This window comes from Coregonus lavaretus (genome assembly GCF_964263955.1).
Source record: "Coregonus lavaretus genome assembly, chromosome: 24".
Lineage (NCBI taxonomy): Eukaryota > Metazoa > Chordata > Actinopteri > Salmoniformes > Salmonidae > Coregonus > Coregonus lavaretus.
Window position 1 is genome coordinate 25,869,224 of NC_140011.1, and position 144,179 is coordinate 26,013,402.

The 144,179-nt window shown below is 42.6% G+C and overlaps 1 protein-coding gene across 1 annotated transcript; it reads right to left on the reverse strand.

The window, feature by feature from the left end:
* Positions 1–8,670: 8,670 nt before the first annotated feature.
* LOC311099934 (BMP/retinoic acid-inducible neural-specific protein 1-like) lies at positions 8,671–86,993 on the reverse strand (the record flags this gene model as incomplete). Its single annotated transcript, XM_084140650.1, has 6 exons — positions 8,671–8,903; positions 12,926–13,162; positions 47,926–48,031; positions 57,271–57,440; positions 60,509–60,699; positions 86,776–86,993. 6 exons carry the CDS (start codon positions 86,991–86,993, stop codon positions 8,671–8,673), a joined length of 1,155 nt encoding a protein of 384 aa, XP_083996776.1.
* Between the last annotated feature and the right edge of the window lie 57,186 nt (positions 86,994–144,179).

Genomic DNA, 144,179 nt, shown 5'->3' on the forward strand with positions numbered 1-144,179 from the left:
CTGCCAGTCCGGATGAGCTACTTTGTTTTGCCCGCGATATTTATTACGGCTTCTACTATTAACATTATGTGCTTTGGCACCCTCATTGCCCCAATATGTCTCTGTCAAAAAAGAGAAAAGTGGACGCAGAGTGCAGAGTGTTCCAAGAAAAATGGTCATCCTCCTATTTATTCACGGAATTGAATGGGAAAACTGTATGTTTGGTGTGTTCACAGCATGTTGCAGTGCTGAAAGAATATAACCTTCGTCGCCACTATGTGAGTCTTCATGTGGACAAATATGACAACTTTCAAGGACAGCGGAGAAGAGAGAAGGTGAATGAACTGTTGGCGGGTCTGAAGAAACAGCAGTCTGTGTTTACTCACAGCCGAGACATCAGTGACGCTGCAGTGAAAGCTAGCTACCTCATTGCTAATGAAATCGCAGTGGCTTCAAAACCATTTAGTGAGGGTGAATTTGTAAAAACATGCATGATGAAGGCAGCGGAGATTGTGTGCCCTGAAAAGCGCCAGGCTTTTGCAAATATCAGCCTGACAAGAAACACAGTTGCAGACAGGATTTCCGATCTTTCAGTGGATTTGGACAGCCAGTTGAAGCAAAAAGTAAAATCATTTATTGCGTTTTCGGTTGCAATTGATGAAAGCACGGACATTACAGATGTTGCACAACTGGCCATTTTCATCCGCGGAGTTGATGACACATTGACCGTCACCGAGGAGTTCGTGGAGTTGGTGCCGATGACAGATACAACAACAGCAGCTGATATTTTCACCGCACTCGTCGGCGCGCTGGACAGGGTCGGAGTGGACTGGTCCCGCGCTGTCAGCCTGGCTACAGATGGTGCGCCCTCAATGATCGGGAAAAAAGCAGGCGTTGTGACAAAGTTCAGAGAGAAAGTGCAATCTGCAAATGGAGGACGTGATTTTTTGACTTTCACTGTATTTTGCACCAGGAGGCTTTGTGTTGCAAGTCATTAAAGATGGATAACGTCATGAAGGTGGTCATCCAAACTGTTAATTTCATCCGATCCAGAAGCCTGAATCACCGTCAGTTTGACAGCCTTCTCAGAGAGAAAGACCACATCTATGGCCTGCCATACCACACTGAGGTAAGATGGTTAAGCCGAGTTGCTGTGCTGAGGCGTTTTTTTGATTTACGAGAAGAAATTGAACAGTTCATGGAAGAAAAGGGCAAACCAGTGTTAGAATTTAATTCCGCAGAATGGATGCAGGACCTTGCATTTATGGTGGATGTTACAGAGCACCTGAATAACTTGAACAAACAGCTGCAAGGGCGCAACAAAGTTGTCACGCAGTATTATGACAGCATACGTTCTTTCAAGTTGAAGCTGTCATTGTGGGAGATGCAACTCGCCGGTGGTGATGCAGCTCACTTCCCCTGTCTGAAAAATGTGTGCGCGACCCAACATGTGACAGGCATGAAGCGGTTCAAAGATAAAATAACGCCATTCACCGTGAATCCCTCTGATCTGCCCGTCAGCATCCAACTTGAAATAATAGACTTGCAGTGTGACTCAGATTTGAAGGGCAAATTTGCCACAGCTGGCTTGGACACATTTTATCAGAATCTCTTGCCAGGTTACCCCAACTTGACAACCCTCGCTGCAAAACTGTTGTGCATGTTTGGAACCACATATCTTTGTGAGCAAGTTTTCTCTGTAATGAGCATAAATAAAACAAAGCTGCGCTCAAGGCTCACGCACAAGCACTTGAATCACATCCTGAAGTTGGCTGCCACTCAGGATGTGACGCCTGATATTGATGCGCTGGTGAAAGCTAAAAGATGCCAGGTATCAGGAGTCAAATAAACTATGCAACCCCACTTAAAGTGCTGCATGAGACACCCTGATATAGTTCTGTGATCTGTGATATACTTCTGTGAATCACTGAGGCATTGTGTGTTTGTGTGTTCTTTATCCTCAGAATTTTCAAATAACTTGAGGTGTTTTATGATGAATAGTGATGTTGTGCTTTTGGACACACTGTCCTCAGGCTCCAGCTTTATGTTTATATGTTTTTATGTTAATGTGCTATTGTTTTTAATTGATTTTATTTTATTTATATCTTTAACCTATTCTTGACTCTGTGGTTCTTGCACTTGTTTGGGGAACAGGATTTCATTATTTTTATCTACATTTCTGCCTGAGAAATGACACCCTGATATAGTTCTGTGATCTGTGAAACAGTTCTGTGAATCACTGAGGCATTGTGTGTTTGTGTGTTATTTTTCTTTAGAATTTTCAAATAAACTTGAGGTGTTTTATGATTAATAGTGATGTTGTGCTTGTACTATTTTGGACACACTGTCCTCAGGCTCCAGCTTTATGTTTTATGTTGATCGTATTAAAACAAAGAAAACAATCTGAAGTTGTTGTTTTTAAGTTATATATACCATGATTTTACCGGTCCGGCCCACTTGGGAATAGATTTTCCTCCATGTGGCCCCTGAGCTAAAATGAGTTTGACACCCCTGGTCTAGATCTATGTTGGCCGGTGTGGTTCCCAATCAGACGCAGCTGTCGCTCGTTGTCTCTGATTGGGGACCATACTTAGGTAGCCTATTGGCACTAGTGGGTTGTGGGATCTTGTTCTGTGTAGGTATGTTTTGTGTTCTACCTTGGACTTCACGTTTCGTTTCATTATTGTTTTGTCGGTTGTTTATTCATTAAAATAAACATGTACGCATATCACGCTGCGCGTTGGTCTGACCCGTTCATAAACGAACGTGACAGAAGATCCCACCAAACGAGGACCAAGCAGCGTGCCCAGGAGGAGCGAATAGCCATGTCCCAGGTGGGCAAATTGTGGTCATGGGAAGAGATATTCGCGGGGAAAGGGCCATGGGCGAAGGTAGATACCCAGGCAGGAGAGGAGCAACGGCAACGCAGAGGACGCCGGTCGAGGAGGAAGCCAGAGAGACAGCCCCAATAAAAAAAAATTGGGGGGCTAAAGGGGTGGTCGGGGAGCGAGAGAGAAGAGCCCCGACCACTGCACCCGGTCGGTTTTCAGATTGCGTCCCTAAGACCATGGGAAGAGGAGTGGGAACAGTATTATACTGAGGAGTCGGAGGATGACGAGGTTCTGTTCCCTAACTCGTGGGGGCTCCCGGAGGAGTCCTCACAGGAAGAGGAGTGCCGACGACGGAGACCCGAGAGGCAACCCCAAGAACATTTTGGGGGGGGGGGGGGCACACGGTGTGGACGACGAGGCAGCAGGAGGCCGTTAAAGGGCGGGTCTGCAGGTTAGGAGAGGAGGCCACCATGTTACGGGGGCTATTGGTTCAGAGGGAGCAGGAGTTATTCGGTCAGAGGGAGGCGCTACAGGAGGCTATAAGGTAGAAGGAAAGTGTAGAGGCACGGCGAGAGGAGCTGGTTAGGCAGCAGAAGGAGCGGGGGTTAATAAAGGAACCCAGTCCCGCTCCTCGCACCAAGCAAGTGGTGCGTGTCGCCAGTCCGGTCCGGCCCGTTCCTGCTTCCCGCACTAAGCCAGTGGTGCGTGTTCCCAGTACGGCCCGACCCGTTCCTGACCCTCGCACCAAGCCAGTGGTGCGCGTTGCCAGTCCGGCCCGTCCTGTTCCTGCTTCCCGCACTAAGCCAGTGGTGCGTGTTCCCAGTACGGCCCGGCCTGTTCCTGCCCCTCGCACCAAGCCAGTGGTGTGCGTCGCCAGCCCGGCCCGGCCTGTTCCTGCCCCTCGCACCAAGCCAGTGGTGTGCGTCGCCAGCCCGCCCCGGCCTGTTCCTGCCCCTCGCACCAAGCCAGTGGTGTGCGTCGCCAGCCCGGCCCGGCCTGTTCCTGCCCCTCGCACCAAGCCAGTGGTGCGCGTCGCCAGCCCGGCCCGGCCTGTTCCTGCCCCTCGCACCAAGCCAGTGGTGCACGTCGCCAGCCCGGCCCGGCCTGTTCCTGCCCCTCGCACCAAGCCAGTGGTGCGCGTCGCCAGCCCGGTCCGGCCTGTTCCTGCCCCTCGCACCAAGCCAGTGGTGCGCGTCGCCGGCCCGGCCTGTTCCTGCCCCTCGCACCAAGCCAGTGGTGCGCGTCGCCAGCCCGGTCCGGCCTGTTCCTGCCCCTCGCACCAAGCCAGTGGTGCGCGTCGCCGGCCCGGCCTGTTCCTGCCCCTCGCACCAAGCCAGTGGTGCGCGTCACCAGCCCGGCCCGGCCTGTTCCTGCCCCTCGCACCAAGCCAGTGGTGCGCGTCGCCAGCTCCTACCCTGTTATGTTTATGTTGTGCGGTCGGAGTCCGCACCTTTGGGGGGGGTTACTGTCACGCCCTGACTCTGGGGACTCGTATTTGTTGAGTCAGGGTGTGTCTTTTCTGTGTGGTATGTTCTATGTTGTATTTTCTAGGTTTAGATCTAGATCGTCTAGATCTATGTTGGCCGGTGTGGTTCCCAATCAGAGGCAGCTGTCGCTCGTTGTCTCTGATTGGGGCCCATACTTAGGTAGCCTATTGGCATTAGTGGGTTGTGGGATCTTGTTCTGTGTAGGTATGTTTTGTGTTCTACCTTGGACTTCACGTTTCGTTTGTTTATTGTTTTGTCGGATGTTTATTCATTAAAATAAACATGTACGCATATCACGCTGCGCCTTGGTCTGACCAGTTCATGAACGAACGTGACAATAATTCACTGTATCACAATTCCAGTGGGTCAGACGTTTACATACACTAAGTTGACTGTGCCTTTAAACAGCTTGGAAAATTCCAGAAAACGATGTCATGGCTTTAGAAGCTTCTGATAGGCTAATTGACATCATTTGAGTCAATTGAAGGTGTACCTGTGGATGTATTTCAAGGCCTACCTTCAAACTCAGTGCCTCTTAGCTTGACATCATGGGAAAATCAAAAGAAATTAGCCAAGACCTCAGAAAAAAATGGTAGACCTCCACAAGTCTGGTTCATCCTTGGGAGCAATTTCCAAATGCCTGAAGGTACCACGTTCATCTGTACAAACAATAGTACACAAGTATAAACACCATGGGACCACGCAGCCGTCATACCGCTCAGGAAGGAGACGCGATCTGTCTCCTAGAGATGAACGTACTTTGGTGCGAAAAGTGCAAATGAATGCCAGAACAACAGCAAAGGACCTTGTGAAGATGCTGGAGGAAACAGGTACAAATGTATCTATTTCCAAAGTAAAACAAGTCCTTTATCGACATAACCTGAAATGCCGCTCAGCAATGAAGAAGCCACTGCTCCAAAACCGCCATAAAAAAGCCAGACTACGGTTTGCAACTGCACATGGGGACAAAGATCGTACTTTTTGGAGAAATGTTCTCTGGTCTGATGAAAGAAAAATAGAACTATTGTTATGTTTGGAGGAAAAAGGGGGGACTTGCAAGCCGAAGAACACCATCCCAACCATGAAGCACGGGGGTGGCAGCGTCATGCTGTGGGGGTGCTTTGTTGCAGGAGGGACTGGTGCACTTCACAAAATAGATGGCGTCATAAGGAAGGAAAATTATGTGGATATATTGAAGCAACATCTCAAGACATCAGTCAGGAATTTAAAGCTTGGTCGCAAATGGGTCTTCAAAATGGACAATGACCCCAAACATACTTCCAAAGTTGTGGCAAAATGGCTTAAGGACAACAAAGTCAAGGTATTGGAGTGGCCATCACAAAGCCCTGACCTCAATCCAATAGAACATTTGTGGGCAGAACTGAAAACGCGTGTGCGAGCAAGGAGGCCTACAAACCTGACTCAGTTACACCAGCTCTGTCAGGAGGAATGGGCCAAAATTCACCCAACTTATTGTGGGAAGCTTGTGGAAGGCTACCCGAAACGTTTGACCCAAGGTAAACAATTTAAAGGCAATGCTACCAAATACTAATTGAGTGTATGCAAACTTCTGACCCACTGGGAATGTGATGAAAGAAATAAAAGCTAAAATAAATAATTCTCTCTACTATTATTCTGACATTTCACATTCTTAAAATAAAGTGGTGATCTTAACTGACCTAAAAAATGGATTTTTTTACTAGGATTATATGTCAGGAATTGTGAAAAACTGAGTTTAAATGTATTTCGCTAAGGTGTATGTAAACTTCCGACTTCAACTGTATTTTATATTTGAGATTCTTCAAAAAGCCACCCTTTGCCTTGATGACAGCTTTGCACACTCTTGACATTCACTCATCCAGCTTCATGAGGTAGTTACCTGGAATGCATTTCAATTAACAGGTGTGCATTCTTAAAAGATAATTTGTGGAATTTCTTTCCTTCTTAATGCGTTGGTGCCAATCAGTTGTGTTGTGACAAGGTAGGGGGGTATACAGAAGATAGTCCAAGACCAAGTCCATATCATGACAAGAACAGCTCAAATAAGCAAAGAGAAACAACAGTCCATCATTACTTGAAGACATGAATGTCAGTCAATACGGAACATTTCAAGAACTTTGAAAGTTTCTTCAAGTGCAGTCGCAAAAACCATCAAGCGCTTTGATGAAACTGGCTCTCATGAGGACCACCACAGGAATGGAAGACCCAGAGTTACCTCTGCTGCAGAGGATAAGTTCATTAGAGTTACCAGCCTCAGAAATTGCAGCCCAAATAAATGCTTCACAGAGTTAAAGTCACAGACACTTCTCAACATCAACTGTTCAGAGGAGACTGTGTGAATCAGGCCTTCATGGTCGAATTGCTGCAAAGAAACCACTACTAAAGGACACCAATAGGAAGAAGAGACCTGCTTGGGCCAAGAAACACAAGCAATAGACATTAGACCAGTGGGAAAATGTCCTTTGGTCTGGAGTCCAAATTGGAGATTTTTGATTCTAACCGCTGTGTCTTTCTAAGACGTGGTGTGGGTGAACGGATGATCTCTGCATGTGTAGTTCCCACCGTAAAGCATGGAGGAGGATGTGTTATGGTGTGGGGGTGCTTTGCTGGTGACATTGTCTGTGATTTTTTTAGAATTCAAGGCACACTTAACCAGCATTGCTACCACAGCATTCAGCAGCGATACGCCATCCCATCTGGTTTGGGCTTAGTGGGACTATCATTTGTTTTTCAACAGGACAATGACCCAACACACCTCCAGGCTGTGTAAGGGCTATTTTACCAAGAAGGAGAGTGATGGAGTGCTGCATCAGATGACCTGGCCTCCACAATCCCCCGACCTAAACCCAATTGAGATGGTTTGGGATGAATTGGACGGCAGAGTGAAGGAAAAGCTCCTTCAAGACTGTTGGAAAAGCATTCCAGGTGAAGCTGGTTGAGAGAATGCCAAGAGTGTGCAAAGCTGTCATTTTGATTTGTTGAACACTTTTTTGGTTACTACATGATTCCATATGTGTTATTTCATAGTTTTGATGTCTTCACTATTATTCTACAATTTAGAAAATAGTAAAAATAAAGAAAAACCCTTGAATGAATAGGTGTGTCCAAACTTTTGACTGGTACTGTACATGACATTTGGAAGAAGATATCACCCCAACTCATCCTAACAGATGTGGGAGTACATAGTAAACCCACCTGATAATCTGTGTGCTTAAATATAAACACCAATTGTTAAACCTGTGCCTTGAACTGAGCCCCACAGCAAGGGACTACACATGTGTCATATCAGCCCTGTGTACTGTATGTCTACAGAGGAAAGATACTACAAACACTAGTATCTCGGTATGCTTAGTGTACGCTGCATTGGTGGTATCAAAGAGTAACACTGATGTGGGTCCTGGTCTGAAGGGAGGATGCCTATTGGCATAGTGCATCTCTCACTGACACGGATGCATGAGCACACACACACACATATATACATACACAGACACACAATAATTCACTCACACATAAACACACACACACATATGTAAAAACAAATAAACAAACACAGTATCTCTTCACAGTGCCGTCAGGCGTCCTTGATGTGTGCTCTGCCGAGCACGGAGTGTGCACTGCACTGCTTTGATAACACTTCTGAACAAACCCTTTGCCAAAGCTTGCATCCTAGCGTGGGTTTGTTCCTTCTACCTTAGTGACAGTTGACAGCTGTGCGTTCCTTAACCACATAACTGAATATTTTGAGGATTTTCTCTGTTTATATTTGTATATTGACATTCCACGCAGCTGTAACATTATTATTTATTTATTTTTATGTCTGGTATTTAGTGTGCTATTTTTCTCCATGTTGTCTGGTATATTATGGGGTGGAATGACTCCATTTTAGAATGCATTTCAGACAGCATTAGCATTAACACAGTGCCATGTGTGCAGCAAAGCGTGCTATCTGCAGTCACAGTAGGTGATGGCACATTGTGCACTGACCCGGCCAGAGAGCTCCCATGGTTAGATTATTTTTCATCCTGCATTGTGAAATACTAGGTAGGACTGGGGTTCATTGGGCGTTTACATGATTTCATGGACCGAACTATAAGAGCCGGGAAATTCAAAGTCAAAAAGCATCATGTACTGTATCATAAAGTTTTCGCATACAGTACTTCAACAGGCATTACTGATACGGAATACAGAAAATCCCCTACCTAACAGAGTTCTCTCACAGATTAATTTTGTCACCTTGGTTGCAGTTTATCTAAATTTCTAAGTTACCTTTCATGATACCGTGGTCCACAGCATTGGCACCAAAATTCTGCATCATCAAAACAACACATTACAACACAATGCAGCAGGGTTACATAATGCCTTTTTACTGCTTCTTAGACCCACCTCTCCCTAGGCATCTGGTGGTTGGGGTTGTGGTGGCAGCGGATGCTGAGGCCAAAGAGCTTGCGGGCGGTGCGCTGGATCTTGAGCCTCTGGGTCTCCAGGGAGCTCTGGAGCAGGCGGTAGCGGGCCTGCAGGTCCCAGTCACTGCCCCACAGGAGGTGGACACTGCTGACCGGCAGGAAGTGGGTGGAGGGCAGCCTCTTCAGGAACGACTTAAACTCATCTAGAGGAGGGAGAGGGAAGGAGTGTGTGTAAGAGATCTTGAGGGACACAGACAAAGATTGTCTGTTGTCAGAGCAACCTTGGATCAGTCTCCTTCCTGTGCTTTCTGTTCTCAGGTGTTGTTTTCCTGAACAAGGAAGCTTGCGTGTATCATGACGCATTACATGCCTTGAATTAAGCTCTCAAAATACCATTGGCATACATGATTATAATACATCTGATCAAACAAAATACTCTCATTAAAGGTAGACTCAGCAAAATGACGTTACCACAAGCAGCACCGCAGATATTGAGATGAGCGAGATGCAAGATTTCCATCTTACACATTCATTCACTGTATCTGCGGATGTGCACAGGTTCGCTTTACGCTATTAGAGCTTGGTAGCCAGGGGACCAAAACAGCAGAGAAGTTTAGCTTCACCACTGGTCAAAAACTGGTTGAATCAATGTTGTTTCCATGTCATTCCAAGAAGCCAAAAATGATAAGTGATGACATTGAATCAACGTTGAATTGTGTCTCTTTTTCACCCAACTTTGAACCTACAGTAAATCCAATGACATTGTGATATTTTTTGTTGATTTCACGTTGTATTCACGTTAATTGACAACTCAACCAAATGTAAATCAAAACTAGACATTGAACTGATGTCTGTGCCCAGTGGGTCATGCTTCAATGCTCTTAGTTGTTGCAGAAATGTACTTTCTGCATCAGCGTCAAATCGTAGTCTACCTTTAAATAGGAATACACAATTTTCTCCCCTTCTATGTATTCTTTTAAAAATGGCTATCTGATACTGTAGGCACTTCATCTTAGAAATCTCTTCAGTGGATATATTGCAGCCAATGACCTTGAGCGACTCAAACTCAATTTGTGTCCTCTATAATATATAAATATATATGTATGGCTGTCAGGTTTTATTTGTCTCCTTTTATTACTTGTTAATAATATATGAGTATGAGCCCCGTCAGGTGGATACTGAGCGACTCCCTTTGGGAGTATCCCGGTCCAACATCCTCTGTACTTCACTACTCTGACTTGATCAGTAGGGGATGAGACAGGGGATGTGGCTGAGTATGTGTGTGTATATGTGTGTGGCCAGACATAACCGCCCCTCTATATGGGTCATTCACTAGGCATGTGGAATATGGTGGCTTGTTGATGGGGTTTCACCAACTGAAACGATGCAGATTGAGTTTTAATTGTAACAGTTTTATAATGATGCCATCGGTTTTGAAGAATTGCTTGCTGCTTGAGACAAATATTCAACACACACAGGCTCACACGCATACACACACGTGCATCCATGCGCACAAATGTACACACACTAACACACACACACCAAATAGTCACACCCACACACCAAATAGTCACACATCAAAACCATTACCCTTAACACACACACGCGCACACACACACACACACACAAACACACAAACACACACATATCTTTCAAGGTCACATCTTCTATTTTGCAAGCTATATAATGCAGTGGGTTCATCTCACATTAATGCCATGCATTGAAAAATCTACAGAAGTTATTGTTTCACCCTTGGGTTCATGTAGTGGCCTGTACTGATTGCATGGTGGGTGGCTTCCCTATGTGACTGAGTGACAATGGCTCCTCACACACATTTAGCCTATGGCATGATTAGTGAAACTTGACTGAGGGGTGTAGAGAGAATTGACTGTTACAATTAACTGCTAGAGCCTTCTTCTAAACCAGAAGGCGTTTGAATGGGCCGCTGAATTATTCATACCACACTTTATTGCAGATTGGCTCCAAGAAGTTAACATGCACGCTTTATGTGGTGTATTCTATGGAAGGTGACTCACGTAAAATGACGACATCTGAATAAAAAACTGCTGGATTTAGAGCTTACTGTCAGTGGATATACCATTATATCACTGTTTGCTGTGGATATTGGATGCTGTAAAGACCTGCATCTGGTGTTTTGTTTGAGGACAGATCAGTGGAAGTAGCCCTGGCTTAAGACCGGTCATTAGAGCCTAGCTGAGATCCATATGCAAATGGTCCTATAGTCATAATTGGCCTCTACGCAAACCGGAGAGGGAAGCCAAGAGAGGAGCCTAGTCATGGGATATCCTTATCATTTGTTATCTTCTTTATTGCTATCTTAGTTAATTTAACCTGAATCTAAGGCAAATACAGTGCCTAGCAAAAGTATTCATCCCCTTGGTGTTTTTCCTATTTTGTTGCATTACATCCTGTAATTTAAATGGATTTCTATTTGGATTTCATGTAATGGACATACACAAAATAGTCCAAATTGGTGAAGTGAAATGAAAAATATAAAAAATAAAGGAGAAGTGGTGCATGCATATGTATTCACCCCCTTTGCTATGAAGCCCCTAAATAAGATCTGGTGCAACCAATTACCTTCAGAAGTCACATAATTAGTTAAATAACGTCCACCTGTGTGGATCTAATTGTCACATGATCTGTCACATGATCTCAGTATATATACACCTGTTCTGAAAGGCCCCAGAGTCTGCAACACCACTAAGCAAGGGGCACCACCAAGCAAGCGGCACCATGAAGACCAAGGAGCTCTCCAAACAGGTCAGGGACAAAGTTGTGAAAAAGTACAGGTCAGGGTTAGATTCTAAAAAAACATCCAAAACTTTGAACATCCCACGGTGCACCATTAAATCCATTGTTAAAAGATGGAAAGATTGTGGCACCACAACAAACCTGCCAAGAGAGGGCCGCCCACCAAAACTCACGGACCAGGCAAGGAGGGCATTCATCAGAGAGGCAACAAAGAGACCAAAGATAACCATGAAGGAGCTGCAACGCTCCACAGCGGAGATTGGAGTATCTGTCCATACGACCACTTTAAGCCATAGAGCTGGGCTTTACGAAGAGTGGCCAGAAAAAAGCCATTGCTTAAAGAAATAAGCAAACACGTTTGGTGTTCGCCAAAAGGCATTTGGGAGACTCCCGAAACGTATGGAAGAAGGTACTCTGGTCAGATGAGACTAAAATTGAGCTTTTTGGCCATAAAGGAAAACGCTATGTCTGGCGCAAACCCAACACCTCTCATCACCCGAAAACACCATCCCCACAGTGAAGCATGGTGGTGGCAGCATCATGCTGTGGGGATGTTTTTAATCGGCAAGGACTGGGAAACTGGTCAGAATTGAAGGAATGATGGATGGCGCTAAATACAGGGAAATTCTTGAGGGAAACCTGTTTCAGTCTTCCAGAGATTTGAGACTGGGACGGAGGTTCACCTTCCAGCAGGACAATGACCCTAAGCCTACTGCTAAAGCAACACTCTAGTGGTTTAAGGGGAAACATTTAAATGTCTTGGAATGGCCTAGTCAAAGCCCAGACCTCAATCAAATTGAGAATCTGTGGTATGACTTAAAGATTGCTGTACACCAGCAGAACCCATCCAACTTGAAGGAGCTGGAGCAGTTTTGCATTGAAGAATGGGCAAAAATCCCTGTGGCTAGATGTGCCAAGCTTATAGAGACATTCCCCAAGAGACTTGCAGCTGTAATTGCTGCAAAAGGTTGCTCTACAAAGTATTGACTTTGGGGGGGGGGTGAATAGTTATGCACGCTCAAGTTTTCTGTTTTTTTGTCTTATTTCTTGTTTTTTTCACAATAAAAAATATTTTGCATCTTCAAAGTGGTAGGCATGTTGTGTAAATCAAATTATACAACCTGCCCAAAAGATCCATTTTAATTCAAGGTTGTAAGGCAACAAAATAGGAAAAATGCCAAGGGGGTGAATACTTTTGCAAGCCACTATATCTTTGTTTCTTCCTTACTTTAGGAATATAGTTGCTGGATGGGCTAAAATAACATTAAATTGCAATCCAAAGCATGATGTTAATTAATATGTTACCTGAACTCAACAGTAACATCACTTACCACAACCATCGTGTTTGTGGACGAAGACACATGGCTGAACAAAACTATAGTAGACTGTACAGTAGTCTAACAAGACTTACAGTAAACTAGAATTTGCTACCATATCCTTCCCTGCTTACCTGAGTTCTCAAAGTCCTTGTAAGAGGTAGCCCAGGACTCCGCCTGCCCAAGCAGGGTGTTCTCCATGATCTGGATGTCAGTGATAGGACAGTTGCATTGTGGGTACTCGTCAGCACACATGCAGATACATTGGCTGTTCTGGCAGACGTACTCCCCCTCCCCGTTACACATGATGTAGCTCAGAGCCGACTGGACAAACTTCTCCTGGAGGTACTCTGGAAAGATGACCTGGAGACCTGGAACACAAAGGGAAATGGTTCATAAGACACATATCTATAACACTGTTTTGAGGTTGGTATAAAATTGTATTTGAACTGAATATTTGACCTGCAGACCTGTATCAGTGAGAATATTTTGATATACATGTTTGGAAAATAAGGATTGTTTGAGTGACATGAAAAATGACATCACACAAAAAATACTTGGATGGGAGAACCTGGCTGTAATTATAAGCAGTAAGAAAACAATAGTGGTACTACATCACATAGGGGATGGACGACGTACATTATAATACTATTTTGCATGTCTATACCTTCAAACCAATACAGTATACCTCAAATTATAACAGTAAGGAAAGCCACTGATGGGGTTTGCAGGTTGCACTTTTGTCATGACATATTCTGTACATTAACGTATATTGATGAGTTTTGAACAGGGTTTATAGAGTTGGTTTAAAAGTTTGCCCATGTTTGACTTTGAGCTGTCTTTCTCCGGAGGGCTACTCATGATGTGACAAAATGGAACAGTGATTGATGGCTGCTGTCTTGTTGTGTCTTGGTTTATTTAACACAGCAGTAATTTATTCCTTGTGTGTGTGTGTGTGTGTGTGTGTGTGTGTGTGTGTGTATGTGTGTATGTGTGTGCATATGGTTTGGCAACATGCTGCTAATAGATAATTGCCTCTTATGTTAGCGGTGACGTAGCCTTAGTAATCTGGAAGTTCGTTGGACTGAAAGCACTTCTTCACACTTAAAACTGACAAGGTATTTATACTTTTCAGTTTCCAGCACGTCTATATCTCACCCAAGGGATCTAATAGAAGAGAAGCTCTGACAGCTAAGTCAAAACCCTTTCTCTTCAGTCCTGGAAATAAATCCTTGGCAATACAAACCATTGGATTGGAAAAAATGTAATGAAACCGCATCTTGGCAAGGCAATATATTCTTAATAGCTTTGATGTTAGTGCAAACAGTGCCTCTGCAAATATGCAACTGAGACCATAACGTAATGTGTTATTGGGCTGTTGAGTGATTGTACTAATTATGTTCCCATACTTGCTTTTTACCCAAACATGAAAACCAGGCTTCAAAATCAACAAAACAATACGGTACTAAATGAAATGCAAATACATTTTGTGCAGTGCAGCCATCTATTTTTACACATTATTGTATCTAACGATATCTTGCCAGCAAATAAACAGCAGGAGAATCAATATGATTATGCCGTTCATTAAATCCACAAGAAAAGCTCAACTGAAAACTGGTGGGTGGTTTCAAAGTAAATGAAGGTCTTAAGATCCAAAGTGATATGAGCCTAATACATGAAGCTAAATCCCAAAGCGTCACTTATCAAAGTTCATCATTTGCTACCAAAGATTGTGAAGAATTAAACCTAGCTGTGGGTGGCTATCCTTATAATACTAACTCATCCTATTCCTTTCATGTTACCTGACTAATAACTGAAACCATGTGCATCTCTAAGGTTACTACAGTTCAATTACTACCTCTGTGCAACCTAGCTCTATGAGAGTAGTGCAGAGGCATGAAAGAAAGATAGATACATGCACACCGTTGAACACTCATATAGTTTTATTGAGTGCAACGAGTCTGTCATTAGTAGTTCATAGGCATACAAAGATTACTAGCGGTTAAGAGCATTGGGCCAGTAACCAAAAGGTCCTTGGTTTGAATCCCCGAGACGGCAAGGTGGAAAAATCTACCATTCTGCCCTTGAGCAAGGCAGTTAACCCTCAACAACAACTGCTCCCCGAGCGCCGATGTCGATTAAGGCAGCCCCCCGCACCTCTCTGATTCAGAGGGGTTGGGTTAAATACGGAAGACATGTTTCGGTTGAATGCATTCAGTTGTGCAACTGACTACACTGTAAGACTTTTGTGTAATTTTAACAGTAAAACATTGTAGGATGCACAGTATAATACCGTTCATGTATTTTACAGCATTCATGCTGAAGATTGCACTGCATTATGGGCAAAATGCTGAAAAAGACTGTTATTGACTGTAATTCTGAAGCCTCCTGTAAAAATTCTTCTAACATACTGTATTTCTTTACAGTAATAGTTTATGCCTACTGTAGATTCAAATTATCAGTTTCAGGCGCCAACCTCAAGCTGTCAGGTGAGACATATGAAGCTCAGACTAGTTTAGTAAATATCTTCTTAAAGCGGCTGTGAAGTGTAAGAATATTTTCAGCAGCTACTGGGTAGGTACCTTGCATTGTTTATAAGCATATTTATTGCAAGCCAATGTTGAATTACTGCATGTTTCCTTACCTACCGTAACTAGATAGCTGGCTAACGTTTGCTAGCTAGCTAGTTCAAGTTGACAAAAGCCATTTCGGTCTGCTCTAAATTGCTCATAGATATCTAGCTGTGCGACCTAGAAAAACATCACAGAGAGAATATTGTGATTACAGGCTGTATCGCAGCCTCTGAGAGAATACACTGAGCGCAGATTCGTGACCGTTATTACTACAGAGAAAATGGCTTGTTTTTAGCAGTTCAAAAGATGGCCGCATTTTACACATAAACAGCGTTGTGGGCCGTACTCGCGAGCCGCTAAAGCTGACGCGAATGACCAGTGCACAATATTGTTTCGAGGTGCCTGCCGACCTAAGGTGCAGTGCCACTGGTCAGCTGTAGCCTAGCACAGTGCCGGCTGTGGAAATTAGTAACGTGGCGGATTATACAGTATGTCAAGTAGGATAGCAGCCTACACAAGAAATAACCAATATTGGTAGCCATCTAGATGGCTAAAATACCGGGACAGAGTGTCCTCCTTAGCTGTCACAACCCTGTGTGATTCGGTTCACTTGGCTCTCATCTGCGCAACATAAATCATTGTTTTGTAGGCCGGGATTGTCCATATTGCATCTCCCTCTAACCATTTGTTTAATTTAAAAAACATTGTTCCATAATGTTACAGTATTAGCTAAACCTGTTCACTTTACCAGTAGTTCGTAAATATTTGGTGGCACAGCTAGAAAGGAAAATGTTGTGAGTCTGGTAAAATAATCTGTGATATTGTGTAGGCTATAGCAATGTTGTATTAGTTTGCTAGGGTTTGAAGTAGGTGTATCTAGCTGTCTTATTTGTATATGTTCAAGGCCTATTATTGATTTCATAAACTATATTGGATATATGCTGTAGGTTTGACTCAACCCAAGATGATGAATCCTGAAGATGGAACAAAGTGCATGACAAGGTGGCCCAGAGGAAGCCAGCTGTTTGTTCTCAATCCCTACCTTGCCCCATTCTTCCAAGAGCTCACTGAGTTTGAATGAAAACCTCTAGTGAGGTAAGTCCACATACACACGACACCAGGTTGATATGTCCCTTGTCTTTTTGCCCACAGAGTAACAGCCCTGGTGCTCTCTGTCTCTCATTATATTATTAATGTTTCTATGCTTGTCATATGGGTGAGAAGCGCTGACAAATCAGAATTGAGGAGGTTTGTTATTGAGCCCCATGAGGAACACCTGATGCGGCGCTAACTTCGCTGTTGTGTGTTTCACCTCCTCTGGATCCCCTTACCCCAAACAGAGTACCCCCTGATCATAGATCAGGCTGCATCACAGCCTGGAATGGCAACTCCACCGTTGCGGACCGCAAGGCGCTTCAGAGGGTGATGCACGCAGCTGAACGCACCATTGGGTGCACACTTACACATATGACTGATGATTGGCTGAGAGAAATTGATGATAAAAAGATTGTGGGGGCTGTTTTGTTAGACTTCAGTGCGGCTTTTGACATTATCGATCATAGTCTGCTGCTGGAAAAACGTATGTGTTATGGCTTTACACCCCCTGCTATAATGTGGATAAAGAGTTACTTGTCTAACAGAACACAGAGGGTGTTCTTTAATGGGAGCCTCTCAAACATAATCCAGGTAGAATCAGGAATTCCCCAGAGCAGCTGTCTAGGCCCCTTACATTTTTGAGTAAAGCCAGTTTGTCTATGTATGCGGATGACTCAACACTATACAAGTCAGCTACTACAGCAACTGAAATAACTGCAACACTTAACAAAGAGTTGCAGTTAGTTTCGGAATGGGTGGCAAGGAATAAGTTAGTCCTATATATTTCCAAAACTAAAAGCATTGTATTTGGGTCAAATCATTCACTAAACCCTAAACCTCAACTACATCTCGTAATTAATAATGTGGAAATTGAGCAAGTTGAGGTGACTAAACTGCTTGGAGTAACCCTGGATTGTAAACTGTCATGGTCAAAGCATATTGATACAACAGTAGCTAAGATGGGGAGAAGTATGTCCATAATTAAGCGCTGCTCTGCCTTCTTAACAACACTATCAACAAGGCAGGTCCTACAGGCCCTAGTTTTGTCACACCTAGACTACTGTTCAGTAGTATGGTCAGGTGCCACAAAGAGGGACTTGGGAAAATTGCAGTTGGCTCAGAACAGGGCAGCACGGCTGGCCCTTAAAAGTACACGGAGAGCTAACATTAATGACATGCATGTCAGTATCTCCTGGCTCAGAGTGGAAGAGAGATTGACTTCATAACTGCTTGTTTTTGTAAGAGGTGTTGACAAGCTGAATGTACCGAGCTGTCTGTTTGGAATACTGGCATACAGCTCGGACTCCCATGCATACCCCACAAGACATGCCACCAGAGGTCTCTTCAGTCCCCAAGTCCAGAACAGACTATGGGAGGCGCACAGTACTACATAGAGCCATGACTACATGGAACTCTATTCCACATCAGGTAACTGATGGTAACTGATGCAAGCAGTAGAATCTGATTTTTAAAAACTGGTAAAAATACACCTTATGGAACAACGGGGACTGTGAAGAGACACACACAAAGTTATAGACACATGCATACGCACACATTGTGATATTGTTGTATGGTGGTATTAAACATTTTGTATTGTAGATAGGTAGTGGTGTAATAATGTTATATGATGTACTGTTTTATATTTTGTTTTATATGTAAGTGTAAGTGTTTTAATATGTTTGGACCCCAGGAAGAGTAGCTGCTTCCTTGGCAGCAGCTAATGGGGATCCCTAATAAATACAAATTACAAAATACACTGCCTGCCCTCCAGGACACCTACAACACCAGGTGTCGCAGGAAGGCCAAGAAGAACATCAGGGACCTCAGCCATCCGAACCATGGCCTGTTCTTCCCATTTTCCTTACTCAGACGCAGGTGGCACAGGAGCATTATGGCGAAAACTGGAAGACTGGCCAATAATTTCTAGTCTGACTGCTGCTCCCCCTATGGTCAATGTCCACCCCAATGGACATGTATTTATTAATCACTGCTACAGTTGTTATTATGTATATTGTACTATTTCTATTTTCATTGTTTTATTTAACTTAGTCCTGCATGTTGGAGCTCGGAGCTCTGTATCGGAAGAGCTAGGATTGTACCCAATCCCAATTTTAACTCCGTCTCCCTCTCTCTCTTTGGCTCTCTCTCCCCCACAGCCCACACGCACAGGCACACAATTTGGTTTTATATTAGTGTTGTAATGATTATCTTATTTGGTTACATACTGTATGTGTTAACTTCTTGTAACTTCTATTGTCAATTCTGTTGTTAATTTGTTTTTTTATGTTGTTACCAATTTGAATAAATGTATTTTATGTACCAATGTGTTGTTTTTCTTACACTTAGATTTCAGGTAGAAATTCACCGTACATTTACAGCATTATCCTGGCACCAGAGTTGCCAGACTAATACTGTAATTTTGCTTTACAGTACTATTTTCCTTACTGTAAAACATTACAGCATCCCTGTAAATGTACAGCAAGGATGCTGTAATATGTCTTTAAAGTAAGGAAAATGGTACTGTAAAACATATTACAGCATCTCTGCTGTAAAGCAAAATTACAGTATTAAGCTGGCCACTGTGGTGCCAGTATAATGCTGTAAATTTACAGGGAAAAGCTTTACAGTGTAGGTATCCCCCTTTCCCCCTCTGCTCTGTGTCTCAGTATGCTCACCACATGTACTTCCACTGTGTAACCTTGCTTTGTATTCTCTCTGTGACATAATACTCCATTCACTATTCTGTCTGTCCACCTCATCAGTCCCAGTGCCCATCAGGGGTAGATGAGAAAGGGAAAGTGGGAGGGAGGGATGGATGGATGGATCATATCTAACCACAAAGAGTTGGATTGCGAAGGGCTTTTTCTCCATCAGGCCTGTCTGCGGCCCCCGGAGCCAATATTCATTTAGCTTGATGTATTCCTGGACCTGAAACTTTAATGTGATTTGTGGGGGAATCCAGATGGCGAGTTCACGGATCGACGCCGCTCGCTGACAGAGGCAGTGCCAGCGGCCGAGTGCACAATAACACCGGGTGCCTCAGCCCCCTTATACACCCTGCAAGCACCAGGGCCTCTTATTCTCCTGTAAGTATTACAGCATTACTGGCCAGACTGCAGGACTCACACCGGCCATGTCCGAATACCCATGCTAGCGTACTAAATAGTGTGCGAAGAAAGAATGTTTTATAGTATGTGAAATTTCGAAAATAGTACTCCGAATGTGTCATCTAACTACCGCCATTCATTCATTTTGGTACAGCGTGTCAATTTATCTGATTATCAGCTGTTGTCAAACACTTGAGTCTGAAAAGACGAGTGAATTCTACTAGATCAAACATCAAAATTAGTATGCAGTTCAAGTATGTATTGCGCTAGTATGAGTATTCGGACACGACCACTGTCACTGCTCAGCACAATCAGATCACTCTCTGGCCGTGTCCGAATACCCATACTTGTGTTCCAAATAGTAGGCTTTCTGGGTATACACTGAGTATACCAAACATTAGGAACACCTTCCAAATATTGAGTTGTACCCCCCCCCCCCCCACACACACACACACTACAAGGTCTTCAAAGCTGTTGACTCCACAGTTGTGTCAAGTTGGCTGGATGTCCTTTGGATGGTGGACCATTGTTGATACACATGGAAAACTGTTGAGCGTGAAAAATCCAATAGCGTTGCAGTTCTTGACACAAACCAGTGCACCTGGCATCTACTACCATACCCTGTTCAAAGGCATTTAAAGCTTTTTACTTGCCCATTCACCCTCTGAATGGCACACATACACAATCAATGTCTCAATTGTCTCAAGGCTTAAAAATCCTTCTTTCTGTCTCCTCCCCTTCATCTACACTGATTGAAGTGGATTTTAATCAATAAGAGATCATAGCTTTCACCTGGATTCACCTGGTCAGTTTATCTCATGGAAAGAGCAGGTTTCCTTAATGTTTTGTATACTCAGTGTATATATAGTGTATATACGGTATATACTGTATACAGTGGGGGAAAAAAGTATTTAGTCAGCCACCAATTGTGCATGTTCTCCCACTTAAAAAGATGAGAGAGGCCTGTAACTTTCATCATAGGTACACTTAAACTATGACAGACAAATTGAGAGAAAATAATCCAGAAAATCACATTGTAGGATTTTTAATTAATTTATTTGCAAATTATGGTGGAAAATAAGTATTTGGTCACCTACAAACAAGCAAGATTTCTGGCTCTCACAGACCTGTAACTTCTTCTTTAAGAGGCTCCTCTGTCCTCCACTCGTTACCTGTATTAATGGCACCTGTTTGAACTTGTTATCAGTATAAAAGACACCTGTCCACAACCTCAAACAGTCACACTCCAAACTCCACTATGGCCAAGACCAAAGAGCTGTCAAAGGACACCAGAAACAAAATTGTAGACCTGCACCAGGCTGGGAAGACTGAATCTGCAATAGGTAAGCAGCTTGGTTTGAAGAAATCAACTGTGGGAGCAATTATTAGGAAATGGAAGACATACAAGACCACTGATAATCTCCCTCGATCTGGGGCTCCACGCAAGATCTCACCCCGTGGGGTCAAAATGATAACAAGAACGGTGAGCAAAAATCCCAGAACCACACAGGGGGACCTAGTGAATGACCTGCAGAGAGCTGGGACCAAAGTAACAAAGCCTACCATCAGTAACACACTACGCCGCCAGGGACTCAAATCCTGCAGTGCCAGACGTGTCCCCCTGCTTAAGCCAGTACATGTCCAGGCCCGTCTGAAGTTTGCTAGAGTGCATTTGGATGATCCAGAAGAGGATTGGGAGAATGTCATATGGTCAGATGAAACCAAAATAGAACTTTTTGGTAAAAACTCAACTCGTTGTGTTTGGAGGACAAAGAATGCTGAGTTGCATCCAAAGAACACCATACCTACTGTGAAGCATGGGGGTGGAAACATCATGCTTTGGGGCTGTTTTTCTGCAAAGGGACCAGGACGACTGATCCGTGTAAAGGAAAGAATGAATGGGGCCATGTATCGTGAGATTTTGAGTGAAAACCTCCTTCCATCATCAAGGGCATTGAAGATGAAACGTGGCTGGGTCTTTCAGCATGACAATGATCCCAAACACACCGCCCGGGCAACGAAGGAGTGGCTTCGTAAGAAGCATTTCAAGGTCCTGGAGTGGCCTAGCCAGTCTCCAGATCTCAACCCCATAGAAAATCTTTGGAGGGAGTTGAAAGTCCGTGTTGCCCAGCGACAGCCCCAAAACATCACTGCTCTAGAGGAGATCTGCATGGAGGAATGGGCCAAAATACCAGCAACAGTGTGTGAAAACCTTGTGAAGACTTACAGAAAACGTTTGACCTGTGTCATTGCCAACAAAGGGTATATAACAAAGTATTGAGAAACTTTTGTTATTGACCAAATACTTATTTTCCACCATAATTTGCAAATAAATTCATAAAAAATCCTACAATGTGATTTTCTGGATTAATTTTCCTCATTTTGTCTGTCATAGTTGACGTGTACCTATGATGAAAATTACAGGCCTCTCTCATCGTTTTAAGTGGGAGAACTTGCACAATTGGTGGCTGACTAAATATCTTTTTTCCCCACTGCATATCAGTGGCGGTCGGTGCCGTTTAAGATTAAGGAGGCTGATTTTTTTTAATGAGCATGGCCTTATTTCTGTTTGTTATTCATATTCCATTCACCCAGCTCAATGTAACATCGATAGTTCTAGGCTACTACATGATACTCAAATTTGCCCTATACCCATCATGAGGTTGCTACAACCTAGTCTACAAATGAAAGTTTATAACGTCGAGAGACAAATTGGAGTAATCAAGGTGACAGACATTGACACATCCAATACCGCCTTGTACACTCTTTCCTGCATCTAGCTGATCTAGGGTGTAATCATTAGTCCAAAACAGTTGCAAAATGTTACATTTTGTAATTAAAGCGAGAGTTTTTATTGGACAAATTCAGATAGGTCCATCCCATTTCGTTCTGTTTGCTTCTGTTTAAGAAATGTTTTGCAACAGAAGCTTACCTTGAATTGGATAGCCTTAGCCTGCTAGCTAACATAGATATCATTCATCTTTGTTTGAGACAGGTTGTTGAGTAAGCCAAATTAGCTGCATAAGCTAGCATAAGTGAAACTGAAAAAAATATATAATGAAATATCTCTTTATCTCTCTCTCTCTGCTGCTTCACCTTAATTTTTGAATAAATTAATTTGTTCAAAACTGTTCAACTATTGTCTTTCTCTCTCTTTGAGTCAACCACTCACCACATGTTATGCACTGCAGTGCTAGCTAGCTGTAGCTTATGCTTTCTGTACTAGATTCATTCTATGATCCGTTGATTGGATGGACAACATGTTGCAAGAACTCTGATAGGTTGGAGGACGTCCTCATAAAGTCGTCATAATTACGGTGTAAGTCTATGGAAGAAGGGTGAAAACCATGAGCCTCCTAGGTTTTGTATTGAAGTCAATGTACCCAGAGGAGGACGAAAACTATCTGTCCTCTGGCTACACCATGGTGCTACCCTACAGAGTGCTGTTGAGGCTACTGTAGACCTTCATTGCAAAACGGTGTGTTTAATTAATTATTTGGTGACGTCAATATATTTAGTATAGTTTTATCTAAAAAGGATAACTTTTTTAATGTTTCACTACTTTTATGGTCCTCCCCTTCCTCCTCTGAGGAGCCTCCACTGGTATGTATGTGAAAATCTAAAGTTATATAGTATGTGACATTTCAAAAATGTAGTATGTAGAACACGCTCTACAAAAATGTACAAATGGTGGGGAACAAGCACGATTGCACATTCGATGACCTCTTCTCAGTGTGGATGAGTAGTATATTGATATTTGTTGCTTACTGCATACCTTTTACGAAACAGTATGTTCTAAATAGTATGTGTACTATTAGTACACAGTATGCAGTTTAAGTAAGTAGTAGGCAAGCCATATTTCGGACACAGCCCCTCTCTCTCTGACTCTCTTCATTACCCACTGGTCAAAAACTGGTTTAATTAACATTGTTTAGACGTCATTATTATTTTATTATTTTCAATGTAATGCCTTTGAATCAACGTCAAAATTGATTGGATTTCCAAAAAGTGATCAACATAAGGAACTGTTGTATTTTTTTTCACCCAACATTTAATTAATGTCCATGACATAGTGCTTTTTTTGTTGATTTCACTCTGAATTCACATTCGTTGACAACTCAACCAAAAGTAAATCAAAACTACACGTTGAACTGACTTCTGTGCTCAGTGGATACTTTCTCTCTGCCTCTCTGACTCATTCTCACTCCTTCATCCTCTCTAGCACACCACTCTCTCTCAGTCCGTACCCATTTCTCTCTCTCTCCCTCTCTCTCTCTCTCTCTCTCTCTCTCTCTCTCTCTCTCTCTCTCTCTCTCTCTCTCTCTCTTTCTCTCTCTCTCTCTTAAATTAAATTCAGTAGACTTTATTGACATGGCAAGTCAAATTACTTACATTGTCAAAGTACACATATAACAACAATGGTGGGACCAACAGCAATAAGGCATCAATAATAATAGTTATAGTAGTAGTGGAAATGGTATTACCATTAACAGCAACTACAACAATATTCATGATAATAATAATAAATTAAAGCAATAGTAGTAGGCCAGTCTCAACATGACTGAAAAGCCACATGGCATGGTAAGAAAGCCAGAACAAAACAAAATGGCAAATATTATTGACATTACATTGCACTTGACACTGGCCATCCCCCAGGTTGTGGCAGGAGACCACATTATTAGCAAATGGTGTCTTTTCACCCAATAAATATTAGTTTTCTTTCTTAATCTTTATAGTTTCAAATTCTTTGTACTGAATGATCATTTTGGGAAAGAAAGATTCTCTTAGGTCTAAGTATTTTTCACAATATAAGTGGAAATGCAGCTCTGTCTCTACCTCTCCCTGGGGGCAGAGTGAGCACAGCCTGTTCTCTCTGGGCAGCCAGGTTTACCTGTGATGACCGGTCTTTTTGGCCAGGCTGTGCTCACTGAGTCTGTACCTAGTCAGTGTTTTCATCAGTTTTCTACCAGTCACAGTGGACTGCCACCGTGTACTGTCTGTTTAGAGCCAAATAGCATTGAAGTTTACTTAGATTTTTTGTGGTATCTTTCCAATAGTATTCTTTTTTTTTTTGCTTTGTCATAATTTGGTTGGGCCAGATTTTCTGACTGCTGTCCTGAGGGGTTGGTTTGGGTTAATGAACTGAGCCTCAGAACCAGCTGGCTGAGGGGACTCGTCTCTTTTTCATCTCTTGACATTGTAGGGCATTGTTTCGGGGTCGCTTGTTTTTAGATGGTTGTAAAATTTGATGGCTCTTGTTTCAATTCGAATACGGGAAGGGTATGTGTCAATTATGCTCTACATGTGTTATTTTAAGTTGTACATTGATTTAATAACATCATATGTTTTCCCTCCAATCCCACTTTCTATTAGTTTACAAAAAAATATAAAATGGAATCATAGGCTTTCTTAAAGTCTACAAAACATGAGTAGATATTGCCTTTGTTTCAGTATACTTGTTTGTAATTTAGAGTGTGGCGGCTATATATGTGGTCTATTGTGGTAATTTGGTAAAATCCTGCAGTGAGGATAATGTTGAAGAGTTTGAGTATAGACAATTTGAATTTGTGGTCTGTATTTGATAATTTCATTTAAAATACCATCAGCACCACAGGTTTTTTTGGGTTGTAGAGTTCATCGTTATTTAAATAATTATTGTTCTGTAGTTCTGTAATTAATTATCTCCCTCTCTCCCTCTCTCCCTCTCTCTCTCTCTCTCTCTCCCTCTCCCTCTCTCCCCCTCTCTCTCTCTCTCTCTCTCTCTCTCTCACTCTCTCTCTCTCTCCTCCTCCTCTTCTTCAGTCATAACCACCCCATCTGATGGTCTCTTCAAAATCAAAATGGAGCGAAATCAGTGTAATAACTTTAGTTGAATCAATGTTGTTTCCACGTCATTTCAATTAAATTACGTTTAACCAATGTGGAATAGACGTTGAATTGACATCTGTGCCCAGTGGGGAATATCAAAATATCTTGCAGTGGATACGTGTTTAGCTCATACCAAACCTATGCCCTCAGGAAAAAAGTGAAGAGGAATCCTGTTGAGGTAAAAAAAAAACATATTTTTATGACTAAAAGGGTCTGAAACATTTAGTCTGATTCCATTATATGTTTATAGCCAAATGTGTGCCGTATATTTTTTAGACAGCACTAAAAACCATCAGATGCCGGAGAGGTAGCACATCAGGGAGTTTAACGCTGGATCCCTAAAGAGTTGCCATTAAAATGGAAGCAAATATCAGAATTCCTTAGCCACCGTTTGATAACCTCCAACTTCATGCTCTGTCAGTGCACATAATTCACAGCAACCCCTCTGCCTGACTCTGCCACTAATAAATAGAACCTTGAAAGCCAGCTAATCTGATTGCATACATCATAGGCTAAAGTATTTCCTTCACATATAACATGCATACACTGTGGCAGGACTCAGGCTTCCATGAATGCTAAAAAGTGGCCCATGAATGCAGAAAAGTGTCCTGTGCCCAAGACTTTGCTGTCTCGCTCCAGCTCATTCTGACAGAGTTCTATTTTGGTATGCTGATGGATGAGTGCGGGCGGCGGCCGAGCGTTCACGACTCCTTGCCAACGCTCGCCGCTCCTAGTGATGCCATGCTCCGCCTCATAAGCTACAGTTTCGTCAAAGATTAATTGACCATTGTGTGGCCGCAAATTCGCAAAATAATCATTACTTAATCCACTGGTGCAATAAAGTGCATTACTTTGAATGGGGCATTAAATTACACTGGCTCCTGTTAGTACCGCATAAAACATGAAGACCTCTAAACTGGAAATCCGCCTCTTTTTCCTCATCGCAGGCTCACCCCATGTCTTTCGTAATCAAAGGGGCCGCAAGTTGGTGCTAAGACCGTAACTGTTACTCCTCTGCTTTGTGTGCCCGCTTAGTTCAGATCAACCTAGGACTCTACAGTGTACCTAATGTAACTAGTCATTTACATTTTTTGGTATACAACTTTTCACGTTCTGGCTGTAGACATCCTCATCTTTTAGAATGCAGCTTTTTACAGTTCTGGCTGTGCCTTACTTAGCATTTAAATGGCTAAAGCGTTTCTATGTCTGTTCTGGGCAGATTATCCACAGCGTTGTCAGTGTGGTACAAGCTAGGAGCTCTCTTGTGTTGTAAAACAGGACTGCTGGTGCAGCAGATTATTTAGCTAGAGAGTGACAACCTCATTTAAGAATGAATAAATAGGAATAATGTTCTGCATCTTGCCCTTCATGTCTTCCAAACACTTAAATTAAATCACTGGTTTCATTTTGAGAAAATCATACAAATGCATGATGTATTACCTACCTAATCTTTCAAGTAGACTACTGGATTTCATTTCATTTTTATGAATATCGGAACACATTATGCTAACACCTAGACTAGTAGAACAATAGAGCACTGCCAGAGCTTATCTGGAGAAATGCATTCATGCTACTGTAGTTTACCTAGAATGCACTCCACAATAATGCTTGGGTTGCATATAGTAGGAGGATTGTGGTGGCCCAATCCCATATTCACTGAAGCAACACCAGGTAGATACCAATGATTTATATATACACTAGATCAGGGGTTACCAAACTTTTTCACTCAGGCCCCCCTTCCAGCATTGGGGAACAACCCGCAACCAAAGGCTTCAAAGCCTTTCAATGGCCAATGCATAGCAGCAGCAATCCAGAGTTTACATACATCATTGGTTTATACAGAGGAACCTAATAATTAATCTGTTTTCTCAAAGAATAATGAGAGAGGCTCCCGTAATTACTGTAAAAGCCTGGCATGCAGGCCGACTACCGCCTGCTCAGAAAGGGCAAGGCAGAAATTGCACTTTGCAACAATTGGTGGATTGAATCAGGCAGGGACCACAAGATTAGCTGTCCGTGGTGCTGAAATATTGCCAATGGAGCTGAACACTGGACACAGACACAGAGAGACATGGTGAGTCAGGGCAATACTAAACCAATGATTACTTGTTTTCTTCTTCTGTACCAACACAGCATCACAACTACAGCGGGGACAATAATGTTATTGATTTATTAACAGTAGTACTTTTATGAGTTTTTGTAATAGTAGCGGCTGCAGACTGTTGCAAAAACATAGTGCTTGTTGTACTGGTGGTATCAAATGAATGTCCCTACACAATCTGCAACTATGTGATAGAAATGTCTCAGAGCTGTAGTCATCAACTGTGCAAAGGTATGTTTTCAAACAGTGGAATTGGAAATGTGTTTGTTTGTTGGTGTGTTGCAGTGTGTGTGCTGCAGTGTGAGAGTGGACAAGCTGCTCAGTCACATGCACCAGTAGAATTGAACGCATGCAGCCATGTGTTCTTGTGCACTGCAGCGCTAGCAGGAGCTCGGCTGGTGGGATCTTCCGCTGATATCTCACACACTTTGTGGATTAAGCCACAAATCACATATTCGACAAGAATCCTGGAGGCGCCTAGCCAGAGAGGTGTGACACTGATGCGTGCAAGTTCCAACAATTCCATCTCGGCTGTAGACAGATACAACTACTCTGAAAGTGTCACTAATTCAAATCTCAATGTCACATGGAAAAAGTGAGGTTGAAAGAGCTAGACTTTGATCATAATAGTTATAATATTAACGCCCTGCTTCTTTCATTCCCGTAATTGATTCCCATTAGTGATGTGGTTGCCAAAACCAACATAATATTTATTAAAATCCGAACATTAATACATGACAGGGTTTCAAAGCTCAAAACACAATCTATAGCTATTTTGAGGTTGCTAGTGCTGCAGAGAGACATAAACATCAACCCTTTTTAGAGGCACTTTAAACTCCATAGACGACAGTGGCCGTAAAAAACTTGAAGCTAGGTAATATTGATCTGTCAAAAATGAGCACCCTTCAATCAGAAAAACAAAATCCCAATCGATGGGAGACAAGAAAGTGTGAGTCCATGGCTGGGAGGAGAAAGGAGGCAGCTAGCATGGCAGCCCAACTGATCCATGGCTGCTGCTGCCTGCTGACACAGAGGGGCCTAAAGCTGCCGGAGAGGAAAGAAATAGCTGATTTATGGTCCTGCCAGCCCAAGTGGAAACTCACTCTGGATTGACCACCTTCAATTGAGAGTTGACCCTGAGGTCAGTGTGGAGAGATTTCATCAGGTAGCCGGGAACGATGGGGCTCCACGGCGGTGTAGAGAGGTGAAATAAAGAGTACAGCTAACCATCTTCGAAATGATCCGGTATTATTGGTTATCTAGGCCCAAGCAAGTGTACTTTTATAAAGAGAATAATTCCTCAGTTCAAATGCAGCTGCAATACCAAGAGGCAGCTCGATACGGCGCATTATTAACATCAGTAGACTGTACTGCATGCTCTCCAAATTGCATTAGGATTTTATCAATTGCACAATTTGTCTTATGATCTTGTGGGTGTGTGCATGTGTGAAAAGAGAGAGATAAAAGAGAAAGAGGGGCAGAGAGATAAAAGAGAAAGAGGGGCAGAGAGATAAAAGAGAAAGAGGGGCAGAGAGATAAAAGAGAAAGAGGGGCAGAGAGATAAAAGACAAAGAGGGGCAGAGAGATAAAAGACAAAGAGGGGCAGAGAGATAAAAGACAAAGGGGCAGAGAGATAAAAGAGAAAGAGGGGCAGAGAGATAAAAGAGAAAGAGGGGCAGAGAGATAAAAGAGAAACAGGGGCAGAGAGATAAAAGACAAAGAGGGGCAGAGAGATAAAAGACAAAGAGGGGCAGAGAGATAAAAGAGAAAGAGGGGCAGAGAGATAAAAGAGAAAGAGGGGCAGAGAGATAAAAGAGAAAGAGGGGCAGAGAGATAAAAGAGAAAGAGGGGCAGAGAGATAAAAGACAAAGAGGGGCAGAGAGATAAAAGAGAAAGAGGGGCAGTGAGATAAAAGAGAAAGAGGGGCAGAGAGATAAAAGACAAAGAGGGGCAGAGAGATAAAAGAGAAAGAGGGGCAGAGAGATAAAAGAGAAAGAGGGGCAGAGAGATAAAAGACAAAGAGGGGCAGAGAGATAAAAGACAAAGAGGGGCAGAGAGATAAAAGAGAAAGCGGGGCAGAGAGAGAATGTGTGTATTGCGATGCCTATCACACACACAAGTCCAACATTAATTCCTTCTTCTATCTAATACAATATTTTCCCATGGCAATGTCAATTTCCTTCCTAATCAATCTGACAAGTCTGTCATCAAACACGTTTACATTGATTTGTATGTTTGTTTGTTTGTTTCCTAAATCTTTACAGCTGCTTCAAAAAAGGACAAGAATCAAGCAGCAGAGCGATGAGCATCTAATCCATCACTTCAGATGAATTACCTAGAGGCCTGTTTAATTTATTTTCACTTCACTACTTTGAAAACTGTTGGCTCAGGCTATTCTAACATATTCATAAATCTTCCAAGATGGGCTCCATAGCTCCTGGAAGGAGGAGAGAAGGAGAGAGCGAGAGGGAAAAAAAGATAATTACTTTGCTTTTGTTTTGCAGCTAATTTATGACGGCCATATCGGGGGTGATTGGGGACTGGGAGATGGTTTGGGGAGTGGGTGGGAGGCAGGAGCCCTCTGAAGTCCTCGACCGCCCTGCATGCGCCATTCTTCATGGGAGATGCAGGCCGAATCCCATGATTACATGACAAAAGACTTGCCCTTTTAACTACAACTTGTTAATTCCCACCTTCACTTAATTCTCACTCTCCTTGATAGGGTGACATTATTTATAGTTGCACACGGAGACACAAAGTAGTGTGTCTGAGAACAAACCAATATATCAGGGTTACTCAGGTTGGTGTACTAAAGAGAAGATAAAAATAAATGAATGAGGATTGAAAGAATAGTGTGTTTACTCACTAATTGTAGAAAATCTTTACAAGAAGAAAGCAGAGTGCTACAGAAGTGGCAGACCAGAATGGATAAAGAGTATACTGTAGTTAATTTGGCAAAATCAAAAGGGAAAGCAGAGGAAGTGTTTATTCCAAAGCTGTAAATAGCTTTGGAATAAAGATTTGAGGTTGGATTGAGGTAAGGATAATGAGACATGATACCATTGAGTTGTCCTTAAACATTTCTTTTTTTACATGTATTGAAGTATGCATGAATATGCACTATAAACATTATAGGCCAAACTACTCAATGAACTAGGCCTTTGCATGGTCCAGCAAAGCTTAAAGTGAGTCACACAAGAGGTCTAATGCAAAAAAGTGTTCCTGTGTCATCTCAAATTCTGAGGTTTGTCAGAAAGGCGGGGGAAAAAGAAGGCATCACTCAGTTTGCCCCATTACTTTTAGCAATTCTGCTTGTGGGGAAAGAAAAGAGGCTGGTTGCTTTGATAGGTAGCTCCCTTGATGTCAGATTCTGTCGCAGCATTTAATCTAAATCTAAGTGGAAACAGAGGGAATATCCAAGCACTGGGAGCTGATTGTTCTATCACCTGTGTATGTTATCTGTGGTTGCAAGCCAGCGGCTCACACAACGCAGGGCCAGAAAAACATCTTCCTTTGAACATGTTGTTATTTAGGTGTTCTAGTCAAATGTCAAAGGAGAAAATGTGCCCATGACTAAGCTCACTGTTCCTCTCGCATTGGTTGCAGTACATGCTGGATTGAGTATCATGGCTGGTTTAAACAATTTCAGGCTTATTTCTCTGAAGCTCTTTCCATAATGTATCTCTGTTCTGGTCCAAAAGGGAAGTAAAAAGATTGCTAGTTATGCAGGGTGCACTTGGTATACGTTCCCAATGTGATTCAATCTAAACAGAGGTAATGGAGAATGGTTAGTTCTTTCTGTGTTGATTTTGTATACCTTTAGGTAGATATAGTGCCGAGACTAGAGGGCACGAATTAGACTGGAGGAAAAAGGAAAGTGATTAAAAAGTTTAATTAAAAGGAAGGAAATGGAGTGGGTTTGCCATTACTGCAGCTTGTCCTCACCAATGTGACTATGAATACTAATATACAGAGAGGCTGCATCCCTAATCCTAATTTGTTCAAATGCATTAAATGGTGAGGCTTGAAAAAAGGCCAAAGATCCATGTGTAACTGAATGGTATCGAACAATGGTTGTCACCACTTCGCACTCGGTAAACTGAAGATACTGCTAGACATGAAGTTAGTTTGTTACACTGGGATTACCGTTCACTTATTTAATTTTTTAAGGCTGTGCATCTCATGTCAACATGAATCAAGTCTCTAACAAAAATGTTATTGAAGCTTATTAAAGGTTTATAAAAAATAAACTCACTAAAAACTAAGCACCTGAGCTCCTTTGGGAGTTATTATTGCAGTATTGTATCATTAATTATGATTCATAACCTGCAAATGTCAAAGAAGCACTCAAATTCTCTCAGAAGTCATGGAATCCATCCACTTATGATTCACAGTAGTGGCAAATCCCCAGTACCATTAACTATGTTCCAAGAGCTGGCCTCCCCTAGCAACAGACACAACTGCCACTGAGAGCAGAGGGATAGAGAAAGAACGATAGAAAAAATTGTGAAAGAGAATGAAAGATATAGATGGTGAAAGAGACAAAAACTGAGTAAGAGAGAGTGAAAGACAGAAAGAAAGTGAGTTATAGAAAAAGTAAATAGAGGATAAAGAAAAATTGAAATTGAAAGAGATATAGATAGAAAAAAAAGAAAGAGAGAAAAACACAGGCCCACTCAGCACAGCTCATCTCCTCCCTCCTGACCTCCATCTCTGGGACACGCTGTGCCTGAACAATGATCCATTCTCTGGCCCTAACTCTCAGTTAACCCCCCGCCGTGTGCAGGGACTTGGCTCCTGCAGGGCCTTCCCAAAGACACAATATTGAGATTCAGTGGCAGGCCTCTCCCCACATCTCCACTGTGGAGGTAATGATCTCTTCTACCCCAGTATGCCCTCTGGTTCTGACCTTGGAGAGGATGCTGAGGTCCAGATGATGGGTCTTCATCTGAAATCTCTTCACACAAACAGTGTAAACAGCCAACTAGTGTACAGTACTGAGTATGGGACTTTGGCTAGCTGTTTTTTCTGATTAGGAAAAACTCCATGCACGATAGGCTATATTTCCTGGTCAATTGACCTGGCCAGGATAAACTGTTTATTACACATTGTATTCAAAATATGTAGCTATATATTCTAATATCAAGATATCATTAACAGACATGATCATTGAAAAGCAGGACATCTTACACACTGTATTGTACCTTTAAAAACTAATTTAGTTAGCACGGTGGGTGATATCATACTGTGGCCAGATGTGATCTCTTCACACTTTAAATGTCATCACTTTTGTTCTTTCTATAATTGTCTAAAAGGTCAAAGGGCATTTGAGAATGAAACACATGGAAAGTGTTAATTAAACGTACCCAGAACAAGACTGTCTGAAAAATGTCAAATCAAAATAAAATAAAATAAAATGTTATTGGTCGCATACACATATTTAGCAGATGTTATTGCAGGTGTAGCGAAATCTTGGACATATCAGATTTACATAAATATTCAGACCCTTTACTCAGTACATTGTTGAACCACCTTTGGTAGCAATTACAGCATCGAGTCTTCTTGGGTTTGACGTTACAAGCTTGACACATCTGTATTTGGGGAGTTTCTCCCATTCTTCTCTGCAGATCCTCTCAAGCTCTGTCAAGTTGGATGGGGAACGTCGCTGCACAGCTATTTTCAGGTCTCTCCAGAGATGTTTGATCGGGTTCAAGTCCGGGCTCTGGCTGGACCACTCAAGGACATTCAGAGACTTGTCCCGAAGCCACCCCTGTGTTGTCTTGGATTTGTGCTTAAGGTCGTTGTCCTGATGGAAGGTGAACCTTCACCCCAGTCTGAGGTCCTGAGCACTCTGGATCATCAAGGATCTGTCTGACATTGCTCTGTTCATCTTTGCCTCAAACGTGACTAGTCTCCCAATCACTGCCGCTGAAAAACATCCCCACAGCATGATACTGCCACCACCATGCTTCACTGTAGGGATGGTGGCAAAGTGTTCAATCTTGGTTTCATCAGACCAAAGAATCTTGTTTCTCATGGTCTGAGAGTCTTTAGGTGACTTTTGGCAAACTCCAAGTGGGCTGTCATGTGCCTTTTACTGAAGAGTGGCTTCCGTCTGGCCACTCTACCATAAAGGCCTGACTGGTGAAAGTTTCTTCAAGTGCAGTCACAAAAACCATCAAGAGTTATGATGAAACTGGCTCTCATTGTCACGATCGTCTAAGGAGGAGGACCAATGCGCAGCGTTGAAGGTGAACATATTTATATTTAATAAATGATCACACGATCAAAACAACAGCCGAAAACGTGATATCTCTGGTTACATAAACAAACCAAATAAGAACAAGAAACCACAAACACAAAGTGAAAGACAGACGGTTAAATATGGCTCCCAATCAGAGACAACCAGCTGACACTCGTTGCCTCTGATTGGGAGTCACTCAGGCCAACATAGAAATACAAACATAGATTTACACACCCTGGCTCAACATAACAGTGTCCCCAGAGCGAGGGCGTGACAGTACCCCCCCCTAAAGGCGCGGACTCCGACCGCGCCAACTAAATACCACAGGGGAGGGACCGGGTGGGCACTCCGCCTTGGCGGCGGATCCGGCTCCGGGCCTGATCCCCACTCCCTCTCCAACCCCCCAAAGTACCCCTGGTCCGGTCTGGCCCCGCTGGCCGGAGCTGGACTGCACACTGATGGAGCGGATTGCTCTAGCTCCGGCGTAACGCATCTGACCGGTGCCGGACCAGGCACCAGTGGAACAGGCACGGGCCGTGCCGGACCGACGACGCACACCACTGGCTTGGTGTGGGGAACAGGCACGGGCCGTGCTGGACTGACGACGCACACCACTGGCTTGGTGCGGGGAGCAGGCCGGGCCGAGCTGGCGACACGCACCGTAGACTTGGTGCTGGGAGCAGGAACGGGCCGAGCCGGGCTGACGAAACGCACCACAGACTTGGTGCGGGGAGCAGGAATGGGCCGGACTGGGCTGGCGACGCGCACCACAGACTTGGTGCGGAGAGCAGGAACGGGCCGGACAGGGCTGACGAAACGCACCACAGACTTGGTGCGGGGAGCAGGAATGGGCCGAGCCGGGCTGCCGAGCGCACCACTGACTTGGTGCGGGGAGCAGGAACGGGCCGAGCCGGGCTGACGAAGCGCACCACTGACTTGGTGCGGGGAGCAGGAACAGACCGGACCGTACTGGGGACACACACCACTGGCCCTACATCGGGATCTGGAACGGGCCGGACCGGACTGGTAACACACCCCAGTACCTCTCGCCGTGCCTCTCCACCTTCCATCCCCTCTTCGACCAGTGGCCCCCGTAACCTGGCGGCCTCCTCTGCCAACCCGCTGGACCGCTCTATCGCGGCCTCCTGCTGCCCCGACGTCGTGAGCCCCCCCCCTAAAAAATTTCTGGGGGTCTCTCCTCCCCGTGGGCCAGGCCTCTATCGTTCTCGACCAACTCTCGCTCTTCTGTCTCCAACTCCCGCTATTCAGCTCCTCAATGGGCTTGACCCAGTCGAAGCTCTTCCTCAACTGTTCCCAAGTCCATCCACTCTGCTCTTTACAAGGCTGGACCCAGTCGAGGTTGCCACGGAGATCTGCAAGCGATTCCCCAGGCGATGGCTCCTGGACACGCTGCTTGGTCCAGTTTTGGTGGTTTCTTCTGTCACGATCGTCTAAGGAGGAGGACCAATGCGCAGCGTTGAAGGTGAACATATTTATATTTAATAAATGATCACACGATCAAAACAACAGCCGAAAACGTGATGTCTCTGGTTACATAAACAAACCAAATAAGAACAAGAAACCACAAACACAAAGTGAAAGACAGACAGTTAAATATGGCTCCCAATCAGAGACAACCAGCTGACACTCGTTGCCTCTGATTGGGAGTCACTCAGGCCAACATAGAAATACAAACATAGAATTACACACCCTGGCTCAACATAACAGTGTCCCCAGAGCCAGGGCGTGACACTCATGAGGACCTCCACAGGAATGGAAGTCCCAGAGTTACCTCTGCTGCAGAGGATAAGTTCATATCAAGAGTTACCAGCCTCAGAAATTGTAGCCCAAATAAATGCTTCACAGAGTTCAAGTCACAGACACATCTCAACATCAACTGTTCAGAGGAGACTGTGTTAATCAGGCCTTCTTGGTCGAATTGCTGCAAAGAAACCACTACTAAAGACACCAATAATAAAAAGAGACCTGCTTGAGCCAAGAAACACAAGCAATGGACATTAGACCGGTGTAAATTTGTCCTTTGGTCTGGAGATTTTTGGTTCCAACCGCCGTGACTTTATGAGACGAGGTGTGGGTGAACGGATGATCTCCGCATGTGTATCTCCCACCGTAAAGCATGGAGGAAGAGGTGTTATGGTGTGGGGGTGCTTTGCTGTTGACGTTGTTGGTGATTTATTTAGAAATGTTTTAGAGAATTTGGCAGTACGTCCAACTGGCCTCACAACCGCAGACCACGTGTAACCATGCCAGTCCAGGACCTCCACATCCGGCTTCTTCACCTGCGGGATTGTCTGAGACCAGTCACCCGGACAGCTGATGAAACTGTGGGTTTGCACAACCAAATAATTTCTGTCAGAAACTATCTCAGGGAAGCTCATCTGCGTGCTCGTTATCCTCACCAGGGTCTTGACCTGACTGCAGTTCGGCGTAGTAACTGACTTCAGTGGGCAAACGCTCACCACCGATGGCTGCTGGCACGCCGGAGAAGTGTGCTCTTCATGGATGAATCTGTACCGGGCAGATGGCAGACAGCGTGTATGGTGTTGTGTGGGCGAGCGTTTGCTGATGTCAACGTTGTGAACAGAGTGCCCCATGATGGTGGTGTGGTTATGGTATGGGCAGGCATTAGCTAAGGACAATTAACCAAATAGCATTTTATCGATGGCAATTTGAACGCACAGCAATACTGTGACGAAATCCTGAGGCCCATTGTCGTGCCACTCATCCGCCGCCATCACCTCATGTTTCAGCATGATAATACACTGCCCCATGTCTCAAGGATCTGTACACAATTCCTGGAAGCTGAAAATGTCCCAGTTCTTCCATGGCCTGCATACTCACCAGACATGTCACCTATTGATGCTCTGGATCGACGTGTACGACAGAGTGTTCCAGTTCCCACCAATATCCAGCAACTTTGCACAGCCATTGAAGAGAAGTGGGACAACATTCCACAGGCCACAACCAACAGCCTGATCAACTCTTGATGTAGATTTTTACATTGTTGCTAGGCAAGAACTTCATTGGTTCCTCTCACTGGGTTTATGTGTGTGTGATGACATAAGCATCTGACTTGTCTTCGGGTCAAATTCTACAGTTCTCTTATCAGTGACTGAAACCAGGCTGAACCCATTGTCTCTCCTTGAGTGTCTTCCTGATTAAATTACAGCTTGATGGGGTGGGACAGAGGGGTTAGGCTTGGGTATGTTTGAGAGATTGATTGTGGACCTGCCATGTCCACAATCAATCTCCAGGTCAAGCCAGGGTGAGCAAAGTTGAACAAAGTTCAAACTGAACATTATTATTTTTACATGACAAGGCTGTTATTTGTGCATGACAAAGCTTGATTGGTCACACCATCATTGTTTCCAAATTGAATACATAGAAGGAGGAGAAGTCAGATTTCGCCACTATCATAAATTAAGGAAGTGGGCAGAGCGGTCAGAGGGGAAAACTGGAGACAGTGGTGGTGGAACCAAAGAGGGAGGGGTTAAGCTAAAATGTATGTGAAATGACTATATAAACTGAGAGCTGGGAGGTGGAAAATCAGATGCTCTGCAGACCACCTCGGCTCTATTGCTTGTGTAATAAAGTCTATCTTAATTCTACAAAAACTCTGAAATACTTTGTGTTTGACTGAGGACAAAGACAATTTGCCACAACGCTCTATGTGATGGAGCCAAATGGTGGTCACACCAGATACTGACTGGTTTTCTGATCCATGCCCCCTTTTTTTTAAAGGTATATGTGACCTGTATTCCCAGTCATGTGAAATCCATAGATTAGGGCCTAATGAATTAATTTAAATTGACTGATTTCCTTATATGAACTGTAACTCAGTGAAATCTTTGAAATTGTTGCATGTTGCGTTCATATTTTTGTTTAGCGTATTTGATGGGATGTATAGAAATTATGGACAGGATATGGATAGAATATGTAGTATATCTGTCGAATACGTAGAATAGAATAGTACAGCAATAGTTAAATATGATAGGCATTGATTAGAATACAGTATATACATATGAAGTGGGTAAAACAGTATGTAAACATTATTAAAGTGACCAGTGTTCCATGACTACTTACATAGGGCAGCAGTCTCTAAGATGCAGGGTTGGGTAACTGGGTTGTAGCCAACTAGTGGTGACTAAAGTTCAGGGCACGGTACTGGGCAGAAGCAGGCTAGTGGTGACTATTTAACAGTCTGATGGCCTGGAGATAGAAGCTGTTTTTCAGTCTCTCGGTCCCATCTTTGATGCACCTGTACTGACCTTGCCTTCTGGATGGTGGAGGGGTGAACAGGCCGTGGTTCAGGTGGCTGAGGTCCTTGATGATCTTCTTGGCCTTCCTGTGACACCAGGTACTGTAGATGTCCTGGAGGGCAGGCAGTGTGCCCCTGGTGATTCGTTGGCCAGACCGCACCACCCTCTAGAGAGCCCTGCAGTTGTCAGATGGTGCAGTTGCCGTACCAAGCGGTGATACAGCCAGACTGGATGATCTCAATGGTGCATCTGTAGAAGTTTTGTGAGGGTCTTAGGGGGCAAGTTGAATTTATTCAGCCTCCTGAGGTTGAAGAGGCGCTGTTGCGCCTTCTTCACCACACTGTCTGTGTGGGTGGACCATTTCAGATTGTCAGTGATGTGTATGCCGAGGAACTTGAAGCTTTTCACCTTCTCCACTGCGGCCCCGTCAATGTGGGTGGGGGCGTGTTCCCTGTCTCCTTAAGTCCACGATCAGCACCTTCGCAGTCATGGGTGAACGGGTAGAACAGGAGCGGGCTGAACACATGTTGAGGAGGGGGCCAGTGTTGAGGATCAGCATAGTGGAGGTGTTGTTGCCTACCTTCACCACCTGGGGGCAGCCCGTCCGGAAGTCCAGGACCCAGTTGCACAGGGCAGGGTTCAGACACAGGGCCCCAAGCTTAATGATGAGCTTGGAGGGTACTATGGTGTTGAAGACTGAGCTGTAGTCAATGAACAGCAGTCTTACATAGGTATTCCTCTTGTTCAGATGGGATAGGGCAGTGTGCAGTGCGATGGCGATTGCGTAATCCGTGGATCTATTGGGGCGGTATGCAAATTGCAGTGGGTCTAGGGTGTCGGGTAAGGTGGAGGTTATATGACCCTTAACTAGACTCTCAAAGCACTTCATGATGACAGAAGTGAGTGCTACGGGGCGATAGTCTTTTAATTCAGTTAGCTTTATTTGGTACAGGAAAAAGGGTGGACATCTTGGGGACAACAGACTGGGATAGGAAGAGATTGAATATTTCCATTAACACTCCAGCGAGCTGGTGTGCACATGCTATGAGGACGTGGCTAGTGATGCCGTCTGGGTCAGCAGCCTTGCGAGGGTTAATATGCTTAAACGTCTTACTCACATCGGCCATGGTGAACGAAAGCTCCCAGTCCTCAGTTTTTTTCTTGAAGCAGGGAAATAAGTTGTTTAGCTTGTCCTGGAGCAAGATGTCGGTATTCGCAACGTGGCTGGTTTTCCCTTTATAATCCGTGATTGTCTGGAGTCCCTGCCACATACATCTTGTGTCCGAGCCATTGAATTGTGACTCCACTTCATCTTTGTACTGACATCTTGCCTGTTTTTTGCCTTATGGAGGGCATAACTGGACTGTTTGCACTCAACCATATTCCCAGTCACCTTTCCATGGTTAAATGCGGTGGTTCACTGTTTCAGTTTGACCGAATGCTGCCATCTATCCACGGATTTTGGTTTGGATTGGTTTTAATCGTCACAGTGGGAACAACATCCCCTATACACTTCCTGATGATCTCAGTCACCTTGTCAGTGTATTAGTCAATGCTATTCTCAGAGGAAAATATCTCAGTCCGTGTGATCAAATCAATCTTGAAGAATGATTTCCGATTGGTCAGTCCAGCATTGAACAGTCCTTACCACGAGTACATCCTGTTTGACTTTCTGCCTATAGGAAGGGAGGAGAAGAATAGAGGCGTGATCTGATTTACCGAAGGGAGGGCGGGGGAGGGCCTTGTAGCCATCCCGGAAGGGAAAGTAGCAATGGTCGAGAGTTTTTGATGCACAAGTAGCGCAGGCAATGTGTTGATAAAACTTTGGTGGTGTTTTCCTCAGATTTGTTTTATTGAAGTCCCCAGCTACAATAAATGCGGCCTCAGTTTATGCGGATTCCAGTTTGCACAAAGTCCAGTGTAGTTCCTTGAGAGCCGTTGTGTTATCGGATTGAGGGGGAATATACACGGCTGAGATGATGACCAAAGATCATTCTCTTGGGAGGTAATGTGGTCGGCATTTGATTGTGAGGTATTCTAGGTCGGGTGAACAAAAGGAGTTGAGTTCCTGTATGTTACCACAATCACACCATGAGTAGTTAATCATGAAACATACACCTCTGCCTTTCTTTTTCCCGGAGAGTTCTTCATTTCTGTCTGCGCGATGTACTGACAACCCAACTGGCTGTATGGACAGGGACAGTACATACGGAGAGAGCCATGCTTCTGTGAAACAGAGTATGTTACAGTCTGGAAGAAGATGTAAACCCAACTATTTTCACCCCCAGGAATAGTTTGATTGAACTCCCTAGTTATCTTTGGTAATTATATGATGAATATCAGTGGTTAATGGTGGCCGCGGGTGATTCAGATAACCAGAAGAGACAGAAGATATTGCTATTGTGGAGATACACACATTTTCTCTGGATACTCCCAAGACTTCATTAGGGCATTAAATCAATAACAAGCCTTGTGCAAGCTACGGGTGGCCATCAGAGTTGCTTTTTTGGAGAGAATTCTGAGTATTGGCCAAACTATTTTTTTTACAAATTGGATGAGGAGGAGAATGAAGAGTATGTTCCAAACTGCTAAACACAGGTCCCCAATTATCCTAACATCCTGCAGTCAGCAGCCTGCTCTACAGAACTATATATTTCTGAGTGCCCCTGGATGAAAATAATGTCATTGAAATGAGTGTCGTTGTAACTCTTCATCCCTCCCTTTAATTATGTATTTTACTAATCATATAACTGTTCAATTTTTTCCACCGTGCAGCCTTCATCAACTTTATTGTCTGCAGTATAATCTGTGGAACAGAGAGAAAAATGTGAAGTCCATTTTGTTAATGGCAAACAACAATTCCTTCAACTTCCTCAAAGTGACCTTTCGTAATCCACTTGTAAATAAAGTGAATGCTGTCTGGCTAGAATGATGCTACAGGACAGAGGTGGCCCTTTCTGTGAGATTGAAAAAATCATCTCACCATCTCTATCATTTCACCACTGGTGTTATGCAATCTATGCACGCTGAAACTCACTTCAAGTGGAACTGACAGCATTTTAGCAACATGAAATCGTATTAAAATCTGTTCATATACACCCTCAGGAAGAATATTACACTTTTTTTCTGACAAGCGAGCACTTAAATACACTACCGGTCAAAAGTTTTAGAACATCTACTCATTCAACGTTTTTTCTTAATTTTTACTATTTTCTACATTGTAGAATAATAGTGAAGACATCAAAACGATGAAATAACACATATGGAATCATGTAGTAACCAAAAAAGTGTTAAACAAATCAAAATATATTTTAGATTTTAGATTCTTCAAATAGCCACCCTTTGCCATGATGACAGCTTTGCACACTCTTGGCATTCTCTCAACCAGCTTCATGAGGTAGTTACCTGGAATGCATTTCAATTAACAGGTGTGCCTTCTTAAAAGTTAATTTGTGTATTTGATTTACTTCATAATGCGTTTGAGCCAATCAGCTGTGTTGTGACAAGGTAGGGGGGGTATACAGAAGATATCCCTATTTGATAAAAGACCAAGTCCATATTATGGCAAGAATAGCTCAATAAGCAAAGAGAAACAACAGTCCATTATTACTTTAACACATGAAAGTCAGTCAATACGGAACATTTCAAGAACTTTGAAAGTTTCTTGAAGTGCTGTCGCAAAAACCATCAAGCGCTTTGATGAAACTGGCTCTCATGAGCACCGCCACAGGAATGGAAGACCCAGAGTTACCTCTGCTGCAGAGGATAAGTTCATTAGAGTTACCAGCCTCAGAAATTGCAGCCTAAATAAATGCTTCACAGAGTTCAAGTAACAGAAACATCTCAACATCAACTGTTCAGAGGAGACTGTGTGAATCAGGCCTTTATGGTCGAATTGCTGCAAAGAAACCCCTACTAAATGACACCAATGAGAAGAAGAGACTTGCTTGGGCCAAGAAACACGAGCAATGGACATTAGACCGGTGTAAATCTGTCCTTTGGTCTGGAGTCCAAATTTTAGATTTTTGGTTCCAACCGCCGTGTCTTTGGGTGAACGGATTATCTCTGCATGTGTAGTTCCCACCGTAAAGCATGGAGGAGGAGGTGTTATGGTGTGGGGGTGCTTTGCTGGTGACACTGTCGGTGATCTATTTAGAATTCAAGGCACACTTAACCAGCATGGCTACCACAGCATTCTGTAGCGATACACCATCCTATCTGGTTTGCACTTAGTGGGACTATCATTTGTTTTTCAACAGGAGAATGACCCAACACACCTCCAGGCTGTCTAAGGGCTATTTTACCAAGAAGGAGTGTGATGGAGTGCTGCATCATTTGACCTGGCCTCCACAATCCCCTGACCTCAACCAAATTGAGATGGTTTGGGTGAGTCGGACTGCAGAGTGAAGGAAAAGCAGTGTGTTCAGTGTTCAGCATATGTGGGAACTCCTTCAAGACTGTTGGAAAAGCATTCCAGGTGAAGCTGGTTGAGAGAATGCCGAGATTGTGCAAAGCTGTCATCAAGGCAAAGGGTGACTATTTGAAGAATCTCAAATATAAAATATATTTTGATTTGTTTAACACTTTTTTGGTTACTACATGATTCCATATGTTATTTCATAGTTTTGATGTCTTCACTATCATTCTACAATGTAGAAAATAGTAAAAATAAAGAAAAACCCTTGAATGAGTAGGTGTTCTAAAACTTTTGACCAGGAGTGCATGTAACTAGTTTCAGGAAACTAGGCGTATGTCGCACATCACTACATCACAGGAGCGGCATTTGAATGTTAACATTTATTTTTTATAAAAATTCGTTTTTTGTCAGAAATGCCTTCTGGAACATGTGAACTTTCATGTGCCTCAATAACAAGCTTGTATTCCATCCAAACCTAGCCTAGTTGGTTTAGCCAAAGAAAAAGAAAGGGACCTTCCCACTAGCCGTGATTGGCTGAGATAATGGATGGGCTGGACAGGCTGGGAGATGAGTTTGGATTGGTCTGCCATGTAGCATGCTTCTGTCTATAACGCGAGCTGTTCAGTATGTGTTGACAGTCCTTTCTACCATGCCATTTTTTAAAGATATAACGTTAACCATCGAGAACTACAACAGTTTTGCTACTTTTCTCAACAACATTGATGCCCTGAATTTAGCAGGCACTATCGACAGATCAGTTGGAAAAAGTGATGGGCTACTTTCTGCACACGTCACGGTCAGTGTGAACCGGAGTGACTTGACACAACACTGGCCAAACAAGGTGTAGTTACAAACAAAACAGAGTTAAATGGTTCCAGTCTGCCGTGAAGCGTTCATCCATGTATACGGGTAAGAGTCTAGTTATATTTTCAGATATACGTTTCTAATTTAGTCAGAAAGTCGTTTTTATTGCAAGTTAAAGCGTACTGTTAGTTAGCTAGCATACGTTAGCTTGATGGCTCGCTAGCTAACGTTACGTGTATGATCTGTGTAGTAATATTATTCGAATCATAAATCCTATTTGCATTGCTAGTTATAGCCTAATGTTAGCTAGCTAACATTGACCTAGTTTGTTAGCTTTAGCTACCTGAAGATTCATACTACAGCTATGAAAATGTTTGTATTGGTAGTAGTATGACATTTACATTTTAGTCATTTAGCAAACGCTCTTATCCAGAGTGACTTACAGTTAGTGAGTGCATACATTTTCATACTGAGTTGGGATTATGCCGGTTCATTGTTTAGCTAGCTACCTACCTAGCTAGTTGCATGTCTAAACAAAAGACTCCACTTTGGCTGGATTATTACATGACCCATCAAATTAGCCAGGTGTGTCTGGGGGTGATTATGGCCATCTATTGTATTTCATGAACGTGTATATGTCTAGACAATAGTGACCCATCAATTTAGCTAGATGTGGCTGGGGGGTGGTTATAGCATTTCCTTCACATGAAGGCTGTTGTATAAAACACCTGTCTCCGGATTACATCTTCAAACTAAGGGCAACCATGGCCTCCGTGACAGAGAGGGAGAAGCGTCCATCCATGTATACGGGTAAGATAGTCTAGTTAGCTACATTTTCAAATATTACACTTTTCTAATTTGTCAGGAAGTTGTTTTGACATACACAGAGGGCATAAAACCTCGCGGCTTCAGCTCAATATTTCAAGAACCTATTTTTAAACCCTCTTATGAAGTTGGTTTTGTAGCATAAACTGGGAATTTTTTATTTTTGACTGATAATATGATTGTCTGTTTGTTTCATATCTGCAAAGTAGTTAAAACGCTGTCAGTTCCACTTTGAATTACACCCACACACACACACCACCACCACCACCACCACGAAATGACTGCTGCACAGTGCAAATGTCATCTAATATCTCCTTGTATGCTGAGAGTAGTAAACACTTCTAAGATCAGGCTGTCAGTGTATTCTCTTGTCATCTGCATGACGGCCTTGACATACACAGAGGGCATATGACATACACAGAGGGCATAAAACCTCGCGGCTTCAGCTCAATATTTTATGATATCAAGCAGGGATGTGTGGAGAGGCACTACACCAGCAAAGAGAGAAGACAAATGACTCTATAGTGCAGTTTATAGGACCTGAGGGTCAATTGGCACAAATAACCAGCATTGGTTTAATTGGCGGGATTTCACACATTAAACAATGAGAGGAAAGGTTGGAGGTAATGTCAAGCCATCTACTGTAGCATAGATATCCAAAGCTTCTGCTTTTGGCATACAGTGGCTTCAATGTTCCCACATAAGTGAAATACTAACAGGAATATAAGAGCAACATACTTACAAAAATACTCACAAGGAAATACTGTTCTTTCACAGCCGTTTATACCACCAGCTGGATTAAATGATTATGAAATCATAATTCTCTCTGAAGAGACTCTAAAGAGTAAAGAGGTGTCACCTGCTCAGGAATATTGAAGTGTCATCAATGTTGAAGAGTTGGTGATGGTTGGAATATATTAATACCACTCTGATGACAAAAGCTCTCTAATTAACTCTAACTCTGAGATTATAATTGCTCTTAGAGGATATATTTCAGTTGTAGTACACTTTAAAACCACATAATTTGGGATAATGTGAAAAAAATGCTTTCAAAACATCCCTTCATAAAATTGCAGCATTTGAAAAATGAATCTCTTTCTCACCAAATCGTATCAACCTGCAAGATAAAGGCTGTTCATCTGGCTGTCACATATCAGTTGGATGACAAAACGTTACTCTCCAAAGCAACAGAGGCCATACAGCAGTTGCATGGGAATGAAGCCCTTTTAAACCCTATAGATTCCGTTTGAAAGCATTTATGACAGACTGAGTAACTCTGGTCCTATTATTGCTCATACAATTTATTTTGGGCACAAAATTGAAAAACAGTGTAACTGGAAAACGAAATGGCATGCCTAGACTACAATATTTCACAATAATGCCTTGCGATCTGGAGGATGGCCTTTTGTATCCCCCCAATGGTCGAAATGTGAAATCCGTACCGTTGCCGATATCATGGACAGTAATGGTTTGTTTGAAAAAGACACATACACATTACCAGGTAACACATGTTTTCTATATTTACAAGTTAGGTCAGCTATGCTGGCCTATGGAGTCCCTTGGCAAACCCAACTACCGAACCTCCAATGATGGGATTTATAAATAAATTATCTGTGCTCCTGAAAGGACTAATCTCTATAATATATTAAAAACTTTTGGAAAGCTCATATTCTGAGCTAGCCATTCAAAAAGTATGGTCTACAGATTTAAGTAAATATGAACAACCCTTTAACTGGAACAACATATTGAAAAATATGACCATGGCATCCCATGATCCGAACCATCAATTTATACATTTACATTTTGTATATGATATGAAATGATATTAACTTAAATATTGTACTTTCAACCCACCCAATGAAAAGAATGGCAACATAAATAAAAGTGTTATCACAAAAAATTATTATCTGAATCCAAAGAGCAGTTAACAATTCCTTTGGGGAGAGATGCAGTGGTGTAGTTGATACTGAAGGTAACTGCATAAAATATAAAGTGATAGCTCGTCTCAGAAACTTGACCACTCTTACGGTGGCTTTCATCACTGTCCCAATGGGAGCTGTGGTACATCTAAGATACAGTTGAAGCAGATTCTTCATAGAAGAAGAGTTGGAGATGACAATGAACGATTCCTTCAAAAGCAACTCGCTGATTACTACGTTTGTCTACTTTTCTATCTTTGCAACCTTATAGTTGCCACTCAAAGCTGATACATGCGTGTCAATTAATGTAAACATGTTTATCTCGAATACAGTATGTGATCTAAGTATACTCAAACTAAAAATATACTTCTGTAAATAAGTTAATGAAATAAACATAACAAGATCTTCCCTATTGATTGAGTGGTCTAGGATGAAGTGTGTGGGTAAGTTAAAATATTCTGATTGCTCAGGCTGTTGGGTTTGATTCGTTCATGGGCCAAATTATTAGCATAAGGATAGAAGATCCATGACCAAAGGAATAGAAGAATATCCCCCAGAGCAGAATTGTGGAGCAAATTCCATTCCATCTCCGGTTTATTCCACAAAATGCATTCATATTCAATGCTCAAGCAACTCAGGCGAAAGTCCCTAAGAAGCTTTTTCTATGTATGAACAGAATTTCATTTTGTGAATGGACTGGGGGCTAAAATGGAATATTGACACCGGCCTTAACCCCCCAGTCAATGTAGCGTCCCATGTAGAGTCCTGCATTGGGTCGGATACTCACAGTTGCCCGCAGTTGACCAGCAAGGAAATCAGCTGGTGGGTGGTTCAGAACAATTATTTTGTGGGTTGGTAATGTTTTAAATCAAGATAATTTATTTTTTACAAACCCAGGAGCTTGTTGTGTTGAATTGCGATGCGAATCCCATTATGTGAGCGGTGAGGCAGACATAGCCTAGGTCAAGGCTACCAGCCATGCAGTGAGAGAGCGCAGGGAACTGTCCATTATTTGTGCGGTGCTGAAACATTCCTAATTTGTCCATGTGACATCAAAATGGTAACAGGTCAAACGTAACAGGAGAAATAAAAATAAAGGTTATAATGGTCGTGGAAACGGGTGCCGCGCGAGTGAAATCACCGGTTTGGAAGGATTTTGGAGTCAAGGAGGACAACCACCCAGTACATGGATACACAGCCTGCAAAAGTGCAAGCAGGTATTTGTTTCGATAATTCAGTTAATTATCTGTTAATTATTACATTAATTCAGGCTTTTGTTCATTTAGACCATACAGTACACAGGCCATATACATTTTAAACCTGTGTGGCTGGTAAAAGTTAGAGTCGCCAATAGCCTACTAAATAAATGTAGGCTATTCTTGCAGCCTATAGCCTATTCGATTCTGGGAATTGTTTATTTAACTTTCAATTAAGCTATTTAATTATCTAAACAATATTAAATGTAAAGGTATTGTTTTGTTATGTCGGCTATAGGCTTTCTTCTTCAAAGCGATTTGAGTCAATGTGCCGCATTGCATTGTGAAAATAATAAAATAGGCCTATCGTTCTTCATTCATGGCATGGTTTGCTTTTACCCAAATGTTGAATAGACATGCAGACAAATTAATTCATCCGGTGATAGCCAAATAGCCTACTACTCTGGAGACATAAAAACAGTTAAATACATTGATTTTATTTGGCGGGTCACAGACCGTCTCTCAGAAGAATTCTTTGCAGGCGGATCAGGTTGTGGAGAAAAATCTATCCTGATGTCGGATATCGAATGGGGCTTTTAATTGATGTGGCCGGTGGGGGGTGGGTGTGGCAAAAAAAAAACAGACCCCTGCAGGACTCTACTCCCATGGTGGAAGTATGGTCAGGGATATGGGCGGGATGTTTACCTTGCAGATGGAGCTTGCTCTCAGGGCTCTGCAGGAGGACGGAGCTCACTGAGTCCAGATTATCATAGCTGCTACATCCCAGGGGACCCGTACGAGTCTCTGTCACCTGCAAGAGAATCAGGACAAAGATGAGAAGAACAGTAGGGGACAGAGACACCTGCAGTGTGTGTGTGTTGGAGTGAGGGAGGATAGGGGGTGATCATAGAGAGAGTTATCTTCATGAGAATTTGACTAGCTGAAATCCTGAGTTGAGATTTAGGACTCGATTCAATCCATAGCGCTGAAGATCTGCGCTGTAGCGCAATTTAAATGTAAAGTTAATTTCCAATTGAGCCGACATGCAATATTTACAGTGAATGCAGTCTCTGTGAACACGGGAACATTGACTTTACTATCACGCTATATTGCAGGTCTTCAGCACTACAGATTGAATCGAGCCCTTACACATATCACATACACCAGATAGGTACAGTGAAACGTGTTGTTTTACAGAGTCAGCCATAGTAATACGGTGCCCCTGGAGCAAATTAGGGTTAAGTACCTTGCTCAAGGGCACATCGACAGAGTTTTCACCTTGTCACCGTTCACCTTCTAACCAACGACCTTTCAGTTACTGGCCCAACACTCTAACCGCTAGGCTACCTGCCGCTACATGTAACTCATCAAGCAATCATTGGTATCATTAGAGGATTGGATTGAATGTTTTATTCATGCCCTTGTGTCAGGCATGATTATATTTCCACGTAAATAAGCGGTGTGCTGTATTTCCTTTACTAAGAAGGGGACACTCATCAACTAACCATATCTCTTATACATGGTTAAAAACATAGCACATATTGTATTTCTATTTAATATGGATCCCCATCAGTTTCTGTCAAGGCAACAGCTACTCTTCCTGGGGCCCAGCAAAATGAAGACAGTGATTAATACTGCTGGCTGTGATTCATTTAGCTATGGATAAGCCATTCATATTTCAAATGGGACTGTGTGAATAGTTCATAAATATATGAACTCCACGTGTGTGTCACACTAGCACATGCATGTTCAGCGGTGCTCAGCTAAGTGAACCGTATTGGGCCAAAGCGCAGAAGACAGCTCATGAGGCCTTTCTAAACAGCACTTTTATAAAAAACTTTTTTTTCCATCTGTGATGTGTACCACGACCGGCTCCTAAGACCGATTTTATTTTAAGGACCTTTAAAGGCTTTATTTCCTTTTAAAAGAGGCGAGACGCTAATGGACTTTTTTCTTCAATCGGTACCTGCGTCCCACTCTCTGCTAGAGAATAACACTTCCCTTATAAAAGTCACAGTAGTCGCCTCTCTCCAGGCCCAAGCTCCCATCTATGGGATAATTAGGGTAGTCAAATGTGAGGGTGCTTTTAGGTCTGACATTGCTCTTGAAAAGAAGGGTGACTCCTCCTTCTTATCCCCTTATCTTCTCATAACGAGTTGGCCGGCAATGCTCAATAGTACTTTCACATGATTCCAAGAAGCCAGATGCGATGCTACTCAGCAATGGAGATTAAGAGAAAAAACTCCTGGCATTAACCTCAAAGGAAATTCACTCAGTCTCTGGCTCAGTTAGACAACTCTTAGCTTGAAGGAGGGGGTTGCGTTGGCTGCTTGCATGAAGTCCAATCTCGTGAATAGGGGTTATCGAAGATCCATAGGGTCCATAGTCAAATACTTGTTGGTGAACAAACATGATATACAGCTACATTGATACAGAGTGCAGATGCAGTGATGGTTAAATCAGATCCTCAAATCACCAAGTAAAATGTGTTTGTGTCCTTAAAGGCACTATTTCTCCCTTCCTGTTCAGCCAACATTATAATGCGATACCACCCACTGGGAACACACTGGTTGAATCAACATGGTTTCCACGTCATTTCAATGAAATGACATTGAATCGACGTGGAATAGATGTTGAATTGACGTCTGTGCCCAGTGGGCATTTTCCTGTCTTTCATTTTGATTCGGTGCCAGAAGGCAGGTTGACAAGCAGGAAATTAGACAGATGTATATCTTACCCTTGACGTCACTCTGTTGTGAGTAAAACTGAGAGTGACAGGCTCCCAATAAGCTTTGCAATAACATTGCTTAACATTGAAGTGTATGTCCCTTCCTGCCAAATGGTAAATATGTTATGTTATGAGCACAATTGACAACATAACTGTATCCGTTTATTATTTAAGAGTATCTAAAGTTAGGTATGCTTGCAGCAGCCATACCACTGCAACTCTCCACCACTGCAAACTTCAAAATGTCAGAAAGCTACAGTAAAGTTACTGACCAAGAAGCCAAAACAAGAACTTTTCGAATCTCTCTGCAGCCCTGCATAAAGTTTCAAAGTAGATTGATTACTGTGCTTGCCTGGGCTATCAAACAGTGGCATCTTGATGGGTGCTGACAGGGTGCTTTTCTCCCGTTGCTTATCACAGAATAAATTACTTCCTATAAAGGTCATATTGCATGATGCATGGTAACCTAGCAGAGTGAATAACTGTTCTTTATATAACCTCTGGTCAACCCCATTATTATTATTATTTTTTTAATTCTGGGGGTAGATCAGCTTAATATTGCAGATAGATTGTAACTTCTATCAATGTAATTGTCTGCATCACTTCCAATCCCCCATGTTTTTTATATATATACTCCCCTTTATTACTTTTCAACCCCGCCATCCTTTCCCTACTTGGGGTAAATTAGTGAACAACAATGCCCAGGCCTCTACTTCCAGCCTATACTTACTATCTACACCTTATGGACACAGTCAATTTTACAATTATTCTATTTTATCTGTTTTTTTTTGTTTTTGCTCCTGAACTTCAACCCCATTGTTGGCAAAACATGCACATGCATGCATGCGCACGCATACACGCACACACAACACACACTCATGACTGTGCTCACTGTGAATGCAGAAAATATATCAGACATTATCCCTCGATCAATGTGTGCTATAGTGCATCACATCAAGAAAACTAGATTACTGTCCTTGGTAAACCACCACCGATGCACTCTCTCTCTCTCTCTCTCTCTCTCTCTCTCTCTCTCTCTCGTCCCTAGATACAGAACATTTATTGGTTCGCCAGATTATAAAAATGGCATACAACGTAATAAATATACAAGGAGCAATCAAAGAGCTGAAACAGGCCAAGGGGGATTTAGAGGATTTGGATTATTAAGCAGAACACAACTCAGAATCCCAGTGGGGCCATACTGTTTCATAGCCCTATCTTAAAACCATGGCTCTAGAACACGCTTTCTTTGTTTCTCTTTGATCTCCAAAATCCAGCATACCTACACTTAGAAAATAGGTGCTATCTAGAACCTTAAAGAGTTCTTCGGCTGTCCCCATAGGAGAACCCTTTGAAGAACCCTTTTTGGTTGCAGGTAGAACCCTTTTGCGTTCCATGTACTGTAGTTCTACCTCGAACCAAAAAGGGTTATCTTATGGGGACAGCCGAAGAACCCTTTTTTCTAAGAGTGTAGAATCACAAGCATATTTGGATTAAAATGAGAGGAACAATGTTATCATCCTGTGTTTGTCAATTTTAGGATTTGTTTGAATTGCATGCTCAATCTCTGTCCAGAGCAGGATAATTGGTTTGTGTTAGAGTGCATACATACTACAGTACATTACATCCTATCCATCTCTTCTCATTTAGATGGATCCCACTAACGGTTATAGCAGATTTCCTGTCAATTATGTGCACAATGGATTGCTAAGAGCATGTCACGCTGGAGGCCTCAGGAGCATTGGCATTTCAATATGTTATGTAACGGGGATGAGTGACAACGTTATGTCTAATACCCATTTTGTTTAATGATATCACCATGTATTTTTAATTAACACCTATGAAATTATTCACTTTATATGCCATTTTCATGGTGTCTGTAATTCATAGGGGCTCAAGTGAACTTCATGCACTGTTGCAGTCATTATTCAACATTTCTAATTGTAGATCTTTCCCTCCAGCACCGACTGACAGAACAACTATGGCTGCAATAAGACTGGCTTCAAGAGGAGTTGTTGCAAGCTTGCTTTAGTTCAGGAAATTGCTTGCCCGTGCAGTTCAGATGAAGCACAATCAACCAATCAATCCTTCTTCACCCCTCGCTCTTTCTGAGAAATATGTAATTAACTACTAGCTTATTTGCATGTATCCCACCAGGTCACAATGTGCTTGTAACTTCAAGAGGAAGTAAGTTGCCTCATTCACCAACAATGAGCCCACCTACAGTACATGATAACATTTTGTGCTGCACATCTACACTTTATTACTGCAGTGTAGAGGTGAGAGGTATTACTACTGACAATGTTTGTGGTATTACATTTTAACATTTTAGTCATTTAGCAGACGCTCTTATCCAGAGCGACTTACAGTTAGTGAGTGCATACATTTTCATACTGGCCCCCCGTGGGAAACGAACCCACAACCCTGGCGTTGCAAGCGCCATGCTCTACCAACTGAGCTACAGGGGACTGGTATAGCTACGGTTAGAGAATCAAGGCACAGTTATTAGCATCACTGCTTCTCAAAGGCTTCAAGACATCGCCTAGCCCTGTCCTCTAGCCATTTCAGCCATATTTGCTGTCATACAACTCTGGCGACTGCGGGCAGGATTAAAAATCATGTTAGCCTGAGAGAAGGAGGGAGAGAGGGAAAGAAGGAATAGATTGGGACTTGAGGGAGGGATACATCCAGTGTCTTCAACAAGGGAATGCTGTCACTGCAGAGCTTTCTTAATGTGCCTATCACCTGCCACTCGCCTAATGACTTTCTATTTCTGGAAACAGGAGAGGCTCCCCAGTAACTCTTCATGGCTGGACACATCTCAGAGGAAGTTTGCTTTTTGAATGTAATGTGATTCCATTGAATTTAATAATTACACTGTATCACACGGCCTAACCGCTTAACTCATGAAATGTCAGTTGGTAAAATTGGTAGTACTAGAACTGAGTACAAACACATAAAATACAAATGCCTTCATTAGGCCACAACCCTCCCCAACCAAGTAATCAAAGCCTAGATAAATTCACCTCAGACACATTTGGCTCCACACTACTCCAGAGGACTGTGGACCACAGAGGTGGCAATCAGAAATGAGAAACAGGATCCTGGCTTGTCCCATAGATCCGGCATGGCCGCCTGAAAAACGACTGCTGCATCATCAGTAAATCTGCATATTGAATCCTAGTGTAAATCAGGCCAGCAGAGTGACTCTTCAAGGAGCTGACCTTGTGGGAACACCAGCCAGCATCACACAGCAGCAACTATATTCCGCCCCACCCCAGCATAATCATCCTTGGTCTTTGTCACAGATAAACAGCCTGCTCATAACATTTAATTTTTTTCTCCATCTTTCATTAAAACACCCTACTGGGCATCTTGTTTTCCTTCTTAAATGATCCTCACTCCAGGAGTGCTATCTCGCAGCCAGCTATTGGGTCCTGGTACACGTCTTCCTTTTTATTTCTCACGGCACAATCATTTGTGATTGTGCCGTGCACAGTTTGACGCATCTTCTTCTTTGTGTTGTGCTGTTCTTTTTCTCACATAGTGGGCTACTGTACGTGTCTGATTTGGGCTATGTTACAGTTTTTTCTACAATATGTTGTGTCCCAATTACTTGTTTGTTTGCCCTGCTGAGGCATGGGTGGATGGAAAGACAAACAAATAGGTAGCCAGACTAGTAAACAAAATGAAAGATAGTTGGCTCTGAGTGAATGATGGGGGTAATGGACGGGTTGATCAATAGAAATATGGATGGATATTGCTGTGTATACACTGGGTGTACAAAACATGCCCTTTCCATGACATAGAGTGACCAGGTGAATCCAGGTGAAAGCTATGATCCCTTATTGATGTAACTTGTTAAATCCACTCCTATCAGTGTAGATGAAGGGGAGGAGACAGGTTAAAGAAGGATTTTTAAGCCTTGGATTTTTAAGTGACATGGATTGTGTATGTGTGCCATTCAGAGGGTGAACGGGCAAGACAAAATATTTAAGTGCAGATAAACGGGGTATGGTAGTAGGTGCCAGGCACACTAGTGAGTGTGTCAAGAACTATAAACCTGCTGGGTTTTTCAATCTCAACCGTTTCCCGTGTGTATCAAGAATGGTCCATCACCCAAAGGACATCCAGCCAACTTGACACAACTGTGGGTAGCATTGGCGTCAACATGGGCCAGCATCCCTGTGGAACGCTTTCGACACCTTGTATAGTACATGCCCCGGCGAATTGGGCTGTTCTGAGGGCGTGTTCCTAATGTTTTGTACACTCAGTGTATATAATTGCAAGAGCAGTAGAAAAAAATGTATGCTCTTAGGCAACTTTAGTTGTCATCTCTTCAATGTGTAGGAATTGAAGAACAGTTCTATATTCTAGGAGACAAATTAAGTACTGTGGGAATACTCCTATTTGATCTCATCACTCAGTAACCACAGGCCAACCTGCCTAGTGACAGCTGTGTGTGTGTGTGTGTGTGTTCTCTTTCCTTTTAGTTGAATTCCATAAAAGCTGATGTGCCATAGAGATCGTTCAAGATTGACGTCGAAATTGGACGTCTACCCATATCCTGAGGATGTCGGGAATTGCCTTTAAAACCAGCCACTAGGGGCAACAGTGAGTGCTATTACCATCAAGTAGGTTTGGGTTTTGCTAAGGCATTGTGGACGGGGTTGGCGAATTTGCATAATCCCATGACTCTCAATCAGAAGGTTGCATGTTTGATCCCAGTTGTGGATACTGTTTTTTTATTATTTGTTTTAACTCTATCCCTAACCTTAACACTTACCTTAACCGTTCGGAATGAGTGCCTAAACTTAACACTTAACTTCGAAATTTGACATTTGGAGCAGCAGGAGCAACAAAAACACTTCAAAATGTGACGTTTGTAGCAACTTAAAAATGAGCGTGGATTCTGCAGATGAACATCTAATTCTGCAGTGAGTCTGTGAGAACTTGTTGGATGTGCAACATTAATGAGCTCCCTTTTCTCTTCAGAGCCACTGAATCAAGAGAAAGATGTCTCAGCATATATTGTACACACACACATTTCAACACACACACGGCACTCCAAGACTTCACAGCCCCAACAAAAAATCTGCCAGTTACAGAGAGACTTTGGCCTAAAAAACATGTTTGTTTGGAGTTCTGCTATTAAGCCACCCATGGGCTGTGAACGTTTTAAAGCCAAAAGGAAAGGACGTGATGGGTGAGGCTTCCAGGCTACAAACATTTGTTGGTTTGGGCAGATAAATTCCTGTGTGGGGTCTTAGAAAAATAACAAGTCCCTGGCTTGCCCTGGGCGTCACCGGGGCAGTGGGGAGATGTCTTAGTTTTGATTAACGTTTGCAAGTTGCTGGAACCTCTTAAGCAGTGCTAAGGCTTGGGGAGACGGGTCAGGGATGAGGAGTTGATAAATATAGCCCAGCTTGGCAGATCAGTGGATGCTCTCAGGCCATCCCCACTAATGCACACACACTAATGCCTGTACACTACTGTTCATTTTTCTGCTACAGCCTCAACTATTGAAGTGTCCTCCAGCAAGAGGTATCAGGAGAGAGAGAGTGTACAGGCTAAAAAAGATTAGGGCTTACTCTAGACATATGACAACACTAACAGTGTGTATTTCTGGTGCCTGCATGTGTGTTTGAGAGTGTGATAACATGATAACATGAGGATATGGAAAATTGGTAAAGGGAAATGAAATACCAAAACTTACGATAGCAATCTCCAGAGCTTAAAACGCACATTTCACTAAGTAAACACAATACTTAACCCAAACTTTACACAGTAAATGTGCTTACTCGCCAGACAGGAAACAGTCTTAGTTTTCATCTCTATTGATGTCTTTGTGCCTGTGTTATCTCTATAGACCGCAGCATCTCACTGTGAAGTTTGACTCCCAGCCATATTAAATCAATATTGGAAGTGCAGGGCCTTGTTCTGTGTCTATAGATCCAGGCTGTGCGTCAGACCCAGCTTCCTCTCCGCGTACAGATCGTTGTCTGTCTGCTACGTGACTGTAGGACCAACGGCTGACTTTACTTCTGCCATCACCTTTTATTTATAGTGGGATAGATTGGCCCAGCCACAACAGATTTTGGATAATAGTATTTCTGACAAAGCGTAGACGTTTCAATAGTATATGTATCAACTTTCATTTGTGTGGGCAGTGGCCTCAAATAATTTTTGCTTTCAGTTTTTCCCTCTTTTCAAGTCAAACCAGAAAAAAAAACTATTTTGTTGCGGTTTCATTATGGGAATTAATGCAAATTGATTTTCTGTTATACTGTTTTCCTCCTCCTAAATTCTGTAAATTTTTGTCTTTCTTGTTATATGGTATTTTGTTCCCTTCAAGTGTCTTTGTTTTGTTTATTTTAATTATAAATGAAGTGTTTCTTCCTTTTCTAACGCCTGAAGGATCAATTGTTCATTCCACCTAAATTGAAAATAGGATCAACATATTGCATTCTATTGGATTAAATGAATGTGATAAAAGTGTTTCTTGATTTGATAACCCTTCTCCCTCACTAAATAAACTATATTTGTCCTCAGTTGAGACATATGATGAGATACTGTTTATGATTAATGTAAATCTAGTGTGAGAAAGATTTAATTATTAGTAATGTACTCAGTGTAAACAATATTTGGCTTTGAGTAGGCACATTCTTTGATGTCGGATGATTGAGGATAAACGCATGCACGCACACACACACACACACACACACACACACACACACACACACACACACACACACACGCGCTTCATAATACTCAGATATCTCCCACATACACAGTCCAACTATTCAACACCAGTAGGACTCAGAGATAGTGCAGGTTTGTCAGTCAAGAAGATAGTCAGGACAGGTCTTCTCTTGCTCCACGCAGTTTGGCTGGTTACAGTGGCTATACTTATCCTGTTGAGAATGCGCTGTGTGTGCTTCTTCCCTCCTCGACTTCTCACCCAGCCCTGACTCAGCAGCCATTGTCAATTCTGTTTAATTGTGTCATGCTTGGCTTCCTGCTACCCAGCGTCCCGTCTGCCAGAACCTCTTCATCCACCTGTCACTTAGGACTTCAAAAAGACGGCAAGACACTCTCCAGGGTGGCTGGGAGGGGACTGGAGGTGTGTGTGATAGGAATGTGTTTGAGTACCTGAATAACATCATGTTGGTCGATTGCTGTTTATATCACAACAGCCTAGTTAAAGATCACTTGTGGGAGCAGCAAACAATGAGCAGCAAACTCATTCCTTTTATGTCCAACTACTGTGACACATTTGAACATATTTATGTACTGTATTTTTTGTGTGTAAAGATGCATACCTTGATGGCGTTGGTGGAGATCTGGATCTCGTGGAGTTTCCTCATGGTGCCATCTCGGTCGATGAAGTAGGAGGAGGCCAGCTGGTGCAGGGCCTCCACATTCTGAGTGGCGTTGACCAACTTTCTGTCCAGCTTGTTCTTGGCCATGTACATGGTCAATGCCTCCTCACCTACAGGGAAGACAGGAAGTGGGACTTGTTTTATGATACAGTACAATATGATACCATTGTTGACTTACTATTTTGCCTGGTAGCAGCATTCATTCATGTATGCACACTTTGTTGTCCATCAGTGGCTAATAGCCATGGAGCTGCTGAACAGTGGGACATAGGACAGATGCAGGCCAAATACACGGTCAGACAGTAGGCCGCAGAGACTTTGAATATGTGAAAATGTAAGCTTTTCAGTTTCCCGTAATGCATGTGATATATTGTGTAGTGTTTGTGTATTTGTATGCGGACATCAAATAATGATTTTCCATATAAATGGACAATAAAGTATATTGTATCTTTAGGCAACAAATATTACTGAAGTTTCCAAGCCATCTCTATAACATCACTGTAATCATAATGTCTGGAGTGACTATAATTGCCATTTATACATAAAAATGTCACCAAAAACTGTTTATTTTCCCCTAATAACTCCATATTATGTGTTTATAAAGGTTGAATATGTTAAGGGCGTAAGTGAGTGGATTGCTTTCACACCGAGGGAATGACCTTTAGAAGTAAACATCCTGATACCACAGGAGAAGAAGTGAACACTCCAGCAGAAAGCCCTGAACCTTTACACAGCAACAAACAATGACTCTGTGATCTACTGTAAGTGTACGCATGCCAACGCCTGTTTGTTGACACTTCGTAAAGGTTGAACAGCTCATTTTCCCTCCGCCGCCCTCTCCTTGCCGTTCAAAGAGCATACAAGCCAAGTTGTCTGGAACTCATTCAAGAACATGTCACATATGTTCACAACCCCCCACATCGTGATTGGTTATTTGGCCCTTGGCGATGCATTGCGATTGGTCACTTAGCTTGTGGTGGCTGTGACCGGGGGCGATAGTCAGGCCCAATGTCTCATGTCTGGTTGAAACAGCAGTACCGTGGCATGGAAGGAGGATGGCCCCACTCTCTCCCCACTCTCCCTGCTCTTCCCCGGGGGAAGGAAGGTTACGCACACACCCTTGACCTACTGCACAAGGATAATGATACAACATTAACCCTCTATCGCTATAGCTTTGCCCTCTCTGGCTTATTTGGAAGTAGGTCTACTGTACATAAATATGTGACTTTACTGCTTTTGCCCCAGTAAAGTCAGGCCCAGCCAGCTTAGCTATATTTTATCTTTGTGGGTGATCTTTTCATAAAAAATACATTGTCTTACATTTTACTGGGGCAGCTCTTTGGCGCTGTGCCTCGATTATGACTAAATTGATTCATACCTAGAGCTGAGCCTTCAGCGTTCTAAAGCTCTGTCTCAGTCTATGGTCAATGATGTCATTCCCATTTTTATGGATATACATTATTGCCATACAGGGCCCTGATTTTATTGGCTAGTGTAATGAAATAATACAAGATGATGGATATATAAAAGCAATATATGAGGGGAAGGTATTGATTTACCTGTATATCATTAACACCGTCTGCTGTCTGGTGCTAGGAGTGCCTACTGGTGCTTAAAAGCAATGGAATTGCTAGACATAGGTACTCTATTGTGGAGTTAATGGTACCTGTGTGGGTTACAGGATATATTACATTATACTATTATACTGCACAATGGCTAAATGTGCAGTGTTCAATAGTGTCTGCAGACATATGACCCAAAAAAGACAGACCTGCAAACACACATGCACATGCTACATACGCATACACGCACGCGCGCGTACACACACACACACACACACACACACACACACACACACACACACACACACACACACACACACACACACACACACACACACACACCAACACACATTCTCAATGGGGCCGGCCATCAGACAGACCCATTTTTCCCAGTATACAGTGACTCCTTTTAGCTCATAAAGTGAGTCTGGCGAAGAGAACATTGTCTTTTCTGTACTCCTTTATCACCTTAGATGTAATAGCTGTGGGCCTTTAGGCCAGCTTTACGTACACTCCTGGTTTCTGTGTTTATCGGCTCACATAATGGTGTTTCTTTAATGTGCAACCCAGAGATTGAGATGAGTGACTTCTAGAACATTACTCTCTGAAATGCCTTCAAGGTTAAACATGATATGGTGAAACTTAGTTAGTAGAGAGAGAGAGAGAGAGAGAGAGAGAGAGAGAGAGAGAGAGAGAGAGAGAGAGAGAGAGAGAGAGAGAGAGAGAGAGAGAGAGAGAGAGAGAGAGAGAGAGAGAGAGAGAGAGAGAGAGAGAGAGAGAGAGAGAGAGAGAGAGAGAGAGAGAGAATAAAGAGTAAGAGAGGGAAAGAAAACAGTGAAAAAAGAGAGAAGAGAAATAAAGATAACCTGCAACATTGCAATCAGTTCTTTGTGTCAAGATTCCTTATATCATTAACCTTTAATCACGTCTGCATTTGTGGTAGCAGTGAATCATCCTGCTTGGAGATGGTTTTATTTTTAACGTATTTATATTTTACCTAAGCATCATATTTCACCACAATATTACATTTCTGAATTCCATAATTAGTGTGTTAGGGTGAATCACCTTGCAGGCTTGTATATATGATATTGCAATTCTAAACGTCTACCTATGAAATCCCCCACTTTCGCTTTAACTGAATTATTGAAGCTGACTGTTTGACATTCAAGTGTAATCCTAGATTTAAACAGAAAAATATATGTTTCTAAAGCAGGGCCTTGCCTGTAAAATGCATGAGCTCCAAAATTGTCAGTGGCAGGTTGATATAAAATGTTAAATCAGATAAAACCACCTCAAATGTTATCTTAACAGGACAGAACCATGAGAAGAACCAGTGCAGGTTTTAGATGGGTTTACCATTCTATTATGACCAGCCATGCATAAGCTCATTTGACTGTCAAAACTACCAATTTACCCATCGATATCCCATCTATTTCCCATTATTTTCCCATCAAGAAAGTGGCATGGACAATGGACATTACTTTGTATGTATATAACAGCAAAAAATTATGTCAAACCAACCACAATAAGGAGTCATCATCTGGCAGCCCGGGAGCCATTTTTGTGGCCCACCACTGGTGTCTTAGTAAAGTACAAGTAGATATATGCTTTCTCACCTCCCAAGGTGGCGGATATGAGGATGTGGGTTCCATACTTCTTGATGATGGTGTCGATGAACTGTTGAGTGGAGGGTCGTCGCCCTAGCAACCGGACACTGCGCTGGAAGTCTGGCATGAGCGGCACGGGGTTCCGGATAAGGTCCCTCCTCTCAATGGCTGTGTTCCTCACCTTCCAACGCGCAAACTCCCTACAAGAAAAACAGCATAGGTAAATGCTTATGTCTTTAGATATTCATCAATGGCATTATAACAACCACTTATGCAACAGCAACATCAACATTTTACAATTGGCACCCACAATAGCAAGCATCTTCGCAGTTGACGTGATGTCACAAATGCATTACTCGTCTAATGTCCAAAACGGCATTGGATTATTCAGTTAATTACATTTTACATTTTAGTCATTTAGCAGATGCTCTTATCCAGAGCGACTTACAGTTAGTGAGTGCATACATTTTCATACTGGTCCCCCGTGGGACATGAACCCACAACCCTGGCATGCACGCGCCATGCTCTACCAACTGAGCTACAGGGGACTTAATTTTCACAATAGCTAGTGGCAATGTTAACACAAGAGCGTAAGTAAATTGTGATCACACCCTTATTGAAAGGAAGCTGATGTATTGCCATCACTAAGTAAGAGAAAAAACATAGAAGCACTTGGTACTCGGTAATGACATTGAATTAGCTGATTTAGCTCTGCCCCAAGCAGAGAACTGCCAGTGAAGATGATCTCCCGCAATCGAGACAGCATGTTATCTAATCAAGGCAAATGCCAAGCATGGCTGTGGGCTATCTCGAATTCTCTGTACGTCCTGATTGTGTTTGCTAAATAATAAATTATCATCATCAAACCCAACCCAGAACTGGGTCCTGCAATCAGGCAAAAAGCCTCGATCTGTATTTTAATCACAATCATAGACCCGAGATTCTCATAGACATATGAATTGCACTCAAATGTCTATTATAGATAACCAATACAAAACAAATCAAGGACCTCAGCCACCCGAGCCAAGGCCTGTTCACCCCGCTACCATCTAGAACCCAGAGACAGTACAGGTGCAGCAAAGCTGGGACAGAGAGACTGATAAACAGCTTCTATCTCCAGGCCATCAGACTGTTAAACAGTCACCACTAGCCGGCCTCCACCCAGTATCCTGCCCTAAACCTTAGTCACTGTTACTAGCCGGCTACCAACCAGCACGCTACCCTGCGCCTTAGAGACTGATGCCCTACATACATAGAGTCATGGAACACTGGTCACTTTAATAATGTTTACATACTGTTTTACCCACTTCATATATATATACTGTATTCTAGTCATGGCTCATCCTATATAACTACTGCTGTACACACCTTTTCTATGAATATACTGTCCATACTGTCTTTACACACAATAATATGTATATACTGTATATGTATATTCCGGACTCTGACATTGCTCGTTCTGATGTTTCTTAATTAATTTAGTAAAATTTGTTGGGGATTACATTACTGCACTGTTGGAGAAAGGAAAACAAGCATTTCACTGCAACTGCGATTACATCTGCAAATCTGTGTACGTGACCAATAAACGTTGATTTGATTTGGAATCAATTCTGACCTATTGTGTAAATGGTATGGTCTAATATCTGTAATAGGACTGCTGGTATACTAATATCATTACCCTGGGTTATGGCTAGGGAAACTACTGAAGAGTTAGCTATGTGATCCCACAAATAAGAAAAGCATTCTACATCTATTGCATTGCACAGTAGTCTAGGCGTTACCCAGTATTATCTCCCTGCTATTCATTTTAACAATGGCGTAGCTATTACATAATCAGCCTTTGCCATATGTGTTTGACGCAGTATGATGTGCCGTTACTGGCCCTGTCTAGGTCAGGGGCGTCTGATATATAAATATCCCCCCAGCTATAAATCTTTGATTTTTTATTCTTTGTCTGAAATAATCCCCCTGGTGGAGCAGTTGTCCTTTTAATTTCCCCCGAGACGGCTTACACTTTGCATGTTTAGCAACACAGGCTGCTAAACAATTGTTACACTTTGAATGGGGGGAGGGGGACAGTGTTGTAATAAAAATGTCATTTGGCAGCTGGAAGCGGTAGGCTAGGTATCCACCTACAATTAAGTCTACCTGCATGAGGCCAGTCTCACATACTGCGCAGTGGGTACCAGAACAATTTGGATTCTGACACCTTGGTAGTCAGACAGATTTGTAAATCTCATTCAACAGGGTCCTCCTGCAACGTAAGAGGATTTTATGAGAGACTACATTCGTTTGGGAGAGACACAACTGGCCATTAATTCAATTGTGAAGCAGGGATTTTTGTCCCATCTACCCTATCATACGCATGCACACCCACACACACACCTGCACGAAAGCACACACACTTGCACGAAAGCACACAGACACACACTCACAGCCCTTGACGGAGGTGTTGTGTCTCCGTGACAGGTGAATCTCTCTCTCAGCCTTTTGAAAAGCCTCTAAGCACTTTCTAATTACCGCTCTTCAAGGGGATGGGAACACATGTATACAAATTGCATTGTGTCTGGTTTTGCATCAACAAATCTGAAGGTAAAGTAGGGCAGATAATGAGGCATATTAAGTCTCCACATGAAATCACTCATGAGATAGGTAGCGCACTTGCGTGGGTGTGTGTCTGTGTGTGTGTGTGTGTGTGTGTGTGCATTATGTGCGTGGGTGTGTAATTGTATACTGTATGTGTATATGTGAGCTCCTGTATATGAAAGTGTGTGTGTATGTGTGTGTGTGTGCTTATGTGTGTGTGTATGTGTGTGTGTGTGCTTCTGTGTGTGTGTATGAGTGTGTGTGTGGTTCTGTGTGTGAATGTGTGTGTGTGTGTCAATGGGCAATTGTCTCAGCACGAGCGAGGGAGAGATGGAGATAAAGAGACAGAAAGACAAAGAGGAAGGGCAAAATGAAGAAAGCTACATTCTGGTCCAATTTGTGCTTATCTCTCCACTGTGTTTGGCTCATGATCCAGCAGCTGGATTTTCTCATTTGCTGCAACCCCGTCCTTTGGATCAATGTCAATGAGGAATACAAAGTGTTGAAACGACCGTAGTGAAACGACCCCGTGGTTTAGCGTTGGACTTGATCCTCTATTGTCTCTTGACGCTGGGGTAGAAATAAAACAGACGCAGGCTAAATGCAGGTTAATACAGGGCCCAGGGAAAATAGCACTACACATTAGTAAGACAAGCTAAAACAAATCAAGTCTGACTCAAATACCTAGTCTATCATTCATTAGCTGATCTGCTGAAATAGTTGGCATGTGTGCAAAGGAACACACAGTATAAGTATGTGCTGTAAATGTAAAGCAGGATATGAAACAACTCATTATCTTATACAGGCAATAGTTGTGTTTACACGGGCAGCCCAATTTTGATCTTTTGCCCAATTATTGGCAAAAGATCTGATCTAATTAGTCAAAAGACCAATTTTTGTTTCAAACGATCAGAATTGGGCTGCCTGTGTAAACGTAGCGTTAATGTTCTAGGCATAATGTGTCAATACCATGTGGTCAACAGACAATTCAAATTCCATTGTACATGCTGACTGCTTATATGCAAACAGTAATTCTGCTGTCCTATAATGGCACCTAAAGCATGCTTTATATCTGGTACCACACCAAGGCTTCTTTTCCGCTCCTAGACTCACCAACTCTCAAGTGTTCCTCATCATGATTGCGCTTTGAATCAGTCCTTGGGCCCAAATTGAAGGAAGGAAGGCGCTGCTAGGGTACACAATAGTAGGACTTTGTAGATAGAAGGTGCTCTTTGGTAAAAGGGTTAAATTGGAGTGCCTTGGTCCACCTTTCTTTTTGATGACCTATTACTTACTTCCAATTCTCAGAGAGTCGATCAGCTGGGTTCAATCTCCCCGTGCATAGCTCGGGGTAACACTTTTCATTGACCGTGTTCAGCATGCTATTACCATCAGACTTTCTTTCTTTCTCTGCACCTCAGTATTTGGATTGTGTCCAAAGTCAAATGCATGAATAGTATATATGCCTACTTTTACAGGCGATTGAGAGACTGGCTAGCAGTCATGATAGTGTGATGATTTGACCTGCTGATGTGCCCTTGAGTAAGGCACTTAACCCTAATTGCGCCTGGAAGTCGTTCTGGATAAGAGCGTCTGCTAAATGACTATAATGTAATGTAATGTAACAAATGGGACATGTAAATGAGTGGTCTCTGTCAACGTCTCTGGTAAGATAACAGGTAATAAAAGGGTCTTAAAGGGTTAATAAAATGGTATTCACATGCAGACAAAAACAGCAGGTGGTGTTAGTACAAAGGCTATTAAGAATAATGTTTTTCTTTTCGTGACTCTAAACACACTCAAAATAATAGATTTGCAATGCATCTGTTACTAAAAGTATATTTGCCTTTGATTAGTTGGTTATGTTATTACATCAGTTATAGATTTAGAGGAATGGCAGACTGCTATCTATCAGTAACAGGTCATGCATTCACCAACTTTTTCCCAACATGAGCATAAAATAATATGCCAGTATCATATTGTTCTTCTTTGTATTCCCATAATTCATCCGCCATTTTGTTCATATGAGATATCCAATAGATGATATGTGACTGCCTTCTACCGGCTTTTGTTGAGAAGAAAACAAAAACATCACAATTCTTCAATGTCAAAAAGATAAGCAATTTTCTAGAGCACAATGCTCGGTGGTGTGTGCCGGTGCGTGCTGATTCAGTCGGGCTCCTCTTCAGAGAGCGAGCAGTTCCTGTGTGTGTGTTTGTTTTGGACACACGCATCCAAATGGAATGATAAATCAGACCTGCACCAAATGCGATAATAACCATGCCAAGAGAACTGAGAGAGATTATCGGATTTATCAAAATCACATATCTCTCCCTCTCTCTCTCTCTCTCTCTCTCTCTCTCTCTCTCTCTCTCTCCCTCTCTCTCTCTCTCTCTCCCTCTCTCTCTCTCTCTGTTACGTATCAATTTGTTTTAAGTACATCCCTCTTCATGGCTCGGGACGATTAGCAAAGAAACATATGTGGTGGCCATATTAAGCAGGCCAACTGATGGAACTGGCTATATGATTCACTGCTTTATCCCTCAACTCAAAGCCCAGTTTAATGACCCCTCAAATAAACTTATGAGGAGATAAATAGCAGTGCCACTGCAATCTGAGGCAAGGAGGAGACGGTGTGATTATCATTTCCATCAGGCATTAGAGAGAATTAGTGTGTGTGTGTGTGTGTGTGTGTGTGTGTGTGTGTGTGTGTGTGTGTGTGTGTGTGTGTGTGTGTGTGTGTGTGAAGATGATGTCCTCGTAATAGTCGAAATCAATTCAGATAACACTTTAATGGCTTACTAATGCATCATGACACAAGTTGCTGATATCTTGATGCACCTCTGTGAATGCCTCATCTAATCTTAATATCTTGTTGTTGTTTTTATGCTTCAACTAAAATGTTTTATGGCTAGCAGGGAGACATATTCTAAGATCTTCCAAACATAATTTTTTTCTACTGCTGCCAACTTATCTTTTCAAGCATTTACCCATTTCACATCCCCCTGGCCTGTGCTCATGAGAAATGACACTACATTAAAAAAAAACATTACAGAATGCTGTTTTCTGTTATCAAATATGAATCCACAACGAAAATAATATGCCAGTATCTTATTCTATTTTCTCCACAATGCAAATGAAAGATGATTCATATGTTTTCCACCAGGGGAAAACTTTCGAAAGGCATTTCAACTTATTGTGTATGTTGCCAGGAAGAACATTGAGGAAGAGCTATCCATCTCCCACTAATTCCCCTGCAACCTCGTTTGAAGGGAACATTTCATTTCATTCCCGCCCAATTATTTATCAAGTCCTCTCTCTGCATTTTTGTTCTGTTTACTTGTCTTCCCAGAGCTGAGACAAGACATTAGAGCAATCAAAAGTGACTGGCTCCCCCTGATTTCTATGAGTGGTGAATGGGGACATATCTCACCAGGGAATGCAACAACTAATGATTGTACTGGTGGCTTTGGTCATGTCTGCTTCTATTTCAGACGTGAACATTGTGCAGGCCTGAAGAAAAAGAACATCCAGAGCGCAGGGCCCATAATTAAGCATAATCTGTCTCACATTGAGCTATCACTCTCAATCTGCCTCTCATTATGCAGCGAGCAGCAGATGAATATGAAAATGTGTAATTGGGAGGGAGGGAGAAGAATGCTCAAAGACAAATGTGGCCAATCAAGGCACTATCTTCTCTGTCAAAGTCGACGCCCCGAGGTTTGAGAGACAATCAGGCTTTGAAAAGCTAGTCTTAGCTGCTGTATAACACTAATTTGAATGAGAACTCTACATCCTACACTAACCAATATAAAGCTCTATGAAATATACAGTTGAAGTCGGAAGTTTACATACACCTTAGCCCTTTGGTCTTGGCCATGGTGGAGAGTTTGGAATCTGATTGATTGATTGCTTCTGTGAACAGGTGTCTTTTATACAGGTAACAAGCTGAGATTAGGAGCACTCCCTTTAAGAGTATGCTCCTAATCTCATATCTTTACCTGTATAAAAGACACCTGGGAGCCAGAAATCTTTCTGATTGAGAGGGGATCAAATACTTTTTTCCCTCACTGTATATATACACAGTTGAAGTCGGAAGTTTACATACACCTTAGCCAAATACATTTAAACTCAGTTTTTCACAATTCCTGACATTTAATCCTAGTAAAAATTCCCTTTCTTAGGTCAGTTAGGATCACCACTTTATTTTAAGAATGTGAAATGTCAGAATAATAGTAGAGAGAATTATTTATTTCAGCTTTTATTTCTTTCATCACATTCCCAGTGGGACTGAAGTTTACATACACTCAATTAGTATTTGGTAGCATTGCCTTTAAATTGTTTAACTTGGGTCAAACTTTTCAGGTAGCCTTCCACAAGCTTCCTACAATAAGTTGGGTGAATTTTGGCCCATTCCTCCTGACAGAGCTGGTGTAACGGAGTCAGGTTTGTAGGCCTACTTGATCGCACATGCTTTTCCAGTTCTGCCCACAAATTTTCTATAGGATTGAGGTCAGGGCTTTGTGATGGACACTCCAATTCCTTGAATTTGTTGTCCTTAAGCCATTTTTCCACAACTTTGCAAGTACGCTTGGGGTCATTGTCCATTTGGAAGACCCATTTGCGACCAAGCTTTAACTTCCTGACTGATGTCTTGAGATGTTGCTTCAATATATCCACATAATTTTCCTTCCTCATGATGCCATCTATTTTGTGAAGTGCACCAGTCCCTCCTGCAGCAAAGCACCCCCACAGCATGATGCTGCCACCCCCGTGCTTCACGGTTGGGATGGTGTTCTTCGGCTTGCAAGCAACCCCCTTTTTCCTCCAAACATAACAATGGTCATTATGGCCAAACAGTTCTATTTTTGTTTCATCAGACCAGAGGACATTTCTCCAAATAGTACGATCTTTGTCCCCATGTGCAGTTACAAACCGTAGTCTGGCTTTTTTATGGCGGTTTTGGAGCAGTGGCTTCTTCCTTGCTGAGCGGCCTTTCAGGTTATGTCGATATAGGACTCGTTTTACTGTGGATATAGATACTTTTGTACCTGTTTCCTCCAGCATCTTCACAAGGTCCTTTGCTGTTGTTCTGGCATTGATTTGCACTTTTCGCACCAAAGTACGTTCATCTCTAGGAGACAGAATGTGTCTCCTTCCTGAGCGGTATGACGGCTGTGTGGTCCTGTGTTGTTTATACTAACGTACTATTGTTTGTACAGATGAACGTGGTACCTTCAGGCGTTTGGAAATTGCTCCCAAGGATGAACCAGACTTGTGGAGGTCTACCATTCTTTTTTCTGAGGCCTTGGCTGATTTCTTTAGATATTCCCATGATGTCAAGCAAAGAGGCACTGGGTTTGAAGGTAGGCCTTGAAATACATCCACAGGTACACCTACAATTGACTCAAATGATATCAATTAGCCTATCAGAAGCTTCTAAAGCCATGACATCATTTTCTGGAATTTTCCAAGCTGTTTAAAGGCACAGTCAACTTAGTGTATGTAAACTTCTGACCCACTGAAATTGTGATACAGTGAATTATAAGTGAAATAATCTGTCTGTAAACAATTGTTGGAAAAATTACTTGTGTCATGAACAAAGTAGATGTCCTAACCGACTTGCCAAAACTGTAGTTTGTTAACAAGAAATTTGTGGAGTGGTTGAAAAACAAGTTTTAATGACTCCAACCTAAGTGTATGTAAACTTCCGACTTCAACTGTATAAATATTATATATGTTCTATTCAAGTAAACATATATAGCTCTTGATGACATGGAAGACATTACTTTTACTATAATGTACACCAGTCTTAAAAGCTTCCACAGATTTGACAGACAGCTTTAACCTTTTTCCTTGGGATCAGGAGAAACTCACCATCTAAGGAACCTTCAGTCACTGTCGTAGATGCAACTAATCGCTTTCTATAGAGAGATAAAGTGCACACTCCGCCAGGCAGTGGCTCTGAAAGCAATCCCACAGCCAGATTAAATTCCCCATTAGAAATGGGTGACATTAAAAGAGGATGTTCAGATAATCCATTGTGGCTGAATGGGCTCTGAACCCCACTGTTCTCTGACAGCTCTATGTGTCTGAGAGAGACAGCTACAAATGCCATTTTCATAATGCTGTGAAAACCAATATGTGTCCTTGTTCAGCTTTCCAGTAGAGATACAGGATCCTACACTACTCTAGGCCTATCTTTTTGGCTCTGGTGGTGTTACAGGCTTGCTTACATGGATGTCTCTGTAGACAAAGCTGGCATGCTGATTGGGATAGATTGTGATCCAGTAATTATAATTCCCAGAAGAATGATGTGGTGAAATGCATTTCCACACTGTATTGACGTATTCCTTCCATTCCTCACAAACTGGGCTCTCTCTTAGATCAAACAGACAATGCTAAGTGATTTGAAGATTTACCATATCTTATTTTTATTTTGTGTACGTGGAAGCCTTTTCCTATGTCTGTACAACCAACACACATCTGTTGGAGGATATTCTATTTAAATGAGATTAATATTCATACAAAATCCTATTCATACCACAGTGAACCAATCATGACTCAGGTATTATCAGGCCTATATGACACAGCAGATAGCAGCCTTCTGCGAGCCATACATACTAACACAAGTGAAGTAATACCCAACTGAAACCAATTATCCCCACATGTTAACAACCACATGTCTAGGTTGATAGCCATTACCCAAGTGTTGAAGTCCCTTGGTGGGTAGTTAATCTCTGAGCTATTCTCCCACTGTTCCATAGTGGGGACCCCCAGTGTTTTTTATTTGTATATCTCAAACCTTAAAGCTTCTCCTGTGCGGCAGTGGTGTGCATTATAGCGAAGGCCAGAGGGGGGAAAAGCACTACAATCTGGGTTTTCATTGTCATCAGACAACTAAAGCAGTAGCCATAAATCAAACAGCCACAGATATACAATTGAATTCCTGGATAATGTTGAACCGCCGAGGCCTTTAAACATATTATGGAATAAATCTTAATCCAAATGCCTTTTTTCCTACAGAGGCCCTGTGGAAATCGATGAGGTTTTTATTTTGGTTTTCACCGGTGCTGCTTTGCTGCTTTCTATTCAGTAACGGTGTGGGCTGGATCTGTAAACACAGCAGGTAACATCAAGGCCAGAAATGATCAAATGAAATCCATGCCTATTTTAATGTAATGTGTGAATCAGCCCTGCCACAGGCAATAATGGAGTTCAGACAGCACAGAGGGACATTTATAAATATAGGTGGGATTGTTCCGAGCCGGAGTTCATAAAAATAGGTGTGCGTGGTGGTGATCAATCTGATAGTTTCCCTGTTGATGTTCCCATATGTCCTTCACAGGGAATGATGAGAGAGGCTATGTTGGAGAGATACAGTGGGGGAAAAAAGTATTTAGTCAGCCACCAATTGTGCAAGTTCTCCCACTTAAAAAGATGAGAGAGGCCTGTAATTTTCATCATAGGTACACATCAACTATGACAGACAAATTGAGAATTTTCTTTCCAGAAAATTAGATTGTAGGATTTTTAATGAATTTATTTGCAAATTATGGTGGAAAATAAGTATTTGGTCCCCTACAAACAAGCAAGATTTCTGGCTCTCACAGACCTGTAACTTCTTCTTTAAGAGGCTCCTCTGTCCTCCACTCATTACCTGTATTAATGGCACCTGTTTGAACTTGTTATCAGTATAAAAGACACCTGTCCACAACCTCAAACAGTCAAACTCCAAACTCCACTATGGCCAAGACCAAAGAGCTGTCAAAGGACACCAGAAACAAAATTGTAGACCTGCACCAGGCTGGGAAGACTGCATCTGCAATAGGTAAGCAGCTTGGTTTGAAGAAATCAACTGTGGGAGCAATTATTAGGAAATGGAAGACATACAAGACCACTGATAATCTCCCTCGATCTGGGGCTCCACGCAAGATCTCACCCCGTGGGGTCAAAATGATCACAAGAACGGTGAGCAAAAATCCCAGAACCACACGGGGGGACCTAGTGAATGACCTGCAGAGAGCTGGGACCAAAGTAACAAAGCCTACCATCAGTAACACCCTACGCCGCCAGGGACTCAAATCCTGCAGTGCCAGACGTGTCTCCCTGCTTAAGCCAGTACATGTCCAGGCCCGTCTGAAGTTTGCTACAGTGCATTTGGATGATCCAGAAGAGGATTGGGAGAATGTCATATGGTCAGATGAAACCAAAATAGAACTTTTTGGTAAAAACTCAACTCGTCGTGTTTGGAGGACAAAGAATGCTGAGTTGCATCCAAAGAACACCATACCTACTGTGAAGCATGGGGGTGGAAACATCATGCTTTGGGGCTGTTTTTCTGTAAAGGGACCAGGACGACTGATCCGTGTAAAGAAAAGAATGAATGGGGCCATGTATCGTGAGATTTTGAGTGAAAACCTCCTTCCATCAGCAAGGGCATTGAAGATGAAACGTGGCTGGGACTTTCAGCATGACAATGATCCCAAACACACCGCCCGGGCAACGAAGGAGTGGCTTCGTAAGAAGCATTTCAAGGTCCTGGAGTGGCCTAGCCAGTCTCCAGATCTCAACCCCAAAAGATCTTTGGAGGGAGTTGAAAGTCCGTGTTGCCCAGCGACAGCCCCAAAACATCACTGCTCTAGAGGAGATCTGCATGGAGGAATGGGCCAAAATACCAGCAACAGTGTGTGAAAACCTTGTGAAGACTTACAGAAAACGTTTGACCCGTGTCATTGCCAACAAAGGGTATATAACAAAGTATTGAGAAACTTTTGTTATTGACCAAATACTTATTTTCCACCATAATTTGCAAATAAATTCATTAAAAATCCTACAATGTGATTTTCTGGAATTTTTTTCCTCATTTTGTCTGTCATAGTTGACGTGTACCTATGATGAAAATTACAGGCCTCTATCATCTTTTTAAGTGGGAGAACTTGCACAATTGGTGGCTGACTAAATACTTTTTTTCCCCACTGTATATCCTAGACTAATTTTGTTGTTATGACAAATAGACAAGCGCTGACTAATCAGACTGACTCATTGCTAATGTTCCCAGGTGTCTGTAAGACATATCTTGATATGAACTAGAGAGGATTGACAGTTCTGAATATTTACCTCAAAGTAATGGTGTTATAGTGCTGGTCTTACATACCTGTGCAAAGTGAAAAGTCTCACCAATCAACAATACCTTGCACAAATCATGGACAATCCTATAGCAACTTCAAACTCTGACATACTTTATTAACTGAAAACATACAATGCAGGGTTTTCATAAAATAGTGTCCCAACAACAACCTTCTCAACTTTGGAGAGTAATGCTGCATGGTCAAATTGATCAAATGTGTAGTTCCTTTCATCTGAAAATATGTGGTTTTAGTTTTGGGGAATGTTGACTTTCTCCTGTCAACGCAGTATGAGCTCTCTGGCACTACTCAATTTCACTTAGTAGCTTTGATTTAAAAAAAAGTGTATTCCTCCTCGAACCTGTAGTAATAGCGGTCAAAATATCATGATGACGAGAGAAGGAGAATTAGAGAGGGGGCTAAGCATTGGCCGAATTCAGGCCACGTTGAAAAAATAGAAGTTATTCTGAGGATAATTATTATTTCCCTGTATTATTATTGCGTGCAGTGTTTTTAAAAAAAAATTATTGTAAGAGGCTTTTGTGAGAGTCTACAGCTCGAGCATATTTTCTTACAGTCGGAATCTGGACAGATGGATCGTAGGCATGGCATCGCCCACATCACCCCAGAAGGCCTCATAACCATCCTCATTGTAATTCAGAACACAACAATTGCCAAATTCATTTGAAGCTTCCCTTAAAAGTATTTCAGATGGTAAAGCACTCATATTCACACTAAATATTCACATTAAGTATAGTTGCAGTGTGTTTTTGAACTGTTTCTACTTTGTAATTGCTATGATCTGGTTGACTCCAAAACGATCAGAGGTTGAAAAGCCTTTTGGTGAGTTTGATTGATATGCAAGGTTTCTGAAAACATCCAAAAGTATGTATCGCCACAATAACAAATCATCACTATCCCGGATGGCCTGACAAATACAGTTTATAAAATGGTAAATTTGGATTGGTTGATAGCAGGGAGTTATAGCATCACAATCCCTGCATTCCACTGGTAATGCCTGTTAACAGTTCCATTAGATTTAACAACATTTATCCACTGTCCCACACCCCAGCCAGTCATTCATAAAGGTAATCCATTCCAGAGAAAAAACATCTAAAAAAAATTTCCCCCCATGCTACTAGGCTAGAATTTGGTTTGGGACAGCGGGGGTTAATATAAGCCTCGCAGTGTGCCTATCCGACCTGTGCTACATGTTTCAGTAATTATTTGCGATCTCCACACTGCCATGCATATGAATGTGACGAGACTGACAGCTTATCTGATCCAGGCAAATAATTTTATCAGGATCATTATAATGGATATATCCAAAGAAAGATAGTTTGTACATGGTTTGCAGTCATTTCAGTTGCTTGATGTGATCATGTGTTAGCTTTAGTTGGCTACCTAGCTAGCAAAGGAGGAGTAACGTTAACGTTAGCCTTAACCTAGCGATCCTCCATAACTATCTTATTGACTCGACAATCAGCTGGTTGTTGGCTATTTACAAATGTTTAGTAAATCATTATTTTATTTTGCTGAAGTTCTTGTTGCCCATTAATAAATTATTTATTAAATAATTATTTATTGAAGTTCTTGTCTCTCGTCATTATTTATCCTCTTGCTAGCTAGCTACATGCCAATTATTTGACATGGAAAACATTTCTTATTTGTTTATAGCAACATGGAATTAATAGAATGAACGACTGGGTCAAAACATGAGAATGGAATTAACGACAAGCCTATTTGGTAAGCAAATTCAGAACCTCAGAACTAACAACTAGCTTTTTGCCCAGACTATACCGTCTGGTGGAGGGATGAAATACAAATATTTTACTCATTAAAATACAGTTTTTTGTGAAAACATGTTGGCAACCATTTTATAAAAGCAATAAGGCATGAGAACCCGGGAATTATTGTTATTGCTGTTTCCCGGCCCTTGGTTTCGCATTGGGCCTAAGAACAGCCCTTAGTCGGGAGTTATCACACGATAATCCCCGGGTTCTCATGCCTTATTACTGAAATACGCTGCTATGGTAATATTTCAATAGATTGAATTTGATGGCTAAGCTAATTGAGCACATTGAGGTTGTTGTGCTATGAGCCCTAAAATGGATCTAACCACGACAATCTCTTAATTCACTTTAATCTAGCGGTTTACAGGACATGATGCTGGAATCAGATCTGCGGGTGACTGACCTGGCCACTTGTTTGGATCTAATCAACAATGTAATAGAATAACTACTGCTGATGAACACATCTGAGAGAGAGGTCTTGCATCTAAACTAATTTAGGCTTACATAATATACTGCAAATTAGAGGAGATAGAGAAAAGAATGAGGAGAACATTGTGAGTTGTATTACACTCAACTGTACTCAAGTGTTTCAAGTGACATCATTGGTCAAGAAGAGTGGAAACTGATAAAAGCTGAAAAGGCATCAGCAGCAACTGATCTTGCATTTAGATATACTCAGACAGGTATGGGAAATGTTTTTTGATGCATTGCTAATGACTGAAAAAATATGCTATGAATAGGATATGGTGCCATCTAAAACAACTGCATTAGGCCTACTTTTGCAATTTCATCATCTGCCAATAGAAACATGTAGCTTTATAGCTAATTTTTCTGTTGATTGATAAAACACTAGCTTTGGTTCTGTGCGGCATTAAATGCAAATCTAATTCCTAACAACAACACTTTCAGACTATTCATAAGAATGAGAGGTGTCAAGGTCAAGCCAAACATGCAGTAAAATGAAACAAATGTTACTGCCAATGCTCCAGCTGCCGCTTATTGTATCTCATCCATCTGCTGCTATTCTGAATTCTCTAACCAATAACTTCCACTGATGCCCTAAATAGAATAGGAATATGAATATGGCTCTGTTTACACAGCCATCCCAATTCTGATCTTTTACCAACGGTTGTTCTTTTGACCAATCAGATCAAATCTTTTGTCAATAAATATCAGAATTGGGCTGACTATGTAAATGCAGCCATTGAAATCTACATGGAATCTATCAGATCTGCAAAGCATATATTTGGACATACTGTATATTTACAAATATGCTATGTTATCTATAGTTCACATCCACAGAGAATCTATGGCATCTACCAGGCCAATATTTTTAAATACTGTATACATGTATGCTACGGTATCTATAGTATGCATTTCACATCTTTAGAACCAGAAAAATCTATGATAGCTACAGTACGCTACAGTATGTATTCAACAGCTATGCTATCACCAAAACACAATTCAAATCCATAGCATCTAATGGTACACATTTAAAATCCATGGTGCATTATATCTTCAGAACAATCTAAATCTATGATATCTGACATTACAATTAGCTCTGTATTCAAAAACTAGCTAACACATTTGGAATCCATAGCATCTAATGGTACAGATTCAAATGCCATGGTGTAGGATCTACGGCACTCATCCTTTCCTATTGTCTTCCTCCCCCGGGGTGAGGCGATGTGGGTGAGTCTCAGGGGACTCTGGTAGCCAGGCAAGCAGCATCCCACACAGTGAATTAGTCAGTACTTAACCCCGACACTTTCTCTAGCTCCGTTCCTCCGTATAATTACCATCTCTCCCCGCCAGTAATTAACTAGTCCCACAGTGGGGCTGATTATCTGAGGTTTGAGGAGGGAAGTGACAAGAAAACTCCCTCCCCAGATCAGCCCTCTTGATTCCCTAACTTACAGCTGAGCCTCTCTGACTTGACTGACTGGCTGACTCAGTTTCGGGGTGTGATAGTAATTGGGGAGGCTGTTGCTGTTCCGAGGGGAAACGTTTTTTGTTTTTTTTTGCGGCACAATAAAAATGTCTCACAAACATTGCAGTGATTGCGATCATACAGTAGGAAGATGGTAAACCTTGCTCCCGAAGGATAAATATTTGGCGTCATGGATATAAAATCCGTCGTGGATGGTAAGTGACCACAGATGGTTGCAGGGTTGGTAAGTTCCTGTAAGTGCTGAAAGGAGGGCTGGAGAGGAGGGGGCATTGGAGGTAGTATCGTGTCGTAAGGGAGTCCCTGATTATTTCTCACCCTGACTCTGACCTCTCTGTCAGCTTGTCTCTGTCTGCTGCTTCCCCCATGACACATATCCACTGGTGTCCTCTGCCCCTGTCTCTCTCTCTCTCTCTCTCTCTCTCTCTCTCTCTCTCTCTCTCTCTCTCTCTCTCTCTCTCTCTCCTTCACCTGCACATACAGTGCCTTCGGAAAGTATTCAGACGCCTTTACTTTTTCCACATTTTATTATGTTACAGCCTTATTCTAAAATGGATAATTTTTTTAAAAATCCTCAGAAATCTACACACAATACCCCATAATGACAACGCAAAAAATGGTTTTTAGACATTTTTGCTAAAAATAATAATAATTTAAAAAACGGAAATAACTTATTTACACAAGTATTCAGACACTTTGCTATGAGACTCGAAATTGAGCTCATGTGCATCCTGTTTTCAATGATCATACTTGAGATGTTTCTACAACTTAATTGGAGTCCACCTGTGGTAAATTCAATTGATTGGACATGATTTGGATAGGCACACACCTGTCTAAGGTCGCACAGTCGACAGTGCATGTCAGAGCAAAAACCAAGCCATGAGGTCGAAGGAATTGCCCATAGAGCGCCGAGACAGGATTGTGTCAAAGCACATATCTGGGGAAGGGTACCAAAACATTTCTGCAGCATTGAAAAGTCCCCAAGAACACAGTGGCCTCCATCATTCTTGAATGGAAGAAGTTTGGAACCACCAAGACTCTTCCTAGAGCTGGCCGCACGGCTAAACTGAGCAATCGGGGGAGAAGGGCCTTGGTCAGGGAGGTGACCAAGAACCCGATGGTCACTCTGACAGAGCTCTAGAGTTCCTCTATGGAGATGGGAGAACCTTCCAGATGGACAACCATCTCTGCAGCACTCCACCAATCAGGCCTTTATGGTAGAGTGGCCAGATGGAAGCCACTACTCAGTAAAATGCACATGACAGCCGCTTGGAGTTTGCCAAAAGGCACCTAAAGACTCTCAGACCATGAGAAACCAGTTTCTCTGGTTTGATGAAACCAAGATTGAACTCTTTGGCCTGAATGCCAAGCGTCACGTCTGGAGGAAACCTGGCACCATCCCTACGGTGAAGCATGGTGGTGGCAGCATCATGCTGTGGGGATATTTTTCAGCGGCATGGACTGGGAGACTAGTCAGGATCGAGACAAAGATTAACGGAGTAAAGTACAGAGAGCTCTGGACCTCAGACTGGGGCGAAGGTTCACCTTCCAACAGGACAACGACCCTAAGCACACAGCCAAGACAACGCAGGAGTGGCTTCAGGACAAGTCTCTGAATGTCCTTGAGTGGCCCAGACAGAGCCCGGAGTGAACCTGATCGAACATCTCTGGAGAGACCTGAAAATAGCTGTGCAGCGACGCTCCCCATCCATCCTGCCAGAGCTTGAGAGGATCTGCAGATAAGAATGGGAGAAACTCCCCAAATACAGGTGTGCCAAGCTTGTAGCATCATACCCAAGAAGACTCAAGGCTGTAATCTCTGCCAAAGGTGCTTTAACAAAGTACTGAGTAAAGGGTCTGAATACTTATGTAAATGTAATATTTCAGTTTTTTATTTTTAATAAATTAGCAAACATTTCTAAAAACCTATTTTTGCTTTGCCATTATGGGGTAATGTGTGTAGATTGATGAGAACAAACAACAATTTAATACATTTTTTAATAAGGCTGTAACCTAACAAAATTTGGAAAAAGTCAAGGGGTCTGAATACTTTCCGAGTGCACTGTAGACACACTCCTGACATTTTCCTTGTTCTTGCTCCCTAATGCCTTCTCTATTTCCCTCTCCCTCCCTCTTTATTTATTTCTCTCTCTGCAGAGTGTGGATTACTGTGGCTGCCCCCTGAATTAAACATTCCCCTTTCCTTGCCTCAGATCTGCCAACTGCATCTAAATGATCCACCCCTGTTCTATCTAATTACTGATGGATCATCCAGACTCATTCAACTCAGCGTGAGTGGGACAAAATATTTGTCTTCTACCGGCGCTTAAACAAAGGGCCCAACAACACTCTCCAGACAGACTATTCACAATTAAACCTATGAAGGAGTTTGGCTCCTTTCAATGCTCTTTTTGTCCTTATCAGATCAATAGGCAGACTTTTATTTGGGCTAATAGCACATTGCATCAGGGTGGTGCACAACGCTGTATGCATTACCAATGAAAGGCCAATGTAAAGCATCAAAGGGGAGGGATGATGGAGATACTAAAGGTGAAGAACAAAGAATGGGAGTTGAATAAAAGGTGTAGATTGAGTAAAGACTAGAGTGATATCTGTTTGATGAACAGTTTAAAGCCCAGGTTAACAAGGACATACTGTTAGCACATGGGAAGCCGAAGATCAGTGGTGAATGTATAATAATAATTTAAGGCTAATCAGGTGATCTCTGATGAGACTGTCTAATTAAACTGATGAGGAAATGTTCAATTATAGAAGTGCATAATTTCCATGCATTAGACAAATCACAGTATAACTGGCTGGCAAATAAATGAGCATGTCTTGTATCTCAAACCTACCCACCAAACAGACCAAATGGTCGATGTGCTGTGCTTGGTGTGAGTGTGAGGATATTGGTAGATGTGTGCTTCCATAAAACTAATGTAAGTGGTCCGTGATTATATCCAGTTTAAATAAGCCAATTAAAATCATTGACGTAGTTGGACATGATCCAATACTTGTTCATGAAAGCGCACTTAACAGAAGTCCAATGGCACGTTCTGATAATCAAAGCAACTAGATCACATGCATTAGACTGACTGGTCATATAGCTCACAGTGTAGAATATCTAGCTCCTTGTATTTGTTGCAGATTATGACAAGGGTTTGAATCTCACATGACTTTTTCCCCCTTTGAAATGTAGAATTACATTTATTGTGTTAGTGTTGAGAAGTGAAGTGCAGCCAACAGCTTGAAAATTAAGATTAAGAATGAATTTAATAAGGAGCTACGTCTTTCTTCAGCCTTGCAGACAAACACTGCTATGGCATAATAGTCATATTACATAGACTATATTACATGGATGTGTACACCTAAATGTAGGCCTACAAGGTTTTATATGCATTTTTATAATCATCTACTGTCACGTCTACTCCCGCTCCTCCCCTACGGCATTCAACGTCGCCGGTCTACTAACTACCAGTCCTGGCAACCCATCTTCATGCACACCTGGCAACCACCATTACACACACCTGCGTCTCATCATCAGTCACACCTGGACTTCATTACTCCCTGATTACTTACCCTTCATATAGCACTCCTTTGTTGCTAGTCATCAGGTAGTATTGTTTGTGTTTCTAAGTCAGATGCATCTCTTGTTTTGTATCGTTCATTGTTATTAAACTCACTAACTGCACCTGCTTCCTGACTCCCTGCATCTACGTTACATCTACTTTGTCACATATGGATTATTTGACTCGAAGACCAACAGTGGAGAGTATTTTCCTCAAATAAAAATGTTGCTGGGGGGATTCAAGCTTGCGGCCGTCATACTGTATCTTGCAGTCTCTGGGCTAACCATCTAAGTGGATCACGCCACCAATTAGTTATAGCATTAAGGGGTTAATTACAGCTTTTTGACATGACCACAAGCATCTTTGAAATTTTTTGGGGATGTGTGATACACTACAAGTCAAACGTTTGGTCACACCTACTCATTCAAGGGTTTTTCTTTATTTTTACTATTATTTAACTTGTAGAATAATACTGAAGACATCAAAACTATGAAACAACATATATGGAATCATGTAGTAACCAAAAAGGTGTTAAAGAAATCAAAATATATTTTAAATTTGAGATTCTTCAAATAGCCACCCTTTGCCTTGATGACAGCTTTGCACACTCTTGGCATTCTGTCAACCAGGTTCATGAGGTAGTCACCTGGAATGCATTTCAATTAACAGGTGTGCCTTGTTAAAAGTTCATTCGTGGAATTTATTTTCTTCTTAAAGCGTTTGAGCCAATCAGTTGTGTTGTGACAAGGTAGGGGGGGTATACAGAAGATAGGCCTATTTGGTAAAAGACCAAGTCCATATTATGGCAAGAACGGCTCAAATAAGCAAAGAGAAACGACAGTCCATCATTACTTGAAGACATGAAGGTCAGTCAATACGGAACATTTGAAGAACTTTGAAAGCTTCTTCAAGTGCAGTCGCAAAAACCATCAAGCGCTATGATGAAACTGGCTCTAATGAGGACCGCCACAGGAATGGAAGAGCCAGAGTTATCTATGCTGCAGAGGATAAGTTCATTAGAGTTACCAGCCTCAGAAATTGCAGCCCAAATAAATGCTTCACAGACTTCAAGTAACAGACACATCTCAACATCAACTGTTCAGAGGGGACTGTGTGAATCAGGCCTTCATGGTCGAATTGCTGCAAAGAAACCACTACTAAAGGACACCAATAATAAGAAGAGACTTGCTTGAGCCAAGAAACATGAGCAATTGACATTAGACCGGTGGAAATGTGTCCAAATTGAAGATTTTTGGTTCCAACCACTGTGTCTTTGTCAGACGCGGTGTAGGTGAATGGATGATCTCTGCATGTGTAGTTCCCACCGTAAAGAATGGAGGAGGAGGTGTTATGGTGTGGGGGTGCTTTGCTGGTGACACTGTCTGTGATTTATTTAGAATTCAAGGCACACTTAACCATCATGGCTACAACAGCATTCTGCAGCGATACGCCATCCCATCTGGTTTGGGCTTAGTGGGACTATCATTTGTTTTTCAACAGGACAATGACCCAACACACCTCCAGGCTGTGTAAGGGCTATTTTACTAAGAAGGAGAGTGATGGAGTGCTGCATCAGATGACCTGGCCTCAACAATCCCCCAACCTCAACACAATTGAGATGGTTTGGGATGAGTCGGACCGCAGAGTGAAGGAAAAGCAGCCAACAAGTGCTCAGCATATGTGGGAACTCCTTCAAGACTGTTGGAAAAGCATTCCAGGTGAAGCTGGTTGAGAGAATTTCAAGAGTGTGCAAAGCTGTCATCAAGGCAAAGGGTGGCTATTTGAAGAATCTCAAATCTCAAATATATTTTGATTTGTTTAACTCTTTTTTGGTTACTACATGATTCCATGTGTGTTTTGATGTCTTCACTATTATTCTACAATGTAGAAAATTGTCAAAATAAAGCAAAACCCTAGAATGAGTAGGTGTGTCCAAACTTTTGAATGGTACTGTATGTTGTCTAATCTTCCATCTTTATTGCTTTGAAAGCACATAAATGTGTGTGAAACGAACAAGCAAAAACATGGGATTTTGTCATATACGTGAAAACGTGCCTTTTGAATTTTGTCTTACGTTAGTAGATAGTAGCCTAGTCAAGGATGTATTATGTAATATTGGGACACTACACTTTACAGACCTAGTGGAACAAAAGTAAACCAAGTTGATTTATTTTAAGAAATGCCATTGGTTGGTGGATATAAATCTAAGATCTTTGACAGGCTAATGCAAAATTTCTTACAGGAAATAATCACTGTCAGCTGGTGTGGTTAGCATAGGGCTAACGTGTGCCAGGTTATCTGATGGGACAAGCTACAATGTAATGTTCTATCACGTGCAACTACGTCAACGATTGTAATTGGCTGATGCACATCTTGAGACGGTGGTCCAAGTTAAAATGTTTGTAATGTTTGCAAGTATGGCCCCGTTATGTTTATGTATAGCAGCATTATACAAACTAAGTGAACGGCACGTGTGTGACATGCTGATATTTGTACTGCACTGTTGAAGAGAGCTTGCAAGAAGCATTTCACTGTATCGTTTACACCTGCGGTGTGCTGTGCAACTTTTAGATAGACTTGTGGCCTAAATGTGAAGTGCAGCTGAACAAATAGGACATGGCCAAATGTATCTGATGGATTGAGATCTAAAAGATGCCATCAGAACCAATCATAAAATGTGTTAATCTAAATACTGTAAGAGGATACAGATATGGTTGGCTACACACAAAACTGATGATCCAGACAAAAAGTCACCTAGTCTAAACACATTAAACGATGCCATCAAATAGAGTAAAGTGGATTACGAGGAATTAGTGAAATAGAGGGGGAAACCAAAACATGAGTTAACTATGTTCATTCGCAACATACGCAGACTATTATACAGTGTGTGTGTGTGTGTGTGTGAGAGAGAGAGAGAGAGAGGAGAGAGAGAGAGAGAGAGAGAGAGAGAGAGGAGAGAGAGAGAGAGAGAGAGAGAGAGAGAGAGAGAGAGAGAGAGAGAGAGAGAGAGAGAGAGAGAGAGAGAGAGAGAGAGAGAGAGAGAGAGAGAGAGAGAGAGAGAGAGAGAGAGAGAGAGAGAGAGAGAGAGAGAGAGAGAGAGAGAGAGAGAGAGAGAGAGAGAGAGAGAGAGAGAGAGGATCTCTTTTTCTCCAGATGAAATATCCATGCAAAGATTAAGCTTGTGCTGAAAAGTGCTGAGCACCAAGTGCCAAAGTTGTTGAGTTAGGTGCTCCGGAGGCCTTCTGAGAAAATGGCATTTGTTGAGAAATAGGTCCAAGTCTGTCATTTTTAAAATACAGCCCCACATCTCTTGACCTTGACGGCAGTTTAGGTGACGCCGTCAGCGCTGTATAAGCAAGGAATCAATCTGTGCCAGAAAACAATCTGTGCAAGGTGCTTTTTTTCTGTAATCACATTGATGAATACCACAAATCACAAGTTAGCGTTTCAGCAATGGGAAAATTGCAAAACGAAATTAGACAAAATAGGGCCACTTCTGATAGAGCTGCTGGAGTGGACATCTGAGTGATGCCTCAGGGTAATTTCTCTGTAGATCGTTGTGGAGGCTAATCGATTCAAACCCTGGATAGATTTTCAGTTGGTAATGAATCTTGGTCCAATGACAGTGTGAGGCAAGCCTCCCCTTCGCACACCACAAACCCCACATCCAAGATCAATAAGCACCATCATGACATTTTCATAAACATTTTCATTTTTAATAACAACCTCCATCTCCCTCCTTTGATTACAGTAATGCTGATTCCCAGCCTTCAAAATGCATTAACGGACAGAGATTTGCATTTATATTGGATTTCTCTGCCACACAAGGACTTGAGATAGAGCCTGCGAACATTGACCACAGTAACATTATCTAAAAACACAGTCAACCCCATAATAGAGTACATGCGCCACAGAGAGAGGGAGTAAGGGCCAGGCAAAAGCAGACCATTCTACCACTCACTCAAGCACGGATTGACACCCACAGTCAATAATGATTCAATCTGCAAAACTGCAACACGCTACAACAGCGAAAGTGGCTTTCTGGCATATGATGTATTTGGTACAGGAGGAGGCGTACACGCTCATGTATATCCAACATATCATAGCATAGAGGGGAGAAAAAGAGCACTTTCGTCGCAGCCGATTCCTTAACCAATGCATTCCAATTACTCTTATGGAAGGAAGAAATGCACCTCTGGGGTTGGGGTAAATGTAGCCACATAGTGTTTCTTTGCTCCAAGTGATGGTGACCTTTCCGGCGTGCCAAATGAGCACAAGTGCGTCCTAAGTGCAGAATGAGGCACGTTGCAGAGGTTATTAAAGACGAGGGAGATTTGTTTGTTGCTGATCAGGTTGGCATTGTCCGGCGGTCCGCCTTGGGGTAATCTCTCTTGATAAGAGAGGCAGAGAGGGATGCTTTGTCTCCCTGCAATTCTGATTCAACCACTTTCCAACCAGTAAATCGGAAAGACAGCGGAAGCCCTGGGGAAATGTACAAAGCTATTCACTCCTCATTGCCAGTTAGCATCTGCTGCCAGTTCTTTATTTATTTCTCGACTTACTTACTTCAGATGGGAGCCAAAAAGTGGTGGAAAAGGAGTCATATGTGACATTGTAACTGATAGCACTGTGTCTGTAGCTAAGGTTTTTGGGAACCTGAGGGTGAGAGCATAGGAGAATGAAGACAGCTTTAGCATTTTTACCTTTTTACCAAGTGTGATTGGAATAATCTATGTTCATGGGAGCGTTTATGCCAATTTCACAGCTGGATACATTTCATAGATAATTGGATAGTTTTCACAACACATTGTACATTTTTGCAAAAGCTAATTTCATATTACCTCCACTAGTTTGGGTGAGATGTGCAAACAGGGTGAATAATAATATTAGGGTTCTGTTTTTGTATTGGCAGTAGACTGGCAGTATATGTTTATGTACTATATCATCCTGTGCATGTACATAAAAGGCTCAGCCAAGTAATTACCACAATAATTCACTGTAAATGTATTCGTCGTATTCTCCATTTGCATATTGTAGGAAAACACATTGAGTTTGATGGTGGATCTGGAGGGCATGGCTGCCCTTTGTTAAATGCAGCCCACTCTTCATCAAAATGAAGGATATGTATAACAGACTCCTCCCCAGAAAACTAAACGGAATATAGGTTTTCCACCACGTCCTTGAATCCATCCAGTTGACAGATGACTCAGATCGGTTTGTCTGACAGTGGCCCAGATGTCTAACAGATGTGATTGCAGATTTCTACTTCTCATTTTTAATGAGAAGTGCAATGGATTTCACTCCGTATTGATACAAGATTTAATTGTCTTGTCACAAGCAAGGCGATACCTTGCACTGACGGCTGAATTTGATGCCTCCTACTGTTCGATAAGAAACGAAGACGTGAGGAGGTAGTCGAGCTAGCCTGCTTCTGCAACCTTTGTGTTGCAGTGCCAGAGACTCTGTTCCCCAGGCAAATACATAATGCCTGAGCCTCCTCTTCTGATTCTTTCATTAATCGAACGAGCATCATAAGCCACACACGACAGCAGCATGGGGCCATGGATGGCTGGGGGGAAACGTGTTAGTCTGAGATTCCTGCCTCTGTGTACCATCCAGGCTGTCAAGCTACATATTATGCAAATGCTCTGTTTACATGTGACAATATAAAGACAGGAAAGCCAGTGGGGACCAGAGGCTGCTGCGGCAATCTCTGAAACGAGGAGGAGAGGAGGGAAAGAACAGAGAGACCCTATTTAACTGTATCACTTAATGAATGTTACATGTTGTTGCTGAGTCTCTCTTTCTCTCTATTGTCTTGGTCTCCGTATCTATTTCACTCTCTTTCCCCTTTCTCTGTCTAGGATTTTGGACTGCAGAGCAGGAACATCTAAGCACACTCCTCTGAAAGGGAAGGGAAGCTCCTAGGTACAGTATGTATTTGGTGTACCTTGTCAGTCAATTGTAAGGAGATTTGCAATGCAAAGACAGCAGGACTCAGAAGGATGATATTTGAAATCCAACACTGGCAGATCATGTATTTCACAACACGTAATGTAGCAGGGAGGAAAGAATACCACATGAACGCTGATGCCTGTCAAGAGAATGCCAACCATATCCCATTACAAAATGCTAGCTAGTATCCTTGACAACTATGCCATACTTCTAGAATACGAAGTAAAGTTGTGTGTGCTTGTGTGTGCGTGTATATGACATTTTTGTCAATATCATGTTGTCGATTATTTTCTCCCTTAAGACAAAAACACAACCAGACATGGAAAACAGGAATTAAAAATGACAATGAGTGCATCCTACACTGACCTCCCTGCCTCAAGCCAGGCTTAACATATAACTTGTGCCTTTTGGGTCTTCATTGTAAAACACACACAGCAGCCCTGAATAGATCGCTACCACATGTCTACACATTTGCATAATCATCATAATAATCACAGAACTTCAAAAGTTAACTAAAATATATAGCGGCAGTATCAATGCAGTGCTTAGATGTTTTATTTAATCCAGACTGCCAAGCCATGCAGCTTTTGTCTATCGTTTTAATATAGCCGCTTTTTATACACACAGCTATTCAGTAGAGTCTGAGAGCCTAATCAGAGAGAGGATGGCTCTGACTCCATCTCTGTCACATTGCAGTTGTCTATCCTCTTAACATCACTATTTAATTGGGGAATGATTAGCTGAGCCACAATGTGTTAGTTAAATAACCACAATGGCTGGTGATTGCATAACCTATTTATAACACCCCCTGCCTCTAAGCAGACACACATCCTAACACACAGCACAGCCACTCCATCTCCTTAACACACACAGCACAGCCACTCCATCCCCTTAACACACACAGCACAGCCATTCCATCCTTTAACACACACAGCACAGCCACTCCATCCTTTAACACACACAGCACAGCCACTCCATCCTTTAACACACACAGCACAGCCACTCCATCCCCTTAACACACACAGCACAGCCATTCCATCCTTTAACACACACAGCACAGCCACTCCATCCCTTAACACACACAACACAGCCACTTTCTTGTGTGTGGTGTGTGTCCAGTAACTCTGTAAAAAGGGTGCACTTTCACACAAAACTTTTACACAGTACTCTTTTGCACGGTCTCTTACAAAGAGACTCGGAATAGAGACTCAAAATAGAAAAAACATTTAGCCAGAGTGTCTTTAAAAACCTCTGCAACATCAGCACCACCCAAATGCATGAATGAAAGTGAACTCACCTATAAATTTTATATCTGGTTGTAAATCCTTGGCGGAATCTTTCCACAAAGGAGAGGTAACTCCGAGAGTGGTGGAAAGGTCCGCGGTCGGAGATGAGCCAATCAAACTGCTTGGTGACATGTTGATCTGCGGCGGACAGGTCCTGGCGGGAAGACTGAACTGTTATATGGTCCCATATAAACAGGAAGCAGATGACCTCAATAAACCTCCAGTTCATGCTTTTCTTTCAGCCGCTCTCTGTTCATTCTCGCTCCATTATGTGGAGACCTGTAGAAAGACAGATAGAGAGAAAGAGGGGGAAGAGAGGGAGGGGGAGAAATATATTTACATGACGAGTCTATTAAAAAAATACTGGGGTTTCAGCGAAAGTGAAACAGACTTAATAGAATTAGGCTAATCGGCGTTGACGGAAAACGAACAAGACAGTGTCACCGAAAGACTGTTTTCGATGTGATATGATTTGTGGATTTATTTATGTTTTCCTTTTTTTCCCAATCTCACGCCCCTCGTATCCTCCTCCCAGAATTGTCAGGCCCCAGATTGCAGCTCTCCATACTAACGAGGAATGTTGCCCTTTCAGCAGATGAAAATGAATTACATCCCTGGATGTGTGGCCTTCTCTTTCTCCAGACTAATTGGTGCCATGATAAGTTCAGACAAGGTTAAGAGGCTTCTTTATGATAAGTTGTGACATGGAGCTGGTTTACGTGGGGAAGCATTGTCTGACGTTCCCTCAGGAAATAAATTGGTAGGCAAAATGTTGCCAATTGACAGGCGAATTCATGGATCGTTGGAGCACTTCAGTGGTGCTGTATTCAATATGGCGTGATTGGTGTGATATCCTTAAATGAGCATTCACTTGAGATACATTGGTTATCTGAAGATATATTTGTTAGGTTAACATGAGAAATTATGGCCCAAAGTGTATCGACATGGCTACGCAGCTTTGAAGGCGAACCAGCAAGGTTCTCCAAAAGCAAACCTCAGCGAAGTTAACAATGATGTATAATGATATTGATTGGCAAGTGACCTCGAGAGTCTGTTAGACAGATCTCAGGTCAGAGTGGACAAGTCTTGTTTTCAGATCACATACTATGATGACCATGCAGCACTAGTTATATCCACCCAGTCTTACACACGGAACACAAATGAAGAGACAGGGCACAAATAAGTGTACATGCATTCAAAAGGGATAGCCATCTTGTTGCATAATGTACAACCACCCAGAAGATAACAATACATGTGCGTCTAATTCCCATGTGACGATATGTCTGTGAGATATCGCCAGGTTGGGACATTTCCCTCTATTTTTCCCCACACAAACAGACTGATTGTTTGGTACAAACATTTCTTACCAACCTCCTAATCCCATCACACATCATGCTTTATATTGTAGTGAATGGAGGGAGTGGGAAGTGAACCTGAGTCTCCGGTGTGAAAGACAAATACCCTACGCATCGCGCCAATAGGGTTAATCCACTTGGTGGGAATTGTAACGTTGCTTGGTACACTGCACCCTCTGAAAGATGCATGTCCCCGTGCTTCTACTAGCCTCAGCCATTCACACATCCGGGGCAGTGAGTTCAGATGGCCTCACACTTCTGACACCGATGTAGCGAACAGAGGAAGTGGGAAGCAAACCTGGGTCTCCGGCGTGAAAGGCAATAACCCTTCGCGCCAATCGGGTTAACCCACTTTGTGGGAATTGTAACATGGCTCATATAGCAAGGATCACTACAATATTATATAAGAGCACAAATGCCAGAGTTTGGTTATCATACAATTGAATTAGAAATGTTTTGGATTGTATTTATTTTGGTTGGTATAGCTATCTTGTCTACTCACCACCGCTCTTGAACTGGCTTCGTAGGTTAACGTGCGCCAGTTGTGTTCACGGTCTTAGCCACAGGTTGCACGCCTCTCGTTAATTGTTTTCTTCCATTCCGGGGGTGTTTTGAAAGTTGATTGTGAATGCTAATGTTTATACTCATTTTGCCATTGTTTTCATTAACAAGTTAAGTTTTGGCCAATGTAACGTTAATTGCGCAATAGTATTGCCATTCAAGTCTATAATCACTATTAAGAATGTATCTGTTTAAAGGTGTGAAGGTTTAAATGAGGATGCCCGTGCTCCTCATTCCTGAAGAGATGCTTAAACAGGTAACATGCTCTACCATATACTCAGATCAATGAGTTGATGAACGTTTTGCCAGTCCTTGAGTAGAGGGTAAGTTTATTGTTTTTTCGGAATTTATATATTTTTGTCAACTATTTCAACTCTGAATCCATTGTTCTGCATCACTGCCTGCACTGTAAAATGAATAAAATCTATTTTTGCACCTGAACCCGGTTGCCGGGACCTTAACATCCCAGGAGTCAATGGTACCCTACTGTCACATTGCATGGACCGCAGGATATTACAAGATATTACACTCATCAATTACTGCATAATGACCATACTGTGAATAATTCCAGACAGAATTGAAACCATTTCTGACAGAGTATTAAAATGATATATTTAGTCATTGTACGATGTCACCATACATTATTAACCCATTTGCCAGTGGAGTCATGTCTTTAGTTACTGATAAGAAAACCATTTCCATCTGTAATTGTGTTTAAGAACTTTGGCCCCTGGCTGTAGAGCTCCAAGCTATCAAATTAGTGCTACTTTATGCAGAAATTCTTCCCCTTTCATGCTTTATTAGACAATAACAAGTCATAAAAGAGCAGACAATTTAATGGGTCTAATCTTTTACTGTAAAAGAGGGGAAGAGTAGTTTGATTACAAAAGCTATTGTACAGTAATTTACATTTACATTTTAGTCATTTAGCAGACGCTCTTATCCAGAGCGACTTACAGTTAGCGCATACATTATTTTATCGAACCCACAACCCTGGCATTGCAAACACCATGCTCTACCAACTGAGCTTCATCCCCTGCCGGCCATTCCCTCCCCTACCCTGGACGACGCTGGGCCAATTGTGTAATGGCAGCCATATATATGTACTGGCAGGGTTTTTTACAGTATACCATCAAATCAATGATTATATCTGCCAGTGCATTCATCTGAGAGGATTCAGTAGGATTTGTGGATCAGTTCAGTCTCTGACACATCCAAATCTCAGTTTAGTCTATCTACATCCATTTAACCTAGGCTATATATCGTAACCCATGACTACCAGAGTACCCACGGTCATACAGTTTACAGTATGATATGTTACCCATTGTGATGTTGCATACAATTGCATGCTGTTCATGAAAATAAAAGATTAACAGCAATGACTACAGCCAATGCAGGTTTTCTGCTATGGTTGCAAAACTGAGACTGTAAACAAACAGGTGGCATTGACTTAGGTTGCTTTGCCACTAACCAGAAATGCTGTGGCAATGACAAATCCATGGCAGGGTAATTGAATGAAGCCTGCTTTAATTTAATTAGTTTAGACTAATTTCAAGTTGGCTGTCAGAACATAACAATGCATCATCTAATTGAGAGGGGAGATGGAGAGGAGGGGATTCATAAATGACATTGCTCCGTGTGCGGGAAACAGAATGCATCATGTCCACCTTTGTGTGTTTGAGTGTGTGTGCGATGTGTCGTGTGTGTGTGTGTGTGTGTGTGTGTGTGTGCAACGTGTCGTATGTGTGTGTGTGTGTGTGTCTGTGCATGTGTGTGTGTGTGTGTGTGTGTGTGTCAGTGGAGGATCCTTAGAGGAGGAAGGGGAGGATCATCCTCCTCAGTGAATTTTATAAAAATAAAAAAAATAGTGAAACATTAAAAAAGTTATATTTTTTAGATAAAACTATACTACAATATATTCACGTCACCAAATAACCGATTAACACACACTGTTTTGCAATGAAGGTCTACAGTAGCCTCAACAGCACCCTCTAGAGTAGCACCATAGTGTAGCCAGAGGACAGCTATTTTCCATCCTCTGGGTACATTGACTTCAATACAAAACCTTGGAGGCTCATGTTTCTAACCCCCTTCTATAGACTTCGGAGTACGTCCTCCAACCTATCAGAGCGCTTACGGTATGAACTGACATGTTCTCCATCCAATCAAAGGATCAGAGAATGAATATAGTACTGAAAGTTTAAGCTACAGCTAGCTAGCACTGCAGTGCATAAAGTGTGGTGAGTAGTTGACTCAAAGAGAGAGAAAAACAATAGTTGAACAGTTTTTAACAAATGTATTTATTTAAACAATTAAGGAGAAGCAGCAGAGAGAGCGTTAGCTATATTTCGTTGTCTTTTTTTTCTTCTTAGTTTACCTTTCACTTACTTAGCTAGCTAATGCAGCTAATTTAGCCTACTCAACAAGCTGACTCTAACAGAGAGGAATGCTGTTTATGTTAGCTAGCTGGATAAGGCTATCCAACACTGCAACTCTTCTAAGTCAATTTAAGTAAGTGTTTGGTTTTATTAACGTATTGCCACCGGGGCCCGTCAGTGTAACTATTAAACAGCTTGCTTTACACTGTACTGTGTAAAGCTGGATTGGATTGGATTGTGGGTTTACTAACAAGTTAGTTCTAGTTGACTATAACGTTAATATGGTGACAATGATGTAGGCTGTGTAGCGGTTAGTGGTTATGGAATGAAGGTTTGGTTTGGAGAGGTTTTAGCACCTGGTCACAGACAGCTGTTGTGTTGTGCAATGAAGTACACAAGAGAAGGGAAAAGGTGAGAGGAGGAGAGCACGTAGATGCAATAAGGAATTATACAAAGAGCAAAGTGATAATGCTGTATGTAGCTGCTATAAAAGTGAACTGTGTGTGCGGGTGATCAGGGGTGTATTCATTCCACCGATTCTGTTGCAAAACATTTCTTAAACTTATGTAGACATGTTTTGAAAGAAGCCTGTCATCATCACTGACCTTTATTGGCATATGGGTCCCATACACTGCACCAATGACATTGGGGAAGTTAGCCACCTCAATAAACTTTTGTTTTGTGCTTTTTGTTCAGCTGCAGTTGATGGGAACTTGATAAATCTTCGCACATGACGACACAGTGCATCACACACTGCACTAACCACCCGACTCAAAGAGGACTGACTAACTCCCACAGTGCCTGATTCTAGGATCTCAGGGCTATCATGATTTGTAGGATGATTGGAAGATGGCATGTTCTCATGGTTTTTCTTTTAAAGTTTTAATTTAGAAGGTCAGCCAAGTACATGATAGAGTGTCGTGGTAGTCGATATTGCCTTAGTAGAACATGTCGGGGACTTGTAGAGGATCCATCCGATCTCTGAGGGGCCTCTGTGGGTTCTCCCTCTCTCTCTTCCTCTATCTAGCAGCTACCCAAAGAACTTCCATCCTTCAAAGTATCATAGTAAGCTTTGAATCACTAAATGTGACTCATTTCAGGAAACTAGGCTTTACAGTGTCGCATTTTTATTTGGGGGCAGAAATGCCTTCTGGAACATCTGAACTTGTATGTGCCTTAATAACAAACTTGTATGCCATCTGTAAATTATAATTTTAAAAAAATAATTACGAGCCTAGTTGGTTAAGGCACAAAAAAAGACAGGAACCTTCCCAATAGTCATGATTGGCTGAGAAAATGGATGGGCTGTACATGCTGAGAGATGAGTTTGGATTGGTAGCACGCTTCTGTCAATAACATGAGCTGCTCAGTATGTGTAGGTAATCCTTTCTAATGCAGTTTTTTTTCGAAAGATATCACGAAGAACTGCAAAAGTGTTGCTAATGCTCTCCTCTTTCTGGAGTACCACGTTTTTAAATCAGTGGAATGTCCAGTGGAAGCGGAGTATGATAGCTAAGGAGATGGAGAAAATTCTGCAGTTTGATTGCAAATATAGAGAGGGAGTCGAAAAGAGAACACACAGAAGGCTGTGGTATAAAACACTTGTCTCTGGATTACATCTTCCGTGACAGAGAGGGAGAAGCATTCATCCATGTATACGGGTAAAAGCTGGGATTATGGTTAATTGTTTACCTAGCTAGTTAGCTACATGTCTAAACAAAAGACTACACTACGCAAGTAACCGTTTCACTGTACTGTTTACACCTTCTGTATCCTGTGCATGTGACAAATAAACTTATATTTTACTATGTGTAGAACAACATGACCTGCATCAAAGTCAAATTAGGATATAACGTTAGGCCAATGAGACAGTGTCCAAGTTTTAAAATTCTCCGGTAGAATGCCCTGCTTTTATTTCGTTACACTCACAACTGTAAGCTATTTTCTGTAATTAGCTCACCATTACCTTGGACATAATGATCTTGTGAGTTTATTTTCCTGTAATAATGAATACAATGTAGCTTAGTTAAGATGTTGTCAGCTATATGATATTATAATTAATTGAACTGGCTAGGCAGCTAACATAACGTTAGCTAGCTAGCTAGCTAACAAGCAAGAAACAAACAAAAACATTGTTTAGAAAGTTGCGTTTAGTTGCTTGGTTTGCTAGATTGACATATGTGACTAGTTTCAGGAAACTAGGTGTATGTCGTTGGTCACTACTTCACAGTTATTTGAACGTAACCTTTTTTTTTTTTATCAAAATGCATTTTTTGGCAGAAATGCCTTCTAGAACATGTGAACTTTCATGTGCCTTAATAACAAACGTGTATGCCATCTGTAAATATGAATACAATTGTTAAATTACGAGCCTAGTTGGTTAAGCCACAGAAAAAGACAGCAACATTCCCACTACCATTATTGGCTGAGATAATGAGTGGGCTGGACATGCTGAGAGAGGAGTTTGGATAGATCTGCCATATAGCACGCTTCTGTCTATTTGAGCTGGTCAGTATGTGTAGGTAATCCTTTCTAACACTGCTTTTTATATATATATTGCGTAGTAGAATTCCATAAGTGTTGCTCTCCACTTTCTGGAGGATCGAGTTTTGAAATCAGTGGAATTAGAGTATGATAGCTAAAGAGATGGAGAAAACACCTGTCTCCGGATTACATCTTCAAACTAAGGGCAACCATGGCATCCATGACAGGGAGACGCATCCATCCATGCATTATGTATACGGGTAAAATAGTCTAGCTAGCTACATTTTCTGATATTTCACGCTTTCATTTTGACAGAAAGTGGATTCATTTCAAGTTAAAGTGTACTGTTAGCTAGCTAGCTAATGTTAGCTGGCTGGCTCGCTAGATAATGTTACGTGTATGATCTTATTATTCGTATCTCAGAGCCATTTGCTTGCTAACACTGAACCTGGTTGGTTAGCTACCTGCAGATTCATGCAGGGTAGTAAAGTCATGAGTTGGGATTATGGTTAATTGTTTAGCTAGCTAGCTAAAGTTAGCTGGCTGGCTCGCTAGCTAACGTTACATGTATGATCTCATTATTCGTATCTCAGAGCCATTTACTTGGCTAGTTATAGCCTAATGTTAGCTAGCTAACATTGAACCTGGTTGGTTAGCTACCTGCAGATTTATGCAGGGTAGTAACGTCATGAGTTGGGATTATGGTTCACTGTATACCTAGCTAGTTAGCTACATGTCTTAACAAAAGACTCCACTATGCAAGTAACCATTTCGGGTGCATTTGTAAATTCAGTCTGAATTTACCCATTGAATATGTCCGGTGTCAGTAAACATCAGCAAAAAGCGCAATTAAATTGTTGCCAGCAGCACAGTTACAGTCACCAACACCCTGGATAACATGAAAACAGCCTAACCAGCTCTGCTAGGGTGAGTAAAATGGTAAAATGGTCAATGGGGTGTTCTCTCACTAAACCAGCCTTTAGTCTTGAAATCTTTGGTTGTTTAGTACACTACCTTACTCACTCTGTTTAGCACATGTGACTCCTTAAAGAGATGGGTGGGGCTAAGGCTTAAGAGGGTGTGAACTATGCTGAAGGGGTGTAGACAAAGAAGAGCTCTCCAGTAGGTGTACCAAAACATTCAAGGGCCATTTTGTCAAAAGTGGGGTTACAAGTTTATGGCAGGTAGCTTAGTGGGTAAGAGCGTTGTGCCAGTAACCGAAAGGTCGCTGGTTCAAATCCTTGAGCCGACTAGGTGAAAAATCTGTCGATGTGCCCTTAAGCAAGGCACTTAACCCTAATTGCTCATGTAAGTCACTCTGGATAAGAGTGTCTGCTAAATGACTGAAATGTAAATGTAATGTTCAGGCCATTAGGTAAAATCTCTCCCCATTGCTTTCTATGGGCAAAGATGGCTGCCAGTCATGTCATTGTGTATCTTCACCTAAAATGGCCGACCAGTGACGTCATCATGCCCGGTCACTTCCTGTTATGGTCATACCTACATCCAACATGGCCGCTTGTTAGCATCCTAGCATTTGTAGCCTCTAAAATTATGTTAACTTGCCCTTACTGTACATACTACTGTGTGCTATTACCTATAGCCTTAGGCCTACTAGCCCTTGGCCTTCTACCTCCGCCTGTACATATTGTTTACTATACTAGTCAATAGTTGCATTCTGTTTTATACTGCCTATGCTATTCTACCCCTTCCTACTGTATGCTACCATTTGTGCTATGTAGCCTGTTCGCCTACATTACCGATCTGTAGCATGTTAGCCTACTAGCCCCTGTGTATTACTGTATATTTATTACCAGACAATAATATTTCCATGCTAGCACTGCTGACGCTACTATAGCCATTACTATTGTGTGCTAGCCCATTGCTATGCCATTGCTGCGTTGTATATATTGCATCACTGCTATTACTACTGTATAGCCAACACTGCAGTCACTGTTGTAATATCTATTCCCTGTTCCTTCTGTCCTACAGAAAACCACTTTCACTTCAACATAGTCCACTTCTTGTTTGCTGTGTGTGCCTGTCTTGCGTGTGACAATAAACGTGTGTTCTGTACACCTGTCTCCTACTGGTCATTTACATCCTCTTACCGGGACGCTGGGACGTTTATAATCTAAACCAGCACCTCTTTCAGAGACCACCACATGGTGGCACTCTTTTTCATGGTCCGGATATGTGCAATTGTCCTGGAGTATGATCAATAGTGATGGGATGTAGTACACGCCGCACGCCATGCCCCAGTGAGAAGAGAAGGACTGGGAAGTCCAGCAGATTGAGGCCATGGAGAAGCCCCCCATGAGGATGCTGTCCTCCTACTGCAACATTGTCACCATTAGGGAACAGAGCCTGGAGCAACAGACATTGACAGGAGAAATACACGGCACTACGCAGGCACAGAAGATCTGCAGTGGCGGTCCCGAGTCCCCCTCCTATCCAGCACTTACCAGCTCCACAACCTCTGTTTGGTTACTGGCAGTACACCAATACCTGGCCTGCACCTCACGTCCCTGAGTAATACAGGATCGACCAGCCGTATCCTGTGTACCAGGCAGTGCAGCAGCCTCAAATGGCTTGGGTGCCACAGCCACCGATACAGCTGCAAAGCACTCGTGTGGAGTGGCTACCAGCCAGATAGCCAGTTCAGCCACCAACCGAACTCCAGCATGTCCAGTTGTAACCAGTGCCCTATGAGGTTCTTCAGCCAGTGCCCTCGCCAGCTCCTCGGTCCATCAGGCGGCCACCAGGACTCCAGTATATCCCGACTGCAACGCAGAAACCTAAGCTCCAGCCAACCATGCAGTCCCCAGTGTGCCAGTCCGCCCAGCAGCCACCAGAGTTGGAGCCAGGTCTGCCACCCAAACCAATGCCACAACAGGCATCTATTCACACGCCCAGGCCGGCACCGGAACCAACCCGGCTTCCAAAACTCCCATCGCCATTCCTTCAGTCAGCCAACCCAACAACAGAGGTGCAGCCAGACCAGCGACTGTGAGTGCCCGAGCCTGCCCCGCGACGGCTACCGAGGCCCAAGTCCTCCACCGCTATCTTCGGAGACCTATCCGGCTTTGTCCTGGACAAGCACCAGTCCTGGGCCCATCGCCTTTACCGGCCCCCGGCGGCACAAAACAGCCAGACCCACAACCTGCACTGGGTCTGATGCTCAACCCTGATTTCCAGACACCGCCAGATCCAGTGCCAGCCCTGGATTCACTGTCCAGACCAGATCTGGGGCCCCCTCTGGTTCCGGACCTGGATGTACACCTAGCCTCCGTGGGAGAGCCTCCGCCTGTGGGAGAGCCTATCGCCCTGTTCCGCCCAAGGATGCCTGGCCAGATTAAGGTGGGATGGCCTCCTCCACAAGCCTGGACACCTCCAGCAGCACGGGCATGGACCTCCCTGACTCCTGCTGGACAGACTTACCTCACAGACACAGTGAGCACCTCATCCCCCACTGCCCACTCCACACATGCCACTGAAGGGGTGGCGACATGGTGCGACGGAACTTCTGCCTTCTTGGTGCCTTAAAAACATCACTGGACTTCACTAGGCGCCTACATAGGGCATACAGCTGTCACAAGAGGGTTTCCTTAGATTAAAATGTACTACATACATTTTGGGGCGGCTGTAGAAAACACTTACAGTCCCTCTCCTGACCACTAACTCACAGCTTTCCCTAACTCTTGAAACAAATAGCCTACCTGCCCCCAACTCTGCCTGACTCCCTCACCCTGCAGAGAGCAGAGGCGGGGGATGGGTCCCCATTGTTTACAGGCTACTCTGTTTGCACCTCTGGAGCTCTCCAGTTACATGCCACACCCAGTGACCTCTGATTGGGACATTTGATCACCCATCACCACCTTTGACCCTTCCCAACTGCATCTCCTCAGGGCATCCGCCCAACAGGCAGGTGGGACTGGGACAAGTATAAGAACACGGTCCAGCCCAGTCAGGGCTTAGTCTTCAGCAAGCAGTGGCAGAGTGAAGAGCTCTCATAAACCTCTGCCCTGCACACCAACAGCTGGGCTACAACATGGACCCTTTCTCCTGAAGCCCTGGACTTTCCCAACACATGCTAGTGGGATAGGGCACCTTGTCTGTAACTATCTGATAGCCATTCCTGCCATAGGCCTTAAGATGGCCGCTGACCAGTGTTGTTGTTTTTGTTGTTATGCAACCTAAAGATGGCGCCCTCATGGTCTTATTCAACATGGCTTCTGTTTACATATTAGCATTGTTAGCCTTATAGCATGCTAACCCGCTACCGGTAATGGTGTTGTTTATGTTATTGCAATGTTAGCTAATGGCCTTCGGCCTGCTAGCCTAGCGTGCTAACTTATTACTCATGCTCGTTGGCCCTGTATATTTTGTGTGCTATGTTTATCCTATTAGCCTAGCACTAACACCTTATAGCTGCTATTGTATATATTGCTATACGGTGTGCTACATTAGCTAATAGCCAATACTATTAGCCTAGATGACTAACGCTAGTTTCCCTGTACACACTTTCTTCTGGGTTAAGCCCAATAGGATGCTATACTAATACCTGCTACCTGCTGTATTATATGCCATGTGCACTGCTATATCGTTATATAGCTATGCTATTAATGCAAGCCTATGCTACATAGCTACTAGCCATCACTGTTATTACTGTTGTGTAATACATTCCACTTTCTGTTCCATTACAGAAACCACTACAGCTAGTTCTCTCCTCTATTCGTGTTTGCTGTGTGTGTGTGTGTGTGTGTGTGTGTGTGTCTGTTTGGTGTGTGGCAATAAAGTGTGGATTGTATCCCTGTATCCTGCTGGTCATTATCAGTCTACTGGCCTTTGACACCGTGAACCATCAGATCCTCCTCTCCACCCTCTCAGGGCTGGGCGTCTCAGGCTCCCTGCAAACATCAAAGCAGTGGCTTTCTCCTGCAGGTTCATGCTCTACAACATTCGTAGTGTATGACCCTACCTCACACAGGAAGCGGTGCAGGTCCTAATCCAGGCACTTGTCATTTCCCATCTGGACTACTGCAACTCTCTGTTGACTGGGCTCCCCGATTTTGCCATCAAAGCCCTGTAATTTATCCATAATGCTGCAGCCCGCCTGGTGTTAAACCTTCCCAAGATCTCCCAAGTCACCACGCTCCTCCGCACACTCCACTGGCTTCCAGTCGAAGCTCTCATCCACTACAATCCCATGGTACTTGCCTACGGAGCAGCAAGAGGAACTGCCCCTCCCTACCTTCAGGCTATGCTCAAACCCTACACTCCAGCTCAGCCCAGTCCAAGCTCTTCTTTGTCCTGGCACCCCAATGGTGGAACCAGCTTCCCCTGAAGAAAGGACAGCAGAGTCTCTGCCCATCTTCCGAGAACATCCAAAACCCTACCTCTTCTAAGATTATCTTAAATAATCCCACAGCACACCCACTCCCTTCTCACCCACAAACTTTTTTGTTACTTTTCTTTTTCTTACTAGCTCTAGCTTTGCTCATAGCTACTTTATTGAGGAAGAATGTACTTACTATGACTGTGATATGTGGTTGTCCCACTAAGCTATCTTAAAATGAATGCACTAACTTTATGTCGCTCTGGATAGGCAAAATGTACGTCCTCTAACCGGGGCACTGGGACAGTTGCACCTATAATCGTAGACCATCACAGGTGACGCTCTTTTTCAGTAATAGAAATAAGGCCATGATCATAAAAAAATACAATTGGCCTCCCTAATCTTAAACGGCACCAATCGCCACTGGTGTGTGTGTGTTGGGTATTCACATGTGTGAGGCTGGCCCAGTATGTGAGAGCCTGCTTGCATGCATGTGGCACCGTAACACTAACAAATGGCCACTTACCAAATTAATGTTTTTTTTATTAAAAAGGTTAATGGAAAATAAACCAAAGGTTGCTCTAAAGTGTTCTCTCCAATATGGATGAGAATGTGTTTGGGAAACTGGGTTATGTGGCTTTGTATCGGATATTGGGTTTTGTAATTATGCCATTATCATTGGTATGTATCATTTCTAATTCTGATAGAACAAAAATATATACATTATACTGGTATTACAGAAAGTAATGTACTGCATATGACCCCCGAAAAAAGGGCAACTACGTACACATTATTCAAATTCTGTCCACCATGCCATTGTCAGCTGCAAATACTATTTCTCTCTTTGACTCTCTCAGACAGACAGACAGAAGTGAGACAGCAGGACAGATAAAGGCAACAGGATTTGAACAGGCCCTGTATGTGTCAGCCAGATCACCCCTGTTTGTTTCTGCCTACTGAGATCAAAGGCTGCACAGACGCCCTGGCAGAGCAGCCAGAGACCCTGGCACAGCCATCACCACACAGACCCCCTGCAGCTACACACACAGGGATCCACACATACGGACACACACACACAGACTTGTGCGCACTCTCTCGCTCTTTCTCTCTCTCTCTCTCTCAAAACTCCATCCAGTCACACTCACAGCACGTACTGTATGTGACAGATAGTGACCATGTGACTCCCTCAAGATGCTGACCTTAACCACCCCTAACAGACATGATGCTGAACCTAGCCACCCCCAGCGACATACTCATCAGTCCAGTCACCCCATCCCATCCCTCACCCCTCCTTCACAGATTACATTATTAATTTTCCTAACAGAGGTCCTCCTTACCCAGACAGACTTATTCAGACAGACTTATCTATTCCAGACAGACATGCATGTTTTTGCTATTTTACACTGAATGAGAGTGGTGCAGGTCTGATTGCTGGCCCAGGGGTATTAAGACAGCATTCAGACCAGTAGCATTCTCTTACTCTCTGAGTGCACTCCACTCTAACTGCCATGCTAGTATCCAAACATACAGTCTACTCAATAGCCTCTGAAATTGCTTAGATCTGGGTTGTCTGACAGGCAGGAGTTGTGTGGATAATTCCTTCCCCTACCAGTTTGTTTCCCCCATTATTGTGGCCCAGAGCATCCTCATTCAAACTGTGGAGGATACATCTACATCCAAATGGACTAGAGAGGATTGGAAATTGTACCAGACAATCTTCAGTCCCCACTGCATTTTGTAAAAAAAAAAAGAATTTGAGGGGGTGAGATATCATCATACTGTATCTACAAAACCGAGGGGAGGATTTGCAACATTATTTTCTATCTTTACTATACCTCTCGTAATTTGAGAATAAAGAGGGTACAGTGCAGTAGCCTGATTTCAGGCTAGCTAGGCAGTTTTACTCGCATACAGGCAACTTCCTGGTGGACATCTCCCAGAGGCGAATCAACATCAGATGCTTTATCCCTCCCTCCCTGTCTCGCTCTCTCTCTCCATCCATCCATCCGTGGTTTGGTTGCCTCCCGTTGCGTAAGACGAACCACACCGTTTGCAAATCTCCCTCGATTTTCACACAATAGCCTTGAATATGTATACAGTGAGGGAAAAAAGTATTTGATCCCCTGCTGATTTTGTACGTTTGCCCACTGACAAAGACATGATCAGTCTATCATTTTAATGGTAGGTTTATTTGAACAGTGAGAGACAGAATAACAACAACAAAATCCAGAAAAACGCATGTCAAAAATTTTATAAATTGATTTGCATTTTAATGAGGGAAATAAGTATTTGACCCCTCTGCAAAACATTACTTAGTACTTGGTGGCAAAACCCTTGTTGGCAACCACAGAGGTCAGACGTTTCTTGTAGTTGGCCACCAGGTTTGCACACATCTCAGGAGGGATTTTGTCCCACTCCTCTTTGCAGATCTTCTCCAAGTCATTAAGGTTTCGAGCCTGACGTTTGGCAACTCGAACCTTCAGCTCCCTCCACATATTTTCTATGGGATTAAGGTCTGGAGACTGGATAGGCCACTCCAGGACCTTAATGTGCTTTTTCTTGAGCCACTCCTTTGTTGCCTTGGCTGTGTGTTTTGGGTCATTGTCATGCTGGAATACCCATCCACGACCCATTTTCAATGCCCTGGCTGAGGGAAGGAGGTTCTCACACAAGATTTGACGGTACATGACCCCGTCCATCGTCCCGTTGATGCGGTGAAGTTGTCCTGTCCCCTTAGCAGAAAAACACCCCCAAAGCATAATGTTTCCACCTCCATATTTGACGGTGGGGATGGTGTTCTTGGGGTCATAGGCAGCATTCCTCCTCCTCCAAACACGGCGAGTTAAGTTGATGCCAAAGAGCTCGATTCTGGTCTCATCTGACCACAACACTTTCACCTAGTTCTCCTCTGAATCATTCAGATGTTCATTGGCAAACTTCAGACGGCCCTGTATATGTGCTTTCTTGAGCAGGGGGACCTTGAGGGCGCTGCAGGATTTCAGTCCTTCACGGCGTAGTGTGTTACCAATTGTTTTCTTGGTGACTATGGTCCCAGCTGCCTTGAGATCATTCTCCCGTGTAGTTCTGGGCTGATTCCTCATCGTTCTCATGATCATTGCAACTCCACGAGGTGAGATCTTGCATGGAGCCCCAGGCCGAGGGAGATTGACAGTTCTTTTGTGTTTCTTAATAATCGCACCAACTGTTGTCACCTTCTCACCAAGCTGCTTGTCGATGGTCTTGTAGCCCATTCCAGCCTTGTGTAGGTCTACAATCTTGTCCCTGACATCCTTGGAGAGCTTTTTGGTCTTGGCCATGGTGGAGAGTTTGGAATCTGATTGATTGATTGCTTCTGTGGACAGGTGTCTTTTATACAGGTAACAAGCTGAGATTAGGAGCACTTTAAGAGTGTGCTCCTAATCTCAGCTCTTTACCTGTATAAAAGACACCTGGGAGCCAGAAGTATTTATGATTGAGAGGGGGTCAAATACTTATTTCCCTCATTAAAATGCAAATCAATTTATAACATTTTTGACAATGTGTTTTTCTGGATTTTTTTGTTGTTATTCTGTCTCTCACTGTTCAAATAAACCTACCATTAAAATTATAGACTGATAATTTCTTTGTCAGTGGACAAACGTACAAAATCAGCAGGGGATCAAATACTTTTTTCCCTCACTGTATGAATATGTATTTTCAATGTTGACGTGTTGTGTACCAAGGCAGAGCGAGGGAATGAGAGAGAGGGAGAGAGAGAAAGAGGGAGAGATAGAGGAAGAGATCAAGTGAGTCCCTGAATAACCGGGGTAAAGAGAGGAGGAAGTCTGCCTCAACAAATAACAGCTAAACAACAAGGGAGCGTTGTTTGTGCGAGCCCCTTTTAAACGGTCCTATTCACACAACAACACCCCACATCCACCCACCCCTCCTTGCTCATTGAGGAACATTCTCCATGTGGATCTCATAGATGCCCACCGCCCACCGATCGATGCCTTCTTCCCCTGTGTGGAGGGCCTGAGCCACCTCTTTGTTCCACGAAGTTCACAAAAAACGGGATGCTTGTCCCCGCATTTGTATTCTGGGTCCCAGGGAGGAAGGGAGGACAGCGGAGAATGAAGCCTGTTGCTTTATGGCCGCTTATCTAACGGGGGGGGGGGTGGGGGGGGGGGGGGTCCAAGTACATTCAATCATTCCAGTGCTTTATCCAAACATAGTTATTGATGCTAAGCTCTCTGTTGCAAGACATATTTTGGACAGGCACAGATGTGGTCTGCTCTGCACTGCTGTCAGGGGTCCTGTTGTAGAATGCATTAGGTCCCAGTGGTAGTGAGGTAATACAAGCAGTGATGTCAGCAGTAACATAAGCTATTGATGGGTGTCAGTTCAACGTGGCAGGTTTGACTCAGCAAATCTGTTACCTTATGTATTAAAGCATTCAGGGAGGGATAGTGGGATGGAATGGAGTGATGGTGGAGAGTGGCAGAGAGGAAGAGAGAAAAATAGTTCTGCCATACAGGGAGCCTGCAGAATTATGAGAATTATTATAATCCAGCCTGCAGCAATGTCTGGACAGGCGTGGTAATGGACTGCCACTTGCAATTGGGAAGTAACTGAGGAATGGGGGCGGCCGGGCTAAGTTAATTTGTACTGGATTTCTCCCTCCCTTGCTTCCCTCCTTTTGTTGCTTTATTTAGGACTGCAGTGGCACTCTGACCTTCAGAAGACATAGCTCAGCAGACCCTCCGCTCGATAATTAAATGCCTGGGTCGCTCCCCAACCAATCAGTTCGGCCCAGGATCATTGGGCGATTTTAAAAACAAACTAATTTTCTAATGGTCTGAGTTATTGTTCCAATTTACCTGGCCACTGAATTATTGTATTCCGATCTATTCCGGGAGGGGACGGATCAATGGGAGCCGAGGAGAGGGCGGCTGGCAGAAAGGGCGGTGGGTGAGTAACATTTTGCCGGTCATGCGGGGCGGGCGAGGCCGCCGTGGAGTGGTGAGGCTCATCTAGGAGCCGCCAGTGGAATAGCGATAACGCCAGACGGGTGCGTTTTATGCAGTTCTTCTAAAGAGGGACCGACTCTGTCGTAAAGCCAGGTAATTAACAAGGTCTGAAGCGTGCGGAAGACCAACAGCTTGGCTGGTCAAGGTGTCGCAGTATATGATGCAGATAAATTAGGCGCAGCGGATACCCTAACCGGGAATTAAATGTAACAAAAGATAATTCACTGTTAATCGTCCTCTGTCTCTGCGGAAGCTATTCTGGAAAATGATAAGGAAACGTTGTGTTTTTTCTTTCTTCATATTCCATTAGATTTCATTACTACAATCAATCTATCCAACTTAACTATTCCATTTTATCCATTCATGGGAGGACTAGCTGAATCAATTATTCCACAGTTTGATGAGCTGCCACACCTGTGTGGATTTCAATATTTTCTGTCTTTCTCTACCATCAAAGGAAACCTGAGGAAAAGATGGAAAATAAAACAAAGAGACAAAAATAAGACCATCGCAGCAACCTGATGAAGCAAGGGCGCCATATACCAAACAGTCATGTCCTGCCTCTATTTGTCAGCAAAACACACCACTGCAGCAAGCTACAGTATTTCCAATTTCACATTAGCTGCTGTTTGTCCCTGACTGCAGTGAAGACCTGACTGATTTTTGGAGAACAAATTCTCATTCTGCGAGGAGAAGCCCATGATGTGAGCTGTCGCACAAAATTACCCAAGTAGTACATGCATAGTAAAACCATTCTGTTTTCTCGGTCAGCGCTAGACACTTTTACCACATCCCTGAAAAGCTAGCACGGCAGTCTATGGGATTTCATATCTGTCACTACACCTTCCACCGCGGGTGTGTGTGTTATAGATGAAGATTAATCATTTGTCAAACTGTAAATTGGCTTTCAAACGCTCAAGCTAATTTGCTCTGTGGTCCACTGATGATAATCCCCTTTCGCAGCTTTCCCCTCGTTCAAACCGTACGTCGCCACTTGTTCCCTCACACCTTCCATTTAAAAGCAAGGGAGCAAAGAAAAAAAAGACGTGCTGCTTCAACCTTAATAGGTTTATCATGCAGCTAGCCTGTCTTAATGCTCCAATGAAATGATGTAAGATGAACGGTGAAAGCACTGAAGCCCTACCATCCATTCCCTGAGCAGGTCACACTCCAAATACACCCATAGGACCCCCGAAATGAATCAGACCCTGAACAGGAGAGGATGTAAATGACATTGCTCCCCGCTGCAGTTTTTCTGTGCTCACACATGTAAATGTCAAGTGATGTTATCCTGACTGGCCCTTTCTACCAACTCAACCAAAAAAGAGCGTAACAATGGGAGCGCCAGATACGGGGAAGAACATGAGTATGTGTCTCTGAGGAAGTGTGTCGGAAGTGTGTGTGTACAGTAAGTGTGTGTTTGTGTGTGTGTGTGTGTGTGTGTGTGTCTGTGTGTGTGCTTGTCTCGAAATGTGTGTGTGTGGGGGGGGGGGGGGGGCTGTGTCTAAGTGTGTCTGAGTGTGTATATGTCTTTCAAAGTGTGTGAAGTATTTTTGCATGTTCATGTAAAACCAGTGCTTGTACATCAACAAAACAAGCTCAAGACTTTAACGCATCAAAGGCAAGACTGAGCCGCAGCGCTGTTGATAATTCTCTAATTACCTGTGGAATTAAACGGCGGAGCACGCCTCCTGCTACCCCCTATTGTGACAGATCCATCATAATTGTGTGTATCTGTACAACAACATTTAAGTCTTCCCATTGGTGCTGGGTTGGGCTGGAGGGTGTGACGCAATGTTGTTGTCAGGCAGCTGTGCTACGAATCGCAAGGCTCAAATTGAACCACAGGGATAGCTTTTTGTCTCAGAGAAATATGTGTGGAAATGTCCCCACCTTATCAGAGTGGAAAGATGGATGACTCGCCTCACTCTATTTCAATATCTGAGGAAGGAGTGCGCCCCCCCCTCCTCATCCCTGTTGCACACTGGGACCGTTTACAAGGTGATGCTCAAATAGTCGCGAGACAGATATCGACCGTCCTACCTCAGCAAATTCTAATGGCATCACAATCTACCCCCCCAAAAATGTTGTTACCAGCACTTCCTCATTCATGCCACGGCTAACGCTAACATTTCGCAGAGACGTTTTGAAAGGAGGGCGTGTTTGCAGTCAGCTCTTATTTTCCTGTTTCCCTAACAGGAATATGGAACAGCTGCTTCCCTCTCAGGGGACCGGACCCCTGGCACTATGCGGAGCGAGGTTCCGTCCCCGCTGCAGTGTGTTATTTTCGTCTGGGCCCACGATCCGCTCTCCCCCTCCGCCACCCACCCTCCACCCTCGACGCAATGCCATGCCTGAATTTACTGACCTAATTTCCAGCCCCAGTACAATGTTTATCCCCCATTTCACGTCTTGATATATACAGTGCCTCCCGAGCTCCCTGGAAGGAGACTCTCTCTACTCTGGGCCACTATTCGACCGCCGTCTCGCTCTGAGGAGAGGAGGTATAGGGGTTTTAAAGGGGATGGTCAACGGTTCCATTGTTCTTAATTCAACGTCATAAATTGGTGAAACGGAGGGAAAGCAGAGGGAGCGTAGCAAAGAGGACACTACCCATAAATCAGAAGGAATCAGCAGAGACACCTAGCAGATGGTAGAGAAAAAAGCCTTACGCTCCCATCTCAATTCCTCCTTCATGAAGCCTTGCGAAGCTAAACAGCTCAGCAGCACCCAGAGCCTGCTATGCATCAGGGTTAGCAGACGTAGGAATATCAATATTGCAAAGTTGTTTTGTACAGTTCCAAAGGCTGAGTCCTCGTTTTACTTCTAACTGAGTGAGGTCCTACATCATTTATAGTTTCAATTCTTGTATTTTAATTAATGTGTATGTTGTAGGAAATTTAGCATGTTTGAAAGTGTATATTATATCAGAGACCAAACACATAAACAGAAAGACATGCTGTACTTTAAAACACACAAACACCAGTTTGAAACTACATCTCTGTTTCTCTTTCTGCAGTTGAAATTAGGTGGGGTGTTATCTCAGAGTGTAGCAGCACTGCTCTGTTCACTAGCCAATGTGCTGTTTTAATGAAGATCCTCACAGTCTGCGCTGTTTACTTTCTTCTAGCCTCCAGTAGAATTGGACGCCTTTGCCTGATAGACCTGGATGCATTTCAGTGCAGTTATTACTCTAGTGTCAAGGGCTCCCTTGGCAATGATAATCATCCCTGACTCGAATGGGGATGAAAATAATTATGATTTGGACGGAAACCATCGAGACAGTTTGGCACTGTCTCACAGCAGATGCAAACAGGAGCTGCCAATGAATTAAAACTGAAAAAAATATTGTTATGAGATCTGATGATGTCGAGGCCTTCAATGATACAGTCATAAACACAAGCGCCATGGCGGCTGTAAATAGCCTCGGCAAACAAATGGAGGTCACGGCTTTGCCTCGCTGTTTTCCGATGATTATTAAACGTTGTGTTTTTGCACTGAGGTGGGGCGTGGGGAGAAGTTCGACATTGTGTGTTTGATGGAATTCATGGGGGTTCTGCCACTGCCACCTAAGGCTTTTTAGAGGGTGTTAAGCGATAGAAAGTGGTTAGAATGTGTTCAGACACGGAAGCAGAGCAAATAGGTAGCACTTTGCTATATCAATGGCAATAGCTAAGTGAGGAGAGGTAGTGAAAGGGTACTATGTGTGCACATACACAAACACATACACTTTAAACACACACACACTGCATATGTAGAGGCATCCACGACAGACGTTTCAGGACTGATATGACTAAAAGGATTGTGCATTTCTGGGAAGGGAAAGCTTTCTTTTCTGTTCGTCCCTCCCTGGTTCCTGGAGGTTATCATTGTAAAAACATGCCCTTGATATTGGTTTCTACCAACCAAATTCTACCATCCCCTATTTTAAATGGAGTGCTCTTGACTTACTGCCTTTGAAATATTTGCTCTGCTGCTCATCTTTCCCCTGAGTTGTCCTCTTTTTATAGCTCCCAAGCCATACCCACAGGGCTAATGCGTTCATTTAACATGCAACAACAATATTGCTTCCTCCAATATGTATACTGAACAAAAATATACACACAACATGCAACAATTTCTAAGATTTTACTGTTCATATAAGGAAATCAGTCAATTGAAATAAATTCATTTGGCCCTAATCTATGGATTTAACATGACTGGGGAATACAGATATGCATCTGTTGGTCACAGACACCTTAAAAAAGGTAGGGGCGTGGATCAGAAAACCATTCAGTATCTGGTGTGACACATCTCCTTCGCATAGAGTTGATCAGGCTATTGATTGTGGCCTGTGGAATGTTGTCCCACTCCTCTTCAATGGCTGTGCGAAGTTGCTGGATATTGGCGGGAACTGTAACACACTGTCATACACGTCATTCAAGAGCTGGTGAGTATGCAGGCCATGGAAGAACTGGGAAATCTTCAGCTTCCAGAAATTGTGTACAGATCCTTGCGACATGGGCCCGTGCATTATCATGCTGAAACATGAGGTGATGGCGGTGGATGAACGGCACGACAATGGGCCTCAGGATCTTGTCACAGTATCTCTGTGCATTTAAATTGCCATCAATAAAATGCAATTGTGTTCGTTGTCTGTCACTTTTGCCTGCCCATACCATAACCCCACCGCCACCATGGGGTTCACAACATTGACATCAGCAAACTGCTTGCCCACACAATGCCATACACATGGCGTATGGTAGATTCATTAACATTAAATTATCTGGCAAAAGCTCTGGTGGACATTCCTGCAGTCAGCATGCCAATTGCACGCTTCCTCAAAACTTGAGGTGTCTGTGGCATTCTGTTGTGTGATAAAACTGCACATTTTAGAGTGTCCTTTTATTGTCCCCAGCACAAGGTGCACCTGTGTAATGATCATGCTATTTAATCAGCTTCTTGATATGCCACACCTGTCAGGTGGATGGATTATCTTGGCAAAGGAGAAATGCTCACTAACAGGGATGTAAACACATTTGTGCACAAAATTTGAGAGAAATAAGCTTTTTGTGCGTATGGAACATTTCTGGGATATTTTATTTCAGCTCATGAAACGTGGGACCAACAATTTACATGTTGCGTTTATATTTTTGTAAGTAAACATATCGGAACGCTGCCTGTGTGTAATAAATCCCTACACAGTGAGACTCACTTCATCTATCACCACAAGTTCTGGGCGAACCTATGTTCCATGTCATCCGAAAGGAGATGTCGTCTACTCTAAATAATTAAAGGACCAGATTTTCCAAATTTGCTAGGTGCCATAACAGAACTGGGTGATGTCACAAGCCTTCTGTGAATGTAGGTTCTTCCATAACCAGAGCCAGTGTTAGTTTCCGTCTATTGAAATGGGATGCAGTCTGTATTCGTGCAGATCACCCCTCATATCCCTAGGGAGCAGTGGTTATGAAAATGATGCATTGAATCAAACAAAAAAGAGGACTACTCTGAAAAGCAAAATAACAAGTCAATGTTAGTGGTCAATGAAATTGAATATCACAACACCCACATTTTGTATGTGTTCCGTTCTAAAGCTATCAAAACACAACCCTTTCTTTTTGCAGGAGAGACGTTACACTATACTGTCCACTTCCATTGCACATTTTTCTGCTCACTATAGCGACTTCTACACGCCATGGCCTCTGCTCTGCCCTGCATTGTTGATGTGCTGACTGTGCGTAAAGCCTGTAGAGGATACTGTACCTGCTTCAGCTAGCTTCACGTACACAGGCCTCTCCATCATTACAACAAACAGCATGACCTCCATCAGCATGACAACACAGCGCTCTGTGGGGATATGTGGATGGAGAGCAGGGCCAGGTGTGTGTGTGTGTGTTTGTGTGTGTGTGTGTGTGTGTGTGTGTGTGTGTGTGTGTGTGTGTGCACATTTGTGTGTCCATGTCTTACAGAGTATTTGACAAAGTGTAGATGGATGCCTGCCTATTTGAGCTTGTGTGTGTGTTTACGTGCCCCTTGTCTGTGAGGATCAACTTAGCATCACTCTCTGCTTGTCAAACACAGCAGCAGCGCATACTGTACATGTAAGTGGTATGGGTGACTGAGCAGTAACACCCAGGTTTCAATACACAGCACTCTGTGTGCAGTCAGTGTCCTGCAAAATGTGGTGCAGCACTGCGTAACACAACAACACCAACAGTGACCATAGGCAACCAGTTAGCACGGGCCGCATTGAGGCACTACGCTGTATGAAATAAATCAGCACCAAGCTGACTGATTGAATCATATGAGATATTGTCTGTGTCTGCAACGTTCTGTGTCTTCAGTCAGCACTCTGTCAACAGTCTGACAACATCAAACATGACTCATTTCCATCTCAGTGCCTGGGACCCTTGTTGGTTCTGGGGGGTTTTCATGAGGAAAGGCATTAAGTCGTTCGTGAACGACTGCATCCGTTTCATATTTCAAACGCACTGAGGTTTTAACGAACATCTCAAATGAATGATTGAAGGGATTTATCATCACGCCATACGCGAACGACTGCATCACATTTATATTTCAAATGCACTGAGGTTTTGACGAACGTCTCAAATTAATGATTGAAGGGATTTGTCTGTTGTGTAAAGTAAGCCTAAATACAAGCCAAATCTGGGAAACAACCAATAGCACTGATTTGTATAATGCATAGGCAGTGTTTTGGTGGCTGGTGATTTCATGTGGTTTCCAATTGGGAACACGCAAATGGAGAAAACTGTTGATGGAGTTGGGTTGCCCAAGACTATGTCATTCAATCATCCTCCAATTGGGTGGGCACACAACATATTAGGAATCACAGTTGGTCTGCTCAATCAACATTTTCCCAATTTCTCTATGGCTCAAAATGGGTGCAACTGATTCATCTATTGAACTGAAAAGGCATCGACCGAAATGGGCTTATTTCTAACTTAAGATATGGACATGTTCACGCAAGTAATAATAAATAAATAAATAAATAATATGCCATTTAGCAGACGCTTTTATCCAAAGCGACTTACAGTCATGCGTGCATACATTTTTGTGTATGGGTGGTCCCGGGGATCGAACCCACTACCTTAGCGTTACAAGCGCCGTGCTCTACCAGCTGAGCTACAGAGGACCACACTGCCATCAATGTAGTGCATGTAAAAGCACTCAAGTTAGAATTCGGCCTTGAGTCAATACCGAGCACATAACGAGAGTGGGATGGAGGATTTGGAGAGTATGGAAAATGTATCTCTTTGGCCAGCAGCAACAGAGGACTATATGACTTTCCACAGTAACAGACTATTATAATGATGCAAAAGGTATCACTGACAATGAGGTTATTTCACTGAAGTCTATATACTCAGTTGGCTGTTGGAAGCAGCACTTTCCCAGCTTATAAAGAAAGATGACTGGTTAGCATTGGCATAGGACAGCGTTTCCCAAACTCGGTCCTAAGGGATCCCAAGGGGTGCATGTTTTGGTTTTACACAGCTGATTCAAATTATTAAAGTTTGATGATTAGTTGATTATTTGAATCAGCTGTGTAGTGCTAGGGCAAAAACAAAATGTGCACCCCTTGGGGTCCCGAGGACCGAGTTTGGGAAACCCTGGTTTAGGATCAAACAAGTGTGTATCTCTATCAATCGTCTAATATTATCCTATAAACTATCAATCACACACAGACGCGATATCATGGTTGTCAGCCATTGCTTATACTGTCATTACTAAGGTAACCAAGGTAGCCACATCACCAGAAGCACTCAGCCTTACCAAAGAGGGGCCATTTTCTGAACTCTAGAAACGGTCTCATTCTAGAAAAAGGAAATTACTTCACATTGCTAGAGTAAGACTTCCCTCTCTTTTATATGAGGGGAAAGAAATAGTACTGATGTATTCCTTGAGTTCAAATGTCGAAGTCATTGCCTCGGAAAGGTCTCCAGAGTTTGAAAAGTGTTTTCCACAGTCTCCTCAAACAGTTTCCACAGTCTCCTCAACACCTCAACCTCCATCCCCCCTCAACCCCCATCCTCCCCCTCACCATCACCCCAAGAGCCCCAACGAGGACCATGGGAGAAGCCCCCTACAATTTGCCCTATCCCTAATAGGTACTTTCTACCCGTTACGTGATCACGAGGTGACAGGACTTAGAATTGGCTACTGGCTTCCACTCGCAGAGAGAGGGGAGACAGAGGAAATAGCACTCTATAATTACTGTTAAATCAAGCAGACTCCTCCTGTTTTTCAGGTGATGTCGAAAACCCGCTGCACCGAGCAATTTTCCCCCACAGTTTAGATGTGTAGATTCAGGACTGCCTGACTGACTTGGTGTTTTTTTTCTGGCCCACAGTCTCTTCTTTGAAGTCTTGCTCTCAGTACAAGGCACTAAAAAGACAGCTGAACTCTGAGCTGAACAATGGCACCAGCTCAAGAGCTTATGCATGCAGTCAGTGAGGGTGATGATGGTGGGGTGATGAGGAAGATTATGAAAAATAAGGAGAAGATGATGATGATGATGATGATGATGATGACGACGACGACAATGATGATGTGACGCTAGCAAATCATTTGATCTAGTCTCACACCATTACAGAGATTCCTAAAATTATAGACTGATCATTTCTTTGTCAGTGGGCAAACATTCAAAATCAGCAGGGGATCAAATACTTTTTTCCCTCACTGTAGGCAAAGCCATTGTTAGATACTGTTAATGACTTTGACTGTAAGGATTCCATATCACTATGATTGGTGCCAAGCATGACAAATAGCCGGCAAGATTCATGATGATAATAATGTTTTATATTTATAAAATGTATACCTGCATGAATAGGGCCACCCATCAACATACCAAGAGACACTGTCAACTGTCCATGGTCTCAGGAATGGCAATGTGTTTGTGATTGTGAAGCCATAAAGCCATAAAGCCTTCATTCATGACTAATAGCTTTGACAGTGGTGGCATAAGAACCAACATGTTGTTTCATATAAATAGCATCTTAATTTGAGCCAGTTTGCTACAGCAGGAAAATAATCCTGCAGAAAAAGGAAATGTGAATTATTATGTGGATTATAATTAATGGACTTTTTTTATGGGTTGATACAAGGAAAAATCAAAATCTGAAAGTCTGAAAGTTCAAAGTGGAAATTACAAACTTCAGAAGCCTTTTTAAACCACAAATACACTATAAGTTAAAAAAAATGTCCAGCATTGCAGGAACATTCTCCTTCAACAGGGTGTTCAAATTAAGATACTACAACTGTAGAATCAGGTCATCAGCAAAATGACAAATACTATAATCATATCAAATTGTCTCTGTCCGTCAGTGAATCATTAAAATGCATAGCAAGAATAACCCTTATTGCACTGTAGTCCTAGATTTGACCACATTCATATTTGGATCTTGATAGTGAAACATTTAGCAATAAAACTGTAATAAATCCATTCCTTCAAACATGTATGCTGCTGTCTAATATGTTGTCTAAAAAAATGCAGGCTGTAAGATAAATTTTTTTTCCTACAAAACAAATACAAATGTGAGAAAACCAGAAACAATAAACAATGTAGACCCAGAGGCAGTAAGATTTACTTTTCATTTTTATCTTTTAATTGCATTCTCTCTCCTGAGGCTAATACCGTTTAGATTCAATAATGGCTACATTATTACAGCATGATGAAAATGCCTTTCAAAAAGACCAGCCTCTCTCCTATTCAAATGTAATCTAATTAGAGAAAGACCCCACTGAAAGATTCAGACATGAAGAATCCTATTTGTGTTGGTAAAATGTATTTTATAACATAAGGAAGTGAAATGTCATTGCCAAAGCGCATTTTCACCCACTCTGGGCAGAGTGGGTGGACACCCTACTGGATGTCCATTGAGCCACACTACACCCCCATAAATAACAAAGCCTCCGCCATTTGGACTAAATTAACCTCCATAATTATGTAATTAGGACCCCTGAATCATGAGAAAAATCCCAGAAGCCTCTGTAGACAGCAGAAGCCCTGTACCCTGGTTGCTTACGTGTTGGGTTGGACTCTATTCTCCAGTTCACCCCATGACAGGTTAGATAGAAGAGAGGGAAGAGGAGAAACTCCCCTACGGGTGCTATTGGGCATCCATGGCGGGACTCACTGGCTGGGCCGCCCCTTACCGTGGCCTGCTGAGGCTGCTGGGATTATTAATAAACAATGGCAACCTGGTGGGGTGGAGGGGATCCTGCCAGCTGGCAACTCCTCCTCACCGCTGGTACCAGTCAGTCCCCAGTCAGTGCAGTACAGTGAGGGGGCTGGCTGCCAAGGCTGCCTGAAAAATGTAACGCTCACTAAGAAATTCCATGTGTGCCTCTCTCTCTCTCTCTCTCTCTCTCTCTCTCTTGCTCTCTCTCGCTCGCCATGCCTCGGTCGGTTGTCTCCCATCTCTGGTGAATTAGAGAATTAGCGTTATCTTGATGCTAATTCCCCGTTTGATATGATGCTGTCTAAACCCACGTTCTCTTCCATGTTTTCTGATAGAAAAGAAAACTGCCAGGCCATTTGTTTTTTTCCTTGAGATCAAATAAAGATATGGTTTGAAGATAAATGTTTTCTCTTTAATAAGATTTACACATCCCGCGCTGTTCGGTGCTCTATCAGTGGTCTCCTTGAAACTATCCTCAGGACCATCTTCTCATATATTCTCACCATGAACTTAGTTGTGAATTTAGGATGGTGGTCTGCTTAGATATAATTGGTGCACTATTTAGAAATAGAGGGACTTACGCTACTCTGACTCAAGATGTTGATTCAGATTTGCCACGTGGGAGAATCTCTGATGTGGCATTCCCGGACAGAATCACAGAATCCAGACATTAAAACGGAATTCAACAATACTCAAAAATGTATTGAACTTAGTAGGAAATCAACTAAATGTATAGAACAGGGGTGTCAAACGTTCGGCCCGCGGGCCGGATCAGGCCCGCAAACGGGTTTAATCCGGCCCGCGAGATGATTTTGTAAAGTATAAAAATGAGCTGCAATTTTTCAATAAAATAAACTGCTGTTCCAATTGTGTCCACTGGATGGCGCAATAGCAATTGTGTCAAGCAAGCAAACTGTTTATACCGGGGCAGAGCAAATAGGTCAAGCAAGTGCAGCCAGTCCGGATGAGCTACTTTGTTTTGCCCGCGATATTTATTACGGCTTCTACTTTTAACATTATGTGCTTTGGCACCCTCATTGTCCCAATATGTCTCTGTCAAAAAAGAGAAAAGTGGACGCAGAGTGCAGAGTGTTCCAAGAAAAATTGTCATCCTTCTATTTATTCACGGAATTGAATGGAAAAGATGTATGTTTGGTGTGTTCACAGCATGTTGCAGTGCTGAAAGAATATAACCTTCGTCGCCACTATGTGAGTCTTCATGCCGACAAATATGACAACTTTCAAGGACAGCGGAGAAGAGAGAAGGTGAATGAACTGTTGGTGGGTCTGAAGAAACAGCAGTCTGTGTTTACTCACAGCCGAGACATCAGTGACGCTGCAGTGAAAGCTAGCTACCTCATTGCTAATGAAATCGCAGTGGCTTCAAAACCATTTAGTGAGGGTGAATTTGTAAAAACATGCATGATGAAGGCAGCAGAGATTGTGTGCCCTGAAAAGCACCAGGCTTTTGCAAATATCAGCCTGACAAGAAACACAGTTGCAGACAGGATTTCCGATCTTTCAGTGGATTTGGACAGCCAGTTGAAGCAAAAAGTAAAGTCATTTATTGCGTTTTCGGTTGCAATTGATGAAAGCACGGACATTACAGATGTTGCGCAACTGGCCATTTTCATCCGCGGAGTTGATGACAAATTGACCGTCACCGAGGAGTTCGTGGAGTTGGTGCCGATGACAGATACAACGACAGCAGCTGATATTTTCACTGCACTCGTCGGCGCGCTGGACAGGGTCGGAGTGGACTGGTCCCGCGCTGTCAGCCTGGCTACAGATGGTGCGCCCTCAATTATCGGGAAAAAAGCAGGCGTTTTGACAAAGTTCAGAGAGAAAGTGCAATCTGCAAATGAAGGACGTGATTTTTGGACTTTTCACTGTATTTTGCACCAGGAGGCTTTGTGTTGCAAGTCATTAAAGATGGATAACGTCATGAAGGTGGTCATCCAAACTGTTAATTTCATCCGATCCAGAAGCCTGAATCACTGTCAGTTTGACAGCCTTCTCAGAGAGAAAGACCACATCTATGGCCTGCCATACCACACTGAGGTAAGATGGTTAAGCCGAGGTGCTGTGCTGAGGCGTTTCTTTGATTTACGAGAAGAAATTGAACAGTTCATGGAAGAAAAGGGCAAACCAGTGTTAGAATTTAATTCCGCAGAATGGATGCAGGACCTTGCATTTATGGTGGATGTTACAGAGCACCTGAATAACTTGAACAAACAGCTGCAAGGGCGCAACAAAGTTGCCACGCAGTATTATGACAGCATACGTTCTTTCAAGTTGAAGCTGTCATTGTGGGAGACGCAACTCGCCGGTGGTGATGCAGCTCACATCCCCTGTCTGAAAAATGTGTGCGCGACTCAACATGTGGCAGACATGAAGCGGTTCAAAGATAAAATAACGGGACTGTTAAGGGAGTTTGAGCAACACTTTCAGATTTTTGGTGAACTGGAGAAAGACTTCAACGTTTTTTGTTCGCCATTCACCATGAATCCCTCTGATCTGCCCGTCAGCATCCAACTTGAAATAATAGACTTGCAGTGAGACTCGGATTTGAAGGGCAAATTTGCCGCAGCTGGCTTGGACACATTTTATCAGAATCTCTTGCCAGGTTACCCCAACTTGACAGCCCTCTCTGCAAAACTGTTGTGCATGTTTGGAACCACATATCTTTGTGAGCAAGTTCTCTGTAATGAGCATAAATAAAACAAAGCTGCGCTCAAGGCTCACGCACAAGCACTTGAATCACATCCTGAAGTTGGCTGCCACTCAGGATGTGACGCCTGATATTGATGCGCTGGTGAAAGCTAAAAGATGCCAGGTATCAGGAGTCAAATAAACTATGCAACCCCACTTAAAGTGCTGCATGAGACACCCTGATATAGTTCTGTGATCTGTGATATACTTCTGTGAATCACTGAGGCATTGTGTGTTTGTGTGTTGTTTGTCCTCAGAATTTCAAATAACTTGAGGTGTTTTATGATTAATAGTGATGTTGTGCTTTTGGACACACTGTCCTCAGGCTCCAGCTTTATGTTTATATGTTTTTATGTTGATGTGTTATTGTTTTTAATTGATTTTATTTTATTTGTATATTTAACCTATTCTTGACTCTGTGGTTCTTGCACTTGTTTGGGGAACAGGATTTCATTATTTGTATCTACATTTCTGCCTGAGAAATGACACCCTGATATAGTTCTGTGATCTGTGAAACAGTTATGTGAATCACTGAGGCATTGTGTGTTTGTGTGTTCTTTTTCTTTAGAATTTACAAATAAACTTCAGGTGTTTTTTGATTAATAGTGATGTTGTGCTTGTACTATTTTGGACACACTGTCCTCAGGCTCCAGCTTTATGTTTTATGTTGATAGTATTAAAACAAAGAAAACAATCTGAAGTTGTTGTTTTTAAGTTATATATACCATGATTTTACCGGTCCGGCCCACTTGGGAATAGATTTTCCTCCATGTGGCCCCTGAGCTAAAATGAGTTTGACACCCCTGGTATAGAAGATGAATTAATTTGTACAAGATTATCACATGACAATGCATCAGTGATTCATATTTTCCTTCAACTTTCTGAAGAGGCAACACGGGAATGCCCCTGTCTGTGTGCGCGTTTGTCTACCACTTTGTGTAGCCGTTAGCGATGATGCTAATAATGATAATTGTCTTCTGGTAGATGGAAAGGCTTTCCCAAAAACCTTTTCAATTAAATGTTAACTACAAAATAGCCTTTGCCTACATGATTATCTGCATCAATCCAGTGGTGATTTGTTTAGCAAACTCTGCAATTACATGTGTGCTACAGAAACACTGCTAACCAAACAAGTTATTTTGCAGGTGCACACTGAATGAAGGGTATCTACACCCCAGACCTCAAAAGTGGTCTCCTGATGTGGTTTAAGCATTGTTGTGGACTTAGAACATACAATATAGATGTTTTTCTATATATAAAAAAAACGGAAATCTGGAAAAACAAAACAGAGAAACATTTATGCAGGTTGCAGGTGTATAAAATGTCCAAATGTTGGATACCCCAACTCTGACAGGATTCCAACAGCAATTACACATCACTTTGAAAGCAATCATAATGTGACTTGCAGGCCTTAAAACCATGAGGTCTGGCCACTGTATTAGGGTAAAACTAGGCCCTCAAGATAAGGCCTAATGAAATGTGTGTTGTATTGTTTTAAATAACTCAATTTGAATGATAAGATACTCGCTTAGGAACTCACTTGGTGAAGGCCACAGGACTGAAAATGGATGAATGCAAAAACTGAAAAGTGTGGACCCATATAGACACAGAACCAGTGTTAAATGTAACACTCTCTGTGTTGATTTAACACTGGAGAATTTGCTGTGCACTAAAATCAAGATGATTCAAGCCAAGGTTACATTCCCAAGTTTATACAGCCTGAAATGTCTACCAACAGAAACATATCTGGTCAATCAATGTTCCTCAGGCTATGTTCTTCGCTCTCCTTAAATGAATGCTCTCCTTGGTCCCGCCTTTGAGTAAAGTTTGGGATTACATTTGTGAATTGATCTATATATGGATATTTTTTATCCATAAAATGATCAGTATGTAGCTAGGTGGACATGCACCTGTGAGTCAACCTCACTTATTTTCTACTGACCAAACATTTGATTTTCTTGAGGTAAACATGTTTGTGTTGTTGTTTTGGGCCTGATCGATGACTAGGCTGTCGTCATTATTTGGTTGAAATTGATTTACTGTTTTCATCTTTGTAGATATTCTGTCAGTGAATACTGTATGTGTCTTGATTTCCGGTGAATCATTACACACTCTTTTTTGTGCATTATATTGGAAATAGTCAAATAAATCTATATTTTACACATTGCTATACACCTCCATTCACTTTCAGGTTAGAAATAATATTGGTATTTCACAACCACACAGATGTGTCTTCTACAGTGGTGATAGATAATGTCAGTTAATCTTCAGATTCACCACCAGTGCATATAATAGCATTAGGGTTCTCCCCCTGATGAAGGTGCATATCCTGTACAGTGCCTTCAGAAAGTATTCATCTCCCTTGACTCATTCCACTTTTGGTTGTGTTACAGCCTGAATTCAAAATTGATTAAATAGATTACCCCATAATGACAAAGTGAAATGTTTGCAAATGTATTGAAAATGAAATACAGAAATATCTAATTTACATAAGTATTCACATTACACCTGTTAGAATCACCTTTGGCAGCGATTACATATGTAAGTCTTTCTGGGTAGGTCTCTAAGAGCTTTGCACACCTGGATTGTACAATATTTGTGTAAGGGTTGGTGTGAGGTATGACCCAGGTGCAGTGCAGGTTAGACATTAGGCAGTAGGCATAGATGGCGAAACAAGGATCTTTACTGGTGGTCCCGAAGCCAGGATACAAAACAACGGACTTAACAAGATAAAAGAAAGGTGGAGCAAATAAGTCTCCAAAAACAGGCTGACAGCCAAAATACGAAATAGTAACTACTGTACGACTGAAATAATAAAGAAACAGGGAGAACACTTCTCGAGTACCTGTACATACTTCTCCGATTAGACACTGATCAGTACTGCTGAGCATAGAGAAACTAGCAGAGAAACCTGAGCAAGGGAACACAGGGAAGTGAGGGCATGAATACACAGGTGAACAGGTAGACACAGGTGACACCAATAGCATCATGATTAGTCCAGACTATGAGTGAGAAGGCGCCTAAGGTTGTCGGAGGAGGACACCTAGTGGATCGCTCCAGAACGGCGACCCCCTCCTGTAACATATTTGCCCATTATTATTTTCAAAACTCTTCAAGCTCAGTCAAAATGGTTGTTGATCATTGCTAATAAACCATTTTCGAGTCTTGCCAGAGATTTTCAAGCAGATTTAAGTAAAACTCGGCCACTCAGGAACATTCACTGTCTTCTTGGTAAGCAACTCCAGTGTAGATTTGGCCATGTGTTTTAGGTTATTTTCCTGCTGAAGGAGAATTCAACTCCCAGTGTCTGGTGGAAAGCAGACTGAACCAGGTTTTCCTCTAGGATTTTGCCATTCCATTTCTTTTTTATCCTGAAAAACTCCCCAGTCCTTAACGATTACAAACATACCCATAGCATGATGCAGCCGCAACTATGCTTGAAAATATGGAGAGTGGTACTCAGTAATGTGTTGTATTGGATTTGCCCCAAACATAACACTTTGTATTCAGGACAAAAAGTTAATTGATGTTACAGTATTACTTTAGTGCCTTGTTGCAAACATGAGGCATGTTTTGAAATATTTGTATTCCGTACAGGCTTCCTTCTTTTCACTCTGTCAATTAGTTTAGTATTGTGGAGTAACTACAATGTCGTTGATCCATCTTCAGTTTTCTCCTATCACAGCCATTAAACTCTGTAACTGTCTTAAAGTCACTATTGTCCTCATGGCGAAATCCCTGAGGGGTTTCCTTCCTCTCTGGCAACTGAGTTAGGAAGGACGCCTGTTTCTTTGTAGTGACTGGGTGCATTGATACACCATCCAAAGTGTAACTAATAACTTCACCATACTCAAAGGGATATTCAGTGTGTGCTTTTCATTATTTTTACCGATCTACCAATAGGTGCCATTCTTTGCAAGGCATTGGAAAACCTACCTGGTCTTTGTGGTTGAATCTGTGTTTGAAATTCACTGCTCGACTGAGGGACCTTACAGATAATTGTGTGTTTGGGGTACAGAGATCAGGTAGTCATTAAAAAAGCATGATAAACACTACTATTGCACACAGAGTGAGTCCATGCAACTTATTATGGGACTTGTTAAATCCATTTTTACTCCTGAACTTATTTAGGCTTGCCATAACAAAGGGGTTCAATACATATTGACTCAATACATTTCAGCTTCACATTTTTAACAATTTGTAAACATTTAGAAAAACATCAATCCACTTTAAAATTATGGGGTATTGTGTGTAGGCCAGTGACAAACAAATCTCTATTTAATCTATTTTAAATTCAAGCTGTAAAAAGTAAAGGGGTGTGAATACTTTCTGAAGGTACGTATTTGACTGATAAATAATTGATTGAGGTGTCTACATTAATTTTGCAGGCATAAAAAAATGTCTGCCTTGATTGACTCAGTGAGAGGTTTTCGAGGCTTCCCTCAGCTGTAGGGCACTATCACTGCTGTGCACGGTAAGCCATGCATGCGCATCCCATTAGCTCACTACTGTATTGGAAAGTACATAGAGTACAGTAGGAAATAAATATATATATATATATGAGTGCATGGTGAGATACAGTATGCACATCTGACAGTTGCGCTCTGGGCAAGTGCATATAGGAAAATGTTATATAGGAGTGCATATAGGAACATTTTGTATAGGAGTACATAACGTATAGGGACAAGTCATAGATATTTTTGTCTTTGGTTACTAGTCAAGCAATCCCACAGTAGCCTCGTGTCAACTAACACATCCAGCAACAACTTAATTTCTGCTTAGGTCTTGTGGGAGTCCCAGAGGAGAAGTACAGTCCAGAGGACAACTGCAGGTCAAATGATTACCACTGCAATTTGGAATTAATTTCACCGTCCGTTGTGTGTTGTTCTGACACATGGCATGATTTGACCCATGTTGTTTTTCCTCCCATCAAAACTGGTTTTTTATTCCCCCTGGAAGGAAGCCTTTCCGGTCACTCCAGCTGCAACCAGCACACACTGCTAGTCCTGCCAATAGTGGAGACGCCTGATGCCTCTTGACAATGTGAGACAGTTAGCTCTTCGAGCTCCAGCACTGAGAGGGCTTGTATTTGATATTCTTGTCCATACATAAGGAGAATGAACCACTGCCTACCTCCCAGTTTATCTATTTAGGGAGACTATGCTACTGTGCTCCCTAATCCATTAGTGTGTGTGTGTGTGTGTGTGTGTGTGTGTGTGTGTGTGTGTGTGTGTGTGTGTGTGTGTGTGTGTGTGTGTGTGTGTGTGTGCGTGCGTGCGTGCGTGCGTGCGTGCGTGCGTGCGTGCGTGTGTGCGTGTGTGCGTGTGTTCCAATGTGTATGTTTGTGTGTGTGTGTGTGTGTGTAAAAGTGTTTGTAATCTCTAGTGTGTAGTCCTTTATTTGCCTTTGTGAATCATGGCAACATGAGGTTGCAATCAATCCATCATTGGAGTGCACAGCAGGAGTCACAAAGCATTATGCTGCAGCATGTACTCCCAGTCTTTGAAGGCTTCGTCAACACAGTGTCACCAAGCATGGGACACAGCTGTAGCCTCAAGCTACTGCTGGCATTTTCTTTTTGGCATATGTGATTGTGAGCCGTTTCTCTTTGAAAATGATTATATGTTGCCAGCATATAGGAAATATAAAGGCCAACTGATTGAATTAGCCATTTGAAATAAAACAGCCTTTGTTTTGTTGCTGTAGCCATTTTTTCATGCATGTTAATCGCAGAATAATGACATACTGTCAATATGTATGTGTTAATGCCTTGCCTGACAAAAGTGCTCTTGGAAAGTGTCCATTGTATGTAATGTCATTCACAGAGTGGACTTGAAGAGAGCTATATCGATTGACAACTTTGAACGTGGTGTTGATCACGAAACAGGCCTCATGGCAGCATGGATATGATGTCCATACTGATATTAACAATGACAGTAAATCTGTTCTTGCTGCTGCTGTGCCCTACTTTTATCTTGGTCAATGAACATGCTGAAATGACCCCGCTATATGTCGTTATTATGATTTGATTCATATGAAGATGTCAACAGAAAATGTATCTTAGTTCTATCATTGCTGTAACATGTTTGTTTGAAATGTAATTTGTCTGATGTGGAATTAAAATGTATTCAGGAGAGTAAGACGAAGAGTTCATGATTGATCTGTAACTTGGAGGATGATGAACAGCATGTTACTGAGACCCCCATGGCCAACTAAAGACACATATTGGCACATATAGAAAGGCACAAAGTAAAGAAGAAGAAGAAGAAGAAGAAGAAGAAGAAGAAGAAGAAGAAGAAGAAGAAGAAGAAGAAGAAGAAGAAGAAGTCCCAGTCGTTAGTTATAAAACCCAGTCCTTAGTTATAAAAACTAAGTGCCCACTAAAAGAGGAGTTGCATTTCTAATTGTGTATTCATCAACACCAGTCAATTATCCTGCCTTTAGATTATAATATGACAAATGGGCCAAAAGAGCGCGAGCTCCCCCCGCAGTTAGTCGACAGTAGCGCACTTGCACAACTTCACTTGAAGGAAGGGAGGGAGAGGCAACTTTGGCTCATTGGTGCAACCTCAAAAACCTAGATATCTTTTCTGATCATAATATTTATGCTCTGTTGAATTGATATGAATAAGCCATTAACATCAGCATCTTTGAATTATTGATCAAGCAGCTCTCCAACAGACATGTATGTGTTGAGAAGGTAGACTAATGAGGCAACAGTCATGATATTGTCGCATTTGCCATATTTTTACACACTTACACACAAACACACACACACACACACACACACACACACACACACACATACACTTGCACGATGGATTCTGTCTGAACTGTGTTTGAAAGTATTCACGGACAAGATCAAATAAGTGACACACCATTTACTGCCTATTAACAACTGAGAGACTAACATCAAACATTAATGCATTTCACCACTGCATTTCACTCCATACAGCATGTGAAACGGGTAGCCTTCATTATACACTTAGCTAGAAACAAACTAATGATGCATGAAATGTGAGCAATTGAAATGCGGCATAAGTCTTGAATTTCAGAAGCGTCAGTATATAAATCCTATGTTGTAAAATGAACTGATAGGGACTCACATTACACAATCAACTGAAGTAATGTTGATATAATCCCACATGGGAATGGGAATCAACGTTTGAGCTGAAAACCGTTTTTTCTAGAACAGAATACACAAGCATATTATGATGCTGCGCCTGGAACTTCAATGTGCCCTGGTATGATTCATAAGGGCCATTCATTGAGGCGAGGGTCAGTGTGAAAGAAGCTACGCGTGGACTGAAAACTGATTCTTAATGCTTTCTCCCCCTCACTATTCTGCTCTTTCATTCTTTCGTCCTCCTCTGCAGCCTCGCATTACATACATGCCGTCTCCAGTCATATGCGAAGAGAATTCAGCCTATTGCCTACTGCACTGAACCATCAACTCACTTTGCATGCAAATGCAAGGTATTAGGATCTAGCGTTGTTCATATCCACAGTAATGGACATTTAGTGAATGCTACTTGAGATAAATAACAACAACCTAGGTTGGACACATGGAAACACACAAAACTCACATGGGCTACATATAAGACAAAACACTGCCTGATTTGACAATGATAAAGCAGAAAAACGCATTCGTCCAGAAAGAACACTGTAGCCTATCATGCTGACCATGCAACATCGCCATAACTATCAATAGGCTACAGCATAACCTCTAGCTACTCTAATAGCTGGTATAGTGTGTATAGAAACTAATACAAATTAACGCAAATTAAGCTACACTTATGCAGGCTTACCTAAAACTGATTCTCCCCTGTGTTCGGAATATGTGGTCCAAGGTGCTTTAGTTTTCTGGCCGAAAACTTTTGCTGGAGCATATGTATCCAGTGTGCATTCTGGTAGCTCAATCTTAGATGTTGAATTGTGGATGAGTTGGCAGTCCTTCTCATGCTCAAGAGAGAGAAATCCTTCGGTTCGGCGAGTTCGTAAGCATTAGGACACAGAGAAACAGAGTGACCAAGTCGACCCGAGGGGAAACGGGAGAGTTCGACAGATAGGAAGAAATATCCCGATGTGTTCTAGGGAGGTTCGGGCGAGCTCGGATCCGTGAAAGCCGTTCGCAGATGGAGAGGTGGTAGAGTGGAGGCCAAGGAAGGTAGGCAGAGACGCAGAGACTGATCGAGTGCAGTGCAAAAGGAAGCGGGGGAGGTACTGAGAATACAGCTTTGTATTGTAGAGGACGGTAATGCCATACGGCAAGGGGTGGGACTGGACCACACGAGGCGAACGGGAGAGAAGGAGGGGGGAAAGAAGGGTGGAGGAGGAACGATATACCGTGTCGTGACTTTATGTGTTGATAAACAACGATTATAAAGGTTCAACTGTGAAAACCCCCCAAAGAAGACAGCATGACAGACGATAAAGCAACCCCATATCGGAATATACGCAAACTGAGGAAAGTGTAGAGTCTAGGTTTGAATATATAGATGGAGCTCTGACAACAGCAGGGTCCGGGAAGAAATCAAATATTGACTCCTAAGAATGCGTTACCACCACTCAGTACGACCGCGTTTTTACATAATTGTGTGACCATTTCAATGGAAACCTAGGAATATGAAACAGGAATAAAACCCAAGGACGCAGGTATCTCTCTCTCTCTCTCTCTCTCTCTCTCTCTCTCTCTCTCTCTCTCTCTCTCTCTATCACACACACACACACACACGCGCGCGCACTCACGCACGCACGCATGCACGCACACACACTCACACACACACACACACACACACACACACACACACACACACACACACACACACACACACACACACACACACACACACACACACTTGCCAGATGACGAATAATGGCTGTACAAGGTACCCAGAGTGAATGAATAACTACTGACCTTGTGTGTGGGATTTGTTTGCACCCGTAAGCAGAGAAAAGATGTGGAGACGCTGTCCAGTCTCCTGAAAGTGTTCCAGAGCAGAGGGCTATGCATGTTGGCTGTCCATGGCCCTGAAAATGCTGAATAGACGCGATGCATTTGACTGGCCACTGTCCATGGTCCTGAAAATGTTATAGAGGCCTATGAAATTGCAGTTGGCTTTCCAACGTTTTTCAGATGCTTTGCATTTCGCTGTCCACGCCTATTCATTTGGAATGGCATTTGCAATGGCCTTTAGTTTAGCTTTGACAAGCGCATGTTTCATATCATTCACAGGTGGATGACTCCACTTAGTGACCTTTGCGAGTTTAAAATCACTTGTCATGGAAATATTGCCTTTGGACTAGAAGCTCATATTTTCCCTTTGATATTAGGGGTTTATCAACTAGAGCATCCCTTGATCAGCTTTACATGTACCTCTAACATGGCATATATACCACCCCTCTACTGTGTCTTTGATTTGGTACATGAGCTCCATACATGAGTATCTACTGAAGTGTGCTTATGGTGACATACATGGTACATGCATACAAACACACACACACATACACACTCTCTCGCTCTCTCTCTCTCTCTCTCACACGCACACATACGTACATGTACACACACAATACTTGACAAAATCTTTGCATTCTCTACACTCAAAACAACATTTGATCTACCATTGCCTATGACATATGTGTTGTAGTATCACTGTAGTACCGTTTTTTATGCCCTTTTGAGTGTATCATCTACATAATTTCCATTCACCAAACTCCAGGCCCATATCATCTAAATAGTTCTAACTTTAGCCAGGCATATATGATCTCATGCTATTAGAAGTGAGGAGCTGACTTGTCCTGCCTGGAAGGCTGCTGGGGTGTTTGTTAGACTGACAACCTACTAATGGAAGGTCTCTGGGGGTAGCAGGGAGATATTTCTCCATCTCCCGTGTTATTCCACACTGGCCTTGGGCCTGTCATAAAGCCTCGTCTCTCTGGCTGAGCTGTGAGAGAGAAGACAGATGTCCAAATACCCAGCAGCTCCATCCGTCATTATATTTGCATGAGGATTTTCTCAATTTCTCCATGTAGAGGGCATAGGGATGGAGCCAGATCAGTCAGAGAGAGAGCGAGAGAGAGGGGGGAGGGAGATACTTATATACAGCATCAGTCAAAAGTTTGGACACACCTACTCATTCAAGGGTTTTTCTAAATTTTTACTATTTTCTACATTGTAGAATAATAGTGAAGACATCAAAACTATGAAATAACACATATGGAATCACGTAGTAACCAGAAAAGTGTTAAATAAATCAAAATATATTTTATATTTGAGATTCTTCAAAGTAGCCACCCTTTGCCTTGATGACAGCTTTGCACACTCATGGCATTTTCTCAACCAGCTTCACCTGGAATGCTTTTCCAACAGTCTTGAAGGAGTTACCACATATTACGAGCACTTGTTGGCTGCTTTTCCTTCACTCTGTAGTCCAACTCATCCCAAACCATCTCAATTGGGTTGAGGTCGGGTGATTGTGGAGGCCAGGTCATCTGATGCAGCACTCCATCACTCTCCTTCTTGATCAAATAGCTCTTACAGAGCCTGGAGGTGTGTTGGGTCATTGTCCTTTTTAAAAACAAATGATAGTCCTACTAAGCGCAAACCAGATGGGATGGTGTATCGCTGCAGAATGCTGTGGTAGCCATGCTGGTTAAGTGTGCCTTGAATTCTAAATAGATCACCGACAGTGTCACCAGCAAAGCACCCCCACACCATCACACCTCCTCCTCCGTGCTTCACGGTGGGAACCATCCGTTCACCTACTCTGCGTCTCAGAAAGACACGGCGGTTGGAACCAAAAATCTCAAATTTGGACTCATAAGACCAAAGGACAGATTTCCACTGGTCTAATGTCCATTGCTCGTGTTTCTTGGCCCGAGGAAGTCTCTTCTTATTATTGATGTCCTTTAGTAGTGGTTTCTTTGCAGTAATTCGACCATGAAGGCCTGATTCACGCAGTCTCCCTCTGAACAGTTGATATAGAGATGTGTCTGTGACTTTAACTCTGTGAAGCATTTATTTGGGCTGCAATTTCTGAGGCTGGTAACTCTAATGAACTTATCCTCTGCAGCAGAGGTAACTCTGGGTCTTCCTTTCCTGTGGCGGTCCTCATGAGAGCCAGTTTCATCATAGCTCTTGATGGTTTTTGCGACTGCACTTTAAGAAACGTTCAAAGTTCTTGAAATGTTCCGTATTGACTGACCGTCATGTCTTAAAGTAATGATGGACTGTCGTTTCCCTTTGCTTATTTGAATTGTTCTTGCCATAATATGGACTTGGTCTTTTACCAAATAGGGCTATCTTCTGTATACCATCCCTACCTTGTCACAACACAAATGATTGGCTCAAATGCATTAAGAAGGAAAATAATTCCACAAATTAACTTTTAAGAAGGCACACCAGTTAATTGAAATGCATTCCTGGTGACTACCTCATGAATGCCAAGAGTGTGCAAAGCTGTCATCAACGCAAAGGGTGGCTACTTCGAAGAATCTCAAATATAAAATATTTTTTTATTTGTTTAACACTTTTTTGGTTACTACATGATTCAATATGTGTTATTTCATAGGTTTGATGTCTTCACTATTATTCTACAATGTAGAAAATAATAAAAAATAAAGAAAAACCCTTGATTGAGTAGGTGTGTCCAAACTTTTGACTGGTACTTTACATATATATATATATATATAGAGAGAGAGAGAGAGAGAGAGTAGGAATGAGGTTTTACCACCCTGGCCTTCTCCTGACTCTAATGAGAAACAATCTCATCTGCTAAAGGTTACCTGGGCAGTCAGCCCAGCACCACATACTCTACCATCCTCCTCCTCCCATAGACAATATATTTTTTTTTTGTTGTTGTTTTTTTTAATGTCATTTAGCAGACGCTCTTATCCAGAGCGACTTACAGTTAGTGAGCGCATACATTTTTATACTGGCCCCCCGTGGGAAACGAACCCACAACCCTGGCGTTGCAAGTGCCATGCTCTACCAACTGAGCTACAGGGGACTATAGACCACCTCATCAAACCTCAATTCAAATCTCACAAGGCCATTCCTCTGACAGCAAATACCTGTTTAATTGTTCCACACTTAGGCACAGGATGGTGCAATCCACTGGTGCCTGAGTAAATGTGACAGATCTGTTGGTGCTGACAAAATAATTCACTATAATTAAGTTTAAAGGCTGATGATTTAAAAAAAGGCGGATAAAGGGTGAAAGAAAAAAAATAAGATGATACAAATGGTAATATTAATTATTATATGTGACATGGATGATTTTTAAGTGCCATATTTTCCTTATGCCTCACCAAGCTCTTCACAGTCGCCTAATGGACAAGCTCTTCGCAGGGAAATTACAGTAATATAATCTGATCTTGGCTTGACTGGAGTGAGCTGTTTCACTCAGAACTTGATATTGATATACAAGTCAACAAACTGCAATAATTATATCAGTACTAATGGCAGGGTTTATAGGAGAAACCATAAAACGGGAGCGGGAAATAAATAAATTAGTTCACACTCTCCGAGGTTAACAGGATTCCAATGGGGCGACCTGAATGTGTTTAACGAGTTGCAAGGCCTCTCATATTGTCATTGGGGTGTCATTGGTTTACTGCGCTGACAAATTACTTGGGTAATACTACCTTTCAGGGTCCGTATTCATAGATACTCTCAGAGCGTGCTGATCTAAGATCAGGTCCTTCCTCTCCATGTACTATTATTCATTATGATTTAAAAGGTGAAACTGATCCTGGATGAGCACTCCAACGCTAACCCTAACCAGATCGTATTCATAATGACTGTATTTATGTGCTGCTGATATGTTTTTGCATCTCTAAAGTCCCAATCAAGTAATTAATGAGCCTCTGCATTATCATGTCTTCTCTGCAACAGGAACATTGCTGGAGCTGAAAAGGTCTCTACTAACCATTTCAACAACAGCAGCAAGCAGCAGGCAATCTAACAGCAGCACTCCCTCTCTCTTTCTCCTCCCTCACTGCTCTCGGCAAACTATGTCATTTGAAAGAGAATGTAGGGTTTGTTTGTTTCTCTCTTGTCGAGACAAACAGAAAGACATATGCAAGTACAATGGGAAAGGAAAACAAAGACAAGCCTTGATAGGCTGTTGTTCTGTGTAAATCATTAAGCAGTGATTAAGATGTGGCTGAGGGAATTTTGACGAGCCTCTCTGTGGGATGCTGGGATGTTGCATGGAGCCGCTCGCTTATGTAGCATCCCACAGTAGTGTAGCCGCCAGTGCAGTAACTTGACAGTTACTCCCACTGCAGTCCTTAACAGTCTCTTTACCTCTCTCCTTGGGCTATGTCTCTCTCAATCACTTCTGTCTCTCACCTCCTTAGCGTCTTTCTTTCTTTCTTTCTTTCTTTCTTTCTTTCTTTCTTTCTTTCTTTCTTTCTTTCTTTCTTTCTTTCTTTCTTTCTTTCTTTCTTTCTTTCTTTCTTTCTTTCTTTCTTTCTTTCTTTCTTTCTTTCTTTCTTTCTTTCTCCTTGCATTCCCTTTCACTGTCTTCACTCTCACTGTCTTCTCTCTCTCTCTCTCTCTCTCTCTCTCTCTCTCTCTCTCTCTCTCTCTCTCTCTCTCTCTCTCTCTCTCTCTCTCTCTCTCTCTCTCTCTCTCTCTCTCATCTACACACTCCAGGTTGTCCCTGCTCATTCTTGTGTGGCTCAGTGGCTGGCTCTGCAAAGGGGCCTGATTTGTTATTTTTCAAAGCAGATTACATTGATGGCATTTTGCTTGACATTTCATTTCTGTGCTCTGCTCCCCATTCGTCTGCTGTGGCGCAGCAGAGCGTCTTTGTTCATGTGTTTTCTGGGCCGTCCCTGGTGAAATCATCAGGTTTCGCTAATTAACTATTTGCACTGAGACGATATCACCTCCTTGGGCATTGAAGCTGTGTACATTACCAGAGCATCACCCATAAGAGCTGTCCATGGTTCTGAAACGGTCTTCACCTATAGGAGCTGTCCATGGTGCTGAAACAATCTTCCCTTATAAGAGCTGTCCATGGTTCTGAAACGGTCTTCACCTATAGGGGCTGTCCATGGTGCTGAAACAATCTTCCCTTATAAGAGCTGTCCATGGTGCTGAAACTGGCTTCCCCTATAAGAGCTGACAATGGTGCTGAAACTAGCTTCCCATATTAGAGCTGTCCATGGTGCTGAAACTGGCTTCCCCTGTAAGAGCTGTCCATGGTGCTGAAACTAGCTTCCCATATTAGAGCTGAACCACACTGTGATAGACAGAGTCCTCGTCCAATATTGAACAACAGTTAAGCCTAGCAACTAACTGTGACGGTACAGTAACGAGAACAGTCAATCTTAAAACATTTTGCAAAAAGGAGAGGTATCTCATTTTTTGTTTTGATATGGATGCACTGTATGCAGGCTGTTGGAACAATGTGGGTGTTTATATGCTTTAGGTGTGAATACATTTTAGGTGTGGAAAACATCACTGTTAAGCTATTTCTTGGAACTGTGTATCAAACCGATGCTAGATTTTCAATATGTGACTTATTGAAGCTAAAAGCATGTTTCCCAAGATCATGCATTGTACTGTACACATTATTAAAAGATTAAGATGTGAAATTGCACCTCTGAATCGAAATCCAAAGAAAACAGCACCAGTTTTGAAGACCTTGTGAGTCAGCCACATCTTTGCCATGTGTTTGTAGTCTAATCTGAGACACTAATAAATTACTTAGCAATGCTAAATTAATCTACAGAAATGTACTGTAACATTTTAATAATATTTACTAGCTAATTGTTTTCCCTGGCTGCATATTTTACCAGGGTAAGAGTGTGTGATCGTAATCTGAAGGAGTATGATGAAGTCTGGGAAACTGTGGCTTCACATGCCAGCTCACTGCATGTCTGAAAAGTGAAATCTCATTGTGACAATTCCCTCCTCTGTAGTTCCTCTACACACACAACAACAACAACAAATATTTGTGTCAACAAGGTCTCTTTTCTAGGGAAATGCTAAGGATGCAACAGGCACAGAAAAATGACATATACTGTAGGGGACCTGTTAGAGTTGCATGCGCAGCTGGTGTTGAATGCTAGTGGAATGTCATTCACATTCCCATGATGATGAATATTCCAGCTACAGTACAGAATGTTCCCACAGACCAAGTTGGAGCACTGACTACAAGAGCTTTGTAATGTATGTGATGCCTGTAATGTAAAGTGTACTGTGTGTATACACTGTGTAACTGAAGTCCATGATTTATATAGTTTTTCTAAGACATGTACCTTGATTATATTCTAAATAACATTAGGTCTATCTTCACAGGTGATGAGGTCATAGGAGTGAAAAATACCTATAATATATCTCTGGACATTTGGAGAAGGAATACAACACACCACAATGCATCTGGGTATTATTTGTTTTCCAGCAGTGTTATGGTCTGAAATGTTCCTTCATTGCATTACTATGATTAGATGGTCATTACAGTATGGGGGGCCAGGTTGGGAATGGCCCATTCTGGGGGATAAATGGCTGGCTATGAAGTATGGTTACAGACCAAAGTGCCAACTGCAACGTTGCTTCAACTCCCATTGGTGCTTTTTCTCTCTCGCAGCCCGGCCAGGGCCCATCTCGTGGACTCAGCATTCCTACCCCACGTCACACCAACTGACCACCCCCCCCCCCCCCACACACACCCCTCTCCCCTTGACAGTGAGGGTCTGTAATAGAGATGGGGGAGATAGGGACCAGGGGGTCATAAATGTGAGTGATGGCCGGACGACAGCTTAATCTCATAAACAACCAGCAGCAGGCTTGAATGTTATTGGTGAAGGGCTGTCCAGCCGTGTGCGGCCAAATCACTCGATCACACGGACCAATCTTCCCCCTGCCTTAATGTGATTAGTGTGGATCTCCTCTGCCTGCTCCAGCCTTTTGTTGTTGCTAAGTGTAATTAGATGAAATGAGTATCAGTGGCGCACTGGTCGGGAATCTGTGGCGTGGAGGTCTCTGTCATTGAGAGAGTGGCTGCAAATGGGATCAGTCAGGTCCCCTTGAGCTGTGTGAAGCTAGAACACACACACAGTGTATAAACGCATTCACAGACGCACACACACGCATGCGCGCACGCACGCACACCACACACACACACAATGCATTCACAGATGAAAGTGCTCTAAGCTCTATCTCACACTCACAGAATGGATGAATGAAGGTGCATTGCATGTGTAATTGCTCTAGTAAATCTTGATTAAGCCACGTATATGAGAGACTGCATGAGTGCGATCACACTGTCACAGTGATTTATTCCAGACATGTAACACAGTCTACTTTTAGGAATCTGTAATATATGCATCAGAGAAAAAAGAACCCATCACTTTTCACAAGAAAGAGCATCCACCTGGGACACTTAATGTTGGTGTAAAGTTTTTCACAGGAATGGCATAGCTGCTTGACCGCACCATATTTCCTCCTAACCAATACAACAGTGTGTCTCATTCCATGGACAACTATAAAATATGCACATTGTGATTCATAAGGTCACAGTCTGTTTTGATATCCATATTGAAACTGTGATTATTATTTTTATTTTTTTGGGGGGGGGGTACACATCAGAACAACAGAGAATAAACACTCAGAGCTTCTTGTTGTCAGCAGATCTGTCCTCTTGAATAATGCAATGCAATACTGTGATGATAAACCTAAAGGCAGATTTAACATGCATAAAAAAATGTCATAGGTGCACGCTTTAATGCAAAGTAAACAATAAACCAGAATGGACTTCTTCAAGTTGGCAGTGCACTGATTGGGTGATTTTTTCATGCAACCCGTCTGCTTCATAAATATTTTTGCCCAACAAAGTAAACTGCAGTTTCTCTCTTCCCTCAAAGTTGGGAAAACCACGTCAATCAATGTCTTTGATTGTCGAACACATTGCAAAAGCTGAGGAGTTATAATTAGGCACAGTGTACATTATAAACTTTAAACTTTTCAGAGGAAGTGTTTTAAATGTGTAAAAGCACATCAGCAATCAGTGACCTTGATTAAGGGAGAACACACTCAGAGGACTCTGAAATACATTTAGTCAGAGAGAGATCACCCCATATGTACAGATATAGGATCTTCATTTCAGCCACTTTGCTACAGCAGGAATTGTATCCTACAGCAACAGGAAATGTGAATTATTATGTGGATTATAATAATTATAATTATAATTAATGGCCTTTTTAAACCTCAAATACACTACAAGATTGAAATGTCCTGCATTGCACACTTACCTTACAGTGGCTTGCAAAATTATTCACCCCCCTTGGCATTTTTGATATTTTGTTGCCTTACAACCTGGATTTAAAATGGATTTTTTGGGGGGGGGTTGTATAATTTGATTTACACAACATGCCTACCACTTTGAAGATGCAACATATTTTTGGGGGGTGAAACAAAGAAGAAATAACACAATAAAACTGAAAACTTGAGCATAAATAACTATTCACCCCCCCCAAAGTCAATACTTGGTAGAGCCACCTTTTGCAGCAATTACAGCTGCAAGTCTCTTGGGGTATGTATCTATAAGCTTGGCACATCTAGCCACTGGGATTTTTGCCCATTCTTCGAGGCAAAACTGCTCCAGCTCCTTCAAGTTGGATGGGTTCCGCTGGTGTACAGCAATCTTTAAGTCATACCACAGATTCTCAATTGGATTGAGGGCTGGGCTTTCACTAGGCCATTCCAAGACATTTAAATGTTTCCCCTTAAACCACTTGAGTGTTGCTTTAGCAGTATGCTTAGGGTCATTGTCATGCTGGAAGGTGAACCTCCGTCCCAGTCTCAAATCTCTGGTAGACTGAAACAGGTTTCCCTCAAGAATTTCCCTGTATTTAGCGCTATCCATCATTCCTTCAATTCTGACCAGTTTCCCAGTCCCTGCCGATGAAAAACATCCCCACAGCATGATGCTGCAACCACCATGCTTCACTGTGGGGATGGTGTTCTCGGGGTGATGAGAGGTGTTGGGTTTGTGCCAGACATAGCGTTTTCCTTGATGGCCAAAAAGCTCAATTTTAGTCTCATCTGACCAGAGTACCTTCTTCCATATGTTTGGGGAGTCTCCCACATGCCTTTTGGTGAACACCAAACATGTTTGCTTATTTTTGTCTTTAAGCAACGGCTTTTTTCTGGCCACTCTTCCGTAAAGCCCAGCTCTGTGGAGTGTATGGCTTAAAGTGGTCCCATGGACAGATACTCCAATCTCAGCTGTGGAGCTTTGCAGCTCCTTCAGGGTTATCTTCGGTCTCTTTGTTGCCTCTCTGATTAATGCCCTCCTTGCCTGGTCCATGAGTTTTGGTGGGCGGCCCTCTCTTGGCAGGTTTGTTGTGGTGCCATATTCTTTCAATTTTTTAATAATGAATTTAATGGTGCTCCGTGGGATGTTCAAAGTTTATTTTTTTATAACCTAACCCTGATCTGTACTTCTCCACAACTTTGTCCCTGACCTGTTTGGAGAGCTCCTTGGTCTTCATGGTGCCACTTGCTTGGTGGTGCCCCTTGCTTAATGGTGTTGCAGACTCTGGGGCCTTTCAGAACAGGTGTATATATACTGAGATCATTTAACAGATCATGTGACACTTAGATTGCACACAGGTGGACTTTATTTAACTAATTATATGACTTCTGAAGGTAATTGGTTGCACCAGATTTTATTTAGGGGCTTCATAGCAAAGGGGGTGAATACATATGCACGCACCACTTTTCAGTTATTTATTGTTTAGAATTTCTTGAAACAAGTAATTTTTTTCATTTCACTTCACCAATTTGGACTATTTTGTGACTGTCCATTACATGAAATCCAAACAAAAATCCATTTAAGTTACAGGTAGGAAAACCGCCAAGGGGAATGAATACTTTTGTAAGGCACTGTACATATGTAGGATCTTAATTTGATCACCCTGTTGTAGGACATTTAGTGTTTATGAGGTTTAAAAAGGCTTCTGAATTTTGAAATTTCAGACTTGATTATCATTTACGAAAAATGTATAAACCCCAACGAAATTGCCATTAATTACAATCCACATAATAATTCACATTTACTGTTTCTGCAGGACTATTTTCCTGCTGTAGAAAACTAGCTAAAATTAAGATCCTACATATGCATAAAATAGTTATACATGAATCCTGTAGGAAAGTAACTTACAGACATCAATACCAACATAACCCAAAATATGCCAGGACTCCCAACATTGGTACTTCCACAATTCACATTCTCCATCAAGCCATGCCCACATTGGGAACAGCCAGCAGTGACAGTCTTGGCAGATTTAAAAGTAGGAAGCCGTCCCGCTGTGTATGATGATATAATATTGCTGAGTCTATCTTTAACACCAAACCCAACTCCCAAAAGTATTGCCAACATTGTCTTCTATGATTCACATTTCGGCATAGAACATCTAACTACTCATGGTGATGTCTCTTGGGACCAAACATGATTATAACCAGATTAATTTATCAGTGGATGACATTGGGCCAGCTGTTAAGTCAAGTGATCCTTTGATTGTTAAAACTGTCCAGCAACACACAACTTGCCAGCTGCATGGTAAAATGTGTCTTCTCACTCACTCCAAAATAGCCTCCAGCGATGTTTCGGGGTAAACCGAAAACAAGAGCTGAACTTAATGACCTGCCACTGGCATTAAACAAAGCCTGTGTGTCCATGTATGCTGATGATTCAACCATATACGTGTCAGCAACAACAGCTAATGAAGTCACTGAAACTCTTAAGAAGGAGTTGCAGTCAGTTTTGGAATGGGTGGCCAGTTAAAAACTGGTCCTGAACATCTCTAAAACTAAGAGAACTGTATCATTCCCTAAGCTCTAGACCTCAGCTGATTCTGGTAATGAATGGTGTGGCTGTTGAGAAGACTAAATTATTTTGTGTTACCTTAGATTGTAAACTGTCATGGTCAAAACATATATATTAATTGGTTGTAAAAATGGGTAGAGGTCTGTCAATAATAAAGTGATGCTCTGCTTTTTTGAGACCACATTACAAAAAGCAAGTCCTGCAGACTCTAGTTTTGTTTTAAAATAATCAAGTGCTGCAAAGAAAGACCTAGTTAATCTGCAGCTGGCCCAGAACAAAGCAGCACGTCTTGCTCTTCATTGTAATCAGAGGGTGAATATATATATACTATGCATGTCAGTCTCTCTTGGCTAAGAGTTGAGGAGAGACTGACTGCATCAAACAAATTCAAGAAAGCATACAGTATTACATACTCCTCAAACAAGCAAACATGGTTTTAAAAATTTTATAAAGCAACACATCACGACACAATGCCTCACCCCTATTTGACCTAGATTGTGTGTGTATGTGTTGATATGTAGGCTATGTGTGCCGTTTTTAAATTGATGTAGTTGGGTCCTTGAGCTGTTCTTGTCTATTAATGTTCTGTATTATGTAATGTTTCATGTTTTGTGTGGACCCCAGGAAAAGTAGCTGCTGCTTTCGCAACAGCTAATGGGGATCCTAATAAAATACCAAATACCAAATACCAGTATGATTTCCCTGTAAGATAGTACATTTTACATTTTAGTCATTTAGCAGACTCTCTTATCCAGAGCGACTTACAGTTAGTGAGTGCATACATTTTTTCATACTTTTTTCAATAATTATAACTCCTCAGACACTGATAGGTTACAGTAAGCTAGTGAAAAGAGCTTAAACCTTAATTCATCCACAAGCAGCCGGTCGTGATTAGCATATTTATGATCTCCGCATTATTATTGTTTGGGCAGACCCCCATGTGGATAACCTGATTTAAATCTATTTTCATGCTGGGGAAAGCTGAGGAGCACTAAGCTGCTAAGAACATTGGCTGCACTTCGGAATTTGATGAGGACACTTGGTTAAGCAACCAACCTGTCAAAACAGATATGCTTCCTTTTCATCTCCTTATTTCCCCGCCCAAAGACAGAAATTGGAATAGGTAAAATTCTTCAATATCTGCGCAAATAGACTTTTTCCTTCAAAATCCAATTTAGGATTTCCACTTTTAACTAAACACCTGTTTCCAGTGAAGTCCCCAGGGGTATTGCACACATTTTACAACACTAACAAGCACAAAATTACACTGGAGACTAGGAACTGCTTTGCTTTCTATGATTTACCCGCTTTGCAAGATTGAATGAACGGAAGTGCTTAACCATTTTGCTCAACCATTTTGCATGCTGCAAGGCAACACCCAAGGACACTGTGGCTATCTGGCATACTGTAGCTGTGTTCGGTGGTGGCACTGTATACAAATCTGATCCCAGACCAGTCCTCTACCAAGGATACTAAGGCAATCCTTGTGTCCCTGACCCAAGGACTTCCCTTTAGGGCGGCAGATAGACTAGCATTTAGAGAAGCGAGCCAGTTACTGGAGGGTTGCCAGTTCAAATCCCGAGTCTTACAGAAAGAATCTGGGGGGGAAGTGAGCTGGCAAACTCAAGGTTGCTGGTATCAAATCCTAGATGCCATTGCCTGCTGTTGTGCCATTGAGCAAGGCAATCTAAGTGTCACATGATCTGTCACATGATCTCACCTGTTCTGAAAGGCCCCAGAGTCTGCAACACCACTAAGCAAGGGGCACCACCAAGCAAGCGTCACCATGAAGACCAAGGAGCTCTCCAAACAGGTCAGTGACAAAGTTGTGGAGAAGTACAGATCAGGGTTGGGTTATAAAAAAATATCTGAAACTTTGAACATCCCACGGAGCACCATTAAATTCATTATAAAAAAATGGAAAGAATATGGCACCACAACAAACCTGCCAAGAGAGGGCCGCCCACCAAAACTCATGGACCAGGCAAGGAGGGCATTAATCAGAGAGGCAACAAAGAGACCGAAGATAACCCTGAAGGAGCTGCAAAGCAGTACACTCCACAGAGCTGGGCTTTACGGAAGAGTGGCCAGAAAAAAGCCATTGCTTAAAGAAAACAATAGGCAAACACGTTTGGTGTTCGCCAAAAGCCATGTGGGAGACTCCCCAAACATATGGAAGAATGTACTCTGTTCAGATGAGACTAAAATTGAGCTTTTTGGCCATCAAGGAAAAGGCTATGTCTGGCGCAAACCCAACACCTCTCATCACCCCGAGAACACCATCCCCACAGTGAAGAATGGTGGTGGCAGCATCATGCTGTGGGGATGTTTTTCTTCGGCAGGGACTGGGAAACTGGTCAGAATTGAAGGAATGATGGATGGCGCTAAATACAGGGACATTCTTGAGGGAAACCTGTTTCAGTCTTCCAGAGATTTGAGACTGGGACGGAGGTTCACCTTCCAGCAGGACAATGACCCTAAGCATACTGCTAAAGCAACACTTGAGTGGTTTAAGGGGAAACATTTAAATGTCTTGGAATGGCCTAGTCAAAGCCCAGACCTCAATCCAATTGAGAATCTGTGGTATGACTTAAAGATCTCTGTACACCAGTTGAATCCATCCAACTTGAAGGAGCTGGAGCAGTTTTGCCTTGAAGAATGGGCAAAAATCCCAGTGGCTAGATGTGCCAAGCTTATAGAGACATACCCCAAGAGACTTGCAGCTGTAATTGCTGCAAAAGGTGGCTCCACAAAATATTGACTTTGGGGGGGTGAATAGTTATGCACTCTCAAGTTTTCTGTTTTTTTGGTGTTATTTCTTGTTTGTTTCACCCCAAAAATATTTTGCATCTTCAAAGTGGTAGGCATGTTGTGTAAATCAAATGATACAACCCCCTTAAAATCAATTTTAATTCAAGGTTATAAGGCAACTGTCACTGATTCTGCCGAGGCTGCCCCTCCTCCTTGCTCGGGCAGGCTGCGGCGTTCGTCGTCACCGGAATACTAGCTACTGCCGATCTATGTTCTATGTTTCTATGTTGCACCTATTGTCTATGTCACACACCTGTTGCCCATGATTGTAATCACGCCTACCCTATTTAACCCAGTGGCTCCCAATGTGTTTTGTGCGTGGTTGTTTTTTGTTTCGTGTGTCGTTGGTGAGCGGGTTAGTTCCTTCCTGTGTGGAGGTATTGCTGTGTTGTTTTCTTTACTCATTTTCAGTAAAGTAAGTTTCTTCGAGTTCTGTGTGCTGCACCTGACTTCGATCCACCGCATTACACTGACACTCGTTACAGCAACAAAATAGGAAAAATGCCAAGGTGGGTGAATACTTTCACAAGCCACTGTAAATAACCTATGTATTTATGGGCAGTCAATTATTCTAACTTATTTCAAAGATTTTCTCAGAACAGTATAATATAATGGACAGTTGGTTCATCAATTAACTTTGTGAAGGAGAATTAGTTCCCTCTGCAGTCCATTTGAATATTAAGAACAGATGCTGAGATGGTTCTGCTCTGGTATTGAGAGACTATTTGTGAGGTGTTGCATAAGCCATTATGTAATCAAATGTTTTTTTTGTATAGTTATTTTTTTCTAATTCAATGACTAAGGCATACAAACAGAGCAGAGCTATCTGCATTATTCTACCCACAATGATTCTCCGCCTGCTGTATTAATTTGTGTAACTGCTCAATTAAAACCGCTGAACCCTCTGTCCTCTGTGTTATATTTGGATCCCGCCCAAACAGACGCCTCTGTTTGGAGAGTCTAATAAAGAAAAAGGCAGAACAAGCAAATAGTCTTAAACTCATCGGGCAAATGCAGCTCTAGTGGAACTCTGAATTAGTTAGGTAGGAACAGATGTCTTAGTTAGCTAGGAACAGACATCTTAGTTAGCTAGGATCAGACGTGTTAGTTAGCTAGGAACAGACGTGTTAGTTAGCTAGGAACAGACGTGTTAGTTAGCTAGGAACAGACGTGTTAGTTAACTAGGAACAGACGTGTTAGTTAACTAGGAACAGACGTCTTAGTTAACTAGGAACTTACGTGTTACTTAGCTAGGAACAGACGTGTTAGTTAGCTAGGAACAGACGTGTTAGTTAGCTAGGAACAGATGTGTTAGTTAGCTATGAACAGACGTGTTAGTTAGATAGGAACAGCTGTGTGTCTACAAGAGTGCTGACTTTGTCGAAATGCGAGCAGACACAGAGACAGAAATGGAGGGTCGTAAAAATGTATGTTGTGGGCGGAGGGAGCTTTGGTATTCCAAGCAGGAAGCCTTCCAACCGAGGCTCAGAGCTCAGCAGCCAGCCAATGCACAGTAATGCATTTCCAGGAGAAGCATCTGTTATAGTGATACATCTCACTGTGACCCCAACCGGTGAACAACAGCCGTGCTACACCATGATCCCCCACCCCCCCCCCGACCCCTGCACCCAACCTCCCCACCCTACGTCCACCACTCCTCCCTCGCTCATTCCCCACCCAATCACAGTCAAGCCAACGACCGGCGGAGACTTCATAAAGGCCAATATTGGATGCATCACTCTTAGTGCCGGAGACAAGGGGATCTGCTGGGTCAGACGTCTGTTTTAAGTAACATATTGACTCTGTGAGGCAGATCTACAGTACAGAATCCACAGCCAATAATAAGATGAGTCACCTTGGTGGGGCTGTGCTGCTAAAGTGAGCAGCAGGCCCCATGTTTGGATCCTGGGTCTCTGCATCAAAGAATTTGTATTTGTATTTATTATGGATCCCCATTAGCTGCTGCCTAGCAGCTACTCTTCCTGGGGTCCAGCAAAATTAAAGCAGTTATATACAATTAAAAACATTACATTACATTTCACAACAGATTTCACAACACATTAAGTGTGTGCCCTCAGGCCACTACTACTACATACACTATATATACAAAAGTATGTGGACACCCCTTCAAATTAGTGGATTCGGCTATTTCAGCCACACCTGTTGCTGACAGGTGTATAAAATCGAGCACACAGCCATGTAATCTCCATAGACAAACATTGACAGTAGAATGGCCTTACTGAAGAGCTCAGTGACTTTCAACGTGGCACCATCATAGGATGTCACCATTCCAACAAGTCAGTTCACCCTGCTAGAGCTGCCCAGGTCAACAGTAAGTGCTGTTGTTGTGAAGTGGAAACATCTAGGAGCAACAATGGCTCAGCCGTGAAGTGATAGGCCACACAAGCTCACAGAACGGGACCGCCAAGTGCTGAAGTGCGTAGTGCATAAAAATCGTCTGTCCTCGGTTGCAACACTCACTACAGAGTTCCAAACTGCCTCTGGAAGCAGCGTCAGCACAAGAACTGTTCGTTGGGAGCTTCATGAAATTGGTTTCCATGGTCGAGCAGCCGCACATAAGCCTAAGATCACGATGAGCAATGCCATGCGTCGGCTGGAGTGGTGTAAATCTGGAGCAGTGGAAACGCGTTCTCTGGAGTGATGAATCACGCTTCACCATCTGGCAGTACTACCTGCTCCAATGCATAGTGCCAACTGTAAAGTTTGGTGGAAGAGGAATAATGGTCTGTGGCTGTTTTTCATGGTTCGGACTCCTTAGTTCCAGTGAAGGGAAATCTTAACGCTACAGTATACAATGAAATTCTAGATGATTCTGTGCTTCCTACTTTGTGGCAACAGTTTGGGGAAGGCCCTTTCCTGTTTCAGCTTGACAATTCCCCCGTGCAGAAAGCGAGTTCCATACAAAAATGGTTTGTCGAGATCGGTGTGGAAGAACTTGACTGGCCTTCCCAGAGCCCTGACCTCAACCCAATCGAACACCATTGGGATGAATTGGAATGCCAACTGCGAGCCAGGCCTTATCGCCCAACATCAGTGCCCGACCTCACCACTGCTCTTGTGGCTGAATGGAAGCAAGTCCCCGCAGCAATGTTCCAACATCTATTGGAAAGCCTTTCCAAAAGAGTGGAGGCTGTTATAGCAGTGAAGGGGCGACCAACTCCATATTAATGCCTAAAGTTTTTGTAATGAGATGTCCACATACTTTTGGTCATGTAGTGTATCTACAACACAAAATCCATGTTATCATGTGTGTGTATGCATGTGTCTGTGCCTGTGCGTGTTCCATAAGGTGTATTTTTATCTGTTTTTAAAATCTGATTTTACTGCTTGCATGAGTTACTTGATGTGGAATAGTGTTCCATGTAGTCATGGCTCTATGTAGTACTGTGTGCCATAGTCTGTTGATTGAAGACCCAAAGGTAGTGCAAGTCAGTATGGATCCATCATTACTTACTGTACTGCCGCCTGAAGAAGAACAACTTGAGTTAAAATTGGTTGAAGTCTCAGTGTGCAGTGACATAGTCCCTGCTGTTATCCTGGTCTTGGGCTCTTTCATAAGGTAGCTAAGAAAGTACTCAAAGATGTACACTACACAAACTAAATCTGGATTATATTTGCATAATTGCTAAGACAACCTTGTAGCATCCTGAACAGCCTCCCTCTCTTTGCCTTGCAGTCTTACCCATCAACAAGGGTATCATCAACCAGGTAAGGGGTTCGCCAAATCTTACCTAGCTTTGATGATAGCGCAAGTCAACGGCAATGGCAATTTGCAGATAAAAATTACAGAACGATTCGCCAACGTTAAACATCCCTACCTCTTTCAATTGCCCCAGAGGACAGGCAGAGAAATATGATTATGTGTCATATTTTGCACTTTTTAATTAAAACAAAAACGACAGTTTAATTATTATCAATTGACTAAAAGGAAATTAGTTTCATTGATTTGTTTTCCAGTGCGAACGGGGGGGGGGGGGGGGGGGGGGGGGGTACTGTCACGCCCTGGCTCTGGGGACTCTTAAATGTTGAGCCAGGGTGTGTAGTTTCTATGTTTAGTTTTCTATGTTTGAGTTTCTAGATCGTGTAGATCTATGTTGGCCAGGGTGGTTCCCAATCAGAGGCAGCTGTAGTTCGTTGTCTCTGATTGGGGACCATACTTAGGCAGCCGTTTGGCACCAGTCTGTGTGGGATCTTGTTCCGTATAGGTATGTTATTAGTCTACCTTGGACATCACGTATCGTTTGTTTGTTGTTTTGTTCGTGTTCAGTACTTTAATAAATATGTACGCTTATCACGCTGCGCCTTGGTCCGTCTCATCCGTAAACAATCGTGACAGAAGATCCCACCAAAATAGGGAGGAGCAGCGTGATAAGGGAGAAGGAGAGTGTAGAGGCACGGCGAGAGGAGCTGGTTAGTAGCATGTTAAAATCGAATTTGCCGTTTCACATCTAAGAAAACTCCATATATGAACATCTAACTTTTACTTTTATGTGATGCTGAAATAGTGTTATTCTTCTCAAATATGAAAAGGTGGTGTTAACATGTTGCAGTAGCAATGTTTCCACACATGGAATTGCAAATTGTGTAATGCCATTCTGTAAAAAGGTAACTTAGCCTACCTGAGTATAATAGTTCAAGTGTGTTAAAAATAATTATTGATTATTTCTGTACCATCCATTCAGAGTGGTACTGCTGCTGGTGCACACGTCTCTTCTTCATAC